The 115,498-nt window shown below is 46.0% G+C and overlaps 2 protein-coding genes across 5 annotated transcripts; both read left to right on the top strand.

Moving 5' to 3' along the window:
- The first annotated feature begins 66,953 nt into the window (after window positions 1-66,953).
- Window positions 66,954-101,045, top strand: LOC138374180 (carcinoembryonic antigen-related cell adhesion molecule 8-like). The gene is made up of 6 exons (XM_069456895.1): window positions 66,954-67,017; window positions 67,931-68,290; window positions 71,506-71,784; window positions 72,473-72,742; window positions 77,644-77,769; window positions 100,969-101,045. The coding sequence occupies exons 1-6, from the start codon at window positions 66,954-66,956 to the stop codon at window positions 101,043-101,045; spliced, it is 1,176 nt and encodes a 391-aa protein (XP_069312996.1).
- A 1,545-nt stretch (window positions 101,046-102,590) lies between these two features.
- LOC138374119 (carcinoembryonic antigen-related cell adhesion molecule 6-like) lies at window positions 102,591-113,489 on the top strand. 4 transcript variants are annotated; one of them, XM_069456784.1, is made up of 6 exons: window positions 102,591-102,654; window positions 103,629-103,988; window positions 107,291-107,569; window positions 108,242-108,500; window positions 112,727-112,738; window positions 113,414-113,489. In XM_069456784.1, the coding sequence occupies exons 1-6, from the start codon at window positions 102,591-102,593 to the stop codon at window positions 113,487-113,489; spliced, it is 1,050 nt and encodes a 349-aa protein (XP_069312885.1). The 4 variants fall into 4 exon arrangements, with proteins under 4 accessions (XP_069312885.1, XP_069312884.1, XP_069312883.1 ...); XM_069456783.1 differs by lacking the exon at window positions 112,727-112,738 and adding an exon at window positions 112,824-112,838; XM_069456782.1 differs by lacking the exon at window positions 112,727-112,738.
- The last annotated feature ends 2,009 nt before the right edge of the window (window positions 113,490-115,498 follow it).

A 115,498-nucleotide genomic window follows, 5' to 3' on the forward strand; every position in this document is an offset into this window, starting at 1 on the left:
GGAACAAATAAACTGAAGGGGGATAAAGTGCAGACTAGTGTGTCGTGTGCAGACTAGTGTGTCGTGTACAGACTGGTATGTCATGTGCAGACCAACGTGTTATGTGCAGAATAACGTGTCGTGTGAAAACTAGCATACAAAAAAGTCTAAAAGCCTAATCTTTACCCCAGGGCGGGGTCCTAGTTCCTGGAGAGGCCACTGCGTTGGTGCTCTGGAATTTGGACCCTGGCCCGGGGCTAGTTAATAAACTCCTTTGCCTTTTTGCAGCCTCAGTGACTCTGCCTCTCTGTTCCTGGGGCCGAGGGGAACCGGCTCTAACAGTAAATCAAGGCAGAAAGTTCTATAGCTTGAGAGCTCAGAGTACACCAAGGAAAAGTTGCATCTAAAGTGGCAGTTAAGTTTCCCCCTAAGTCAGAGGAAGGAAGCCAGAAGCTCATCTGGCAGGGGGGCAGTGGGGAAGTAGAAAAGGGCTGGGCAAACACTTTCTCTCCCAGTGGGCAGAGAAGCTGTGGGGTGCGCAGGGGTTTGTATCTTACCTTTTACTCTGACCACGGGGATAGCAGAGGCAAAGAGAGTGCCCGAAATCCAGGAAGAGCAGAGGACGTGGCCGCAGTGTCTCTTCCCGTGCCAGAGAGCGGCCTGAGGCTCGGCCATCCCGGTGTGTCCAAGTCCAGTCTGTTCGGAAGCCTGAGGAGCCCGTCAGACTGAAGCAGTTTTGGAGGGTCGCTGGGTAGGGAGGACGTCCGCCCAGGGAGGGGCAGCCAGTTCCGGAATGCAGGTGCGATCTTCCCATTTGAAGAAGAGGGCACCGGCTTCTCCAGTGCCCTTATTTTGTCACAGGGGACAGGGCCCTGGTGGAGCCCATTTTCTGGGACATTTTACTTTAGGGACCTAGAGTGGTAGTGGAGGCAGGGCTCAGTTCCAGTAGAAGGGTGTGGGGCTGTCATCTACTTGCCTGGGGCCTTTTCAGTGACTCTGCAAAAACTCCTTTACAGGGCAGCCAGGATTTGAAAAGTCTTTTTTCTGTTTGGGGGGACTGTTGTGAATCCCACTCTCTTTTTGCTTCGCCTCTCCCCATGTTGGTTGTTAAAGAGCTTGAAGGCCAGGTTTAGGAGAGCTTTTGTGGGGTTTGAGGGCCTTACTCTAATTTTTGGAGCTTGTGCCTGATGTCACACTGGGACTGGGAGGTAAGGACTGGGAGATAAAATGCATATTGAGGAGTGAAGTTCCCTCAGGAGTTGCTACTTGATAATTCAAGAATGGGCCTGTTTTAGGGATGGTGACTGTCCCCACTGGCTGGACAGGGGTACGACTATGCATTTTATTGCCATGTGTCTGGGCATTAGCCCAAACCGTCTCCTTCTCTTCAGGGGATAGAGTAGAGGAAAGAATAGTGTAGAGGTCGTGCCAGGACAGATCATAAGATTGTGTTAAATAAAAAGGACGTGTACCCAGGTGAGGCCGTCCATCCCAGCCCCGCGGACCTGGGCAAAATGAGAGTGAGTAGGAGGAGGACTGGGACCAGGGCAGGGAGCAGGTTGAGGGTCAGGCTAAGGGAGTTCTGGTTGGGGAGACATGTGTGGGGGAGGGCTGAGATGGCAAGAGTCAGGATCTGAGGCTTCAAGTGGGTCCACAGCAGAGGGGGAGCGGGAGGGGGAAGGCCTAGCCTGTAATAGGAACATTTGAGCCTGATTACAGTTTGTGCAGAGTGAGAGTAGATGATGAAAAAGGCTTGGACATAGGGAATCTTGGACCATTTGCCATTGCGGTGCCAAAAATTGTAGTGAGACCTAGTGTTTTGAGAAGAGTAGTAGACTGAGAGTGTCCCATGTTCCCGGAAAGAGTAGGGGTCGCACTAGGCCAATTCTACTCAATTGTAGGCATCCGCAGAATTAGGGAATGGCACGGGAGCCACAAGAGCGCGTGGGCGCCAGCAAGGAGTCAGAACCAGCGTCCCTGTGTCCAGCGAGGGCCCCAGGGGCCGAGAGTCCTCAGGCTCACCGGCAGGACTTTTGAGTCAAGACGAGAACGAGAGGGATCAGGGAAATGAGAACGCGCTTGTGAGCTCCTACTCACCAGGAACAGGATGTGTCCAGGATGTGGATGTCAAGGTCGGTGAAGGAAGAGCCGTGGGACTCTCGCAGAGGACGGTGTGAGAGATAGGAGGAACCCCAGGAGGAACCGCAGGGCGAGTTTGCGAGCTTTTACTCCCCAAGGACGAACTGTGAATTGTGAGGATCAGCGAAGGGAAGATCCGGTCCCAGTCTGGTGTCTGCCAGCTTGGTTCGCGAGGGTGCGGGGGTGGACGACTGCCTTACCTCGGCCGAGCTAGAATGCTCTGCCTACACTCCAGGGTCAGACACAGGTTAGAGACGGACCCCTGCGCGGCTCAGGAAGGATCCATGGAATTTATGGATGACCCGGGGACTCAGAGGAAGGCAGGATTCAGGACTGAGCTCAGGACCAGCTGCCGCCCCCTACTGCTTCCCTAGTTGCAAGCCCCGCCTGCTAGAGACCCCAAGGTCACGTCCACCCATTGTGCCCTGCTGGGTTTGGGCACCAAATATTAGGTCTGGAGCCAAAAGAGAAACACATGAAGGCTCATGTGTAGCAAAACGCTGTTTCTTGTGAGCATCTGGATGCAGATGGGTGGAGGCCAAAAGCGTCCATGAGAGAAAAGGGGAGAATCTTGTTTTCATACAGGGTTCCTCTGGGGGGAGTGAGTAAGTGGGCCAGAACAGCCCTTTGTAATTAAATCTTTTGCAAACAACCAACTCCTGAGACCCCTGCCCCAGTCACATCCATCCTTCAGCTCAGGGGTCGCTGGGGTCAGGAGAGCTAGGGAGGGAGGAACTTGGTCTCTATCAGGGAGGGAGGGGAAGGAATGCTGGCTGCAGCTGGCTGTTAGATTCACAAAGTCTGGGGACTCTCCAGGCTATTGTGTTACAAAGCTAAGTTTTGCATTCACCACATTCTGTCCTAAACATACTTTTTGGATTCCTACCTGGAACAAACCTAACATTCCCCATCCTCAGTTCTTAAGGAGACCATTTCTACCTGGTTCCCCGGTTAGATTCTTCCGATGAAAGTAGTTCAGGCCCCCCTGAAGGCACCCATGGTTTGTACCTATTCCCCCCTGTGCTTCCCCCAGGGAGGCCCAAGGATCTCAAACGCCCTCAAGACTCAACTCCAGAGTTTCACCCCCTGAAACCTCCCCATTCCCTAAACCCAGGCAGCCTGGGAGCCCTCAGCAGCCCAGACCGCACGGAGATCTCCTCCCCCATCCCAAGGTTCTCTTCACACTTAGACCCCTCCCCTCCTCAAGTACAGGCCAGAGAATCACCCCAACCTGAGCCGGAAATCCCCACAGAAACAGCCAGGAGACCATACTGCGGGTAAATAACACTTTATTTCCGTGTTGTCCTTGTCGGAGAGGCAGAGTGGGTGAGAAGAAGAAAGCACTCACGATGCACATTTCTGAGTCGTGGATGACACCACACATGCATTATCAGTTCAGCAAACAATACAACGTGTATTTGATCTCCCAAACTGGTTAAGGTTACTTATAGGATTTATAATTCGTCGTTCATCTACAATCTCTGTGGTTAATTTTTTAATTTCATTTGCATTCACATTTAATTGTTTCCTAGATTCCTTTTGGTCACGTTTTACATAGTATCATTTTCCAAATCATAGGTAATGCCGTTTTATCCAATTTACGATGAAGTGCAGACACGGCAATGGATTTATAAGCAATAATTAAACCACACTTACTTGTGGTGGGAGATGATGCATCTTCTTTTTGAAGAAATACATGATTTTCTTTCGGACACATTTAATATAAATCTGGTGATATAAAAATGAAGCTGTTTTCTTTAGTACAAGCATCAGCAACTCAGGGATTATAATCCTAGTCACCAAGTTTAAGATCATTTCATTTTCCATTGGCCATGTTATTGCTCCAGTGCACTGATCGGTTAGGAATTTTCTCATCTCAAGCACTTCGTCTAGTAAAATTTCAATAATCATTTTCATTATAAATGGAAAAAGTGAATACTTGAAAAACGATTTAAAAAAGTTAAAAGAATTTAAAAGAACTGAGAAATTGCATTGATAATTATATCGACGGCAAAAAAAAAAGAAAACTAGAACAAAAATAATTAACAACCACGACCAGAAAAGAAAGGAATGCCTAGTTTGTGTGCTCATGGTGCCCACCAACTAATGTTCTGACTTCACCAGGAAGAGCGGCGGCTTTGTAAGTTACTCAGCATTGACTCAATCCTATAAAAGCCTGCTGAAACTTTATTCATATAAAGATTAATAGGAGAAAGAATTAAAACTTGTAAATAAATGTCTTCAGAATGAACACTGAAAGATGCAGGGGAAGAGGTCCAACTTTTATTTTTTTTTTTTTTTTTTTTTTTTTTTTTTTTTTTTGTTGAGACAGAGTCTCACTTTGTTGCCCAGGCTAGAGTGAGTGCCGTGGCGTCAGCTTAGCTCACAGCAACCTCAAACTCCTGGGCTCAAGCGATCCTACTGCCTCAGCCTCCCGAGTAGCTGGGACTACAGGCATGCGCCACTATGCCCGGCTAATTTTTTCTATATAGATTTTTAGGTGTCCATATAATGTGTTTCTATTTTTAGTAGAGACGGGGTCTCGCTCAGGCTGGTCTCGAACTCCTGACCTTGAGCAATCCACCCGCCTCGGCCTCCCAGAGTGCTAGGATTACAGGCGTGAGCCACCGCGCCCGGCCTAGAGGTCCAACTTTTATATTAGAGTATGGACAGCTGTGTGGGAGGGGCACCCAAAAAAATGTGCCAGAAAAAGTGCAACTTTTTATGTATGTTTAGAATACGGACAGCTCTGTGGGAGGCACATCCAAAGAATGAAGTCATAAAAACTGCAGCTTTTGGGGTGTGTTTAGAATATGGACAGCTGTGTGGCAGGCACAGCCAAAGAAAGATGCCAGAAAAACTCTGCAACTTTTTGGGTACGTTTACAGTATGGGCAGCTGTGTGGCAGGCACACCTAAACAAAGGTGCCAGAAAAAGTCTGCAACATTTTGCTTATGTTTAGGATACGGACAGCTGTGTGGCAGGCACACCCAAAGAAAGATGCCAGGAAAACTCTGCAACTTCTTGTGTATGTTAAAATATGGACAGCTGTGTGGCTGGTAGACCCAAAGAGAGGTGCCAGAAAAACTCTGCAGTTTTTTGTGTATGTTTAGAATATGGACAGCTGTGTGGCAGGCACAGCCAAAGAAAGATGCCAGAAAAACTCTGCAACTTTTTGGGTATGTTTACAGTATGGGCAGCTGTGTGGCAGGCACAGCCAAAGAAAGATGCCAGAAAAACTCTGCAACTTTTTGGGTATGTTTACAGTATGGGCAGCTGTGTGGCAGGCACAGCCAAAGAAAGATGCCAGAAAAACTCTGCAACTTTTTGGGTACGTTTACAGTATGGGCAGCTGTGTGGCAGGCACACCTAAACAAAGGTGCCAGAAAAAGTCTGCAACATTTTGGTTATGTTTAGGATACGGACAGCTGTGTGACAGGCACACCCAAAGAAAGATGCCAGGAAAACTCTGCAACTTCTTGTGTATGTTAAAGTATGGACAGCTGTGTGACTGGTAGACCCAAAGAGAGGTGCCAGAAAAACTCTGCAGTTTTTTGTGTATGTTTAGAATATGGACAGCTGTGTGGCAGGCACACCCAAAGAAAGGTGCCAGAAAAAATCTTCAACTTTGTGGGTATGTTTAGAATACAGACAGCTGTGTGGTAGAAACACCCAAAGAAAGGTGCCAGGAGAACTCTGAACTTTTAGGGTATGTTTAGAGTATGGACAGCTGTGTGCCAGGCATACCAAAAGAAAGGTGCAGGCGAAACTGTCCAAATTTTATGTTTAGAGTATAGACAGTTGTGTAGAAATATGATTGGACAAAAAGGGTATGATCTAATTCTAACAGGCTGAGTCGCGGAACCAGTAAGGCTTTTATATTTAGATTCTGCTTGACCTCTGAGTGTGCCTTCTTCCCATCTGGGTGCCCGGCAAGGCTCTTTCTGGTATGCGGTTTTACAGTAAAACAAAGTAAAAGGAAAATAGTTCAGATAATTACTTTATGGCCATTTTACATAGATAACTTTGTTTCTGGCCAGCTTTCAGAAAGAAGGGGTCTGGCCTTTACGACCTGCCTTGGGTAAAGGGAGTCTGGTTGTTATGGCTAGCTTCAGGGAACAGTTGGAACAAGAGGCAGGCAGACAAGGCAAAGTTAGAAAATTTTTGCTTCTGAAGCCTTCACTTTAAGGTAGTTTTTTGAGTCCTATCAATCTAAGATCACCTGACTGTAGACTGAAAGGAAAAAACCTTCAGCGCCAACTGTTAGCACCTCAAACAATGACACAAAGTAGTAACATGCTTTTTGCATGAAGATCAAGATTAAGCTGTTTTAAAAACAATCTAAATAGTCTCAAAACAATTTTTTGGGGGGGTGTAAACTTGAGTACATGAAATATTTATGAAGAGTAAAACTGTTTTGAGATTCTCTTGGATTTTAACCATCATTCTCTTTTTATCTTAAAATAAATTACTACACAAAAATTAATAATTTCGAAATATTTTTCTAGGCCAAAACTTTGTTACAGCAACATAATTTACACATAACTAGCTAGCTTGTAAGGAGTGGGACAAAAATGGACAAGAGCAGGGGAAAACTAAAGCTTCCAATTTAAGTTCTTCTAAGTACAACTTTGAATCCCTAACAGTACTGTTAATATCAGATGATAGTGAGAAAGAAACACCTTTTGTGTACCTCTCTACAGACATTGAATCGGTGGAAGTAAACTATACCTGCAGTTAGGATTAAAGGACCAAAACCAAAATATTTTCATAAACGTCTGACCATAAGTTTGGGTGTTTTTTTTTTTTTTTTTTTTTTTTTTTTGCTCTACTTGGTGTTTGATTTATTCTAATTTGCTGACACTTAGGCACATTTGCATTTACACTTTAAAGTTAAACACAGAGGTTGAAGAACAGGAATTGATAGTAGGAAAATGTGTGCTCTCTTTGATTCTAACTGATGCTATTGGCTTCTGTGACTATGCTTGCTTTTAGTTGTTTAATAAATGTAGTTAATCAGAATGAAAAACAGAGATAAGAACAAAGGTAACTCCATGATAGGCTAGGCTTCCTGGATGTGAGAAGCCTAGTTCTGCTTCTGTATATATGGCTTGCTGGCTTGGTGCTTAGCGTAAGTGGAGCCATGGCAGGCTTCACTAAAGTAAAGGAAAACAAAGCCCCGGGGAGGTAACTGCAAGTTGCTTTCTGATAAAGGACTGGAGAATCCAGGTGCCCTCCAACCAACTAAGTAAATAAGAAGAGCAAGACATGATCAGCGCATGAATAGCTTGTGCAGGGCGTGTGTTCCCAGTATCGCTTGTAACCAAAAACTAAAAGGTATGCAACAACAGCTCCCCCTCCCCCATCGGAGACCCTCCTCTTCCCCTGGATGATGTTAACTACAACTGGCGCCAGTGCAAAAAGTCCGAAACTTAGAGTCAACAAACCTAAAGCCAACGCGATCAGCCACTTCTAAACAAAAGGAACAAATAAACTGAAGGGGGATAAAGTGCAGACTAGTGTGTCGTGTACAGACTGGTATGTCATGTGCAGACCAACGTGTTATGTGCAGAATAACGTGTCGTGTGAAAACTAGCATACAAAAAAGTCTAAAAGCCTAATCTTTACCCCAGGGCGGGGTCCTAGTTCCTGGAGAGGCCACTGCGTTGGTGCTCTGGAATTTGGACCCTGGCCCGGGGCTAGTTAATAAACTCCTTTGCCTTTTTGCAGCCTCAGTGACTCTGCCTCTCTGTTCCTGGGGCCGAGGGGAACCGGCTCTAACAGTAAATCAAGGCAGAAAGTTCTATAGCTTGAGAGCTCAGAGTACACCAAGGAAAAGTTGCATCTAAAGTGGCAGTTAAGTTTCCCCCTAAGTCAGAGGAAGGAAGCCAGAAGCTCATCTGGCAGGGGGGCAGTGGGGAAGTAGAAAAGGGCTGGGCAAACACTTTCTCTCCCAGTGGGCAGAGAAGCTGTGGGGTGCGCAGGGGTTTGTATCTTACCTTTTACTCTGACCACGGGGATAGCAGAGGCAAAGAGAGTGCCCGAAATCCAGGAAGAGCAGAGGACGTGGCCGCAGTGTCTCTTCCCGTGCCAGAGAGCGGCCTGAGGCTCGGCCATCCCGGTGTGTCCAAGTCCAGTCTGTTCGGAAGCCTGAGGAGCCCGTCAGACTGAAGCAGTTTTGGAGGGTCGCTGGGTAGGGAGGACGTCCGCCCAGGGAGGGGCAGCCAGTTCCGGAATGCAGGTGCGATCTTCCCATTTGAAGAAGAGGGCACCGGCTTCTCCAGTGCCCTTATTTTGTCACAGGGGACAGGGCCCTGGTGGAGCCCATTTTCTGGGACATTTTACTTTAGGGACCTAGAGTGGTAGTGGAGGCAGGGCTCAGTTCCAGTAGAAGGGTGTGGGGCTGTCATCTACTTGCCTGGGGCCTTTTCAGTGACTCTGCAAAAACTCCTTTACAGGGCAGCCAGGATTTGAAAAGTCTTTTTTCTGTTTGGGGGGACTGTTGTGAATCCCACTCTCTTTTTGCTTCGCCTCTCCCCATGTTGGTTGTTAAAGAGCTTGAAGGCCAGGTTTAGGAGAGCTTTTGTGGGGTTTGAGGGCCTTACTCTAATTTTTGGAGCTTGTGCCTGATGTCACACTGGGACTGGGAGGTAAGGACTGGGAGATAAAATGCATATTGAGGAGTGAAGTTCCCTCAGGAGTTGCTACTTGATAATTCAAGAATGGGCCTGTTTTAGGGATGGTGACTGTCCCCACTGGCTGGACAGGGGTACGACTATGCATTTTATTGCCATGTGTCTGGGCATTAGCCCAAACCGTCTCCTTCTCTTCAGGGGATAGAGTAGAGGAAAGAATAGTGTAGAGGTCGTGCCAGGACAGATCATAAGATTGTGTTAAATAAAAAGGACGTGTACCCAGGTGAGGCCGTCCATCCCAGCCCCGCGGACCTGGGCAAAATGAGAGTGAGTAGGAGGGGGACTGGGACCAGGGCAGGGAGCAGGTTGAGGGTCAGGCTAAGGGAGTTCTGGTTGGGGAGACATGTGTGGGGGAGGGCTGAGATGGCAAGAGTCAGGATCTGAGGCTTCAAGTGGGTCCACAGCAGAGGGGGAGCGGGAGGGGGAAGGCCTAGCCTGTAGTAGGAACATTTGAGCCTGATTACAGTTTGTGCAGAGTGAGAGTAGAGGATGAAAAAGGCTTGGACATAGGGAATCTTGGACCATTTGCCATTGCGGTGCCAAAAATTGTAGTGAGACCTAGTGTTTTGAGAGGAGTAGTAGACTGAGAGTGTCCCATGTTCCCGGAAAGAGTAGGGGTCGCACTAGGCCAATTCTACCCAATTGTAGGCATCCGCAGAATTAGGGAATGGCACGGGAGCCACAAGAGCGCGTGGGCGCCAGCAAGGAGTCAGAACCAGCGTCCCTGTGTCCAGCGAGGGCCCCAGGGGCCGAGAGTCCTCAGGCTCACCGGCAGGACTTTTGAGTCAAGACAAGAACGAGAGGGATCAGGGAAATGAGAACGCGCTTGTGAGCTCCTACTCACCAGGAACAGGATGTGTCCAGGATGTGGATGTCAAGGTCGGTGAAGGAAGAGCCGTGGGACTCTCGCAGAGGACGGTGTGAGAGATAGGAGGAACCCCAGGAGGAACGGCAGGGCGAGTTTGCGAGCTTTTACTCCCCAAGGACGAACTGTGAATTGTGAGGATCAGCGAAGGGAAGATCCGGTCCCGGTCTGGTGTCTGCCAGCTTGGTTCGCGAGGGTGCGGGTGGACGCCTGCCTTACCTCGGCGGAACTAGAATGCTCTGCTTACACTCCAGGGTCAGACACAGGTTAGAGACAGACCCCTGCGCGGCTCAGGAAGGATCCATGGAACTTACCAATGACCCAGGGACTCAGAGGAAGGCAGGATTCAGGACTGACCTCAGGACCAGCTGCCGCCCCCTACTGCTTCCCTAGTTGCAAGCCCCGCCTGCTAGAGACCCCGAGGTCACGTCCACCCATTGTGCCCTGCTGGGTTTGGGCACCAAATATTAGGTCTGGAGCCAAAAGAGAAACACATGAAGGCTCATGTGTAGCAAAACGCTGTTTCTTGTGAGCATCTGGATGCAGATGGGTGGAGGCCAAAAGCGTCCATGAGAGAAAAGGGGAGAATCTTGTTTTCATACAGGGTTCCTCTGGGGGGAGTGAGTAAGTGGGCCAGAACAGCCCTTTGTAATTAAATCTTTTGCAAACAACCAACTCCTGAGACCCCTGCCCCAGTCCCATCCATCCTTCAGCTCAGGGGTCGCTGGGGTCAGGGGAGCTAGGGAGGGATGAACTTGGTCTCTATCAGGGAGGGAGGGGAAGGAATGCTGGCTGCAGCTGGCTGTTAGATTCACAAAGTCTGGGGACTCTCCAGGCTATTGTGTTACAAAGCTAAGTTTTGCATTCACCACATTCTGTCCTAAACATACTTTTCGGATTCCTACCTGGAACAAACCTAACATTCCCCATCCTCAGTTCTTAAGGAGACCATTTCTACCTGGTTCCCCGGTTAGATTCTTCCGATGAAAGTAGTTCAGGCCCCCCTGAAGGCACCCATGGTCTGTACCTATTCCCCCCTGTGCTTCCCCCAGGGAGGCCCAAGGATCTCAAACGCCCTCAAGACTCAACTCCAGAATTTCACCCCCTGAAACCTCCCCATTCCCTAAACCCAGGCAGCCTGGGAGCCCTCAGCAGCCCAGACCGCACGGAGATCTCCTCCCCCATCCCAAGGTTCTCTTCACACTTAGACCCCTCCCCTCCTCAAGTACAGGCCAGAGAATCACCCCAACCTGAGCCGGAAATCCCCACAGAAACAGCCAGGAGACCATACTGCGGGTAAATAACACTTTATTTCCGTGTTGTCCTTGTCGGAGAGGCAGAGTGGGTGAGATGAAGAAAGCACTCACGATGCACATTTCTGAGTCGTGGATGACACCACACATGCATTATCAGTTCAGCAAACAATACAACGTGTATTTGATCTCCCAAACTGGTTAAGGTTACTTATAGGATTTATAATTCGTCGTTCATCTACAATCTCTGTGGTTAATTTTTTAATTTCATTTGCATTCACATTTAATTGTTTCCTAGATTCCTTTTGGTCACGTTTTACGTAGTATCATTTTCCAAATCATAGGTAATGCCGTTTTATCCAATTTACGATGAAGTGCAGACACGGCAATGGATTTATAAGCAATAATTAAACCACACTTACTGGTGGTGGGAGATGATGCATCTTCTTTTTGAAGAAATACATGATTTTCTTTCGGACACATTTAATATAAATCTGGTGATATAAAAATGAAGCTGTTTTCTTTAGTACAAGCATCAGCAACTCAGGGATTATAATCCTAGTCACCAAGTTTAAGATCATTTCATTTTCCATTGGCCATGTTATTGCTCCAGTGCACTGATCGGTTAGGAATTTTCTCATCTCAAGCACTTCGTCTAGTAAAATTTCAATAATCATTTTCATTATAAATGGAAAAAGTGAATACTTGAAAAACGATTTAAAAAAGTTAAAAGAATTTAAAAGAACTGAGAAATTGCATTGATAATTATATCGACGGCAAAAAAAAAAGAAAACTAGAACAAAAATAATTAACAACCACGACCAGAAAAGAAAGGAATGCCTAGTTTGTGTGCTCATGGTGCCCACCAACTAATGCTCTGACTTCACCAGGAAGAGCGGCGGCTTTGTAAGTTACTCAGCATTGACTCAATCCTATAAAAGCCTGCTGAAACTTTATTCATATAAAGATTAATAGGAGAAAGAATTAAAACTTGTAAATAAATGTCTTCAGAATGAACACCGAAAGATGCAGGGGAAGAGGTCCAACTTTTATATTAGAGTATGGGCAGCTGTGTGGGAGGGGCACCCAAAAAAATGTGCCAGAAAAAGTGCAACTTTTTATGTATGTTTAGAATACGGACAGCTCTGTGGGAGGCACATCCAAAGAAAGAAGTCATAAAAACTGCAACTTTTTGGGTGTGTTTAGAATATGGGCAGCTGTGTGGCAGGCACAGCCAAAGAAAGATGCCAGAAAAACTCTGCAACTTTTTGGGTACGTTTACAGTATGGGCAGCTGTGTGGCAGGCACACCTAAACAAAGGTGCCAGAAAAAGTCTGCAACATTTTGGTTATGTTTAGGATACGGACAGCTGTGTGGCAGGCACACCCAAAGAAAGATGCCAGGAAAACTCTGCAACTTCTTGTGTATGTTAAAATATGGACAGCTGTGTGGCTGGTAGACCCAAAGAGAGGTGCCAGAAAAACTCTGCAGTTTTTTGTGTATGTTTAGAATATGGACAGCTGTGTGGCAGGCACAGCCAAAGAAAGATGCCAGAAAAACTCTGCAACTTTTTGGGTATGTTTACAGTATGGGCAACTGTGTGGCAGGCACAGCCAAAGAAAGATGCCAGAAAAACTCTGCAACTTTTTGGGTATGTTTACAGTATGGGCAGCTGTGTGGCAGGCACAGCCAAAGAAAGATGCCAGAAAAACTCTGCAACTTTTTGGGTACGTTTACAGTATGGGCAGCTGTGTGGCAGGCACACCTAAACAAAGGTGCCAGAAAAAGTCTGCAACATTTTGGTTATGTTTAGGATACGGACAGCTGTGTGACAGGCACACCCAAAGAAAGATGCCAGGAAAACTCTGCAACTTCTTGTGTATGTTAAAGTATGGACAGCTGTGTGGCTGGTAGACCCAAAGAGAGGTGCCAGAAAAACTCTGCAGTTTTTTGTGTATGTTTAGAATATGGACAGCTGTGTGGCAGGCACACCCAAAGAAAGGTGCCAGAAAAAATCTTCAACTTTGTGGGTATGTTTAGAATACAGACAGCTGTGTGGTAGAAACACCCAAAGAAAGGTGCCAGGAGAACTCTGAACTTTTAGGGTATGTTTAGAGTATGGACAGCTGTGTGCCAGGCATACCAAAAGAAAGGTGCAGGCGAAACTGTCCAAATTTTATGTTTAGAGTATAGACAGTTGTGTAGAAATATGATTGGACAAAAAGGGTATGATCTAATTCTAACAGGCTGAGTCGCGGAACCAGTAAGGCTTTTATATTTAGATTCTGCTTGACCTCTGAGTGTGCCTTCTTCCCATCTGGGTGCCCGGCAAGGCTCTTTCTGGTATGCGGTTTTACAGTAAAACAAAGTAAAAGGAAAATAGTTCAGATAATTACTTTATGGCCATTTTACATAGATAACTTTGTTTCTGGCCAGCTTTCAGAAAGAAGGGGTCTGGCCTTTACGACCTGCCTTGGGTAAAGGGAGTCTGGTTGTTATGGCTAGCTTCAGGGAACAGTTGGAACAAGAGGCAGGCAGACAAGGCAAAGTTAGAAAATTTTTGCTTCTGAAGCCTTCACTTTAAGGTAGTTTTTTGAGTCCTATCAATCTAAGATCACCTGACTGTAGACTGAAAGGAAAAAACCTTCAGCGCCAACTGTTAGCACCTCAAACAATGACACAAAGTGGTAACATGCTTTTTGCATGAAGATCAACATTAAGCTGTTTTAAAAACAATCTAAATAGTCTCAAAACAAATTTTTGGGGGGGTGTAAACTTGAGTACATGAAATATTTATGAAGAGTAAAACTGTTTTGAGATTCTCTTGGATTTTAACCATCATTCTCTTTTTATCTTAAAATAAATTACTACACAAAAATTAATAATTTCGAAATATTTTTCTAGGCCAAAACTTTGTTACAGCAACATAATTTACACATAACTAGCTAGCTTGTAAGGAGTGGGACAAAAATGGACAAGAGCAGGGGAAAACTAAAGCTTCCAATTTAAGTTCTTCTAAGTACAACTTTGAATCCCTAACAGTACTGTTAATATCAGATGATAGTGAGAAAGAAACACCTTTTGTGTACCTCTCTACAGACATTGAATCGGTGGAAGTAAACTATACCTGCAGTTAGGATTAAAGGACCAAAACCAAAATATTTTCATAAACGTCTGACCATAAGTTTGGGTGGTTTTTTTTTTTTTTTTTTTTTGCTCTACTTGGTGTTTGATTTATTCTAATTTGCTGACACTTAGGCACATTTGCATTTTTACTTTAAAGTTAAACACAGAGGTTGAAGAACAGGAATTGATAGTAGGAAAATGTGTGCTCTCTTTGATTCTAACTGATGCTATTGGCTTCTGTGACTATGCTTGCTTTTAGTTGTTTAATAAATGTAGTTAATCAGAATGAAAAACAGAGATAAGAACAAAGGTAACTCCATGATAGGCTAGGCTTCCTGGATGTGAGAAGCCTAGTTCTGCTTCTGTATATATGGCTTGCTGGCTTGGTGCTTAGCGTAAGTGGAGCCATGGCAGGCTTCACTAAAGGAAAGGAAAACAAAGCCCCGGGGAGGTAACTGCAAGTTGCTTTCTGATAAAGGACTGGAGAATTCAGGTGCCCTCCAACCAACTAAGTAAATAAGAAGAGCAAGACATGATCAGCGCATGAATAGCTTGTGCAGGGCGTGTGTTCCCAGTATTGCTTGTAACCAAAAACTAAAAGGTATGCAACAACAGCTCCCCCTCCCGCGTCGGAGACCCTCCTCTTCCCCTGGATGATGTTAACTACAACTGGCGCCAGTGCAAAAAGTCCGAAACTTAGAGTCAACAAACCTAAAGCCAACACGATCAGCCACTTCTAAACAAAAGGAACAAATAAACTGAAGGGGGATAAAGTGCAGACTAGTGTGTCGTGTGCAGACTAGTGTGTCGTGTACAGACTGGTATGTCATGTGCAGACCAACGTGTTATGTGCAGAATAACGTGTCGTGTGAAAACTAGCATACAAAAAAGTCTAAAAGCCTAATCTTTACCCCAGGGCGGGGTCCTAGTTCCTGGAGAGGCCACTGCGTTGGTGCTCTGGAATTTGGACCCTGGCCCGGGGCTAGTTAATAAACTCCTTTGCCTTTTTGCAGCCTCAGTGACTCTGCCTCTCTGTTCCTGGGGCCGAGGGGAACCGGCTCTAACAGTAAATCAAGGCAGAAAGTTCTATAGCTTGAGAGCTCAGAGTACACCAAGGAAAAGTTGCATCTAAAGTGGCAGTTAAGTTTCCCCCTAAGTCAGAGGAAGGAAGCCAGAAGGTCATCTGGCAGGGGGGCAGTGGGGAAGTAGAAAAGGGCTGGGCAAACACTTTCTCTCCCAGCGGGCAGAGAAGCTGTGGGGTGCGCAGGGGTTTGTATCTTACTTTTTACTCTGACCACGGGGGTAGCAGAGGCAAAGAGAGTGCCCGAAATCCAGGAAGAGCAGAGGACGTGGCCGCAGTGTCTCTTCCCGTGCCAGAGAGCGGCCTGAGGCTCCGCCATCCCGGTGTGTCCAAGTCCAGTCTGTTCGGAAGCCTGAGGAGCCCGTCAGACTGAAGCAGTTTTGGAGGGTCGCTGGGTAGGGAGGACGTCCGCCCAGGGAGGGGCAGCCAGTTCTGGAATGCAGGTGCGATCTTCCCATTTGAAGAAGAGGGCACTGGCTTTTCCAGTGCCCTTATTTTGTCACAGGGGACAGGGCCCTGGTGGAGCCCATTTTCTGGGACATTTTACTTTAGGGACCTAGAGTGGTAGTGGAGGCAGGGCTCAGTTCCAGTAGAAGGGTGTGGGGCTGTCATCTACTTGCCTGGGGCCTTTTCAGTGACTCTGCAAAAACTCCTTTACAGGGCAGCCAGGATTTGAAAAGTCTTTTTTCTGTTTGGGGGACTGTTGTCAGTCCCACTCTCTTTTTCCTTCGCCTCTCCCCATGTTGGTTGTTAAAGAGCTTGAAGGCCAGGTTTAGGAGAGCTTTTGTGGGGTTTGAGGGCCTTACTCTAATTTTTGGAGCTTGTGCCTGATGTCACACTGGGACTGGGAGGTAAGGACTGGGAGATAAAATGCATATTGAGGAGTGAAGTTCCCTCAGGAGTTGCTACTTGATAATTCAAGAATGGGCCTGTTTTAGGGATGGTGACTGTCCCCACTGGCTGGACAGGGGTACGACTATGCATTTTATTGCCATGTGTCTGGGCATTAGCCCAAACCGTCTCCTTCTCTTCAGGGGATAGAGTAGAGGAAAGAATAGTGTAGAGGTCGTGCCAGGACAGATCATAAGATTGTGTTAAATAAAAAGGACGTGTACCCAGGTGAGGCCGTCCATCCCAGCCCCGCGGACCTGGGCAAAATGAGAGTGAGTAGGAGGGGGACTGGGACCAGGGCAGGGAGCAGGTTGAGGGTCAGGCTAAGGGAGTTCTGGTTGGGGAGACATGTGTGGGGGAGGGCTGAGATGGCAAGAGTCAGGATCTGAGGCTTCAAGTGGGTCCACAGCAGAGGGGGAGCGGGAGGGGGAAGGCCTAGCCTGTAATAGGAACATTTGAGCCTGATTACAGTTTGTGCAGAGTGAGAGTAGATGATGAAAAAGGCTTGGACATAGGGAATCTTGGACCATTTGCCATTGCGGTGCCAAAAATTGTAGTGAGACCTAGTGTTTTGAGAAGAGTAGTAGACTGAGAGTGTCCCATGTTCCCGGAAAGAGTAGGGGTCGCACTAGGCCAATTCTACTCAATTGTAGGCATCCGCAGAATTAGGGAATGGCACGGGAGCCACAAGAGCGCGTGGGCGCCAGCAAGGAGTCAGAACCAGCGTCCCTGTGTCCAGCGAGGGCCCCAGGGGCCGAGAGTCCTCAGGCTCACCGGCAGGACTTTTGAGTCAAGACGAGAACGAGAGGGATCAGGGAAATGAGAACGCGCTTGTGAGCTCCTACTCACCAGGAACAGGATGTGTCCAGGATGTGGATGTCAAGGTCGGTGAAGGAAGAGCCGTGGGACTCTCGCAGAGGACGGTGTGAGAGATAGGAGGAACCCCAGGAGGAACCGCAGGGCGAGTTTGCGAGCTTTTACTCCCCAAGGACGAACTGTGAATTGTGAGGATCAGCGAAGGGAAGATCCGGTCCCAGTCTGGTGTCTGCCAGCTTGGTTCGCGAGGGTGCGGGGGTGGACGACTGCCTTACCTCGGCCGAGCTAGAATGCTCTGCCTACACTCCAGGGTCAGACACAGGTTAGAGACGGACCCCTGCGCGGCTCAGGAAGGATCCATGGAATTTATGGATGACCCGGGGACTCAGAGGAAGGCAGGATTCAGGACTGAGCTCAGGACCAGCTGCCGCCCCCTACTGCTTCCCTAGTTGCAAGCCCCGCCTGCTAGAGACCCCAAGGTCACGTCCACCCATTGTGCCCTGCTGGGTTTGGGCACCAAATATTAGGTCTGGAGCCAAAAGAGAAACACATGAAGGCTCATGTGTAGCAAAACGCTGTTTCTTGTGAGCATCTGGATGCAGATGGGTGGAGGCCAAAAGCGTCCATGAGAGAAAAGGGGAGAATCTTGTTTTCATACAGGGTTCCTCTGGGGGGAGTGAGTAAGTGGGCCAGAACAGCCCTTTGTAATTAAATCTTTTGCAAACAACCAACTCCTGAGACCCCTGCCCCAGTCACATCCATCCTTCAGCTCAGGGGTCGCTGGGGTCAGGAGAGCTAGGGAGGGAGGAACTTGGTCTCTATCAGGGAGGGAGGGGGAAGGAATGCTGGCTGCAGCTGGCTGTTAGATTCACAAAGTCTGGGGACTCTCCAGGCTATTGTGTTACAAAGCTAAGTTTTGCATTCACCACATTCTGTCCTAAACATACTTTTTGGATTCCTACCTGGAACAAACCTAACATTCCCCATCCTCAGTTCTTAAGGAGACCATTTCTACCTGGTTCCCCGGTTAGATTCTTCCGATGAAAGTAGTTCAGGCCCCCCTGAAGGCACCCATGGTTTGTACCTATTCCCCCCTGTGCTTCCCCCAGGGAGGCCCAAGGATCTCAAACGCCCTCAAGACTCAACTCCAGAGTTTCACCCCCTGAAACCTCCCCATTCCCTAAACCCAGGCAGCCTGGGAGCCCTCAGCAGCCCAGACCGCACGGAGATCTCCTCCCCCATCCCAAGGTTCTCTTCACACTTAGACCCCTCCCCTCCTCAAGTACAGGCCAGAGAATCACCCCAACCTGAGCCGGAAATCCCCACAGAAACAGCCAGGAGACCATACTGCGGGTAAATAACACTTTATTTCCGTGTTGTCCTTGTCGGAGAGGCAGAGTGGGTGAGAAGAAGAAAGCACTCACGATGCACATTTCTGAGTCGTGGATGACACCACACATGCATTATCAGTTCAGCAAACAATACAACGTGTATTTGATCTCCCAAACTGGTTAAGGTTACTTATAGGATTTATAATTCGTCGTTCATCTACAATCTCTGTGGTTAATTTTTTAATTTCATTTGCATTCACATTTAATTGTTTCCTAGATTCCTTTTGGTCACGTTTTACGTAGTATCATTTTCCAAATCATAGGTAATGCCGTTTTATCCAATTTACGATGAAGTGCAGACACGGCAATGGATTTATAAGCAATAATTAAACCACACTTACTGGTGGTGGGAGATGATGCATCTTCTTTTTGAAGAAATACATGATTTTCTTTCGGACACATTTAATATAAATCTGGTGATATAAAAATGAAGCTGTTTTCTTTAGTACAAGCATCAGCAACTCAGGGATTATAATCCTAGTCACCAAGTTTAAGATCATTTCATTTTCCATTGGCCATGTTATTGCTCCAGTGCACTGATCGGTTAGGAATTTTCTCATCTCAAGCACTTCGTCTAGTAAAATTTCAATAATCATTTTCATTATAAATGGAAAAAGTGAATACTTGAAAAACGATTTAAAAAAGTTAAAAGAATTTAAAAGAACTGAGAAATTGCATTGATAATTATATCGACGGCAAAAAAAAAAGAAAACTAGAACAAAAATAATTAACAACCACGACCAGAAAAGAAAGGAATGCCTAGTTTGTGTGCTCATGGTGCCCACCAACTAATGTTCTGACTTCACCAGGAAGAGCGGCGGCTTTGTAAGTTACTCAGCATTGACTCAATCCTATAAAAGCCTGCTGAAACTTTATTCATATAAAGATTAATAGGAGAAAGAATTAAAACTTGTAAATAAATGTCTTCAGAATGAACACTGAAAGATGCAGGGGAAGAGGTCCAACTTTTATATTAGAGTATGGACAGCTGTGTGGGAGGGGCACCCAAAAAAATGTGCCAGAAAAAGTGCAACTTTTTATGGATGTTTAGAATACGGACAGCTCTGTGGGAGGCACATCCAAAGAAAGAAATCATAAAAACTGCAGCTTTTGGGGTGTGTTTAGAATATGGGCAGCTGTGTGGCAGGCACAGTCAAAGAAAGATGCCAGAAAAACTCTGCAACTTTTTGGGTACTTTACAGTATGGGCAGCTGTGTGGCAGGCACACCTAAACAAAGGTGCCAGAAAAAGTCTGCAACATTTTGGTTATGTTTAGGATACGGACAGCTGTGTGGCAGGCACACCCAAAGAAAGATGCCAGGAAAACTCTGCAACTTCTTGTGTATGTTAAAATATGGACAGCTGTGTGGCTGGTAGACCCAAAGAGAGGTGCCAGAAAAACTCTGCAGTTTTTTGTGTATGTTTAGAATATGGACAGCTGTGTGGCAGGCACAGCCAAAGAAAGATGCCAGAAAAACTCTGCAACTTTTTGGGTACGTTTACAGTATGGGCAGCTGTGTGGCAGGCACACCTAAACAAAGGTGCCAGAAAAAGTCTGCAACATTTTGGTTATGTTTAGGATACGGACAGCTGTGTGACAGGCACACCCAAAGAAAGATGCCAGGAAAACTCTGCAACTTCTTGTGTATGTTAAGGTATGGACAGCTTTGTGGCTGGTAGACCCAAAGAGAGGTGCCAGAAAAACTCTGCAGTTTTTTGTGTATGTTTAGAATATGGACAGCTGTGTGGCAGGCACACCCAAAGAAAGGTGCCAGAAAAAATCTTCAACTTTGTGGGTATGTTTAGAATACAGACAGCTGTGTGGTAGAAACACCCAAAGAAAGGTGCCAGGAGAACTCTGAACTTTTAGGGTATGTTTAGAGTATGGACAGCTGTGTGCCAGGCATACCGAAAGAAAGGTGCAGGCGAAACTGTCCAAATTTTATGTTTAGAGTATAGACAGGTGTGTAGAAATATGATTGGACAAAAAGGGTATGATCTAATTCTAACAGGCTGAGTCTCGGAACCAGTAAGGCTTTTATATTTAGATTCTGCTTGACCTCTTAGTGTGCCTTCTTCCCTTCTGGGTGCCCGGCAAGGCTCTTTCTGGTATGCGGTTTTACAGTAAAACAAAGTAAAAGGAAAATAGTTCAGATAGTTACTTTATGGCCATTTTACATAGATAACTTTAGATTTTCTGGCCAGCTTTCAGAAAGAAGGGGTTCTGGCCTTTACGACCTGCCTTGGGTAGAGGGAGTCTGGTTGTTATGGCTAGCTTCAGGGAAGAATTGGAACAAGAGGCAGGCAGACAAGGCAAAGTTAGAAAATTTTTGCTTCTGAAGCCTTCACTTTAAGGTAGTTTTATGAGTCCCATCAATATAAGATCACCTGACTGTAGACTGAAAGGAAAAAACCTTCAGCGCCAGTTGTTAGCACCTCAAACACTGACACAAAGTGGTAACATGCTTTTTGCATGAAGATCAAGATTAAGCTGTTTTAAAAACAATCTAAATAGTCTCAAAACAATTTTTTGGGGGGGTGTAAACTTGAGTACATGAAATATTTATGAAGAGTAAAACTGTTTTGAGATTCTCTTGGATTTTAACCATCATTCTCTTTTTATCTTAAAATAAATTACTACACAAAAATTAATAATTTCGAAATATTTTTCTAGGCCAAAACTTTGTTACAGCAACATAATTTACACATAACTAGCTAGCTTGTAAGGAGTGGGACAAAAATGGACAAGAGCAGGGGAAAACTAAAGCTTCCAATTTAAGTTCTTCTAAGTACAACTTTGAATCCCTAACAGTACTGTTAATATCAGATGATAGTGAGAAAGAAACACCTTTTGTGTACCTCTCTACAGACATTGAATCGGTGGAAGTAAACTATACCTGCAGTTAGGATTAAAGGACCAAAACCAAAATATTTTCATAAACGTCTGACCATAAGTTTGGGTGTTTTTTTTTTTTTTTTTTTTTTTTTTTTGCTCTACTTGGTGTTTGATTTATTCTAATTTGCTGACACTTAGGCACATTTGCATTTACACTTTAAAGTTAAACACAGAGGTTGAAGAACAGGAATTGATAGTAGGAAAATGTGTGCTCTCTTTGATTCTAACTGATGCTATTGGCTTCTGTGACTATGCTTGCTTTTAGTTGTTTAATAAATGTAGTTAATCAGAATGAAAAACAGAGATAAGAACAAAGGTAACTCCATGATAGGCTAGGCTTCCTGGATGTGAGAAGCCTAGTTCTGCTTCTGTATATATGGCTTGCTGGCTTGGTGCTTAGCGTAAGTGGAGCCATGGCAGGCTTCACTAAAGTAAAGGAAAACAAAGCCCCGGGGAGGTAACTGCAAGTTGCTTTCTGATAAAGGACTGGAGAATCCAGGTGCCCTCCAACCAACTAAGTAAATAAGAAGAGCAAGACATGATCAGCGCATGAATAGCTTGTGCAGGGCGTGTGTTCCCAGTATCGCTTGTAACCAAAAACTAAAAGGTATGCAACAACAGCTCCCCCTCCCCCATCGGAGACCCTCCTCTTCCCCTGGATGATGTTAACTACAACTGGCGCCAGTGCAAAAAGTCCGAAACTTAGAGTCAACAAACCTAAAGCCAACGCGATCAGCCACTTCTAAACAAAAGGAACAAATAAACTGAAGGGGGATAAAGTGCAGACTAGTGTGTCGTGTACAGACTGGTATGTCATGTGCAGACCAACGTGTTATGTGCAGAATAACGTGTCGTGTGAAAACTAGCATACAAAAAAGTCTAAAAGCCTAATCTTTACCCCAGGGCGGGGTCCTAGTTCCTGGAGAGGCCACTGCGTTGGTGCTCTGGAATTTGGACCCTGGCCCGGGGCTAGTTAATAAACTCCTTTGCCTTTTTGCAGCCTCAGTGACTCTGCCTCTCTGTTCCTGGGGCCGAGGGGAACCGGCTCTAACAGTAAATCAAGGCAGAAAGTTCTATAGCTTGAGAGCTCAGAGTACACCAAGGAAAAGTTGCATCTAAAGTGGCAGTTAAGTTTCCCCCTAAGTCAGAGGAAGGAAGCCAGAAGCTCATCTGGCAGGGGGGCAGTGGGGAAGTAGAAAAGGGCTGGGCAAACACTTTCTCTCCCAGTGGGCAGAGAAGCTGTGGGGTGCGCAGGGGTTTGTATCTTACCTTTTACTCTGACCACGGGGATAGCAGAGGCAAAGAGAGTGCCCGAAATCCAGGAAGAGCAGAGGACGTGGCCGCAGTGTCTCTTCCCGTGCCAGAGAGCGGCCTGAGGCTCGGTCATCCCGGTGTGTCCAAGTCCAGTCTGTTCGGAAGCCTGAGGAGCCCGTCAGACTGAAGCAGTTTTGGAGGGTCGCTGGGTAGGGAGGACGTCCGCCCAGGGAGGGGCAGCCAGTTCCGGAATGCAGGTGCGATCTTCCCATTTGAAGAAGAGGGCACCGGCTTCTCCAGTGCCCTTATTTTGTCACAGGGGACAGGGCCCTGGTGGAGCCCATTTTCTGGGACATTTTACTTTAGGGACCTAGAGTGGTAGTGGAGGCAGGGCTCAGTTCCAGTAGAAGGGTGTGGGGCTGTCATCTACTTGCCTGGGGCCTTTTCAGTGACTCTGCAAAAACTCCTTTACAGGGCAGCCAGGATTTGAAAAGTCTTTTTTCTGTTTGGGGGGACTGTTGTGAATCCCACTCTCTTTTTCCTTCGCCTCTCCCCATGTTGGTTGTTAAAGAGCTTGAAGGCCAGGTTTAGGAGAGCTTTTGTGGGGTTTGAGGGCCTTACTCTAATTTTTGGAGCTTGTGCCTGATGTCACACTGGGACTGGGAGGTAAGGACTGGGAGATAAAATGCATATTGAGGAGTGAAGTTCCCTCAGGAGTTGCTACTTGATAATTCAAGAATGGGCCTGTTTTAGGGATGGTGACTGTCCCCACTGGCTGGACAGGGGTACGACTATGCATTTTATTGCCATGTGTCTGGGCATTAGCCCAAACCGTCTCCTTCTCTTCAGGGGATAGAGTAGAGGAAAGAATAGTGTAGAGGTCGTGCCAGGACAGATCATAAGATTGTGTTAAATAAAAAGGACGTGTACCCAGGTGAGGCCGTCCATCCCAGCCCCGCGGACCTGGGCAAAATGAGAGTGAGTAGGAGGGGGACTGGGACCAGGGCAGGGAGCAGGTTGAGGGTCAGGCTAAGGGAGTTCTGGTTGGGGAGACATGTGTGGGGGAGGGCTGAGATGGCAAGAGTCAGGATCTGAGGCTTCAAGTGGGTCCACAGCAGAGGGGGAGCGGGAGGGGGAAGGCCTAGCCTGTAGTAGGAACATTTGAGCCTGATTACAGTTTGTGCAGAGTGAGAGTAGAGGATGAAAAAGGCTTGGACATAGGGAATCTTGGACCATTTGCCATTGCGGTGCCAAAAATTGTAGTGAGACCTAGTGTTTTGAGAGGAGTAGTAGACTGAGAGTGTCCCATGTTCCCGGAAAGAGTAGGGGTCGCACTAGGCCAATTCTACCCAATTGTAGGCATCCGCAGAATTAGGGAATGGCACGGGAGCCACAAGAGCGCGTGGGCGCCAGCAAGGAGTCAGAACCAGCGTCCCTGTGTCCAGCGAGGGCCCCAGGGGCCGAGAGTCCTCAGGCTCACCGGCAGGACTTTTGAGTCAAGACAAGAACGAGAGGGATCAGGGAAATGAGAACGCGCTTGTGAGCTCCTACTCACCAGGAACAGGATGTGTCCAGGATGTGGATGTCAAGGTCGGTGAAGGAAGAGCCGTGGGACTCTCGCAGAGGACGGTGTGAGAGATAGGAGGAACCCCAGGAGGAACGGCAGGGCGAGTTTGCGAGCTTTTACTCCCCAAGGACGAACTGTGAATTGTGAGGATCAGCGAAGGGAAGATCCGGTCCCGGTCTGGTGTCTGCCAGCTTGGTTCGCGAGGGTGCGGGTGGACGCCTGCCTTACCTCGGCGGAACTAGAATGCTCTGCCTACACTCCAGGGTCAGACACAGGTTAGAGACAGACCCCTGCGCGGCTCAGGAAGGATCCATGGAACTTACCAATGACCCAGGGACTCAGAGGAAGGCAGGATTCAGGACTGACCTCAGGACCAGCTGCCGCCCCCTACTGCTTCCCTAGTTGCAAGCCCCGCCTGCTAGAGACCCCGAGGTCACGTCCACCCATTGTGCCCTGCTGGGTTTGGGCACCAAATATTAGGTCTGGAGCCAAAAGAGAAACACATGAAGGCTCATGTGTAGCAAAACGCTGTTTCTTGTGAGCATCTGGATGCAGATGGGTGGAGGCCAAAAGCGTCCATGAGAGAAAAGGGGAGAATCTTGTTTTCATACAGGGTTCCTCTGGGGGGAGTGAGTAAGTGGGCCAGAACAGCCCTTTGTAATTAAATCTTTTGCAAACAACCAACTCCTGAGACCCCTGCCCCAGTCCCATCCATCCTTCAGCTCAGGGGTCGCTGGGGTCAGGGGAGCTAGGGAGGGATGAACTTGGTCTCTATCAGGGAGGGAGGGGAAGGAATGCTGGCTGCAGCTGGCTGTTAGATTCACAAAGTCTGGGGACTCTCCAGGCTATTGTGTTACAAAGCTAAGTTTTGCATTCACCACATTCTGTCCTAAACATACTTTTCGGATTCCTACCTGGAACAAACCTAACATTCCCCATCCTCAGTTCTTAAGGAGACCATTTCTACCTGGTTCCCCGGTTAGATTCTTCCGATGAAAGTAGTTCAGGCCCCCCTGAAGGCACCCATGGTCTGTACCTATTCCCCCCTGTGCTTCCCCCAGGGAGGCCCAAGGATCTCAAACGCCCTCAAGACTCAACTCCAGAATTTCACCCCCTGAAACCTCCCCATTCCCTAAACCCAGGCAGCCTGGGAGCCCTCAGCAGCCCAGACCGCACGGAGATCTCCTCCCCCATCCCAAGGTTCTCTTCACACTTAGACCCCTCCCCTCCTCAAGTACAGGCCAGAGAATCACCCCAACCTGAGCCGGAAATCCCCACAGAAACAGCCAGGAGACCATACTGCGGGTAAATAACACTTTATTTCCGTGTTGTCCTTGTCGGAGAGGCAGAGTGGGTGAGATGAAGAAAGCACTCACGATGCACATTTCTGAGTCGTGGATGACACCACACATGCATTATCAGTTCAGCAAACAATACAACGTGTATTTGATCTCCCAAACTGGTTAAGGTTACTTATAGGATTTATAATTCGTCGTTCATCTACAATCTCTGTGGTTAATTTTTTAATTTCATTTGCATTCACATTTAATTGTTTCCTAGATTCCTTTTGGTCACGTTTTACGTAGTATCATTTTCCAAATCATAGGTAATGCCGTTTTATCCAATTTACGATGAAGTGCAGACACGGCAATGGATTTATAAGCAATAATTAAACCACACTTACTGGTGGTGGGAGATGATGCATCTTCTTTTTGAAGAAATACATGATTTTCTTTCGGACACATTTAATATAAATCTGGTGATATAAAAATGAAGCTGTTTTCTTTAGTACAAGCATCAGCAACTCAGGGATTATAATCCTAGTCACCAAGTTTAAGATCATTTCATTTTCCATTGGCCATGTTATTGCTCCAGTGCACTGATCGGTTAGGAATTTTCTCATCTCAAGCACTTCGTCTAGTAAAATTTCAATAATCATTTTCATTATAAATGGAAAAAGTGAATACTTGAAAAACGATTTAAAAAAGTTAAAAGAATTTAAAAGAACTGAGAAATTGCATTGATAATTATATCGACGGCAAAAAAAAAAGAAAACTAGAACAAAAATAATTAACAACCACGACCAGAAAAGAAAGGAATGCCTAGTTTGTGTGCTCATGGTGCCCACCAACTAATGCTCTGACTTCACCAGGAAGAGCGGCGGCTTTGTAAGTTACTCAGCATTGACTCAATCCTATAAAAGCCTGCTGAAACTTTATTCATATAAAGATTAATAGGAGAAAGAATTAAAACTTGTAAATAAATGTCTTCAGAATGAACACCGAAAGATGCAGGGGAAGAGGTCCAACTTTTATATTAGAGTATGGGCAGCTGTGTGGGAGGGGCACCCAAAAAAATGTGCCAGAAAAAGTGCAACTTTTTATGTATGTTTAGAATACGGACAGCTCTGTGGGAGGCACATCCAAAGAAAGAAGTCATAAAAACTGCAACTTTTTGGGTGTGTTTAGAATATGGGCAGCTGTGTGGCAGGCACAGCCAAAGAAAGATGCCAGAAAAACTCTGCAACTTTTTGGGTACGTTTACAGTATGGGCAGCTGTGTGGCAGGCACACCTAAACAAAGGTGCCAGAAAAAGTCTGCAACATTTTGGTTATGTTTAGGATACGGACAGCTGTGTGGCAGGCACACCCAAAGAAAGATGCCAGGAAAACTCTGCAACTTCTTGTGTATGTTAAAATATGGACAGCTGTGTGGCTGGTAGACCCAAAGAGAGGTGCCAGAAAAACTCTGCAGTTTTTTGTGTATGTTTAGAATATGGACAGCTGTGTGGCAGGCACAGCCAAAGAAAGATGCCAGAAAAACTCTGCAACTTTTTGGGTATGTTTACAGTATGGGCAACTGTGTGGCAGGCACAGCCAAAGAAAGATGCCAGAAAAACTCTGCAACTTTTTGGGTATGTTTACAGTATGGGCAGCTGTGTGGCAGGCACAGCCAAAGAAAGATGCCAGAAAAACTCTGCAACTTTTTGGGTACGTTTACAGTATGGGCAGCTGTGTGGCAGGCACACCTAAACAAAGGTGCCAGAAAAAGTCTGCAACATTTTGGTTATGTTTAGGATACGGACAGCTGTGTGACAGGCACACCCAAAGAAAGATGCCAGGAAAACTCTGCAACTTCTTGTGTATGTTAAAGTATGGACAGCTGTGTGGCTGGTAGACCCAAAGAGAGGTGCCAGAAAAACTCTGCAGTTTTTTGTGTATGTTTAGAATATGGACAGCTGTGTGGCAGGCACACCCAAAGAAAGGTGCCAGAAAAAATCTTCAACTTTGTGGGTATGTTTAGAATACAGACAGCTGTGTGGTAGAAACACCCAAAGAAAGGTGCCAGGAGAACTCTGAACTTTTAGGGTATGTTTAGAGTATGGACAGCTGTGTGCCAGGCATACCAAAAGAAAGGTGCAGGCGAAACTGTCCAAATTTTATGTTTAGAGTATAGACAGTTGTGTAGAAATATGATTGGACAAAAAGGGTATGATCTAATTCTAACAGGCTGAGTCGCGGAACCAGTAAGGCTTTTATATTTAGATTCTGCTTGACCTCTGAGTGTGCCTTCTTCCCATCTGGGTGCCCGGCAAGGCTCTTTCTGGTATGCGGTTTTACAGTAAAACAAAGTAAAAGGAAAATAGTTCAGATAATTACTTTATGGCCATTTTACATAGATAACTTTGTTTCTGGCCAGCTTTCAGAAAGAAGGGGTCTGGCCTTTACGACCTGCCTTGGGTAAAGGGAGTCTGGTTGTTATGGCTAGCTTCAGGGAACAGTTGGAACAAGAGGCAGGCAGACAAGGCAAAGTTAGAAAATTTTTGCTTCTGAAGCCTTCACTTTAAGGTAGTTTTTTGAGTCCTATCAATCTAAGATCACCTGACTGTAGACTGAAAGGAAAAAACCTTCAGCGCCAACTGTTAGCACCTCAAACAATGACACAAAGTGGTAACATGCTTTTTGCATGAAGATCAACATTAAGCTGTTTTAAAAACAATCTAAATAGTCTCAAAACAAATTTTTGGGGGGGTGTAAACTTGAGTACATGAAATATTTATGAAGAGTAAAACTGTTTTGAGATTCTCTTGGATTTTAACCATCATTCTCTTTTTATCTTAAAATAAATTACTACACAAAAATTAATAATTTCGAAATATTTTTCTAGGCCAAAACTTTGTTACAGCAACATAATTTACACATAACTAGCTAGCTTGTAAGGAGTGGGACAAAAATGGACAAGAGCAGGGGAAAACTAAAGCTTCCAATTTAAGTTCTTCTAAGTACAACTTTGAATCCCTAACAGTACTGTTAATATCAGATGATAGTGAGAAAGAAACACCTTTTGTGTACCTCTCTACAGACATTGAATCGGTGGAAGTAAACTATACCTGCAGTTAGGATTAAAGGACCAAAACCAAAATATTTTCATAAACGTCTGACCATAAGTTTGGGTGGTTTTTTTTTTTTTTTTTTTTTGCTCTACTTGGTGTTTGATTTATTCTAATTTGCTGACACTTAGGCACATTTGCATTTTTACTTTAAAGTTAAACACAGAGGTTGAAGAACAGGAATTGATAGTAGGAAAATGTGTGCTCTCTTTGATTCTAACTGATGCTATTGGCTTCTGTGACTATGCTTGCTTTTAGTTGTTTAATAAATGTAGTTAATCAGAATGAAAAACAGAGATAAGAACAAAGGTAACTCCATGATAGGCTAGGCTTCCTGGATGTGAGAAGCCTAGTTCTGCTTCTGTATATATGGCTTGCTGGCTTGGTGCTTAGCGTAAGTGGAGCCATGGCAGGCTTCACTAAAGGAAAGGAAAACAAAGCCCCGGGGAGGTAACTGCAAGTTGCTTTCTGATAAAGGACTGGAGAATTCAGGTGCCCTCCAACCAACTAAGTAAATAAGAAGAGCAAGACATGATCAGCGCATGAATAGCTTGTGCAGGGCGTGTGTTCCCAGTATTGCTTGTAACCAAAAACTAAAAGGTATGCAACAACAGCTCCCCCTCCCGCGTCGGAGACCCTCCTCTTCCCCTGGATGATGTTAACTACAACTGGCGCCAGTGCAAAAAGTCCGAAACTTAGAGTCAACAAACCTAAAGCCAACACGATCAGCCACTTCTAAACAAAAGGAACAAATAAACTGAAGGGGGATAAAGTGCAGACTAGTGTGTCGTGTGCAGACTAGTGTGTCGTGTACAGACTGGTATGTCATGTGCAGACCAACGTGTTATGTGCAGAATAACGTGTCGTGTGAAAACTAGCATACAAAAAAGTCTAAAAGCCTAATCTTTACCCCAGGGCGGGGTCCTAGTTCCTGGAGAGGCCACTGCGTTGGTGCTCTGGAATTTGGACCCTGGCCCGGGGCTAGTTAATAAACTCCTTTGCCTTTTTGCAGCCTCAGTGACTCTGCCTCTCTGTTCCTGGGGCCGAGGGGAACCGGCTCTAACAGTAAATCAAGGCAGAAAGTTCTATAGCTTGAGAGCTCAGAGTACACCAAGGAAAAGTTGCATCTAAAGTGGCAGTTAAGTTTCCCCCTAAGTCAGAGGAAGGAAGCCAGAAGGTCATCTGGCAGGGGGGCAGTGGGGAAGTAGAAAAGGGCTGGGCAAACACTTTCTCTCCCAGCGGGCAGAGAAGCTGTGGGGTGCGCAGGGGTTTGTATCTTACTTTTTACTCTGACCACGGGGGTAGCAGAGGCAAAGAGAGTGCCCGAAATCCAGGAAGAGCAGAGGACGTGGCCGCAGTGTCTCTTCCCGTGCCAGAGAGCGGCCTGAGGCTCCGCCATCCCGGTGTGTCCAAGTCCAGTCTGTTCGGAAGCCTGAGGAGCCCGTCAGACTGAAGCAGTTTTGGAGGGTCGCTGGGTAGGGAGGACGTCCGCCCAGGGAGGGGCAGCCAGTTCTGGAATGCAGGTGCGATCTTCCCATTTGAAGAAGAGGGCACTGGCTTTTCCAGTGCCCTTATTTTGTCACAGGGGACAGGGCCCTGGTGGAGCCCATTTTCTGGGACATTTTACTTTAGGGACCTAGAGTGGTAGTGGAGGCAGGGCTCAGTTCCAGTAGAAGGGTGTGGGGCTGTCATCTACTTGCCTGGGGCCTTTTCAGTGACTCTGCAAAAACTCCTTTACAGGGCAGCCAGGATTTGAAAAGTCTTTTTTCTGTTTGGGGGACTGTTGTCAGTCCCACTCTCTTTTTCCTTCGCCTCTCCCCATGTTGGTTGTTAAAGAGCTTGAAGGCCAGGTTTAGGAGAGCTTTTGTGGGGTTTGAGGGCCTTACTCTAATTTTTGGAGCTTGTGCCTGATGTCACACTGGGACTGGGAGGTAAGGACTGGGAGATAAAATGCATATTGAGGAGTGAAGTTCCCTCAGGAGTTGCTACTTGATAATTCAAGAATGGGCCTGTTTTAGGGATGGTGACTGTCCCCACTGGCTGGACAGGGGTACGACTATGCATTTTATTGCCATGTGTCTGGGCATTAGCCCAAACCGTCTCCTTCTCTTCAGGGGATAGAGTAGAGGAAAGAATAGTGTAGAGGTCGTGCCAGGACAGATCATAAGATTGTGTTAAATAAAAAGGACGTGTACCCAGGTGAGGCCGTCCATCCCAGCCCCGCGGACCTGGGCAAAATGAGAGTGAGTAGGAGGGGGACTGGGACCAGGGCAGGGAGCAGGTTGAGGGTCAGGCTAAGGGAGTTCTGGTTGGGGAGACATGTGTGGGGGAGGGCTGAGATGGCAAGAGTCAGGATCTGAGGCTTCAAGTGGGTCCACAGCAGAGGGGGAGCGGGAGGGGGAAGGCCTAGCCTGTAGTAGGAACATTTGAGCCTGATTACAGTTTGTGCAGAGTGAGAGTAGAGGATGAAAAAGGCTTGGACATAGGGAATCTTGGACCATTTGCCATTGCGGTGCCAAAAATTGTAGTGAGACCTAGTGTTTTGAGAAGAGTAGTAGACTGAGAGTGTCCCATGTTCCCGGAAAGAGTAGGGGTCGCACTAGGCCAATTCTACTCAATTGTAGGCATCCGCAGAATTAGGGAATGGCACGGGAGCCACAAGAGCGCTTGGGCGCCAGCAAGGAGTCAGAACCAGCGTCCCTGTGTCCAGCGAGGGCCCCAGGGGCCGAGAGTCCTCAGGCTCACCGGCAGGACTTTTGAGTCAAGACGAGAACGAGAGGGATCAGGGAAATGAGAACGCGCTTGTGAGCTCCTACTCACCAGGAACAGGATGTGTCCAGGATGTGGATGTCAAGGTCGGTGAAGGAAGAGCCGTGGGACTCTCGCAGAGGACGGTGTGAGAGATAGGAGGAACCCCAGGGCGAGTTTGCGAGCTTTTACTCCCCAAGGACGAACTGTGAATTGTGAGGATCAGCGAAGGGAAGATCCGGTCCCAGTCTGGTGTCTGCCAGCTTGGTTCGCGAGGGTGCGGGTGGACGACTGCCTTACCTCGGCGGAACTAGAATGCTCTGCCTACACTCCAGGGTCAGACACAGGTTAGAGACAGACCCCTGCGCGGCTCAGGAAGGATCCATGGAACTTACCAATGACCCAGGGACTCAGAGGAAGGCAGGATTCAGGACTGACCTCAGGACCAGCTGCCGCCCCCTACTGCTTCCCTAGTTGCAAGCCCCGCCTGCTAGAGACCCCAAGGTCACGTCCACCCATTGTGCCCTCCTGGGTTTGGGCACCAAATATTAGGTCTGGAGCCAAAAGAGAAACACATGAAGGCTCATGTGTAGCAAAACGCTGTTTCTTGTGAGCATCTGGATGCAGATGGGTGGAGGCCAAAAGCGTCCATGAGAGAAAAGGGGAGAATCTTGTTTTCATACAGGGTTCCTCTGGGGGGAGTGAGTAAGTGGGCCAGAACAGCCCTTTGTAATTAAATCTTTTGCAAACAACCAACTCCTGAGACCCCTGCCCCAGTCACATCCATCCTTCAGCTCAGGGGTCGCTGGGGTCAGGGGAGCTAGGAAGGGATGAACTTGGTCTCTATCAGGGAGGGAGGGGGAAGGAATGCTGGCTGCAGCTGGCTGTTAGATTCACAAAGTCTGGGGACTCTCCAGGCTATTGTGTTACAAAGCTAAGTTTTGCATTCACCACATTCTGTCCTAAACATACTTTTCGGATTCCTACCTGGAACAAACCTAACATTCCCCATCCTCAGTTCTTAAGGAGACCATTTCTACCTGGTTCCCCGGTTAGATTCTTCCGATGAAAGTAGTTCAGGCCCCCCTGAAGGCACCCATGGTTTGTACCTATTCCCCCCTGTGCTTCCCCCAGGGAGGCCCAAGGATCTCAAACGCCCTCAAGACTCAACTCCAGAGTTTCACCCCCTGAAACCTCCCCATTCCCTAAACCCAGGCAGCCTGGGAGCCCTCAGCAGCCCAGACCGCACGGAGATCTCCTCCCCCATCCCAAGGTTCTCTTCACACTTAGACCCCTCCCCTCCTCAAGTACAGGCCAGAGAATCACCCCAACCTGAGCCGGAAATCCCCACAGAAACAGCCAGGAGACCACACTGCGGGTAAATAACACTTTATTTCCGTGTTGTCCTTGTCGGAGAGGCAGAGTGGGTGAGATGAAGAAAGCACTCACGATGCACATTTCTGAGTCGTGGATGACACCACACATGCATTATCAGTTCAGCAAACAATACAACGTGTATTTGATCTCCCAAACTGGTTAAGGTAACTTACAGGATTTATAATTCGTCGTTCATCTACAATCTCTGTGGTTAATTTTTTAATTTCATTTGCATTCACATTTAATTGTTTCCTAGATTCCTTTTGGTCACGTTTTACGTAGTATCATTTTCCAAATCATAGGTAATGCCGTTTTATCCAATTTACGATGAAGTGCAGACACGGCAATGGATTTATAAGCAATAATTAAACCACACTTACTGGTGGTGGGAGATGATGCATCTTCTTTTTGAAGAAATACATGATTTTCTTTCGGACACATTTAATATAAATCTGGTGATATAAAAATGAAGCTGTTTTCTTTAGTACAAGCATCAGCAACTCAGGGATTATAATCCTAGTCACCAAGTTTAAGATCATTTCATTTTCCATTGGCCATGTTATTGCTCCAGTGCACTGATCGGTTAGGAATTTTCTCATCTCAAGCACTTCGTCTAGTAAAATTTCAATAATCATTTTCATTATAAATGGAAAAAGTGAATACTTGAAAAACGATTTAAAAAAGTTAAAAGAATTTAAAAGAACTGAGAAATTGCATTGATAATTATATCGACGGCAAAAAAAAAAGAAAACTAGAACAAAAATAATTAACAACCACGACCAGAAAAGAAAGGAATGCCTAGTTTGTGTGCTCATGGTGCCCACCAACTAATGTTCTGACTTCACCAGGAAGAGCGGCGGCTTTGTAAGTTACTCAGCATTGACTCAATCCTATAAAAGCCTGCTGAAACTTTATTCATATAAAGATTAATAGGAGAAAGAATTAAAACTTGTAAATAAATGTCTTCAGAATGAACACTGAAAGATGCAGGGGAAGAGGTCCAACTTTTATATTAGAGTATGGACAGCTGTGTGGGAGGGGCACCCAAAAAAATGTGCCAGAAAAAGTGCAACTTTTTATGGATGTTTAGAATACGGACAGCTCTGTGGGAGGCACATCCAAAGAAAGAAATCATAAAAACTGCAGCTTTTGGGGTGTGTTTAGAATATGGGCAGCTGTGTGGCAGGCACAGTCAAAGAAAGATGCCAGAAAAACTCTGCAACTTTTTGGGTACTTTACAGTATGGGCAGCTGTGTGGCAGGCACACCTAAACAAAGGTGCCAGAAAAAGTCTGCAACATTTTGGTTATGTTTAGGATACGGACAGCTGTGTGGCAGGCACACCCAAAGAAAGATGCCAGGAAAACTCTGCAACTTCTTGTGTATGTTAAAATATGGACAGCTGTGTGGCTGGTAGACCCAAAGAGAGGTGCCAGAAAAACTCTGCAGTTTTTTGTGTATGTTTAGAATATGGACAGCTGTGTGGCAGGCACAGCCAAAGAAAGATGCCAGAAAAACTCTGCAACTTTTTGGGTACGTTTACAGTATGGGCAGCTGTGTGGCAGGCACACCTAAACAAAGGTGCCAGAAAAAGTCTGCAACATTTTGGTTATGTTTAGGATACGGACAGCTGTGTGACAGGCACACCCAAAGAAAGATGCCAGGAAAACTCTGCAACTTCTTGTGTATGTTAAGGTATGGACAGCTTTGTGGCTGGTAGACCCAAAGAGAGGTGCCAGAAAAACTCTGCAGTTTTTTGTGTATGTTTAGAATATGGACAGCTGTGTGGCAGGCACACCCAAAGAAAGGTGCCAGAAAAAATCTTCAACTTTGTGGGTATGTTTAGAATACAGACAGCTGTGTGGTAGAAACACCCAAAGAAAGGTGCCAGGAGAACTCTGAACTTTTAGGGTATGTTTAGAGTATGGACAGCTGTGTGCCAGGCATACCGAAAGAAAGGTGCAGGCGAAACTGTCCAAATTTTATGTTTAGAGTATAGACAGGTGTGTAGAAATATGATTGGACAAAAAGGGTATGATCTAATTCTAACAGGCTGAGTCTCGGAACCAGTAAGGCTTTTATATTTAGATTCTGCTTGACCTCTTAGTGTGCCTTCTTCCCTTCTGGGTGCCCGGCAAGGCTCTTTCTGGTATGCGGTTTTACAGTAAAACAAAGTAAAAGGAAAATAGTTCAGATAGTTACTTTATGGCCATTTTACATAGATAACTTTAGATTTTCTGGCCAGCTTTCAGAAAGAAGGGGTTCTGGCCTTTACGACCTGCCTTGGGTAGAGGGAGTCTGGTTGTTATGGCTAGCTTCAGGGAAGAATTGGAACAAGAGGCAGGCAGACAAGGCAAAGTTAGAAAATTTTTGCTTCTGAAGCCTTCACTTTAAGGTAGTTTTATGAGTCCCATCAATATAAGATCACCTGACTGTAGACTGAAAGGAAAAAACCTTCAGCGCCAGTTGTTAGCACCTCAAACACTGACACAAAGTGGTAACATGCTTTTTGCATGAAGATCAAGATTAAGCTGTTTTAAAAACAATCTAAATAGTCTCAAAACAATTTTTTGGGGGGGTGTAAACTTGAGTACATGAAATATTTATGAAGAGTAAAACTGTTTTGAGATTCTCTTGGATTTTAACCATCATTCTCTTTTTATCTTAAAATAAATTACTACACAAAAATTAATAATTTCGAAATATTTTTCTAGGCCAAAACTTTGTTACAGCAACATAATTTACACATAACTAGCTAGCTTGTAAGGAGTGGGACAAAAATGGACAAGAGCAGGGGAAAACTAAAGCTTCCAATTTAAGTTCTTCTAAGTACAACTTTGAATCCCTAACAGTACTGTTAATATCAGATGATAGTGAGAAAGAAACACCTTTTGTGTACCTCTCTACAGACATTGAATCGGTGGAAGTAAACTATACCTGCAGTTAGGATTAAAGGACCAAAACCAAAATATTTTCATAAACGTCTGACCATAAGTTTGGGTGTTTTTTTTTTTTTTTTTTTGCTCTACTTGGTGTTTGATTTATTCTAATTTGCTGACACTTAGGCACATTTGCATTTTTACTTTAAACACAGAGGTATTTTTTGTTGGTAACTCAGATTTAGTGATTATCATTAGACCAAATATTAAATTTACTTATCAAAAATCACACATTATTTTGTCTTTGGCTGAGTTTATATTTTCATAACTTTTATGTCAAATCTTGACACCTCAAGAACATGAAAATGTCCAGTAAAACCCAGGCAAAAGACATATGTATGCTGACAATTGAAAACATTTCTACATTGCTTTACTAAATTCACTTTTTTATTTTTTAGTACTAACCCAGCTTATTTACCAAAGATTACTAAATTCACATGGATCATTTGGGTTTGTTTAATTTATGAGTCCTCCCTTATTTCTAAGCCAGTCTGGAACCATGTGAGCACAAACATGTAATATGTGGACATACACAAAACATACCAAAATATATACGCTCTCTGACACACGCACACAAAGTTCTCATAGATTTCACCACAGAACTCTAGCAATGAGATGGTAACACAAACTCACCAGTCTGCAAAAGGCAGCTGGATCCAAATTTCTTCTGATGAAACTGGAACTTGTTCACACGGCAAACTTTAGTTGCCCTGAGAAGTAACCTAATGAGGCTTGTGCATCAAAGTCTTGGGTAAAGTAATTTCCGTGGCATTTTCAGTTTTTAAAAAAACCTCTTTACCCTTTTTTTTCCCTTCAGTTCAAAATGAGTCACTCATCATGGCCGTTAATACAATAGGAAGTGGTCCTGACCAATAAGTGCGTGACACACTGACAGGCGCCATTTTCTGTCTAAAGTCACCGCCCCCAAAGAGATCGGTGCCCATGTTGTCTAATGGCGCCAATGTCAGAGGTGGAGACAGGCAGTGGGACGCTCACATTGGGTTGGGGGAGCATAAGGAGGTCTGACTACGGGGACAAGACCTGACCACGATCAAGGACGCAGGACAAATGCCCAGGAAAAGGATGGTGTTTACTAAGTGTGGTGTTTATGAACACGGAACATTTTGAAGTTCCTCTAATTCCGTGCTGGGCTGAATGAGGGGCCCCCATGTAACTGGGAACTGTTGCCTGTGCCCTGGGAAAGTTACCTGCTATGGCAGAAGGGCTTCTGCAACTGGGAGAAAGTGAAATATCTTAATATTGGGAGATTCTGCTGGATTATCTGACTAGAGCCTAATGGGATCACACGTGTCTTTATAAGGGAGAGGCAGAGAGTGACTTGAGTCTAGAAGAGGAAGAAGGCGATGTGAGTCTGGGTCAGGGAGAAATGGCCATGTCAGGTGGGGGCTGTGAGGCAAAGATGGACTGTGGCCTCCAGAAGCGGGAAAAGGCAAAGGCTCCTCACCTCAGCAGCCCTAAGCGCCAGCCATGGCTTCTTTACATCTAAGGAAAACAGAAGGCGCCCTTAACAAGCCAGTGTTGGAGAGAGCTGCCCTCTAGTGGACAGAGAGATCCCAGCGGCTCTCGGCCCTGAAAGTGGCCTCACCAGGCACCTCACTGGGCACCTGCCCTGGCCTTGCCCTCAAAGCAGACATTTGGGCTCTCACCCCTTGGCTGTCTTTATTGTTTTCTCAAAGTCAGTGTGGGTCTTCTACAGAGGATCCACACACAGGTCACGGGGATGGAGAAGTAGAATCCCCCCTCTGAGTCGTCTTGCTTTTATGCCTACACGTGTTGAGTGTGGTCTGGATGCTTGGGAGACCTGTCTGGAGGTTTGGGGTGGAAAGCAGGAGTGGGCCGCGAGGTGGGCCCTGGAGGAATGGGCTCTGAGAAGGCCGACTTGGCGTGGGACAGTGTGAAGCTTGAGTAGAGATTTGGGGTGTTGGGTGTGATTTGGGGTTTTGAGGCTCTAGGGGGTCCAGTGAGGAGGGCTTTGGTTGGGGGAGCTCAGGATGGGCCTGTGGACTCCAAGTGGGGGGTCGGCCCACCTGGTAAGGGAAGAGCAACTAAGCTTTTGCAGTGAAGTAGAGGCTGACGTTCTTCCAACTTGGATAGACCTGACGATTGAGATGTGGACATGAGGGAAGGATAATTTTCTCGAAGTCACAGGTTAATGCCCTGACATAGGGGTTAGGAAGGGCCACCAGATGCACAGGCTGACTCTGTCATCAGCCAGAGCACACAGGCAAGGGGGAGAGCAGAATTCAGGGGAGTCTTGGAGGACAGAGAGCCAGGAGGGACTGGAGGATGACAGGGTACCATGGACGCAGACTTGAGGTGAGGGCATTTAGGGGTTCAAGCCAGGAAGGATGTTTGTGCATGAGGGAGTCAGACTGGAAAACGTTCTCGAACTGTGGCCTGGGAAATGTACTAAATTCTGGAGAATTTTAAGTCGGTTTTGTTTTGTTTTGTGTGGTTCTGGGTTTTAGTGTCCACGTTCCTGCTAGGTAGATAAGGAACTTGTTTTTACAGCACACCATATAAATAAGAGCAAGAACAAAGACCACATATGATCCTCTCAATAGATGTAGAAAAAGTTTTTGATGAAATTCACCACTTTTTTGATAAAAACTCTTAACAAAATAGACATGGATGGATCATACCTCAAAATTGTTAAAGCCATATATGATAAATCCACAGCCAATATCATACTGAATGGGGAAAAATGGAAAGCATTCCCGCTTAAAACTGGAACCAGACAAGGTTGCCTGGTATCTCCACTTGTATTCAACATAGTGCTGGAAGTCCTTGCCACAGCAATCAGACAAGAGTGGGGAATCCAGAGTATCCAAATAGGGGAAGAAGAGGTCAAACTCTCGCTCTTTGCTGAAAATATGATATTATATCTAGAAAACCCCAAGGATTCAACCAAAAGACTCCTGGAATTGATTAATGAATTCAGTAAAGTCTCAGAACACAAAATCAATGGTCACACATCAGTGGTGTTCCTATATGGTAATAACAGTCAAGCCGAAAATCAAATCAAAGATGCCACACTTTTCACAATAGCATGAAAGAAAACTAAGCCTTTAGAATTATATTTAGTTAAGCAGGTGAGAGACATATATTGGGAGAACTGAGAAATACTGAGAAAAGTAATTGCAGAAGATGTAAACAGATGGAAAACCCTACCATGCCCATGGATTGGCAGAATGAATATTGTTAAAATGTCCAAACTACCTAAAGTGATCTACAGATTCAATGCAATCCTTATGAAAATACTATCATCATTTTTCACATATCTAGAAAAAATATTTCTACTCTTCATGTGGAACAAGAGAAGACCCCGTGTAACCAACACAATCTTAAGCAAAAAGACCAAATTGGGAGGCATCATTCTACCAGACTTCAAACTATACTACAAGGCTATAGTAACCAAAACAGCATGGTACTGGCACAAGAATAGAGATATAGACCTTGGTAACAGGACTGAGAACCCAAATATAAAACCATCCTCATATTGTCATCTCATCTTTGATAAAGCAGACAAAAATAGACACTGGGGAAAAGAATCTCTGTTCTACAAATGGTGCTGGGAAAATTGGATAACCACATGCAGACGATTGAAACTGGATTCCCATCTCTCACCTCTCACAAAAATCAACACATGATGGATAATGGACTTAAACCTAAGACAGGAAACCTTAAGAATTCTAGAAGAAAATGTTGGGAAAACTGTTACAGACATTGGCTTAGGCAAAGAATTCATGAAAAAGACCCCCAAAGCAGTCACAGCAGCAACAAAAATAGATAAATGGGACTTGATCAAATTGAAAAGCTTTTGCACAACCAAGGCAACTATCATGAGAGCAAACAGACAACCTACAGAATGGAAGAAAATATCCACATGCTACACATGTAATAAAGAGCTGATAACTAGAATCTATATAGAACTTAAGAAAACTAACAAGAAAAAATCAAACAACCCCATTAAAAAGTGGGCAAAGGCTATGAAGAAAAACTTTGCAAAATAAGACAGAATAATGGCCAGCAAATATATAAAAGAAGTGCTCAACATCTGTAGTCATCAGAAAAATGTAAATCAAAACCACAATGAGATATCACCTAACTCCAGTGACAATGCCTTTTATCAAAAAGTCCCAAAACACCAAATGTTGGCATGGATGCAGAGAAATAGGAACATTCTTATACTGCTGGTGGGACTGCAAATTAGTACAACATCTGTGGAAAGTAATTTGGAGATATCTCAAAGAACTAAAAATAGAAATATCATTTGATCCAGCAATCTCACTACTAGGCATTTACCCAAAGGAAAAAAAGACATTTTACAATGAAGACATCTGCACTCAAATGTTTATGGGAGCACAATCCACAATTTCAGTGATGTGGAAACAACCCACGTGCCCATCAGTACAAGAGTGGATTAATAAAATGTGGTTTATGTATAAAACAAAACATGTAAAAAAACAAAACAATGGTAAACTAACACCTTTTATATTATCCTGGGTGGAGCTAGAGGCCATTCTTCGAAGTGAAGTATCACAAGAATGAAAAAACAAGCACCATGTGTACTCGCCATCAAATTGGTACTAACTGGGAAAAAGAAAATAGGTACTAACTGACCAACACTTAGGTGCTCACGGGGCAGTTATATTCATCTGGTGCTGGGCAGGTGGGACGGGAGTGAAGGCGATGGAAATTCATAACTAATGGATGTGGAATGCACTGTCTGGGGGATGGGCATGCTTGTAGCTCTGGCTTGGGTGATGCAAAGGCAATATATGTAACCAATATGTTTGTACCCCCATAATATTCTGATATTTAAAAAAGGAAAATTCATTAATTAATTGAAAAAATAAAAACCAGAAACAAACATAAAAAAAAAAAAAAAGAACGTAACATTTCCTGCAGTGTCATGGATGATAGCAGAATTCTTTGTGACACTAGTACTTGAATTTCGAATAATTGTAGAGGTTCCCCAGTGGACTGCGTGGGTGGCTCTTGGAAGCAGTATGAGGAAAAATCTCTTCAGCACAACATTGTGGTCCTCCGTCAGTATTAAAACCATCCCCATTCTTCATCCACAGCACCACTTCCACATCACCTAGTAGGTCTTGTTTATATGAGTCCCACTGAATTCTTCCCATCTTTGATATCATGTTTCCAAATCTATTTCATAAATTGTGAGCTCCTCGAGAAAGCATAAAGATTGGCTTTGCATCCTATTTCTTCATGATTCTCATGCAGCACTGATAGCATGGAGCCATGCTGTTTCTTGGAAAGGGTTGAGAGCTATTGCACATCGTTCCCTAAAGATGTGAATCCAACAGGCTGCTGCTGCCAAGAGAGCAACCATTTTTAAAAATTGTGATAAAATATACCTTACATAAAATTTAGCATTTTAGCCATTTTTGAGTGTTTAATTCAGGGTTGTTAATTACATTCACATCGTTATGCAGCAATCACCACTGTTTATGTCCAGAAGTGTTTTCATCTTGCAAAACTGAAACTCTGTACCCATTGAACAATAAATTTCCTTTCCCTCATTCTCCCAGCCCATGGAAATCACCATTCCACTTTCTGTCTTAAAGCATTTGACTACTCTAGGTACCACATGTAAGTGGAATCATACACTATTTGTCCTTTTGTGTCTGGCTTATTTCACTTAGCATCATGTCCTCAAGGTTTATGCATATTGTAGCACGTGTCATATTTCCTCACTTTCAGGCTAAATAATATCGCGTTGTATGTCTATATTGTATTTTAAGTATCCACTCATCTGTTGATAGACACCAGGGCTGCATCTACACCTTGACTATTGTGAGTAATGCTGCTGGGAACACTGGTGTACTCATATCTAAGTCCCTGCTTTCCATTCTTTTGTGTATATGCCCAGGAGGAGAATGAGCTGCTAAATCATACGGTAATTCTCTGTGTGATGTTTTCATGAGCTGCCACACTGCTTTTCACAGTGGCTGCACCATTTCATTCCTACCAGTAACGTATAAGCATCCAGTTTCTCTACATCCTCACCAGCACTTTTTATTTTCTGGTTAGTTTTTTAAATTATAGCCATACTAATGGGTGTGAAATGGTTATCTGTTCTAAAATACAGGGTGCTAATAGAAAATTTGAGGTATAGCAGGTCCAACAGATCAAGAGAGGATTGTTATTTAAAAGGTGATCCTTATCCAACTTCCTCACCATAGCCCACAAAGCCCTACCTTAGTGCCCCTCACAGTGTGGGTCTGGAATAAGATACGGAACTTCTGCCAGAAGGTCAGTCAACTCACTGCTTCCGTGGAGAGAGTCTTGCAATGGGAAAAAAGATGTCACCTGAAAAATTAGGGCACACAGTGACGTGGTTGATTTGCATTCTGGCCAACCTCCCCAGCTCTGTGCAGATCACCCTTTAGGTCGTACTGCCCTAAACAGTCTGGACCCTACCTGTGCTGTTTCTCTCATTCTACTCATCCCATCTGTTCTGGCCACAGTGGCTTCCTGACCATTCCTTCAACATCCCAGGGCCTTTGCACAGTTATTCCCATCCTGAAACAATCTTACTCTGGAGACCTACCTGACACTCTACCTCTCTGCTATAGTTTTCTGTGTCCAACAAAAGTCTGTGTGTTGCAAACTTAATTCCTTTGCCCTCATGAATGGATAAATGTCAGTTCTTCCCTCATTAATGGGTTATTAGATTTACAAGAGCTCTGCACTCATGAATGGAGCGGTGTCACCATCACAGGAATGGGTTCCTTACCCTGGAGTGGCTTTGTTACAAAGCCAGCTCTCTGTGTCATGTGCTGTGTTACGTTTTACCATGTTACCATGCAGCAAGGAGCTCCTTGGTAAATGCGATGTTCCTGGACTCCCCAGCTTCCAGAGTCTGTGAAAAACAAATTTCTTCTCTCTTAAATTGTCCAGTCTGTGATATTCCATTGTAGTAACAGAAAACAAACTAAGACACTCCCTTCTTCAGGTCTCTGCTTAAATATCACCTCATTATGGAGGATTTCGCTGACCATCTGACATAAATTAGAAGGGCCCCCTAGTCTACCCATTCTCTCTCTCCTTCACCTTGCTTTATTTTCCTGGGGAGGACATATCTCCTTCTGAAATATCGCTTGTTTATTCCATGAATGCCTCTCCCTCCTCACTAGAACATCAGCTCCATGAAGCCATTGACTGTTTCATTACCCTCTGGGTCCCTGCAAGCACTATAAGCCGACACATAGTGTGTGCTCAATATCTCATTGTTCAAATAAAGTGTTAACTCACTCATGGATTAATACACTAGGAATTGAGTAGAGCCAGGAGTCACTGTGTGTAAAATGGGGACAACTCCAGCCCTGTCAACCTGTAGGAATCACATATAGGAGCCCCTTTGCTGATACCTATTGCTATGTAACAGAACATTCCTAAGTTAGTGGCATAAACTATCCAGCACTGAATTGTGCTCACGGATGCTGTGGGCCAGGGACTAAGTCTGCGAGAGTGTAGGTGGCTTGTCTCTGCCAGATGATGTCTGAGGCCTAAGATGGAAAGATCCCAACGGCTCTAGGGGAGGAAAAACTCTACCTTCATCTTCTTAGGATCTTGGCAGGGCTGGAGACTAAAATGGACATGAGACAGATTAACAGAAGGAAAGCATACACATTTATTGAATACAAGTTTTGCGTGGCCTGGGAGCCCTTAGGAGGAAATGAAGACCCCACAGAAGCAGTTAGAGTCAATCACTTAAATACTGAGTTGGACAAAGAAGAGCCAGTTCTGGAATGTGAGAAGGCAAAGGACTTTGTGCTGGGTAGTGAATTAGGTAGAGAAGTGACCAGGGAGATACGGGTTAGTGGGATGAGGTTTGCTTGTGAGATTTCCCTTGGCTTCAATTTCCCATTCTTGATGAAGTGCAGAGTGAATTTCTTGCATGTGCTGTTTGTTTATGAGCTTTGAACACAAAAATGGCAATATCACAGAACAGCATATCTCCGGTGGCATAATCTTAACTCCTCCATCTGGAGCGGCTGGGGCTGGAATCGTCTGGAGGTATTGGCAAACACTAGTCTGTGTGTGGGCTGGGACGGCTCCAAGGCTGAGCTAGGAAGGTTGACTTGAGCAGCTACAGGTGCCTCCCAAGGTCAAGAGTGCAGAGTGCTTGTGGTCCTGAAGATGCCTTGAGTGCAGCCCAGTAAAACCCACTGTGGGTTTTATGTATAGTAGCCTTAGGGAACGAATTCAATTACTAATCACACCAGCAAAGCTTATATATTGATAACTGTGTCTTCATTAAGTCCTTAACTGTTTTTTCTTTCAAAGATTCTTTTTAAATCAAGCACAACAGTATTTTTGTTTTAAAACCACAGGGCCTGGGCAGTAGGCTTCTGATAAAATAAAAATAAAGGCTCGGAGGCCCAGTGAGAGTCCTACAGCATTCAAGATGCAGAAGGGGGAGCTCTGCTCTGCCCCAAGGGGAATTGTCTGTCCCGGATGCGGCCTCTCCGGAACTGTCAGTGCACCCCTCAGAGGAGCACACTCAAGGTCTGGGGCGTTAGTGGAATTTCAGCCTGTCCTTGGGGGAGGGTGTGGACCTGGTAAAGGCTGTGGGAGGTGACGCAGTGGCTTGTAAGGTAAGTGGGGGTATGTGGCCATCAAGAATGCAGAGGGAGGAACATGCAGGTGAGGAGAGGGGGCCCTAGATACTGACAGGACACGGAGTCCCCAGGGCAACATCCTGAGGTTTTGTTGCTAACGAAGATGGATTTGAAAGCAGCAGTTGCTCTGAAGCCTCGTCCTGCAATCTACTTGCTGTCAACCCTCCAAGGGGCCTTCTCCCCTCTCACACCCCAGCCGGGGATCACCTGGGCATGGAGGAGAGAACAGGGGTTCTGAGGCTTCAGATCCAGGCACCCTGCAAGTGAAAGAAGCAGCAGGACTCTTCCCCTGCCTCTGCCAAGAGGTTGTCTTGGTGTATCTCTCCATCAACGCAGTGGGGAGCTCTGCTTCTGTGCTGTGTCCTCCCCTCTTCTGCCACTTCCTGCCTGTGTCACCATAAGGCCCTAATGCAGCTCAGTGTCTGCAGAAGAGCCTCTAAAAGCCTCCGAGTCCCACAACCCGGAAGGGACTGTGGTTGTACTCACACCTGCTGCCCACTCCCCTCTTAGTGGTCACTGGGTTCTCTCTGTGTCTCCCCTTTGGGTTTCATCCCCACCACCCAACACTACTTCCCCCAAGCTCGCTTACCCACCTGTGTCCTCCAGGGGGCCAGGCTGCCCTGCTCCTGTTTGGGATGGCTTTCCTCCACCTCAAGTAAGGAAAGGTGTCTTCCAAACACCAAATGGCTGTTGCTTCCGGGTCCAGCTTCCCTTCTTGGACAGGAGGTTCAATAATCCCCCTGGGCTCTTCAGCCCAGAATTTTAGACTTTGACAACTCTCTCTCCCTTTGACACCCCTTGTGGGCTGCAGCCCCTCAGTGCCTGAGGCCCCCGTGGACACCTCTTCTATCCCATTGCCTGGGCTTTTTCCACCCTGAGACCTTACCCCTCCTCTGGCTTCTGGGCTCAGACCCTGAGCCCAAGAGGATATAGATGGAAGCCACTACAGAACCAGGCAACAGGGCTACAATGCCTTTTGTGATCATTCTGTTTATTTGCTCACACACCAGCCAGCCTTCTCAGGACGGCGGCCGCAATGGGCCAAACAGGAGGAAATCTAAGAGCGTAGGACACATTTTCCAGCCACTGGCTGATATTATGCCAGGAAAATCACCATCATCCACCAGCACACGGTCCTTTAACCACACTCGATCTCTTATGAGTCCTTAAAGCACAATCACATCTGTTGGTTTCTGAAACATCTTCTTTGGAAAAGTATATGGTATGCACGCGGTTTTTGCTTCCTGCTGATTCATGGAGCGCAGGTAGAATTTGTGGGGATATCGGGTATCGGTGAAGTCAAGGCTTCTGGTGCACCCATTACCTGAATAACATACATGGTAGCCATTAAGCGATTTCTGCTCTTTCACCCTTCCACACTCCCCACCCTTCCAAGTCTCCAGTGTCTCTCATTCCACACTCTAAGTCCATACCTAGACATTATCTAGCTCCCACTCATAAGAGAGAGAGAGAGAACGTGTGGTGTTGCTTTTCAGTTTCTGGGTTGTTTCACTTCTGACCGTGGACTCCAGATCCATCCATGTTGTTGGCAAAGACATGACGTCATTCTTTTCCTATGGCCAAAGAGTATTGCACAGGGCATATATGCCACCTTTTTTCCCCAGTCATCCACTGACGGACATTTAGGTTGATTCCATATCTTTGCTATTGTGAATAGTGCTGCAATAAACATACGGGTGTAGGTATCTTTCTGGCGTAATGATGTCTTTCCCTTTGGGTAGGTGCCCAGCAGTGGGCTTGCTGGATCAAACGGTAGTTCTCTTTCTGCTCTTTGAGAAATCTCCATAACGTTGTGTGCAGAGGTCGTACTGATTTACTTGCCACCAACAGCACGTAGGCATTCCTTTTTCTCCATATTCTCACCAACATCTGTGAATTTTTGTCCTTTTAGTAGTAGCCATTCTGACTGGTAGATCATTTCTGGTTGTGCTTCGAATCTGCATTTCTCTGAGGATTAGTGATGTTCAGCATTTTCTCATATGCTCGCCGGCCATTTGTAAGTCTTCTTTGGACAGATGTCTACTTGTGTCCTTTGCCGAGGTTTTAATGGGATTATTTGTGGTACTTCTGGTTAGATGTTTGACTTCCTCGCATATTCTGGATGCTACTCTCCCTTGCAATGCATAGGTTGTAGTACTTTCTTATATTCCACCAGTTGTCTGTCATTGTTTTGCTGTGCAGAAGATTTTGAGTTGACTTAGGCCCCTTGTGCCGAATTTTTTTTTCTTTTGTTGCCTGTCCTTTTGAGGTCTTAGTCATGAATTCTTTCCTGAGACGACTGTCCAGAGAAGATTTCCACAGGCATTGTTTGGGTGTAAAGTATAAAGTTTCAGGTCTCACATTTCCGTCTGTAATCACTCTTGAGTTGGTATCTTTTTTGTTTGTTTGTTTGTTTTTGTTTTGAGCCAAGTTCTCGCTCTGTCCCAGGCCCTAGAGTGCAGTGGCATCAACATTCCTCAAACTAACTCCTGGGCCCAAGGAATCCAAGCGCCTCAGCCTCCTGAGTAGCTGGCACTACAGGCACACACCACCACGGCTGGCTAAGTTTTCTATTTTTTGTAGAGATGAGGGTCTCGCTCTTGCGCGGGCTGCTCTCAAACTCCTGGACTCAAGCGATCCTCCCACCTCGGCCTCCCGAAGTGCTAGGATGACAGGCGTCAGCCACCACACCCGGCCTGATTCTTCACACGGTCACAGACAGGAGTCCAGTTTTATTCTTCTGCACGTGGAAATCCAATTTACCCAGCATCGTTTGCTGAGAAGGGTGACTTTGTGCCCAGAGTACATTCTCGCTGACTTTGTCCAAGATCAGTTGGCTGTAGATATGTGGCTTTCTTTCTGGGTTCTCTCTTCTGTTCCATTAATCTTTGTGTCTATTTCTTCCACCAGTATGATGATGTTGTCATCCTCATTATGGCCTCCTAGAATAGGCCTGTCATTTTTCAAAGATAGAAAAATCAGGTCACGGACGACTGACAACCCTCTCTTCAGGGACCAGAAAAGTATCTTCTTCAACAAAAGACATGTAAACATCTCCTTGAATGAAGAGTTCTGCCCATTTCCTGGACATGTCACGAATTCCTGTCCTAGATACACGCTTCCCATGTACAGGACACATGAAGCCACAGCATCCGTCATCAATTCCATGGCTGTCTCTCGTAGGACCGAAATCAAGGAGTCCTTGCACCACATGCTGAGTGTGCCTCCTAGCTGCAGTAGCCTGGGTGCTCCTCACACAGGAAGAGTCATCCTTTTATACAAGTTTCGGGAGTGTCATACGCTGAGCCCACCCACACTTGCTCAGGCTATCCGGAGCTCGGCCAATCAGCTTCTGCCAAGACATCAAGAGCTCAACCAATCAGCTTCTGCCAAGGCTTCAAGCCCCACCCAGTTTCAGCACTTCCCTCTGACTGAACGGGGACCGGACTGAAAGTCTGAAAACCTTCAGCATTTTGCCCTTGGAAGGCGGAAGCAGCTGGAGTTGCACTGATGAAGTTTACGCCCACATCGTTGAGGTTTTGAGGGCTTCGTTTTCCTCGCAACAAACAGGGAGCTACCTTGTTGTCGGACAAAAACAACAAAGTCCGGAATTCAGCTCAGCGTCTGAGAAACCACCAAAATAACAGTTACGTGGAAAAGCACTATGTAACATTTCTGTCTACTGTGTCGACTTGTTGCGTGTTTCTTGTTTGGGGCAGCGGGAAGGAGATACGGTCTTTTCACACACACACACACACACACACACACACACACACAGAGTCAGTCTGCCTCTCCTGAGACGAAAGCTCAGAACAAGGAAGCCGAGAGCATGTTAAACGGGTAACCTGCATGGGTGGTGTTTGAGACTACGTTTTCCTTGCCGCAAAGATCGAGATAGGATCTTTGGTTTTCTGCTTGTTTGTTTCAGAAAGACAAGAAGGAAGTGAAGGCAGCCGTGTTGCCCAAGACACATATGCTCTTGTTCTGCACCCGAGGAAGGAACTCAGCCTTGCCTAGGCTGAAAAGAACACGAAACTGATGAAGCCCTGACACGGTAGAAGCCGTGAAAGCCTTTCGACCTGCACTTCTCTGTCACCAGTTGCTTGTTTTGATCAGGGTGGTGAGGGCTGTTTTGACTGTGTGTTGAGCAGTGCCCGCTGGTTCCCGGTCTCACAACTTGCTGTATAATTAACTGACTGCATCATCTTCACTTCCACGTTCTTCTCCACTAACTCCAACGTTGAGACATAACTTCATTCCTCTACGAATTACAAACTGAAGAACCTCTACATCAACCTGTGATCTATATGCCCTTCAAAACATTTCTCCTTTTCGGGCCAAAGCAATGTACATGTTTCATACAGAAATTCATGCCTTTGGCTACAAGTGCTGCCTCCTGACAATAAATGAAACCAAACAATAATCCAAGTACCTCCAGACCACTTACTCAAGGCTTCTTGCGTTTCTGCTTTCCCTGGGCCACCGTCACTCCCACTGAATGATAATAAAGCTCTTGAAAATATTTTACACAGTTTAAATTTTCCACTAACATTGCAGAGCAAAGGACAGAGGCAGTGTGAGGTCCAGCAACTGTGTTTCAAAATGACTTCCCTGGAGTCCCATAGGTGCCCTCCAGGATGCACAGAGTCGCGAGCACCTTCTGCCGCTCTCGGTGCCAATGACAGTTTGGGACATTTGTTTTGCTTTTGTGATTGTTTCAGTTTCAATAGGGAGCCTGGCTCTGTCTTGTAATGCCCTTCCTTCCTGGTGCTCCGAAGTGCCAAGCCCTGGCTCCGCTGGGTGGGGCAGGGTGTCACAGGTCTCATAGCCACCAGGCACAGAAGTCACCAGGCAGCCCTCCATCGCGTCCACGCCTCACCCAGGAGCCCCTGATCTCACTGGAAAAGCTTCTTTCGGCAAAAGGACAAAAGGGGAAGTGGTTGTTAACCTTCAGTGTGAGAGACTGTTTTGAAGAAAACGGTTGAGGAAAGCGTTTTTCGGGTCTTTTCTTCTTTCTCGTAACACAGAGAGTTAGTGCAAAATACTTGGTCTCCTTGAGGCAAGGGGCAGAAAGTCTGTTTCGTGTGGCTAATTTGAAAGCCACTTCACCGTATTCAACACTCCACACCAAAAGCCTTGGCTCCAAGGGCCAAATCGCTACAGTGAAGGGAACCGTGAACACCAAGGACTCCTTCCACACACGGACATTGGAGAAGATGATCTCAGCCCCGGATGCCAGCCCACAGGTTCCCTCAAGAAATCACTCCCCAGAGGGCTTGCTCTCTGGCAGCTTCTGCTGGCTCTCTGACTCGGGGCTGTGTGGCACAGGCCAGTGTCCTTCCCACAGGAACCCAAGGCAGAGACTCAGGGTCTTTTTAGAGCCCTTCCCTGTGTTTCCCTCTCACTCCCTCACATGCCCAGTCAGTGTATTGGTGCTGAGGAGGCCACTGGTATTTCCTTTCCTTTTGTCATGTGGATGTGGCTATTTCTGGTTACTGTGAGAGTTGTCAATTTGGGCAGTCCTTGCCCAGATTGGGCCCCATCAGGATGACAATAGCAAGGCTCCCGGAGGGGACCCCGGGCTGGGAACTACTTCTCCAGGGCTCACCGGTCCCCCAGCTGAGGAAAGGGGTGGCGGGACTTGCCCACGTGGAATCCAGGAGAGGGGACGAGGCCCACGGGGAGAGCAGAATCCGGCCAGGGGGTCAGAGTGGGGAAAGCAAGATGAGGAGAAGGGAGGGAGTATAGATAGCGCAGAGGCAGATGGCGGCCGCACCAGGGGTGTGAGGCCATTTAAGAGGGGACCCGCAATTTGATCCCGGTGGTTTCTGAGCAGACGTGCTTCCAGGATACCAGCCTAGAAGAAGACTGGCCATGCAGGGTGAGGGCAAGGGTGAGGGACAGGGTGGAGACAGGGCTTTTGCAGAGTGAGTGCCAGGCTCTTCCAGTGACCAGCTCCGAACAGGGTGAGACGTGGGCAGCTGGACATTCATCTTGGCCTGTGCTTGGCAGTGGCAGGAGTGCCAGGCCAGGCTGCAGGCAGAGCCACATGAAAGGCAAGGAGCCAGTCAGAGAGATGTGGGCCCAGGGAGTGGCTGATTGGTTGTCTGTGGGCAGGAAGGAGAGGCGGGGACATGAGAAGGCCCGGTGTGGGAGGTGAGGAAGGAGTGCGGGGTGGATGTTTCAGAATCGAGCTCTGAGGTACCATGAAGAAGGGAGAGGGATGGGAGCCCGGGTCCTAGATAACTCGAGCAGGCTCCACGTGGCGAGTACCTCTGAGGGCACCAGAGCTTTCCACGCAGAGTTTTCCCGCTTCATACTTCAAAGGGCCATGATAGCATTATGATCCAGCAGCCCGTGAAGTCGTTATTTTTCCACGAAAGATTGGTTAGAAGTGAAACCAGCCAGTTTTCCAAAACTGTTCATTCCACCGCCATGGATCTCTTTGTCCCGCTGGAAAGCCTTTTCTCCATCGGAAGCACGTGGCACGCCGCTCCTGCTGCGGCCTGCCAAGGGGCTGAGAGTGTGCTGGAGACCACCTGGCAGGGGTCCCACCTGACCCAAAAGGCTTATTGGGACGGCTGCCCTGATATTTGGTTCCCACGTGACCCAGGTGCTGTTTTTGTCCCATCGGAGGCCGGTGTTTACCTGCTAGGAGTCGCTTGGTGAGGCTGTAGAACCACAGCTTTGGAGGCTGCAAGTCTCCAGATGAGGCTCCACAGGCCTGCAAGTCCCACACAGCAGGAGGGGACTGCGGTCCAACTGGCAACCTCTGCCCCCTCCCCTCGTGGTGGTCACTGGGTTCTCTCTGTGTCTCCCCTTTGGGTTTCAGCCCCACCACCCAACACTACTTCCCCCAAGCTCGCTTACCCACCTGTGTCCTCCAGGGGGCCAGGCTGCCCTGCTCCTGTTTGGGATGGCTTTCCTCCACCTCAAGTAAGGAAAGGTGTCTTCCAAACACCAAGGTCGGTGTTGCTTCCAGGTCCAGCTTCCCTTCCTGGATAGGAGGTTCCGTCATCCCCCTGGGCTCTTCAGCCCAGAATTTTAGCCTTTGACAGCCCTCTCTCCCATTGGGTCAACCCCTTGTGGACTGCAGCCCCTCAGCTCCTGAAACCCCTGTGGACACCTCTTCCATTCCATTGCCTGGGCTTTTTCCCCCCTGAGACATTCCCCTCCTCTGGGTCCCGGTCTCAGACCCTGAGCCCAAGAGGAGATAGACGGAAGCCACTACAGAACCAGGCAACAGGGCTACAATGCCTTTTGTGATCATTCTGTTTATTTGCTCACATACGAGGCAGCCTTCTTGGGACGGCAGCCGCAATGGGCCAAACAGGAGGAAATTTAAGAGCGTAGGACACATTTTCCAGCCACTGGCTGATATTATGCCAGGAAAATCACCATCATCCACCAGCACACGGTCCTTTAACCACACTCGATTTCTTATGAGTCCTTAAACCACAATCACATCTGTTGCTTTCTGAAACATCCTCTTTGGAAAAGTATACCGTAGGCGCGCAGGGTTTCCTTCCTGTTGATTTATCGAGTACAAGTTTAATTTGTCACATGGGTATATCGGGTATCGGTGAAGTCAAGGCTTTTGGTGGATCCATTACCTGAATAACATACGTTGTGGCCATTAAGTGATTTCTCCTCTTCAGCCTCCCACACTCCCCCACTTCCAAGTCTGCAATGTCTGTCATTCCACACTCTATGTCCGTACCTAGACATTATCTAGCTCCCACTCATAAGAGAGAGAGAGAACGTGTGGTGTTGCTTTTCAGTTTCTGGGTTGTTTCACTTCCGACCGTGGACTCCAGATCCATCCATGTTGCTGTGAATGACATGACGTCATTCTTTTCCTAAGGCCAAAGGGTATTGCACTGGGTATATATGCCACCTTTTTTTCCCCATCATCCACTGATGGACATTTAGGTTCAGTCTGCTCTCAGCCTTATTTTTGTAGACAGTCACACACAGGAGTCCAGTATTATTCTTTTGCACATGGAAATAGAATTTACCCAGCACCATGTTTTGAAAAGGTTGGCTTTTTGCCCAGTGTATGTTCTTATTGACTTTGTCCAAGATCAGCTGGCTGTAGATAGGTGGCTTTATTTCTGAGTTCTCTATTCTGTTCCATCAATCTTCACGTCTACTTTTCAACCAGTACAACGATGTTGTCAGCGTTACTGCCTTGTAGGACAGGCATGTCATTTTTCAAAGACAGATGGACCATCAGTTCACGTATTACTGGCAACCCTTTCTTCAGGGACCAGAGAAGTATCTTCTTCAACAAAAGAAATATAAACATCTCCTTGAATGAAGAGTTCTGCCCGTTTCCTGGACATGTCAGGAATTCCTGTCCTACATACATGCTTCCCATGTAGAGGACACATGAAGCCACAACATCCGTCATCAATTCTGTGGCTCTGTCTTTTACGACTGAAATCAAGGAATCCTTGCACAACATGCTGAGTGCCCCTCGTAGCTGCAGTGGCCTTGAGGAGTCCTCACACAGGAGAGTCATCCTTTTATTGAAGTTGCATTGGTGAAGTACACTCATCCCACCCTCACACCCCAGGCCAGCAGGAGCTAGGCCAATCAGCTTGTGTCTGAGTGGGAAGCCCCACCCAGTTTTAGTGCTCTCACTAAGCTCTGATCCAAGAGAACGTATGAAAACAATCACAATTTTGCCCTTATTAGGTGGAGGCTCATGGAATTGAGCCGTTGAAGTTTATACTCACATTGTTGGTGTTTTGAGCTCTCCGTTTTTCTCACAACAAAGAACGAGATATGTTGTTGTATGACAAAATGAACAAAGCCCAAGACTCAACCCAGCATCTGAGAAAATCATTAAAAAAAAAAAAAAGAAAGAAAGAACCGGCGGTACATGGACAACGTATGTAACCTGAAATTCTGTATCCCCCATAATAATAAGATGAAATTAAAAAAAAAAAAAAGAAAGAAAAGAAAAAACCCAGTAAACTTATTTAACTGATTAACTCATTTGGATCTCCGATGTTGACTTGTTGCAAGTTTCTTGCTTTGGGAAGCAAGAAGTCTATATGTTCTTTTTACAGATACAAAGAATAAAAAGTCAGTCTGCCTGTCCTGAGAACAAACTGCAAAACAAGGAAGCTGAGAGAAGGTTAAAATGGGTAACCAGCATTGTCGATGTTTGAGGACTTCGTTTTTCTTGCAATCAAGATCGAGATGTGTTTTGGTTTTCGTTTTACTTAGAAAGGCATCAAAGCTTAGAAGTCAGCAATGCCTCTGAGGAAGCGTTGAAGAAAATGGTAAAGCAGGCAGAAAAATATGATTTCATTAGTGAAATCTTTTCGATTTTCTGTATGGACTTGGTGCATGGTTTCTGTTTGGTGTAGCAAGAAGGAGATATGGTCTTTTTCTAGAGACAGAGAAAAAAATTCAGCCTGCCTCTCCTGAGACGAACTGAAAAACAAGGAAGCTGAGAGAAGTTTAAACCAATAAGTTGCACTGTTGATGTGTTGAGTACTCAATTTTTCTTACAGCAAAGATCGAGATACATTGGGATTTTCTTGTTGAGAAAAGCAACATAGCTGCAAAGTCAGTAATGCCCCTGAGGAAACCGTCCACAGAACAGTGAAGCAGAGAAATCCGATTTCACTAGTTGAATCTTTTAGATTTTGTGTGTTGACTGTTTTCGTGTTTCTCCTTCGGGGTACCAGGAAGGAGATATGGTCGTTTTACAGAGAGCACCAATAAAAGCCAGTCTGCCTCTTCTGAGACCAAGGCAAATTAAAAGGCTGAGAAAATGTTAAATGGGTAGCCTGCACTATTGATGTTTTGAGAACTCAGTTTTTGTGGCAGCGAGAATCGAGATATGTTGTGAATTCAGCCCTTTCACTGAGGAAACCATCCCAAACGTGGTAAAGCATAGGAAGTCAATTTAACTGGTTAAGTCCTTTAGGTCTCCTGTGTCGACTTGCTGTGTGTTTCTTGTTTAGGGCAGCAAGAAGCACCTATGATCTTTTCACAGACAGAAAGACAAAAAGTCATTCTGCCGCTCCTGAAATGAAACTTAAAAACAAGGGAGCCGAGAGAAGCTTAAACCAGCAGTACCTTGCATTGCTGATGTGTTGAATGCTTCATTTTTCTCACAGCAAAGATCGAGATATGTTGGGTTTCTCTTGTCGAGAAAAGCAGGAAATCTGGTAAGTCGGAAATGCCCCTTAGGAAACAGTCAAAAAAAGGATAAAGCAGAAGAACACAATTGAACTGTTTAAATCTTTTAGATTTCCTGTGTTGACTTGTTGCATGTTTCTTGTTTGGGCAGCAAGAAGGAGCTATGTTGCTTTCAGAGAGACAAAGAAGAAAAGTCGGTCTGCCTCTCCGAAGACCAACATAAAATGAAGAAGATGAGAGAATGTTAAACGGGCAACCTGCACGATTGATGTTTTGAGTACTGGGTTTTTTTTGCAGCAAAGCTCAAGATAGGTTGTTTTATTTTTCTTTTTGCAAAGTCAAGAAATCTGAGAAGTCTTCCCTGTCACTGAGGAAACCGTCAAGAAATCGGTAAAGCAGAAAAACACCATTTAATCGGTTAAATATTTTAGATCTACTTTATTCACTAGTTGCATGATTCTTGTTTGCAGCAGGAACAAGGGCATATGGTCTCACTGCAGAGACAAAGAAGAAAAGTCAGTCTTTCTCCCCTGAGAGGCACGTTAAACGAAGACGCTGAGAGAAGGTTAGTAGGTAACCTGCATTGTTGCTGTGTTGAGGACTTCATTTTTCTTGCAGCAAAGATCGAGATATGTTGTTGGTGTTGTCATTTTTTTTCAGTATTGAAAAGCAACAACTGAGAAGTCAGCAGTGCTTCTGAAGAAACCGTCAAAAAAAAAAAAAAAATGGGCCAGGCGCGGTGGCTCACGCCTGTAATCCTAGCACTCTGGGAGGCCGAGGTGGGCGGATCGTTTGAGCTCAGGAGTTCGAGACCAGCCTGAGCAAGAGCGAGACCCCACCTCTACTAAAAATAGAAAGAAATTATATGGACAGCTAAAAATATATATAGAAAAAATTAGCCGGGCATGGTGGCGCATGCCTGTAGTCCCAGCTACTCGGGAGGCTGAGACAGGAGGATCGCTTGAGCTCAGGAGTTTGAGGTTGCTGTGAGCTAGGCTGACGCCACGGCACTCACTCTAGCCTGGGCAACAGAGTGAGACTCTGTCTCAAAAAAAAAAAAAAAAAAAAAAAATGGTAAAGCAGAAAAACACATTTTAACTGGTTAAATCTTTTAGATTTCCTGTGTGTGTTGTGTGTTTCTTGTTTAGGACAGCAAGAAGGAGATATATTCTTTTTACAGAGACAAAGAAAAAAAGTCGGTGTGCTTCTGCTGAGTCCAACATAAAACGAAGAAGCTGAGAGAATGTTAAACGGGTAACCTGCACGGGTGAGGTTTTGAGACTAGGTTTTTCTTGTGGCAAAGATCGAGATATGATTCTTGTTCTTTTGCTTGTTTGTTTCTGAGAAGCAAGACGGAAGCAAAGTCGTCCGTGTTGCCCAAGAGACGCATGCTCTTGTTCTGCACCCGAGGAAGGAACTCAGCCTTGCCTAGGCTGAAAAGAACACGAAAATGATGAAGCCCTGACACGGTTTAAGCCATGAAAGCATTTTGACCTGCACTTCTCTGTCACCAGTTCCCTGTTTTGATCAGGGTGGTTAGGGCTGTTTTGACTGTGTGTTAAGCAGTGCCCGCTTAGAACTTGCTGTATAATTAACTGACTTCATCTCCTTCACTTACACGTTCTTCTCCACAAACTCTAACTCAAACTCAAACTCTAAAACAGGCCACAGCAGCTGCTGGGACCATCCCATACTCTCTCCCCTTAAAAAGAAGCTGTTCCTCCCAGTAAAGACCCACAGTGCGGCCAGAGCTATTCCCCTATTCTGAGGGGCCGTTTCACTGGGCTGCCAATTGGCCCCACCCAGGGAAGTCAAAATCTGTTATCAAAGCTCAGAGCTTGTCCACAAGGCCACATCAGAAGAATGAGGAGAAGGAAAGAGAAATTTGTTACTTTGCCAGAAAAGGAGGATAAATGGCAGATTATCATTTCGAAATCCAAATTCCTGTACACAAGCTCAAGTACAGAGGTTTTAGATGGAGGACCCTCAGTCTAGGCTAATGTCATTAATGATTCTAATCATTATATCTTTGCTGAAGTCAAAGGTGTGACCTCCGCCCACCTGGGCGGCCACGCAGACCTCCAGAGGCCAGGTGCTGGACCTGGGTTGGAGCCACAATTTGGCTAAGCTACCTCCTATAACACAGAGAACAAAAGAAATTCCCCTGCCCCTCCCAACCACCTGCAAGAGACAGAGATTGAAGGCCTCAGTTCCCAAAAAGACTAGGGGAAGTTTTAAAGAGACAGAAAACATCTTTTGCCATTTTTTTCCCCCCAGGCCATTCCCTCTGTTACAAAATCAAGGCCAGAGTATAGACTACTGTGGCCTGGGGGGCTGAGCTGGAGCGAAAATTGGGATAGGACCCAGGCCCAAGTACACAGCACCTCACCCTCGGACACCCAGGCTGGCTATGACTTTTTGTTCCAGGCAAACCCGGGTCCTTCCTTGACCAAGAATAGGAGGGAGGGGCTGCTCCCATCCTGGGCTGTTCCCGTCCTGGGGGCCACATACCTGTATGGAAGCAACAGGTTAATGTTTCAAGTTCAGCGAGCACAGGGTGGGTATGATTGGGACACTTTAAAACAAGGTTAGGACAAGGCTCAGAGGGATAGTGTGGCCCTTGTACAGACCAGAAGCTTCCTCTTCCTTCTGAGGACATTATATGTGGCTTTATTCTGTGTGCTCCAGATGGTCCTTCATCCTCACAGTTTCCCCTCCAGACTTTCATTACTGTCTAGGGCAAAGCTCAGGGTCTTCTGCCACACAGCGTCTAACCCACCCATTGATAAGTCTTCGTGGCTTATAAATGGGAGTCTCCACCAATCCACACAGGAGTCCTTTATCCCTAATATCACTGCAAATAATAGCAGATCCTATGCTTAATTACATAATTACATCCATAATTCTGTCACTAGTCTCAACAGAACCATATCAAGAGTATCAAAAGCTCTGGTAAGTTAATCTCTGGACCATAGGCATTGACCCCTGGGGTGGAGTCTGTTGGAGTTATTTCCCAACCTGTGTCCCACGAGCATTCACAAATTCCAGATTCTCACCTGGGACCTTCCCTCTCCATCTCTGCGGACTCTCCACCCCTTGCTTTTCTGATTTCTCTTGGCTGACTTTGGGTGCAGCCTGGAATGTGGGGAGAGGGTTCTCCTAGCCCAAGAATGTCCCATATATGCAAGGGGCTTTGTGGAGAAGGAAGGAAGAAGTGTCCTCAAGGTCAAGTTGTTGCTTTTTGTCATTGAAATGCATGAGTTCTTCATATATTCTATATATTAATCTCTTATCAGATATATATTTGCAAATGTTCTCCCCCATTCCAGTGGTTGCCTTTTCAGTCTCTTAATTGGTCGTTTCAAACCTAGAAGTTTTTTATTTCTGTTTTCATTTTTTTAAAATTTTTATTTAATTTCAAAATATTAAGGGGGTACAAATATTTTTGTTACATGAATACCTTATATGAGGCTTAAGTTGGGGCTTTTAGTGTGCCGTCACCAGAAAAGTATTCATTGTACCTGACAGGTAAGTTTTTACCCCTCCTCCCTCCCACCTTCCCTGCTTCTTGGATTCTAATGACCTTTACATCACTTTGTGCCATGAGTGCCCATCATTTAGCTTCCAATTATTAAAGAGTACACGTGGTGTTAGTTTCTCTGTTCCTAAGATACTTCACTTAGGATAATGGTATCCAGTTCCATTCAAGTTGTTGCAAAAGACATTATTTCATTCCTCTTTAGGGCTGAGTAGTACTCCATGCAGTGTATCTACCACCTTTTCTTTATCCACTCGTGAGTTGCTGGGCATTCAGGTTGATTTCATGTCTTTGCAATTGTAAATAGTGTGGCAATAAACATTCAGGTGCAGGTATATTTTTAATAAAATGACTACTTTTCCCATGGGTAAATCCAGTAGTGGGATTGCTGGATTGAGTAGTAGGTCTATATTTATTTCTTTAAGGAATCTCCACACTGTTTTCCCTAGAGGCTGCACTAACCTACCGCCCCACCAACAGTGTATAAGCATTTCTATCTCTCTGCATCTACACCAGCATCTATTGTTTTTTGACTTTTTAATGATAGCCATTCTGACAAGGGTAAGGTGTTATCTCATTGTAGTTTTAATATGCATTTCCCTGATGATTAGTGATTTTGAGCGTTTTGTCATATGTTTGTTGACCATTTGTCTATCTTCTTTTGAAAAACATCTGTTGATGTCTTTTGCCCACATTTTAATGGGGTTGTTTCTTTTTTCATGCTGATTTATTTGAGTTCTTTGTATATTCTGGATATTAGCCCTTTATCAGATGTGTAGATTGCAAATATTTCCTCCCATTCTGTAGGTTGTCTATTTACTCTCTAGATTATTTCCTTTGCTGTACAGAAGCTTTTTAATTTAATTAAATTAAATTTCTCTTGTTGCTGTATTTGCCTTTGGGGTCTTAGTCATAAACTCTTTGCCTAGGCCAATGTCTGGAAGAGTTTTCCCTATGTTTTCTTCTGGAGCTTTTATGGTTTCACACTGTATAATTAAGTCTTTTATCCACTTGAATTCATTTTGTATACAGTGAGAGATAAGCATCCTGTTTCATTCTTCTGCATGTGGCTATCCAGTTTTCCTAGCACCATTTATTGAACAGGGCTTCCTTTCCCCAGTGTATGTTGTTGTCTGCTTTGTCAGAGATCAGTTGGTTATAGGTAGATGATTTTATTACTGAGTTCTCTATTCTGTTCCTTGGTCTATGTTCCTACATTTATACCAGTACCATGCTGTTGTGGTGACTATAGCCTCGTAGTAAAATTTGAAGTCTGGTAATGTGATGCCTCATGAATTGTTCTTTTTGCTTAAGATTGCTTTGGCTCTTCAGGCTTTTTATGTTGTCCCAAATGAAGTGCAGAATTACTTTTTCCAGATCTGTGAAATATGATGTTGGTATTTTGATGGATATCACATTGAATCTGTAAATCACTCTGGGCACTATGGACAATTTTAACAATGTTGATTTTACCAGTTCATGAGCATGAGATGTTTTTTCATTTGTTTGTGTCATCTATGACTTTTTTCATCAGTGTTTTATAGTTCTTCTTGTAGAGATCTTTCACCTCCTTGGTTAAGTACATTCCTAGGTATTTTATTGTCTTTGCAGCTATTTGATCATGGTGAATTTTCTTTTTGATGTGCTGCTGAATTCAGTTTGCTAGTACTTTGTTGAGGATTTTTGCATCTATGTTCATAAGCGATATTGGTCTATAGTTTTCTTCTTTCATTGTGCCCTTTCCTGGCTTTGATATCAAGGTGATACTGGCTTCTAGAATGAGTTAAGGAGGATTTTCTCCTTCTTAATGCTGTAGAATGATTTCTGCAGTACGGGTATCTCTTGTTCTTTGTAGGTCCTGTAGAATTCTGCTGTGAATATGTCTGGTCAGGGGCTTCTTTTTTTGAAAGTTTTTTTTTATTCTTGCTTAAGTCTTGCTGCTTGTTATTGGTCTTTTCAGGTTTCTATTTCTTCCTGATTCAGGCTTGGTTTGTTTCCAGAAATCTATCCAATTTCCCTATGCTTTCGAGTTAGTGTGTGTAGAATGTTTGGTAGTATTCACAGGTGATGTTTTGTATTTCTCTGGTGTCAGCTGTAATTTCTTCTTTTTCATTTCTGATTGAGCTTACTTTAGTCCCTTCTCTTCTATTTCTGTTTAATCTAGCTAGTGGTCTACCAATTTTGTTTTTTCAAAGAACCATCTTTTTGTTTCCTTGATCCTTTGTATTGTTCCTCGCCCCCTGCCCCCCCTCCCCCGCTCCCCATTTCATATAGTTCTGCTCTGAGCTTTGTTATTTCTTTTCTTCTCTGGACTTTGGGTTTGGTTTGTTCTTCTTTTAATAGTTCCTTCAGATGATGACATTAGGTTGTTAAATTATAATCTTTTTGTCTTTTTTATGTGGGCATTTAAGGCTATGAATTTTCACCTTAGGACTGATTTTGCTGTATTCTATAGATTATGAAAGCTTGGGTCCCCTTTATCATTCAGGTCAAGCAATCTTTGGATTTGCATTTTAATGTCATCATTGACTCAAGGATCATTAAGCAGGAAGTTATTTAATTTCTATGATTCTGTGTAGAATTGACTGTTTCTCTTGGAATTGATTTCTAGTTTTATTCCACTGTGGTCTGAGGAGATACATGGTATGATTTCAAATTTTTAATTTTATGAGACTTATTTTGTTTCCTAAGATATGATCAATCTTGGAAAATGTCCCATGTGCTGATGAGAAGAATGCATATTCAGTAGTTTTTGGGTAGAATGTTCTGTAAAGGTCTGTTAGGTCCATTTGTTCTAGAGTCTCATTTAAGTCCAGTGTTTCTTTATTTACATTGTGTTTCAATGATCTATCCAGCTCTGTTAATGGGGTGTTGAAGTCCCTGGCAATTATGATGCTACTGTTTATTTGTTTGCTTAGTTCTAGTGGAATTTGCTTTATGAACCTGGGAGCTTCTGTGTTATATGCATATATATTAATATTTAGAATTTTTATGTCTTATTATTGAATTGCTCCCTTTACCATTACAAGATGACCATCTTGGTCTATTTTTAATGATTATTGATTTAAAATCTATTTTATCTGATCTGAGAATGGCTATACCTGCTCACTTTTGATTTCCATTTGCATGGAATATTGCTTTCCATCCCTCTACCTTGAGTTTGTGTGAGTCCTTCTGAGTTAGATGCATTTTTTGGAGACAGCATATGCTTGGGGTATGTTTGTTCATCCATTCAGCCAGTCTATGTCTTCTAAGTGGGGCATTCAGACAATTCACTTTGAGTGTTAGTATTGATATGTGGGACACTGTTCTGTTCATCATGTTGGATGATACCTTGTTGTTTGGTTTTCCCTCTAGTGCTGTTGTTTTATTAGAACTGTGAGATTCAAATTTATGCTGTTTTTACACTGGTAGATATCTACTATGCTCTTCTATGTAGAGTACAGTTTTCAGTATTTCCTGGGCAGGTCCAGTAGTGACAAATTCCCTTAGTGCTTGTTTGTCTGGAAAAGTCTTTATTTCTCCATCAGTTATGAAACTTAGTTTTGTGGGAAACAAAAATTTCATGGCTGGTAGTTTTCCTGTTTAGGAAGACTAAAAATAGGGCTCTAATTCCTTCTGGCTTGTATGTCTCTGCTAAGTAGTCTGCTATTATCCTGATGGGTTTTTCTTTGTATGTTAGTTGTTGCTTTCATCTTGCAGATGGTAGAATTTCTCCTTCATTTTGACTTTGACCAGCTTCATGCCTGTGTGTCTTAAAGATGTTCTATTTGCTATGAATCTTTTCCGTATTTGATGACCATCTTGTATCTGGATATCTGACTCTCTGGTCATACCAGGGCAGTTTTCCTCAATAATTCCCTTGAATAGATTTTCCATACTTTTCACTTTTTCTTCTCCCTCTGGGATACCCATAATTCATATATCGGCCTGCTTTGCTTTTTCCCATACTTCTCTGAATGATTATTCATTCTTCTTTAATCTTCCTTTTCTGCATCTTTGACTGACTGGGTTCATTGGAAAGCCTTGTCTTCAAGCCCTGAAATTATTTCTTCTGCTCAGTCAAGCCAGTTGTTGAGGTTTTCTGCTATATTTTGAAATTCTCTAAATGACTCTTTCATTTATTTAAGTTCTATTATATCTTTTCTAATGGTGCCTATCTCTTTAGCAAGTATTGTATTTCTTTATTCATGTCCTGAAACTTTTTTTTTGTTTCTTCGTGCTGGTGTTCAATTTTCTCTTCAATTCCATTCATTTTATTTGCCATCCATATTCTGAATTCCATCTCTGACACTTTGACCATTTTATGTAGGTTGGTGTCCATTGACATCCTTTGGGGGAGTCAAAACAGCTTCTTTTTTTCATGTTGCCAGAGTTCTTATTCGGTTCCTTCTCATCTGAAATAAATTCTTCCAGCTCAAGAGAGATAAGCATGTAGTGCACCTGTTCTCCCCTGCTGGGACTCTCCTATGTAGTGCAAAGAAGAAGAGGACACTGGATGGTGCACATGCGTCATACTCAAGCATTGACCTGGCCGAGGATGGGTGGATGTACTGTGAGTGTTTAACACTACTGCTCTCTTGTGTCTTCTGCCTCGCCATTCCCCTGTGGTTGTCATTGGTGGTCCCAACATTGCAGAGTGAGGGAATGCTCCACCTGGGTCTGTCAGCTATTGGGAATGTCAGCCCGAGCCAGCTTGAGAGCAGCCCCACTCAGATCCACGCACAGTGGCATTTGTCAGCCTACACCAGCTTGAGCACAGCCCTACCAACACCTCTGGGTGGCACTGATTTTCTGCCCACATTGGCTTAGGAGCTGCCCTGCTCAAATCCACAGGTGGCAGCATTTGTTGTCGATGTCGCTTGAGTGTAGTCCTGCTCGGGCCTTGCAGTAGTGGCAATTGACAGGCTCAACCAGCTTGAGGGCCAACCACTCGGATCTATAGATGGCAACATTTGTTGGCTGTGGGCCAGATTGAGCACAGCTCCACCTGTGCCTGCAGGGGTGATGACTGTCAGCCAGTCTAGGTTGAGAGATGCCCTGTTCAGATCCTCTGCCTACAGTGTTTGTGAGCAGGAAGCTGGCTTAGACTCAGCCCACCCACATTGACAGGCAGCAGTGATGGTCAGACTGCGCAGGTTCCCCACTTGCAGTGGGGGTATGTGGCACCTGCTCACGACACTCAGGACAGTGCCTGGCCTCCCTGGTCCCACTCAATACCACAGACTGGCAGGGGCAATGAGGAGGCAGCAGCAACGGTACTGACATCTGGGTAAAGGCAGCACTCTGGGTCTAGGGTTTTAAAATGGCATGTGCAGGCTGATCCTAGCCCACCATATTGGCCCCAAGCCTGAAAGATTTTTGTTTTGATATACTCCAATTTATTTACTTTTTCCTTTGTTGTCTGCACTTTTGGTGTCCTAACAAAGAAACCATTGCCAAATCCAATATCATGAAGTTTTGCCCTATGTTTCTCTAAGACTTTTTGAGTTTTAGGTCTGTGCTCCATTTTAAGTGCATTCTTGTGTCAGGTAAGGGTCCAATGTTGGTATTACGTGGAGAATATAAAATCCTCATACTCGACAGGTGGGAATATAAAATGGTGCAGCCACTTTGGGAAACACTTTGGCTGCTCTTCAAAAACTAAAGATAGATCATTGTATGAAACAGCATCGACTCCTGGGTACATACCCAAAGAACTGAAGACAGAGACTCAGATATGTGCATGGAATGTTCACTGTAGCAATTTTCCCAATAGGTAAAACGCGGAAACAACCCATGTGCCCAACAGCAGTGACGGATGAACACATCTGGTGCATTCATAAAACAGAATGTTAATCACACATAAAAGGGAATGAAGCTTTGATGCCTGCTACAATGTGGATGGACCTTGGAAGCAGTGTGCTAAGTGAAATAAGCCAGAAACAAAATGACATATGTTGTATGATTCTGCATATATGAAATATCAAGAATAGGTAACTTCATAGAGACAGAAAGTAGATTAGAGTTTATCAAAGTCTGGAGGCAGGGAGGAATGGGGGGGTCATTGTTTAATGGATACAGAGTTTCTGTTTGGGGTGATGAAAGTTTTCTGTAGGAAAATAGTGATGATAGTTGTTTAACTTTGTGACTATAGTTCATGCCACTTAATTACACACTGAAAAATGTTTAAGTTGCACATTTTTCATATATATCTTAAAACAATTTATAAAAGTCTTTGATAGAAAAATCACCCACCACGTAAAACACACTCACTCTGATCAGAGAGTCCTCAATATAATCATGTATGGACTACAGACCCCTCATGACCCTCTGTAAGAAAGACCCAAACATTTAGCAATATGAGGCTAACCAGTCAACTGCAGATGCACAAAGTAAATGTATTTGCAAAGAGATTGAGGGTTAAGCTGGACACAGACCACAGCACTCCGAGGACACACATGCTTCCAGTAGCTTCTGACTTTATCTGGCCCCACCCACTATTCAGGTCTTGTTGTGGGGTTCCAATAGGGGAGATAATGGGCCTGTTCCCTGGACAGTCTGTGTGAGGACACAGGGCCCTCCACTAGGGCTCCACACCCAGCTCTGACCATCTGGACATCGTGAGGAGGACTCTAGCATGGGCTCAGGGACAACACAAGAGAATCAGCTACTGAGAGGAACCCGGAGTTGGAAGAGCTGATCGATGAGCCAGAACTGGGTCCCTTCAGGTCGTGAGTCAAGCTGACCATGAAGCAGGACCTCTTGGGATCGGGGCACCCCCAAGACAAAGTTCCCTCCTGGGGTTTCCTCCCTGGTGACACATCAGGGTACCTCAAGATCAAGCTGTCCAGAGGGTGCAGCACCTTGGACAGCACCAATCTCAGTTCCACCCTTCCCTCCCCAGCAGGGATCCGGGCTCAGAACACATGGCGAGGCCAGTGAGGCCAGAGATTGAGGGGGCAGCGACCACAGGGGCAGCTGCCTGGAATAGGAGCGGGTCGGGACACTAACCTAGGCAGCAGCAGAGGCCCAGGGAGAAGGTGGTGCAGGAAGGAAAACCCAGGCTTGGGCAGGAGAGGAGAGGAGGACACAGGCTCTGTGGGGTGCAGGGCAGTGTGGGACTGTGAGTGTGACGCCATCTCAGCAGGTGAGGCCAAGTCCAGGTGAACAGGAGAGGAAGCAGCTCCACCTCCCTCGACCCAGGATATGAAGTGTGTGGTGCTGTGTCCCCAGAGTCTGGGTCCCCTGTTCTGGATCCTGGCAGTGAGAAGTGAAGTTGCCTTCTCCCCCCTTCCCACTCTGCTCCCTTGACATTGACCTTCCTCTCATGCCCCTTCCTCTTCCACTCCCTGACCTCTACCCAGTGCTCAGCCCCAGACATCGCTGTCCCTCCCTCCCCCACCCCGGGGACATGCACAGTGTAACCTACCGCAGACAAAAACGGACAGATTGGGACTCACAGAGCTGGAATTTGATGGAGGTTTGACAACACATAGCCAAGACCCCACAGGAAATGTCTGCCTGTGGATGCTGAACAAAACAAGCCCCCTGGCCCGGCGCCTCTGCCCTCTACAGTTTCCCCGCTGCCCACGAGGGGGCGGTAACGTCCCCCAGCTGGAGCCTCCCAGGAGACCGACCTCCCTCAGCGCCACTCTCAGCCCAGCAGGGACTGACCCTCAACGGCCGCACCTCAGTCCATGGTGCTCCTCACTCTCCACGCTCCTCACACCACTCTGTCACCTCTTCCGTCACCTGAAGGCCGCTCCCCCTGAAGACGGCTCCTGCCCTGCGCACCTGCGTCCTCCCCCAAAGGGCACTTTCCCTCATGACCTTCTCTCCAGCGTCACCACATATCTCTGCACCTGCTCACCAAATGCCGCCTGGCTGCGCCTGTCCTGGTCCCTGGGGAATCAGGGCCCAGCCCGGAGCTGACACGGAAGAGGGGCTCCTTGACGGTGAAAGCCAATGGACCAGACACACAGTGACCTGCCCCACAGTGCGTGAAGACAGGGCACAGGCACCATGCAGGGTGTGACCACCTGGCCCCTGCTCTCTGGCAGATGGGGGGCCTCGACCCCTCATGACTGGGGAGAGAGGACACAGCTCGATAGGTGGACAGGGGTGAGGGAGAAGCTCCTTCAGCTCCCAGGCTCAGCCCACACCCACCACCCCCTGAGTTGTGAGCAACTTGACCCCCCTCACACCCACGGGCTCTCTGGCCACTGCCTGTCCTTCCTCTGCACAGAGGGGCTCGACCAGGCCCTAAAACCCTTGAGGCGAGACCCCAGGTGAGTCATCAGTGAGAGGCTGAGCCCCTCCTGGCCACAGAGGCCATTAGGAGACAGCAGGAGTCTCTCCAGGTCTGAGCCCCTGCTCTGCCCCACCTGCCCCCTCCTGGGTCTCTGAGAGGTGCATCCTTTGGGGTCCCTGTGCAGCTGCCCACCCCCCTGCACCACCCATGGGAAGGCAGGTTCACCACAGGACAGTCAGCAGCACAAAAGACAGAGGCCACACAGGACGGTCAGGGACAACCTGGATGGGCCCTGAGTCACAAATCAGCTACCAGACCCCAGGGAGCCAGACAGTGCCTGAGACCTGTCCCTGGTGACCACAGGGCCCACAGCCCCCAACTGACCCACCAGCACAGGCCTCTCCTCAAAGGACAAATGAGAGCCTCACACTGCACACCTCCAGAAAGGACAGTTCCCTCTGGGACACCTGGGTCCTATAAGATGTGTCCAAGCTAGACCCAATGCGACAGGGAGGGTCCCTGTCACTAGTAATCACTCAGCTTGCCTGATGCACAACCTCTGTGTCTCTGTCTATGTCTGAGTCTGTTTTGGTTGTACCTGCGTGTGTGTGTGTGTGTGTGTGTGTGTGTGTGTAGGTTGGGGTGAGAGAATCCTTGCTGAAAAAGGCAAAGGCCTCAGGAGGTTTTGGAGGCCTGAAATGTGGACAGAGGGAAAGGGGAAGGAGGGACAAGGAGGTAGGACTGAGAGGGGAGGGGACAGGGAGGTGTCCTGGGCACAGACCCCGCCCCAGTCCCCTGACCCTTGGAAGTGCTCCTGCCCCAGGAGGAGGCTCAGCACAGAGGGAGGAAGGACAGCAGAGCTGACAGGTCAGATCAGTCGAGCTCAGGAGCGTTCCTGGAGTCCAAGCTCTTCTGCACAGAGGACAGAGCAGACAGCAGAGACCATGGAGCCCCCCTCAGTCCCTCCCCGCAGAGGGCGCATCCCCTGGCTGGGGCTCCTGCTCACAGGTGAGAGGGAGGATGCCCTGGGGATGGGTGGGAGGAGGGAGCACAGACACTGGTTGGGGTCTCCTGGGGAGGACGGGGCTCTGAGACAGACAGATCTTGTATTGGAGTCTGAAGAGGGGAGGGGACAACAAAGTGGGAGAGGAGGTCATAACAGGAAAGTCACATTGAACTGGAATTGGAAAGAGGCAGGACAGTCTCAATTGCTCTGTGTTCTCCAGGTTAATCATCAATAGTCACTACATCTTGAAAATGGTAATAACTATGTCAGGGTGACGCTTCAAGTAAACATAACCAGGGGCACTAAACGTGGCCCTTACCCACCAGTGTCAGATATTATCTTATGTGCATTGTGAAATAAACACCAGGACGTGGAGGGCCCTGGGAACGCTCATTCACTCACCCACAGGTGTCCGCAGCCTGTCCCAGGCTCTGGGGCACAACAAAAGTCAGACACGTCCCTGCCATCATGGAGCTCACGTCCCAGTGGGAGGAAGACAGACAAGCAGAGAGATCTCGAATGTGAGGCCAGCTGTGGACAAGAGCCACGGAGGGAACAGGCAGGGAAAGGTCAGGAAGGGAAGACCCAGGGTCCCTAGAGGAGGTGGCCAGGGAAGGTCCCTCCCAAGGATGGCCCTGAGTGTGAGCAGGGATCTGAGGGCAGTGGGGGGTGAGCCGTGCAGACACCTGGGAAGAGGATTCCCAGTAGGGACATGGTCAGTCCAGAGGTGCTGGAGTGATGGTGGTCACACTGCTGACCTTGACCCAGAGGACACACACACTCACACACACACACTCACACACTCACTCACACCCCAAGGCTGAGGGTGAAGAGACCTGCTCAGGACCCAGGGCCCATCTTTCCATCCCACTTCCAAGGTCCCAATATGGATTGATTCTCCGTCTTTCCTCCTAGTCTCACTTGTAACCTTCTGGAACCCACCCGCCACTGCCCAACTCACTGTGGAATCCGTGCCGCCCAGTGCTGTGGAGGGGAAGGATGTTCTTCTACTCGTCCACAATCTGCCACAGGATACTATAGGCTACAAGTGGTACAAAGGGGACCAGACGGACAGCAACCGTAGAATACTAACATATATCATAGACACTGGAACTATTTTCATGGGGCTTGAACACACTGATCGAGAGACAGTATACCCCAATGGATCCCTGCTGTTCCACAAAGTCACCCAGAAGGACACAGGATACTACACCCTGGACCTTATAAGGAAAAATCCTCTAAGTAAAGCAGTAACTGGACAGTTCCACGTGTACCGTGAGTGATCCCTCTGTGACCTTTGGGTGTTGGGGGGGTTAGTTCTACTTCACACATACGAGGTGGTCAGGTCTGGACAGTCCGTACCTCCCTCTTATGTCCCATGGTGGGGTTTGGGCTCTTAGTACAGGACACACAGTGTGGGACAAATGTCAGAAGATCACATGCTTTTCCTGCATCCAGACCCTTCAGAAATTCCCTGCGGAGGAAGAACCAGTGTCCCGGGTACCTCAGCAGGGAAAGATCAATCTCAGACCAGCCCCTGTGCCCTCCGCATGAACATGGCCCTTAGAAAAACCCTGTAGGATCCGGTCAGGACCTGGCCTGAGGAGCCTCCTGGGATTCTCACAGACAAGCTCAGGCAGAGGGCTCCTGAGTCCAGGTGACCCTGGGGAGCCCGTGGTCAAGGTCAGGTTTGGTCCGCTGAGCAGGGCTGACTGGAAGCCATGATCTCCCAGATGTCTGAGGACTGTGGTTCCAGGAGCTGGTGACCAGCGAGGGCCTGACCGCGCAGCCTCATCTGGACAATCACAATTCCCAGTAAGTCACCTGAGACTCAATGTGGATGGCACAGACAGACAGTTTCCTCCGGCCATCACCTCACTGCCCTGGGGGACTTAAGAGACTTCGGGGAAGTCACTGTCCCCATGGGGAGGAACAGAGGACAGAGGACGCTCCTGGAAGCTGCCTGTCCACCAGGGATCAGGCCGAGAGGTTCTCATGGATCCAACAACAATTGATGTTGTTTATTTAGGTAGCTCCTGTGTACGAAGCTTTAGGTCAGGTAATTGTGACTATTTTAAGGTTAATTCACAGATAAGATAAGCCAGAGACCATTTACTATGTATCCTATTTTATTGAGGGGAAACTGAGGCACAGGGCAATACAGTCACTGAATTAGGGTCGCACAAAACATGACTGAAGATCAGAGTCACAGGAGGCCTGTCTGCAGCCTCAGCCTCAACCTCCCCTCAACTCCAGGGACCTTATTAGGCATCGGAGGACCCCAACGCCAGTGGTGGGTTCAGCTGCATCTGCAGCGCAGAGGGGGAGATTCCAGTCTCGGGAGTGAGGAGCAAATGGAGAATTAGTCAGTTTCACTCTAGAACTAAATCACCTGCCTCAACAAACAGAGTCAGTGTCAGGAATGCCCCGGCCTCTCCCTCAGACACTTCCCGCACTGGACTCTAAACCAGGTGGTTCCTGGTGTGTCCATGTCACTCCCACGGAGGGTACAGGAAAGGACGTGGCTTTCTTTCTTCCCACTCACATGCTGCACCAGCACACCAGTGCGACGACATTCTCAGTTATCTGATGAAGGAGGGAATGAGTGAATGAATGATCCATAACCTCTTCAGAGACAGGATCCTGGATGCAGAATCCTAGGAAATTCTGACCACGCCTGTTCCCTGTCCCCTCAGGGTCTGAAACCTATGACCCATCCCTTTGACCCCTGTCCCTAAAGCCACCAGGAACCTCATCCCATGTGACTCTGGGGCTTCCCAGCTGTGGGTGGTTTCAGGGCTCCCGAATTCTAGTCCTGGGGTCTCTGAAGTCCCTGGAACCCCCCTGCTCACTGCCATGGCGTGTCTGCCTAGGGAGGACCGGTCTGCAACCCCCAAAGCCACAGGCTCATTTCACCGACTGACTCCTGACTCCAGCCTCGTCCTGGCGTGGGTCTCACATCCTCCATGATTCCTGGGACCTCCCAGGTGGAACTGGCCAGACCAGTGCTCTCTGAGGGGTGACAGCCTGCTCCACAAGCACCTAATTCCTCATCATGACACCGATATCAGAAGGTAGCGTCCCTCAGATGGTGAGACGCACGAGAGCCAGGGTGCCTCACATAGACTCTGCCCAGTTTGCAGAAATTTGATCAAAACCTAGTTGTGTTTCCAAAGCTCAACAGAAAGGAAGAAAGCGTTTCACATGCCTTGTCGGGCTCCTCCCCATTTTGCTTAACTCTCCACAGGAATCAGGGACTTGGAGCTCTTTCTAAATTGACTAACATCACATATCACTTCTCCTGCTTTAGTATCTATCTTTTCTTATTATTGAGTCACCTCAGACTTCCCTCTGACCAGCTCTGTCCTCCTAATGGCACTCACGAGTCTCTCTCAACCCAGGGAGTCACTGATTCCAACCCAACTGCAGCATCTTCCTGTGAGTGTAACGTGACCTGCTGGACTTCAGAGCTTGGTCCAAGACCTCATCGTGCTCTCTAGAGAAATATTCCTCCCAGCAATTGGTCTTAGATTCTGAGTATTAATAACACTTTTCAGACATGGAAGAAAGTTAACTTCTCCTATTCCTATCCCATCCGCCCAACACACGAGGTCCATGAGGCCAGATTCCAGCATGTTCGTGCTTCCCCCTTTGCACCAGGCAGGTCTGCATTTGCAAACGTCCCTGTGTATTTCTGGAATGATCCACACACAGTCCTTACCTGCCCTCTGCATGGGGAGAGGGGACATTAAGGACCAAGGGCAGGGAACATGGTTCTGCTCCAAACCCACCAGCTCCTACCTTTCCCCTCACTCTTTTCTAGATCATTCCTCGGATTCCGTTCTATGCTTTAGGAGTCACTGGCTCATGTCAGTCACCATCAAGCAACTGGGAAAAACTGCCCCAACCTGTGGCCCCACAGCTTGACTGCTGAGCTGATCTCCAGGCTGGCTCCTGCTCTCCCTGAGTTATTTGTGCTCAAACACGCAGTCCCAGGCCAGGCTGCCCAGTAGCCTCAGGGTCTAAGGACAATGGGAAGTCCCATCAGTACCCATCTCTGGGATATCTGAGGACAGCCTCAGGGAAACACACCTAGGGGGGCAGAGTAGGACTATGAAGCTAGGAGGGACCTAACGCCCGCACATTCCAGGTGGGGGCCACAGGGTCAGTCAGGCAGTCAGGGAAGGACCAGGAGAGGCACCAGGGTCGGGGTGCAGGGGCACTCTGGCTCCAGGTGCTGTGTCCGTCCACCACCCAATGCTACTGCTCAGCTGAGTAAGTCTGTGCATCTCCCATACTCAGAGCAGGTGGCCTCACGTTCTCTGAGCCCTCAGATCGTCATGCATCTGTCTTGTGACACACACTCCTGCCTTGGTCCTTTAATCACTCAGGTTGGCTGACAGGTGAGAGATGCCAACCCTGATTGAGGGATGCCTTTACAGGAATCAAAGGTACCACATAGGGCAAACTTATTTCTATTATCTGCACAGCGGAGTTACCCAAACCCTCCATCATAAGCAACAATTCCAGCCCCATGGAGGACAAGGACTCTGTAGCCTTAACCTGTGAACCAGAGCGTCTGAACACAACTTACCTGTGGTGGAAAAATGGTCAGAGACTCCAAGACAATGACAGGCTACTGATGTCCCTGAACAACAGGACCATTATTTTACTCAATATCACAAGGAATGACACAGGACCCTATCAGTGTGAAAACTGGAGCCCAGTGAGTGCCAGCCGCAGTGACCCGGTCACCCTGAATGTGCTCTGTGAGTATTTTCTGTTCCTCCACGGCCCAGGCTGCAGCCCAAATTCACACAGCCAGAGACCAGGCCATTCAGTCCCTCTCGGGTCCAAGTACACTAGGGCCTTGGACACTAACACTGGCCAAGACTTCCTGCCCCAGGCAAACACAGGCTGGCCCAGCCTTGAGCAAGAATAGAAGGGAAGGGCTGCTCCTGTCTTGAGATGCTCATGGTCAACAGCCTGTGATGGGAGAAACAGGTCAGTGTCTCAATGTCTCAGACACCAGTTATGGTTGGGAGTTTTTTTTTTTTTTTTTTTTTTTAAGAGACAGAGTCTCACTTTCTTGCCCAGGCTGAACTACACTGGTAGGATCATAGATCATTGTAACCTCAAACTCCTGGGCTCTAGCAATCCTGCTGTATCCTGAGCAGCTAGAACTACAGGTACTCACAACCAAGCCCAGTTAGTTTTCTTAATTTGTTGTAGAGACCGGTGTCACTATCTTGCCCAGACTGGTCTTGAACTCCTGGCCTCCCACCTTAGTCTCCAAAAGCACTGGGATTACAGGTGTGAGTTGCCACACCTGGCCAGGCTGTAACTTTTTAAACAAGATTGTGACAGAATTCAGAGGGACACAGTTGCTCTTCTACAGACCAAGAGCTTCCCCTTTCCTCTGATGACATCACATGTGGCTTTGTTCTCTTTGTCCAGATGGACCCGACGTCCCCACCATTTCCCCCCCAGACTCCTATTACCGTCTAGGTGCAAACCTCAACCTCTCCTGCCACTCGGCCTCTAACCCGCCTGCACAGTATTCGTGGCTTTTCAATGCGAGTCTCCAGCAATCCACACAAGAGCTCTTTATCCCCAACGTCACTGTGGATAATAGCGGATTCTATGCCTGTATCGCCTACAACTCTGCCACTGGCCGCAACAGGACCACAGTCAAGACTATCACCGTCAAGATTCTCCCAGTTTCTGGTAAGTGAATTCCTGGAGAAGTGGCATTCAGAGTTGGCATGGACTATGTCCGGTAGTCACACAGGGGCCATAAAGAAGTTTTCTTTCCCAGCCTGTGTCCTAGGCACAAACGTGTCCCAGGTTCCCCCCTGAGCCCTCCCACTCCATCTCTGCAGACTCTGTTCCCCTGGCTTTTCTGATTTCACACACTTGGCCTTGGGTTCAGCCTGGAGTATGGAGAGGGGGTTCCCTCAGCCCCAGAGAGCCTCGTCTAGTGGGAGGGGCTTCACAGAGGGGAGAGGAGGAAGAGTCCTCAAGATCAAGTGGCTTCTCTCTGTAACCAAGTCCCTTTCTGTCACAGTTTTCTTTTCTTTTACCTACCCCATGAGCTCCAAGGAACACAGGAGGTTTTAACATAGGCTCACTTTATTTTTGCCCAAATGAGAAGATGAAAGCCCTTGAAGAAGGCAAGAGCATCTTGGAGCTCTGCTCCCTGCTCGCCTGGTGACCTGCTGTGCTGTGACCTCATCTAGGGTAGACGGGTGTTTACAAAGAGAGTGAAGGTACCAGCCACTATATAGTATATATAGTGGTGAAATGTACATAACAAAATTTACCATTGTAACCATTTTAAGTGGAAAGTTCTGTGCTATTAAGTACATTTATAGTGTTGAGCAACTATCACCACTATCCATTTCCAGAACTTTTTCATCTTACCATATTAAACTCTGTGCTCACTAAAAATAATTCTCTACTCCTTGTCCCCAGAGTCCCTGGTCCACTATCCTATTAATACTTTCTTTCTATATGTAGTCAACTATTCCAAACACCTCATATAAATGGAATCATACATTTGTCCTTTTGAGTCAGTCTTATTTTGCTTAGCATAACGTCTTCAAGGTCCAACCCTGTTGTAGCGTGTATCAGAATGGTATTCCTTGTTTCGACTGCATAACATTCCATCGTATGGATGTACCTCATTTTGCCTATCCACTTATCTTTCGATGGACTTTTGAGTTGTTTGCACAATTTGTCTATTGTGAATAATGGTGCTGTGAGCACAGGTGTGCAAATATCTGTTTGAATTCTTACTTTTGATTCTTTTGAGTATTTGGTCAGAACTGAAATTGCTGGATCATATGGTAATTCTTTGTTGAATTTTTTGAGGAATTGCGATACCATTTTCCACAGGACCATTTTACATTCCCACCAGCAATGCATAAGAGTTCCAATTTTCCCACCTCCTAGAAAACACTTCTTTGAGTTTTCCTTTCTTATCAAAGCCATCCTAATGTATGTGAAGTCATATATCATTGTGGTTTTGATTTGCATCTCCTTAAGTATTAATGGTGTTGAGCATCTTTTCATGTTTTTATTGGCCATTTGTATGTCTTCCTTGAAGAAATGTCTATTTTACTCCTTTGCCCACTTTTAATTGGAGTTTTGTTGCTGTTGAGTTCTAATAGCTCTTTATATATTCTGGAAATTAATCTCTTATCAGATATATGATTTGCAAATATTTTTCCCATTTCATGGGTGGCCTATTCACTTTGTTGCTAGTGTCTTTTCACATACAAACATTTCTAGTCTTTATGAAGTCCAATTTATCTACTTTTCCTTTTGTTGCATATGCTTCTGGTGTCATAGCCAAGGAATCATTGCCAAATCCAATGTCATGAAGCTTTTACCTGATGTTTTCTTCTAAGAGTTGTATACTTTTACTTCTTACATTTAGGTCTTTGATCCTTCTTGAGTTTATTTTTGTATATGGTGTTAGGTAAAGATTCAACTCATTCTTTTGCGTGTATATTCAGTTTTCCCAAAATCATTTGTTGAAAAGACTACCCTTTCCCCATTGAATAGTCTTGGCACCCTTGTCAAAAATCATTTAGCCATATATACCAGCATCTATTTCTGGGCTTTCTATTCTTTTCCATTGGTTTCTATGTCTGTACCAAACTGTATTTATTTGGCTTTGTAGTAAATTTTTAAATCAGGGTGTGAATCCTCCAGCTATATTCTCCCATTTCAACATTGTTTTGACTATTTAGCATCCCTGAGATTCCATATGAATTTTAGCATACATTTTTCTATTTCTGCAACAATGTCCCTGGGATTCTGATAGGGATTGCATTGAATGTGTAGATCACTTTGGGTGGTATTGTCATGTGAATAAGTCTTCCAACCTATGAAAATAAAGTATCTTTCTGTCCATTTACATCTTCTTTAATTGTTTTTGGCAATGTTTCCTAGTTTTCAGGGTACAATTCCTTCACCTTCTTATTCCTAAGCACTTTATTCTTTTTACACTAATGTCAATTCAATTATTTTCTTAATTTCATTTCAGATTGCTTATTGTTAATATATAGAAATACAATTTCTTTTGGGATGTTGATTTTGTATCCTGCAACTTCACTGATTGCGTTTATTAGTTCTAACAGTTTTTGAAAAAATTGTTCAATTTTTCTACATATATGTTTCTGACATTTGCAAAGAGAGATAATTTTACTTCTTTCCAATTTGGATGTCCTTGTTTTTCCTTGACTAAGTCTCTGGCTAAGAACTCCAATACTATGTTGGATAGAAGAGGCAAAAGCAGGCATCCTTGTCTTGTTCCTAACTGTAAAGGAAAAGCCGTCAGTCTTTCACCATTGAGTATATCATGTTAGCTTTGGGCTTTGCATATGTTGCCTTTATTATGGTGAAGTAGTTTCCTTCTGTTTATATTTTGTGTGTTTTTACTAGGAAACAATGTTGAATTTTGTCAAATGCTCTCATTGATTTAATCTCCTTACTAGTTATCGGTCTATTCAGATATCTATTTCTTCATGATTCCATTGTGGTAGGGTTTGTGTTTCTAGGAATTTCTCCATTTCATGCAGTTATCCCATTTGATGGCAAAAATTATTTTTAGTACTCTAATAATCTTTATTATTTCTGTAGAATTTGTAGTAATGTCTCTGCTGTCATTTCTGAATTTTGTGATTTGAATCTTCTCTATTTTTTTCCTTAGTTAATCTTGATAAAGATTCAATCTTTTTTTAAGAACCAAGTTTTGATTTCATTGATTTTCTGTATTGTTTTTCTCTTCTTCACTCTAATTTTTATTATTTCCTTCATTTGCTATCTTTGAGTTTAGTTTACACTTTTTTGGCTGGGGGGTGGGGGGAGACAGAGTTTCACTCTGTTGCCCTGGGTAGAGTACAGTGGTATCATCGTAGCTCACTGCAAACTCAAAATCCTGGGCTCAAGTGATCCTCCTGCCTCAGCATCCCAAGTAGCTGGGACTACAGGCACAAGCCACAATGCTTTCCTAATTTTTCTATTTTTAGTAGAGATGCGGTCTCACTCTCATTCAGGCTGGTATCAAACTCCTAAGCAAAAACAATCTTCCCACCTCAGCCTCCCACAGTGCTAGGGTTACAGGTGTGAGCCACCACACTGCCTTGTTCTTATTCTGTCTCCTTACATTGTAAAGCTAGGCTGTTGATTCAAATCTTTCTTCTTTTTAATATGTTTACAGTTATAAATTTCTTGCACGAGATTATTAACTTCTCTGAGCCACAGATTCCTCAAACAAAAATTGCAACAAGGGTACCTACTTCGTAGTATTGTTTTAAAAGTTTGAATATTAATACTCAATTACATCTTATCAAAATGCCACATATAGACAAAATGTTCCCTAAAAGCTAGCTGCTATTATTACTTTTGTTACCATTAGCCTGAAGTCAGGTAGTGCTAGGGTCAAATCCCAGATCCACCTTTCACCAGCCATATGACTTTTGGAAAGTTTTTTCATCACTGTAAGCCTCTGTTTTTTTTTCATTTGTAAGATGGAAATAATGTATTTCTGACATAGTTATTGTACATTTCTAATGAGATACCCATAAAGTGTTTAGCACAGGGCCTAGCACATACTAAATACCCCACAACAGTAGCTAACATTAACATTAATTGCCAGCCTTGAGTTGACTGCCAAAGGCTAAGACCCAAGTGGTTACAACACAAATAAAGAAGAAACAGAAACAAAATATATTGCGTGTATGTGTGTGTGTCTGTGTGTGTGAATGGGGGGCATTACACAAGAAAACCCACTGGGACATGGTTACTGACCAAATATGGGAGGGGGGAAGAAAAGGAGCTAAGTGCAAAATCTCAAGCCTGGTACATTCATTTTCATCCACTGAGATACAGCCACAACAGGATTACACACGCAAGATAATTTATTGGGGAAAATGCCTGTGAGGGAGAGTGGGGCAGGGGTGGGAGGAGCCTGGGAGAGCCCTCAGACATTGCAGATCTGATGCCTGTGAGGGACAAAGAGAAGGGCGTTTCAGGCTACAGTGCAGCTCTAAGGGAGTTTCTGCAAGGCTGATGGGGAGTCCTCAAGCCAGTCACCCATCAGAGGAAACCAGAGCCTGGCAGAATTGGGCTTGCCTTCATACCCCTGCTGGGAGCCCCTGGAAAGCAAGGTCTCTGTGCAAAGGAGGTGGTGAACCCAGAATGCACTGGCCTGGGCCTTCTGTCAACTCAGTCCCTGCCACAGAGACCTGACAGGCTCATATTCATGGCTCTGGGACACTGAGAAAAAGATGCAACCACAAAGAGGTGGAAAGTTGTAATAACATACACAAATTGCAAGGAGTCTTTCTCACATTTCAAAGCCTTCAAAAATATCTGAGTGCAGAAAGCCGAGGACGGAATTGACCAAGGAATGAACACCAACCTAAAACATGGTGACAGGGGAATAGAAATTGCAAGGATAGAGTTGCCTAATCACCTCCCAGCACCCTTTCCACACACACAAAAGTATTCCTTGAAGGAACAAGTAGAGACTACTTCATGCTGACAGTCATTTTCCGGGGCGCCCCCAACTGTAAAACCATTCCACTTCATTCCTTCTCTTCTTTTCTGCCAAGCAGATGATTCAACACACGGAAATTCTCTGGGCCTCTCCGCTGGAGCCATTGCTGGCATTGTGATTGGAGTCCTGGCCGGGGTGGCTTTGATAGCAGCCCTGGTGTATCTTCTGTACTTCAGGAAGACTGGTGGGTATGATGGCCTTTCCTCTGTTTGGTTTCTGCCAGGCTAACTGCCATGTTCAGGAGAGGGAAAGAAGCTCTTCACCTGTCTCTGGGCCTGGAGCTCCTCCTCCTCCCCCTAAACTCCTGTTTCTCAGCACTAATTCCTGCAGGTCTCTTCTTCCCTCGTCTTCATGCTCCCTGCACCCCACTGTCTCCTGGACACGGCTATTTCCCAGGCCTTGCTCATTTCTTCCCCACATTCAGCACATCATCAGAACCTCTCAATCCTTTCGTAATATCTCCCACTTATGTCGTTCTCTCCATTTCCATAAACCTAGCTAACCCAGGCCCTCAACAGCTGCTCCCAGAACTGCATGACTTCCTGTCGGCAATCTCTCTGAACCCTCCTGCATACCACTGCCTCACTACCTTCCTGAGAGTAGTTCACCCTCCTACTCAAGCATCCCCAGTGGCCTACTCTGGCCTATTCGATACATTCAAATTTCTTCTCTTTACTAATCCTTCTGACTTCTTTACCACTACGCTCTAGTATAATCCCCCATCCTACTTAGATCTGTCTCCCTACACAGCCCTGCCCTTTCACCTCATACACACATAGAATTCTTAGTCTCCATGCTATGCCTAAAACCATTCCAAACAGGGTGATGTCCCCTCCACTATCTGCACTCTGGAGTTACCTACACTTCATCACAACCACGAATCTCTGACCTCGTGGAGAACAAAGACTGTAGCATAAACTGTGAACCTGGCACATAAACTGTGAACTCACTACCAGTGGTTGAGTGAGAATCTTTTGCTGATGATTAATTCATGTGTTTTTCATTTACAAACTTTATGTCCCTCAGGGAAAATAACACCTAAGGCTAAAGAGAATATCTGAGAAGCGCCTATTCATAATATTCAAATAATTATCATACAAAAATAGAAAAGGATAAATGCCACAAGAAGACAGAGAAATCTATTGGGAAACATGGCTACACATAAGAATCACTGGGAAACTTTTTAAAAGATCAACTATGCTCAGGCCCAACCCACAAATTCCAATTTAAGTGGTCTGCAGCGGGACCCAGGCATTGATAATTTTTAAACCTTCCCAGATGCTACTGACATGTAGCCAAGATGGAGACCTCACTATTATAGGTAGGACCTGGGCCTAAATCGGTGGTTCTTAGCCAGGGGTAAGCATCAGAATTACCTAGGGAACTTTTTCAATGTACAGGAGCCTATACTTTGATGGGCCTATTCATTAATGGGCTCCACCCTGAACTCAGTAATTCAATTAAGAAACAAGCTAAATTGAGAAACCACCTTATTTGATATGTCAAATTATATGGGAAGAATTGTCAAATAATATGTGATGGTAAACCTTCTCTAAGTTATTATATTTATGGCTATGTTATTGATATGAGGGTTTCAAAAATATATGAGATTCCCAGACATCTAATATGTTATCAGTCATAATGTCATATGCCACAGCATAATCAGATTTCCTTGTGGATTATGTCATTATCATAATGAACTTGCATCAGATTTTTAATCATAGACATTTTAAGTCTTTGTCATTCACAGATTGTTGCTTTGATGCTTTTCTAAAAGCATTTGTAATCAGCTACAGTCCAAAATTGCTGCTTCTTCAAGGAGATTTATGGAAAAGACTCTGACAAGTGTTCTTGAATACAAGTTTCTGATAACTTTATGATTATACCATTGGACTACCTAGGAATTTCCAAAACTTTAATGAAGAGACTGATAGCTTCCTGCAGCTGCTAACCAAGATCAAGCAGGGAAAACAATTAATTACATGGGACTAAATGAACTAATGAGCACAGTTTTTATGACTTTTTATCTGGAATTTTGCTTGTTCTTTAAATGTTTTGTTTTCCAGATTTAAGGAAACATTTTTCTTTTAAGCTATTTATACCTTACAGCTATTTGGTAAAGTACACTTTGGGAACAAATATAGAATCATTTACTTTTTCTCCCTACCTGGTCCCTCCCCAGAATTGGGAAACTATTTAGAAGTATTCATATTTGTATGGTAATAGAACTATTTGCATAAATTCAGTATGAATCTATTCTTCTTGTAACAGGATACATTTGAAAATATTGGTTAAGTTACCAAGGCTTTCACTGGGATGCCGTACTTGAGAATGTACCTAGAATGCACCCATAGGGACTGCACGCAAAGTCTGAAGTCTGCCTAGTTTGGCTTCCTAGTCTTGAGAGGTTTTTAAAAGTTTAATCTGAGATATCTTATCAAAAGTTCCAGCAAAATTAATTTAAAAAGAACGTAAGTGGTCAATTACTATTCTTGCTACACTTACATAAATAACCAGGCCAAGTTTGGTGAGACTAAACCTATTTTGCAAACAAATTAGTCTTACTCTGATTACCTCTGGTAGAAATAGGGATGACCATAGAGAGAAAAATTATGTTTCAAAAGAAAAATTACACTACACCTGTTATTCCATTGTAGCTCTGTTCATTGTTTTTGAGATTTTTTTTTTTTTTTTTTTTTTTTTTGAGACAGAGTGTCGCTTTGTTGCCCTGGCTAGAGTGAGTGCCGTGGCATCAACCTAGCTCACAGCAACCTCAAACTCCTGGGCTTAGCAATCCTACTGCCTCAGCCTCCCGAGTAAGCTGGGACTACAGGCATGTGCCACCATGCCCGGCTAATTTTTTCTATATATATTTTAGTTGGCCAGATAATTTCTTTCTATTTTTAGTAGAGACGGGGTCTTGCTCTTGCTCAGGCTGGTCTCGAACTCCTGACCTTGAGCGATCCACCTGCCTCGGCCTCCCAGAGTGCTAGGATTACAGGCGTGAGCCACCGCGCCCGGCCTGTTTTTGAGATTTTATTATCTACCTGTAGACTGGATCCTGAACTCTTCTAGTTCCTCCAATTCAATTTTCTCCCACGGAATCAGTAAGAACAAAAACTGTGTTCCTGAAGCCCTAGAAGTCAGAGCTGGACAGCTCAGTATAAATTTCCAGGCACAACTTTTGTGCCTGGTGTGTGGGCCACTCAGAAAGGTCACAGAATGTCCAATACCATAACTAGAGACACGCAAACTGCAAACCAGGACAAGAAGCCAATGACTTCACACTGTGGACACAAGACTCCCCGTGATAATGATACTCTTACCCCTCTTAATATTTCCCTGCTCATGCCCACCTATTTCATTAGGCAAGATAATGCTATAAGTATAATTTCATAAGCAGTAGCTTGTGCAGGTCACTTGGGAGAGTCTTGGATCTGTCACGTCATCATGTCAAACCCAAATCTTTACATGACCTAAGGGATCCTCTATTCCGCTTGGCAAGCAACGTTAGCAGCATCCCTAACACAACTGCTTATTCAAATTGAACTAGGGGTCTCTTTTGCAGTCAGACTTCTAGGCCTACTTGTTATCCCTGTTTTAACTTAACCCAGCCATGAGATGATACATAATAGAGCTGCTACCTGCTAGCGAAACGGAGAGGGGTCTGTGCATTTGCTGACACTTCTTGATGCACATCAGGTATTACAGAGACTCAACTGCAAAAATTAACAAACGTGCTACTTGGTTAAAATGGGTAGACTCCTTATCTGGACGGTTTTTTGATCTATGGTCTTTTAGTTGGTTTGGCTCACAGGGACCCTGCCTAAGGAGCATCCTCCAAACTCTTGGCGTCACCCTCCTGATGGTTGTAATAGTCTTCTCCCTGGTGTATTGTATTCACTAAACATTTTAAATGTTTGCATGCAGCCCAAACATCAAGTGGTCTCTCTTTGACTGGAACGACAGAAACCCAAAGAAATGTGCGACTGGGAGGACACCGTAACCATGAATGATGTCTTGCGACTGGAAGCCCAAAATGGGGATAACTGAGAGTAGCGCCACTGCCTTAAGTTTTGGTCACAATCTCTCCTAGGTGAGAGCCTACTGGCTCCACAACGGAGTCACTCATGCTAAATGCCATATACTCAAACTGAAACTTAAGGAAACAGAAAGAACCCAGAAAAAAGAAGAGCAGTTTTTCCTGAAAAGAGGAGATTCCAGTCTGAGTCAGCGTAATAGGGAAGTTCCCTTTGCTTTCACTCTTATGAATAAGTAACCTGAAGTACCTTGATTTTAACAATCAGTTTTCTATTGTTCTGTTTCCTCCTCAATTCATAAAACCTGCTGCTCTGCTATTGTGTTGCCCAGTGGGAGCTATGACTGTATCTTCTGGAATAGAAGCAGCCCCATTCATGAATCACAAATAAAAGCCAACCAGATCGATAACTAAATGTGTTGTAATTTTTTCTATAGACACATCTTCAAAGCCAGCCATGGCCAGAGGAGTCCTCACTCCACGTGATCCTGACCCTGGCTCTCCTGCCTCTTCTTCCACTTACCAGGACACTTATGATTACACGGGGCCACCCAGACAATCCCGAATCTTCTCCCCATCTCAGGATCATTAACTTCATCACACCTCTAAAATTTTTCCTTCTTTTTCTTTCTTTTTTTTTAATCAAATAAAGTAACATCAAAGGGGTCCAGGGACAGGGGAGTGGACATTTGTGGAGGCCATTATTCTGCCTAACACAGGTGCCTTTTATAAACTTCACCCACAACAAAAATTGGCTTTGCCTTCCTTCTGTATTTCTCACTTTCCTGTCTCAACCACAAGTAAGAGCACAAACTTCAAGGTGAAACACACAGCTGTGCCATGAACGGGCTGGATGACCCTGACCAGTCACTTCACCTCCCTCAGCCCCTTTTCTCATCTGCAGCACAAGGTGACGCTGACTGCATCAGGGCCTGCCCACGGAAGAGGAATTAACATGCGTGACCCATTGGACACAGGGCCTGGAAGCTGTGAGCCCTCGGGGACATTCCTCCTCGCCCATCTCTCCTCTGTCTTCCTTCTCCCCAGAGACTTACTCAGTCTAACCTGCCAGTTGGCAAAGAAGCCACCCTACCCATTCTCTCATGATTCTGCTAGAATGTTCTCGTGACACAGTCTGCTAGTGACTCAAGGCAGCCACTATGTTTATAAGGAGATGCCTGCTTAAAAAAGAAGTCCTTTTTATGTTCACATGAAATTTATACATGCATCCTCTCAACTTACACACACCAATCCCACTCCCACCCTGTTATTGTAGACAGGCGTTTCCTTCTCTTATCCTTCTTCAGTCTTTCTCTTTATACCTTGTAAATAAGGAGAGTACAGAGACAGAAATTATGTCCTGGGCCACAAGAGGAGATTCCTTAGCAAGATGAAAGCTTCCCTTGAACAAGATGAATGCTCTCCTTGGCCAAGATCAATGCTGTTTGCAAGGCATCCTGAATCCTGTTTCTAGGCTTGGCTTTCAGCAAAACCATTTGACTCAAGGACACATTCCTTGACCCCCCAGGAGACAATAACTGTGACAGAAGCCACACCCACTCAGGGTATTCCTGCTGTTGGGTAAAGGTATTTTCCAGAATGTTGTACATGAGCTCTTCCCTAATCCTCACACTCCTGGAAGTTAACCCTCCCCCTTAACCATTTTCATCTCCAGCCGGCCTGCCAGGGGCTGCAAAACACCCCCCACCCTAGATGACCAGGTGGCCCCTATTCCCATAACTACGAGAGCTCACACTGACTCAGCACTCACTGTGTGCCAGGCACGATCCTGTGGGCTTTACTTGTACTTACAATCCCCACCAAAAATCCTGTGAGCATAATCACCCCCGTTTTTGCAGATTAAAAAAACTGAGGCAGAGAAGTTAAGTAATGCACCTAATGTGGCCCAAGTCCATAATTTCACCTCATCCCCCACCCTATCTGGGCAGAGGATGTCCTCAGGTTTCTGAGGTCTCCTGAATGGCGTCCACCTTCCAGAATGATTTTTGCCCCCTCTACTTTCAGGATGTGACAAACAGCATTTTGTTTTCTGTCTCGCTGTTCACCTGTGCACCTGTTCCCTAACACCCCACTCACAACTGCACAGCCCTCCATAAAAGCTTGATGTTATGAAATTCAGTTTCTTTGGGGACAAAGCAGGGCCACACAAGCTCATAAAAAATGACTCTTACTGAATTGTGAACTATTTGCACAGCCATTCTCTGCCCATAAATGGGGTGCACCAGGGAAAGAATATATAATGAGAAGGAATCAGGGAAAGAATGTATAATGAGAAGGAATTATGAGAAGGGCAAGTCCCTGGAATGGCCACAAAGGGGAGAAGATTCTAAATCCAGGAATAGTCATAAAAGACACCCAGAGTTTGTGGCCTTGGAACAACTGCAGTCCCACCTGTCTCTTTCCATGCCTGCTGGCACCTGACTTCCTTCTCAGCCGCCTCTCCTGATCTTGCCTTCTCAGACCAACACTAGAGGCCTCGGAGCTGGGGCCAGACCAGAGCACCTAGTACTGAGCAGTGAGGGTGGAGGCGGCAGAAAAGGGAGATGAGTGTTCCACTCAGGGAGGACCTGACTCTCCTAGGTACACATCACCTGGGCAAGGAGCGGATCAGTGAAGGGTTATGCAGGACTCACAGCTTAGGGACTTGCACTAAGGAGTTGTACTTTCTTGATGCTGTCTGACAGTAAGCAAAGGGGTGAGTGTGGAAGCCAAGACATCTTTCTCCCATTTAGAAACCCACTGTCCCTCCCTTCGTCCTCTGTTGGGTTACCTTTCTCTGTTCACTGATTTACTCAGCTGTGTTCCAGGAAAAAAAAAATCAGTTGAATTCCTTGAAGGCCTAAACTTTCAGTCCAGTTCAAGAATCTCCATCATCTTAGTGATAACCAGGTGCAAATATTTTTAAAAGGCTCTGGAGGAAATTTCAGTAAAAGCCTTTGCACCACCCACAATATCTCTGTCAACCACTCAGTGGAAGAAACCTGGGGACCTTTATGTTTGCACGTCATCTAATACTCACAATGGCCTTTTTTGAAGTAAGTGTGACTATCCCTCTATTGCAAGATGTCAATCAACTTGTCCCTTGCCTCAGAACTGGTAAAAGATGGAACCAGGATTCAGACCCACATATTTCTGAATATAAAGCTCATGTTTCACTTCACACCATTGTATCCACCAGAATTCAAAGAAAGGAACCATTTCTGCTTCTAACAGAAAAAAACCACACAGGGCTTCAATGAAGAGACAGGATCTGAAATGGGCCTTAGGATGAAGAACAGTTCAGGAGTGGAAAGGCAAGGGTATTATTAAAAGAAGGAAAAGAATGAGAATAAGTTCAGACTTGAGAAAGTGAAATGTGGGTCAGGTCATTCTATGTAGATCAAGGGAGTAGATTGGGGCCCGTGCTATGGGGGCTTTGAGTGGCAGCCTAAGGAATTTGCACTTTATCCTGTAGATGATAGGAATCACTGGAAAGCTTTGAGGAGGTCAGACACATGACAGAAAAGCATTTTCAGGAAGATTACTCTCACAGTATTAGGCAAGAGAACCAAGGAACTGGTTCTCAACATTGGCAACTCACTAGAAACACCTGGAAGCTTGTTTTTCTTTTCTTTTTTTTTTTTAACTTTTCTTTTTGAAATAATTTCGGACTTTCAAAAGGGTTCCAAAAATAACGAGAGTCCTCATATACATTTTACGCAACTTCCCCAAGTATTCACATTGTAGATAACCACAGTACAGCCATCAAAATCAATAAATTATCGTGGGCATCGCACAACAAATTAATATGCAGAGCGTGTTCAAATTCCATCTATCTTCCCACTGATGTCCTTTTTCTGGACCAGGATCCAATCTAGGATGACACATTGCATTTAGTTGTTCTGTCTCCTTAGTCTCCTGTAATCCGGGACAGTTCTTCAGAATTTCTTTTGCCTTTATGATTTTATTTTATTATTATTATTTTTTTTGACACAGAGTCTCACTCTGTTGCCCGGGCTAGAGTGCCATGGCATCAACCTAGCTCACAGCAACCTCAAACTCCTGGGCTCAAGCAATCCTTCTGCCTCAGCCTCCCAAGTAGCTGGGACTACAGGCATGCGCCACCATGCCCGGCTAATTTTTTATATATATTTTTAGTTGTCCATATACTTTCTTTCTATTTTTTTAGTAGAGACGGGGGTCTTGCTCTTGCTCAGGCTGGTCTCGAACTCCTGACCTCAAGCGATTCACCCACCTCGGCCTCCCAGAGTGCTAGGATTACAGGCTGAGCCACCACACCCGGCCCTCCTTTGTGTTCATGTCCCTAACACTTTTGAAGCGTATTGGCCATTTTGTAGCATGACCTTCAGTCTGGGCTTATCTAATATTTCATCATAGTTAAACTCAGGTTGCACAGTTTGGGCAGGAACCGTAGAAGAGATGCTGTGCCTTCTTAGTCCATCATATTGGGAGGCCAGGATGTGGATACTGCTGATCACTAGTGATATTAACTTTGAGCACTAGGCTAAAGTCCCTCCAGTGTGAAATGTGAAATGACTGTTTCACTGGGAAGCATTCCCAAACTACCAATGCCTAGGCCACAGCATACACCAATCAAATCACACTGTCTTGCACTAAGGCACAGGCATTGGTAGGTTTTAAATGCCCTAATGGGCCAGGCACAGTGGCTCACATCTGTAGTCCCAGCAATTTGGGAGGCTGAGGCAGGAGGATCACTTGAGCCTAGAAGTTCAAGACTAGCCTGGGCAATAGTGAGACCCTGTCTCTACAAAAAATTTTAAAAACATAGCTGGGCATAGTGGCACATGCCTGTAGTCCCAGGTACTCCAGAGACTCAGGCAGGAGAACTGCTTCAGCCCAGGAGTTTGAGGTTGCTATGAACTAGGTTGATGCCACAGAATTGTAGCCTGGGCAACAAAACAAGACCATGTGTAAAAAAAAAGGTGTGTGTGTGTGTGTGTATGTGTGTATGTATATATATATGCCCTACAGATCATTCTAACCGACAATCAGGGTTGGAAATCAATAGCTCAGTGAAGATTAGAAATCCAGAAATCAGCTAGGAAGACATTCCTTGGGCCTCTCTTTTTAAAAGAACACCCAATTCCAGGCACAGATAAATATATCTGGACTTTAGTGTGGACTCCTGGCAGGGGAAAGGGAAGGCCAAAATCCCCTGATTGAGAAAGTGATGGGTGAGTAGACTGCTATCCAATAACAAAAGAAGGCAGGAGACTAAATGAATTCTCCAGCTCTCCTGGCCTATTTTCTCTCCACACATTAGAGAAACTTTTGCTGCAGGGAAAACACACACCATGTAATTTTACTATCATAAGCCACACATGAGTCCCAATTGCCCTGGCCTAGAGGGATGATGAACTATGTGATACAAGCACATGACCACACCTGGAAAGTTGCACAGTTCCAGGTACACTGAATGAACAATTCACAGCATCCAGGCCAGAGGTACGTGACCATCCCACCCCCCTTAAATAATCTTGTTCTCTGCATATGGTCTTTCGTCCTTAATCTCTTCAGAAGTAAGAGACAAAAGACCTTGGTGTAAATTTCCTGAAATAGGAAAGTGTACACATCTCCTGCTACCAGGCTGTTGAAGCAATAAGACGCTGTGCTCAGCTTCCTTAGAGTCATTATCCTGGGGTTTCCATAAAGCAATTTCATCAATCCCTCCCTACAGGGGCCATCTGATAATACGCAAAAGGAAACACCAATTTTACCAAAATGCAGAGGCAGGAAGGACCCTGACAACAGCAATCCCTAAGGTGCTCACAAGACCACCAGGGTCTGGACGGCTAGTGCAGGAGGAACTGTTGCTAGGCAACAGCTGAGAAAAAGAGAAGGTAGTTTCAACACTTAGGAAGCACTAACAGAAGAATTAACTCAATTACCCCTCAATTATCACACAGCCACTATCCTTCAAGCCACCCTATGGGGTCTCACTGAGAGGGCTGGCACATGACTAAATGCTAACACACGGGTGAGATGATTTATGGAAGGGTGGGATCAACTGGGTCCGGATTAGCTGGGAAAGTTTCCACGAAAGAGGCAGGATTCAGGTCAGGCCCTGATTGGTTAAGCCTCAGGAAAGCAGAGACAAGGAGAAATATGAGCCCAGGGAGCCAGATGTCAGCACCACCATAGATGATAGTTTTAAAGAGGCTCTCAGGAAGGAGAGTGGGTTTCCATGTTATTTTATTCACTCCTCCAAAACAACATAGTGTTATTTCAGAGGAGGAAGCTGATCCTCAGAAAGGTGAAGGAACCTGCCAAGGCTGGTGGTGGGTCTGGGATGAGAAACTGGGACAGTGTAGCCACAGAGCCCGTCCCAGCACCCCCACCCCAGAGAGAGAACTGAACGCAGCACATTTAGGGGACAGGAAGGAGCAAGGAGAGACAGCTGTGGCAGAAAGAGAGGATTAAAAATTAGGGAAGTTAGGTAAGCTTGCTAAAGGGGGCCATATGTTGTCGAGCCATGAATACTAGACAGCGACATTTGAACTTGATCTTGTGATTACAGAAGAGCCACTGAAGGTTTTGAGTAAGGGAGTAAAAAATGTGACACCTTGAGCAAGACCAGGGGGATGGTGAACACGGGATCCTGGGTTATTAAGCTAAAGAGATGTCACTCACAACAGCAAAGGAGGCCACATGATGCAGTGCAGCGAGAACTGGAAGAAGAGGTCATAGTTCTGGGTTTAAATGCAAACTAAGGTCATGGCTGTGTTAGGCAAGTTATTGCTCTCCCTGGGCTTCAGTCTCTCTTCAGCCACAAATCAGGAGCAGAAAGAATTAACCTAAATGACCCTAAAGTCTTGCAACTCAAAGTGTGGTCCCCAGCCAGCAGCAATGGCATGGTCCAAACACCCACCAGAAATGCGGAATCTCAGGCCCCACCAGAACAATCAGAATCTGTATTTAAGCAAAAGCTTTGGGTGATGCAAAGCACATTAGAGTTTGTGAAGCGCTTCGGTGAAGTGTCTTCCAGTTTTTTGTTTCACACTGAACTCAACTCTGTCACTTCACAGGAGAAAGAAAAATAAAAAAGTCTACCTATTCACCTCGTTTGTGCCTTTTCCTAACCCTAACAGACCCTCTCTGACTCGCCCACATCCAGGGAGAGCTCTAGCGAACATCAGTGTGGCTCTCCTGCCACCGTGTGGCCGTAGTCGGTAAATGCACGTAACTCTCGGACTCCAGTGAAGGAGCGGGAGGGGCTGGGGTGAAGTCCAAGTCACAGACTGGACAAGAGAATCACACCCGCCCACAACGACTGGAAGAAACTGTCAGAGGGAGGGAGCTCAGCCTGCACCATGCAGCGATGTCACATTTCAAAGGACGGTTTTTATAATACCTAATATGGGGTATCGGGGGAAACCTGGGTTCCAAGCCAAGCTCTGCCCTTGCAACCTTAGAAATCACTCTGACAGGTATTTTCAGACACCCAGCCCCCGCCTGAACTCTGCCAGTAAACTTGTAATTTTCTAAGGAAACTTACTCTCCTGCAACAATTCTTTTTCATCCTGAGCCAAAGTGTGTCCGATACATGCTCGTCAATCCTCGTCCTACTCTCTGTAGGCACCAAAATGAGTCTAATACCTTCTCCTACAACCGACCTTCAAATCTTGGTAAACAACCACATGCGCCGCCAGCCCCATCTTCCCTCAGCCGTCTCCCACGTGGCAGACTCTGAAGCCCCCACATGCTCAAGCCACTTTCCCATGGGCAAGTGAAGTGCAGCAACCACAGGGACACTCCCAACTGTAGGGGTGTCCCACCAGAGCAGCAGAGCCACGGGACCCCACCCCCCGTTTGGCACCACACCCCCTTCAGAAAGCCAAACCCCACACCAGCTGATCTGGGGACACTGACTTTTCCTGCTTGTGCTTCTGCTCAGCCATCCCACACCTGCACAGGTGTAGACTTTTTATTCAGTTTGATTTTTTAAGACACGTGTCTTGGAGCCTGCTATGCACTGTGTGCTGGAGAGACAGAGATGATCAGACCCGGTCCCTGCCCTCACAGAGCTCCAGGCCACAGAGGGACCCCCACCCACAGCCAGACCAGTTCCGCTCAGTGAGACACACCACGAGAGCCACAAACACAGGCTTCTTTCGCCCACCTCACCAATGCCCTGTGGGAAATCTTCCACTGGGTTTTCTGGGCTCAGTTTTCCTCATTTCAAGCTCACAGTGAAAACAAGAGAATGCAGATGTCCCCAGAAGTCCTTTGCACAGTCACAGTTGGACCAGGGGTTTCCTTCTGGCTAATCCAGGGTGTTCGGGGCTCCTGCTTCATTCTGAATGTTCTCTCTTCTGTCGGAGCTCACCACACCTGCAGGTGCAGCGGCCAGTAGCTGCACACGAACAGAAAATCTAGCAAGTCAGGAAACTTGTCTTACCCCCGTGGCTTCCAGGCTGGCTGACTGTACGATGTTAATTAATCCTATAACTTCCCTGCACTTTGACTGTCACTTCTGTAAAACACGGCAGGTGGATCAGGTCACCCAACGTCTGTGTGTACAGTGAGGGCTCCCCCGAGACAGCACCACCCCTCATCTCCTCAGTGTCCCCCATCGAGCAAATCCCAGGCACACGTCAGGTGCTGAAATGTTCACTGAATGTGTGTGTGAATAAACGACTATTACTTGAGCAACATGAGTCGTGGACTCAATCAACAAATATTTCCAAATGTCTACCACACTAGAGAACGGGGAAACCAAATACCCGAAGAGAATGGCCTTTTCTCCCTACCTTGCCCTCACCCCCGCCCCTTCGCACCTCAGAGGGATAAAGAGTGTTCTCGAGATGGGTCATAAGTTGTCAATACTAACAAGAGAAAAGTCCATTAGTCTCCAAGGTATTTTATATCAACGGACCTCAGGGACCCAAGCCCCCTCCTGTGACCCACAGGATGCCACCCCCACCCCAAGTCCATGGAGGAAAACCAGACGGAGTGAAGGGAGACAGGGCCTGGGAGAAGAGAGGGGTAAACAGACTGAGGGACCCAACAGGAGCGTTCTGGGTAAGATTTTCTTGCGGGTAATGGGGGGCACTTTCACACACTCTCTAACATATCAAGCCTAGTTAAGGGTCACAAAACTATCACTCAGTTCAACAAACATTTATAGAGTAACCCCCAAAGTGCTAGGCCCTACATAAGTTCAGGAAATACAAAAACAAACAATAAAACCTCTGCCCTCAAAGGCTTCCAGCCAATAACCTCCAGAGCGTCCTTGTGCTACGACATGCCCCTCTCTGCCCTCCGCCAACGCAGCCCTACCCCACCCGTGAGACCAGCTCAGGTTCCACCCAAGCCCGAGTCCCTCTTGGTCCCCAGGGAACTGCTGCCACTTCTGAAACTTGACTGCATTTGCACCTCTAGGCTTTATGAAGTGTATTCATCTCCCTGGCTGGGCTTGAGCCTCCTGAAGACAGAGACCATTTTTAGAATTTTCCAGAAAGAATCCACACCCGTGGTTTGTACCAAACCAAGCCCAGGCCAAGCCTGAGCCTTCAAGTCGAGGACAGTCTCCACTGCCCAGCACCGTGCCTGGCCCCCACAGGTGCTGTATAAACTCCGTGGTAGCAAAGCTACAATCAACTCTCCAACGTGCCAATGGGCTGGGATGATTTGAAAACTGAGAGACAAAGAATAATCAAACAAATCTCAAAAGGGGGTTCACTCATGCCTCGCCCCTTCTCCCCTCTTAGTGGAAACAAAGTCACCCCACCTGCTCTCACTCTGGCCTGGAGGCTTCCAGGGGGAGCTTCCTGTTAACCTTCCCTTCAGCCCCCACAAATATCACCCAGCATTCAAGCCCAGCCGCTCCTCTTTCTCTGAGCACATTTCCTATCGTCTCTGGAATGGACGGCAAGTTTTCCCATAACCCTTAACGTTTACTGTAAGTATTATTAACATTACCTTTCTTCTTTTGCCTGGGGCCTTTCCAAACAAGGTCTGGAGCCAGGAGCCCCAGCAGCTGGGCAGACACACTTTAGGGCTCCTTCCCTCCTGTGGCTCCTGTTTCTCAAACCCTCTTGGACCTGAAGCTCTGGGGGATCTTCCACAGCCCACTTCCCTCTCCTTTAGGCTGCAACAGCCAAGCCGCGGGCACCTCCCCGACAGATGGAGGAGGCCTGACTGGACCCACTGCTCCAGGGCCAGTGTCTTGGGCAAGGGGGAGCTGCCTCTTCTCCTGGATCCTGCTCTGCTGCCACCTCGCGTGCCTACAGAATTGGAGGGAACTGTGAACAGAGCGAGGACAGGGCAACTTCCCAGGCAACAACGCTATTGTGACCGATATTGTGCCAAGGATGGGAGTGGGAGGACAGAGGGGACACAGACCATGTCATTTTCTCTTTTTCCAGCACTTAACACCCACTTTCCTGACAGACATTCAGCTAGAGAGAATCACTGCAAGGTATAAGGAAATCCAAACGAGAAAAAAAGACTTGAGGAAGAAATAACGCACCGGGGTGGGGAGGCGGGCAGGAGTACAGGAGGGAACAAGCACTGTTGCCAAGTTATCAGTCTCCTTCTTATGTTCTTAAGAGTGCTGCGCTTTTGTTTGACCAGTTTTACCTCCCAGATTCCCATAACGCACATGGTCCGATCTGTTACCTAACAGCAAAGCCAGCGTCACCTCATCTGTTCTTGCCCTCTTGTGGGAACACTGGCCTGGGACTAACGTGCAGACCGACCGCCAGGCTGAGTAGCTGCCCTGAACCACCCAGAGAGATCAGGACCTTCTAACTGGGAATCTTCATCCACACTTGCACCCACTCAGCACAGCACTGACAGTCCCAATGAAAGTTCTAGTCTCTTCCCTCCTTCTGTTGCTGCCACTAATGCTGATGTTCAAGGACACTAGCAGCCCAAATCCAGGTAAATAAGATTAATTGTCTATGGAGGGAGAAAGGAGGAGAAAATGAGGCAAAATGGGACGCACCTGCATCACAATGTAGCTACAGGGATTTGGGATGAGTGAGCCTTTCTCAGTGCCATTTACCAAAAGGAGGAACCGTACTTGCACCCAAATGGTGGTGTGAGGGTTAAATGAGATATTGTGTGTAGAAGTGTCTGCATCTGTAGCTGCCAAAATATGTATATATAGGTAAATACTAGATCAACACAGCTTTGCTCCCTTGCCTTCTCCCCCAACCCCTTTGTGGAAAACAGATGTATTTCCCCAGGACCAAACTTGGTGGTGGTGGTGGTGGGAGGCTGTTGAAGGCAACTGTACATTCATAGAACACAAGGAAGTCCTTGCTGATGTTCTTTACAGTGCACTGGACATGCCACCAACACTGATTTTGTAACTTGAGACTTTGCTGAAGTTATTTATCAATTCCAAGAGTCTTTTGATGGAGTCTTTCGGATTTCCTAGATACAACATCATATCACCAGTGAACAGAGATAGTTTGATCTCCTCATTCCCAATTTGGCCACCATTTATTTCTTTCTCTTGCCTGATTGCTTCTGGCTAGGACATCCAGTACTATGCTGAATAGAAGTGGTGACACTGGGCATCCTGCTCTTGTTCCAGTTCCTATGGGGTATGTTTTCAACTTTTCCCCATTCAGTATGATGTTAGCTGTGGGTTCGTCAAAACGGGCTTTTATAATTTTGAGATATGTTCCCTCTATGTCTTGTTTGCTGGTTTTATCATGAAAGGGTGCTGAATTTCATCAAATGCTTTTCTTGCACCTATTGAGATAATCATACGGTCTTTGTTTTTGCTTCTGTTTATGTGGTGAATCACGTTTACTGACTGCGTATGTTGAACTGTCCTTGCAACCCTGGAATGAAACCCACTTGATGATGGTGAATTATCTTTTTGATGAGCTGCTGAATTCGGTTTGTTGAGGATTTGCTAGTACTTTGGTAACGGTTTTTGCGTCTATGTTCATAAGGGATATTGGTCCGTAGTTTTCTTCTTTCATTGTGTCCTTTCCTGGCTTTGATATCAAGGTGATACTGGCTTCTTAGAATGAGTTAGGGAGGATTTTCTCCTTCTTGATGCTATGCAGTGATTTCTGCAGTATAGGTACCAAGTCTTCTTTCTAGGTCTGATAGAATTCTGCTGTGAATATGTCTGATCGGAGGCTTCTTTTTTTGAAAGTTTTTTTTATTATTGCTTCAATCTCACTGCTTGTTATTGGTCTGTTTAGGGTTTCTATTTCTTCCTGATTCAGCCTTGGGAGTTGTGTGTTTCCAGGAATTTATGCATTTTCTCTAGCTTTTCTAGTTATTGCGTGTAGAGTTTTTTTGGTAGTATTCATGGGTGATATTTTGTATTTCTCTGGTGTCAGCTGCAATTTCTTCTTTTTTGTTGGTCCATAGATTATTATTGCTATATTAGAGACAGAAATGTTCTCAGGAGTTTTGCAGGGCTTTGCCCTGAAGGAATATGTGAACATGTAGTTCACATATCAAAAGCTGCCTCCACTGAGGAGGGCCTCTCAAAGGTCAGTGGCAGCTGCTTTCCAAGGTGATGCTGCAGTCTCAAACTAGTGGTTTTCACCTGCTTTGAAAGACAAAGCAGGTTTTCATGGAGCCATGGGATGAGAACTGATCAGAGTGCCCTCCAGAGAGACAGACACCTGTGGCTAAAAGCAATTAGCCCAAGAGACAGCTCTTGCTTGACTCCTGATTACCTGTCTCAAAACACAATAACTAGATAAAGAAATATGGAGCCACTATATCTCTGTTTAACTTTTCTGCTAAAGTGACAGCTTTATCTTAGAACTTAGAAGTTTGTCTTAGGAAGATTTTGTAATCGTTTCCTCACGTAGATAGAGTTAATTAAGGGATTCCCTAGAAGCCTTTTGGGAGACTTTGAAAGTAAAACTAACTACCTGTTCTTATGCAAATCTGATACCCCTGGCAACCCATCACTGTACCCATAAATACTGATGTGAAACTTCACTCGTGGCCTCACAATTTATGGGAATATTTTGGGGTCTCCCGAGCCCCCCCCTTTTTCATAAATCTATTGTTTATAAAACTGTACCTTTGTCTCTGTGTATTCCTTTATTTCTCCAGTCTATTATTTTCTATTTGTTTTTCTTTTTTTATTTTTATTTTTTTTATTTTTTATCCACCCCCCCCCCAATTTTCTATTTCTTATTACTTCCTTATCCTTTACAACAACCCCTGCCTGAGGGACCCGATTCTTTGCTGGGAGTGCAGCTAACACCCCGCACTTTTTCATTTCTGATTGAGTTTACTTTAGTCCTTTCTCTTCTAGTTCTGGTTACTCTAGCTAGTGGTATACTATTTTTTTTTTCTTTTTTTTCAAGAACACACCTTTTGTTTCTTTGATCCTTTGTATTGGTTTTGTTTGTTTGTTTGTTTGTTTGTTTCAACTTCATATACTACTGCTCTGAGCTTTGTTATTTCTTTTCTTCTGCTGGCTTTGGGTTTGGTTTGTTCTTCTTTTTCTAGTTTCTTGAGATGTGACCTTAGGTTGTTAATTTATAATCTTTTTGTCTTTTTTATGTAGGCATTTAAGGCTATGAATTTTCACCTTATGACTGATTTTACTGTATCGCATAGATTTTGTGGGGGTTTTGTTTGTATTTTTTTATTTTTTTGAGACTAAGTCTCACTCTGTTGCCTGGACTAGAATGCCATGGCACAAGCCTAGCTCTCAGCAACCTGAAACTCATGGGCCCAAGCATTCCTCCTGCCTCAGCCTCCTGAGTAGGTGGGACTACAGGTACTCACGACCATGCTCAGCTAATTTTTTGCCTCTACTTTTAGTTGCCTGGATAATTTTTTCTATTCTTAGTAGAGAAAGGGTCTTGCTCTTGCTTAGTCTGGTCTTGAACTCCTGACCTCAAGCGATCCTTCTGCCTTGGCCTCCCAGAGTGCTAGGATTACAGGCATGAACCACCATGGCCTGGTCTGTATCCCATAGATTTTGAAAGCTTGTGTCCCTTTGTCATTCAGGTCAAGCAATCTTTTGATTTCCATTTTAATTTCATCCTTGACCCAAGGATCATTCAGCAGCGAGTTGTTTACTTTCCTTGATTTTGTGTAGATTCGTTTCTCTTGGAATTGATTTCTAGTTTTATTCCACTATGGTCTCAGAAAGTACATGGTATGATTTCAATTTTTTTGAAATTGCTGAGGCTTGTTTGGTGTTCTCAGATACGCTCGATCTTGGTGAATGTCCCATGTGTTGATGAGAAGAATGTATATTCAGTATTTTTGTGGTAGAATATTCTGTAAGGGTCCGTTAGATACATTTGTTCTAGAGTCTCATTTAAGTCCAGTGTTTCTTTATGTATTTTCTCTTTTGATGATCTATCCAGCTCTGTCAGTGGGGTGCTGAAGTCCCTGGCAATTATGATGCTATTGTTTATATGTTTACTTAGTTGTAGTAGAATTTTCTTTATGAATCTGGGAGCCTCTGTGTTACATGCACATATATTTAGGATTATTATGCGTTATTGTTGAATTGCTCCCTTTCCCATTATAAAATGACCATCTTTGTCTTTTTTTTTACTCATTATTAATTTAAAGCCTATTTTATCTGATATGAGAATGGCTACACCTGTTTGCTTTTGGTTTTCATTTGCGTGGAATATTGTCTTCCATCCCTCCACCTTGAGTCTGCAAGTCCTTGTGAGTTAGATACATTTTTTGGAGACAGCATATGCTTCAGGTATTTTTTTTTAATCTGTTCAGCCAGTCTATTTCTTCAAAGTGGAGCATTAGGACCATTCACTTTCAGTGTTAGTATTGATATGTGGCACACTGTTCTGTTCATCATGTAGGATGATACCTTGTTGTTTTGATTTTCCTCTGGTGCTATTGTTTTCTTAAAATTATGAGATTCAATGTGTGCTGTTTTCACACTGGTAGGTATCTACTGTGTTCTTGCATGTAGAGTGCAGTTTTCAGTATTTCCTGGGCAGGTCCAATAGTGACAAATTCCCCTAGTGTTTGCTTGTCTGGATGAGTCTTTATTTCTCCATCAGTTATGAAACTTAGTTTTGTGGGAAACAAAAAATTCAAGGCTGGTAGTTTTCCTGTTTAGGAAGACTGAAAATAGGGCTCTAATTCCTTCTGGCTTGTACGTCTCTGCTGAGTGGTCTGCTATTATCCTGATGGGTTTTCCTTTGTATCTTAGTTGTTGCTTTCATCTTGCAGATGGTAGAATTTCTCCTTCATTTTGACTTTGACCAGGTTGATGCCTGTGTGTCTTAAAGATGTCCTATTTTCTATGAATTTTTTCCTTGTTTGATGACCATCTTGTATCTGATATCTGACTCTCTGGTCATGCCAGGGCAGTTTTCCTCAATAATTCCCTTGAATAGATTTTCCATACTTTTCACTTTTTCTTCTTCTCTCTCTGGGATACTCATATTTCATATATAGGCCTGCTTTGCCTTTTACCATACAACTCTGAGTGATTGTTCATTCTTCTCTAATCTTCCTTTTCTGCATCTTTGACTGACTGGGTTCATTGGAAAGCCTTGTCTTCAAGCCCTGAAATTATTTCTTCTGCTCAGTCTAGCCTGTTGTTGAGGTTTTCTGTTGCATTTTGAAATTCTCTAAATGACTCTTTCATTTTTTTAAGTTCTGTTATATCTTTTCTAATGGTGCCTACCTCTTTAGTAAGTATTGCATTTTTTTAATTCATGTCCTGAAACTTTTTTGTGTGTGTCTCTTCATGTTGGTTATCAATTTTCTATTCAATCCCATTCATTTTATTTGCCATCCATAATCTAAATTCCCTCTCTGACATTTTGATCATTTTCTGTAGGTTGGCATCCATTGTTTGAGACCTATGGACATCCTTTGGGGTTGTCAAAACAGCCTCTTTTTTTCATGTTGCCAGAGTTCTTATTCTGCTTGCTTCTCATCTGAAATCAGTTCTCTCAGTTCCAGACAGATAAGCATGTAGTGCACCTGATCTCCCCTGCTGGGACTCTGTGTACTGTGAGTATTTAACAATACTGCTCTCCTGTGTCTCCTGCCTCGCCATTCCATTGTGGTTGTCACTGGTGGTGCCCACATTGCAGAGTGAGTGAATGCCCCACCTAGTTCTGTCAGCTATTGGGAATGTCAGCCCAAGCTAGCTTGAGAGCAGCTCCACTCAATCCCCATTTGTCTGGCTACACCAGCTTGAGCACAGCCCTACCCACACCTGTGGGTGGCACTGATTTTCTGCCCACATTGGCTTAGGAGCTGCCCTGCTCAAATCCACGGGTGGCAGCATTTGTTGTCCCATGGGGCTTGAGTGTAGTCCTGCTCAGGCCCTCTAGTGGTGGCAATTGACAGCCTGATTGAGCTTGACACCCGTGCACTCAAATCCACAGATGGCAACATTTGTTGGCTGTGGGCCAGCTTGAGCACAGCTCCACCCGTCCATGCAGGGGTGATGATGTCAGCCACGCTGGCTTGACAGCTGCCCTGTTCAGATCCTCTGCCTACAGGGTTTGTAAGCAGGAAGCTGGCTTAGGCCCAGCCCACCCATGTCGACAGGCAGCACTGATTGTCAGACCACACAGGTCCCCCACTTGAGTGGCTGCATGCGGCACCTGCCCACGGGACTCAGGACAGTGCCTGGCCTCCCTGCTCCCACCCCATACCACAGAGTGGAAGGGGCGATGAGGAGGCAGCAGCAATGGAACTGACACCGGGGTAAAGGCACCACAATGGGTCTAGGGTTTAAAATGGCAACAGCCACAGCAACCAGCGTTTACAAGCCCCTGGGTCACTGCTGTGTCCTCTCTCCAGAGCAATGCCTCCGCAGTCTCCACATAGCTCCCTATGTCAGTCCTGTGGTCTTCTGCAGTGCTGGGTCCCTCCACAGGTTGGATAGCAATGACTGTGGGGGAGTGTGGAGCCCTGGGATTCCCTCCTCTGTGCTTTCCCCACGTGTGTGCTCGTCTTTCCTGTGTACCTCCAAAGCACAGCACAGGTCACCTGTCTTCCCCCTTCTTTATTTTGGGTGCCTACTGTCACCTCTCCTTTGATTCACAGTGCCATCTGGAGGTGGACACCATACTCACCACCTTCAAGCCTCTCCAGGGGAGTGGCATGCGCAGGCTGCTCCTAGTCCCCAATATTGACTCGAAGCCTGAAAGGTTTTTGTTTTGATGTGCTCCAATCTATCTACTTTTTCCTTTGTTGTCTGCACTTTTGGTGTCCTAACAAAGAAACCATTGCCAAATCCAATATCATGAAGTTTTGCTCTATGTTTCTCTAAGACTTTTTGAGTTTTAGGTCTGTGGTCCATTTTAAGTGCATTCTTGTGTGAGGTAAGGGTCCAAAGTTGGCATTACATGGAGAATATAAAATCCTCATACTCGACAGGTGGGAATATAAAATGGTGCAGCCACTTTGGGAAACACTTTGGCTGCTCTTCAAAAACTAAAGATAGATCATCATATGAAACAGCATCGACTCCTGGGTACATACCCAAAGAACTGAAGACAGAGACCCAGATATGTGCATGGAATGTTCCCTGTAGCAATTTTCCCAGTAGGTAAAATGTGGAAACAACCCATGTGCCCAACAGCAGGTGACGGATGAACACATGTGGTGCATGCATACAACAGAATGTTAACCACACATAAAAGGGAATGAAGCTCTGAGGCCTGCTACAACATGGATGGACCTTGGAAGCAGTGTGCTAAGTGAAATAAGCCAGAAACAAAATGATATATGTTGTATGATTCTGCATATATGAAATATCAAGAGTAGGTAACTTCCCAGAGACAGAAAGTAGATTAAAGTTTATCAAAGTCTGGAGTCAGGGAGGAATGGGGAGTCATTGTTTAATGGATACAGAGTTTCTGTTTGGGGTGATGAAAGTTTTCTGTAGGAAAATAGTGATGATGGTTGTTTAACTTTGTGACTATGGTTCATTCCACTTAGTTACACACTGAAAAATGTTTAAGTTGCACATTTTTCATATATATTTTTAAAAGTCCTTGATGGAAAAGTAACCCACCACATAAAACACACTCACTCTGATTAGAGAGTCCTCAATATAATCATGTATGGACTACAGACCCCTCATGACCCTCTGTAAGAAAGATCCAAACATTTAGCAACATGAGGCTGACCAGACAACTATAGATGCACAAAGTCAATGTATTTGCAAAGAGACTGAAGGTTAAGCTGGACACACAGACCACAACACTCCCAGGAGACGCAAGCTTCTGGTGGCTTCTGACTTTATCTGGTCCCGCCCACTATTCAGAACTTGTTGTGGGGTTCCGATAGGGGAGATAATGGGCCTGTTCCCTGGACAGTCTGTGTGAGGACACAGGGCCCTCCACTAGGGCTCCACACCCAGCTCTGACCATCTGGACATTGTGAGGAGGACTCTAGCATGGGCTCAGGGACAACACAAGAGAATCAACTACAGAGAGGAACCCAGAGCTGGAAGAGCTGGTCAATGAGCCAGAGCTGGGCTCCTGCAGGTCACCAGTCCAGGCCACCCTGAAGCAGGACCTCCTGCAATCCGACACCCCTGAGACACAGCTCCGTCCTTAGGCTTCCTTCCTGGTGACACATCAGGGTCGCTCAGATCAAGCTGTCCAGAGGGTGCAGCACCTTGGACAGCGCCAATGTCAGCTTCACCCTTCCCCCCTACCAGGGATCAGAACACATGGCAGAGGCCAGTGAGGCCAGAGATTGAGAGGGGACGGCGACCACAGGGGCAGCTGCCTGGAATGGGAGCGGGTCGGGACACCAACCTAGGCAGCAGCAGAGGCCCAGGGAGAAGGTGGTGCAGGAAGGAAAACCCAGGCTTGGGCAGGAGAGGAGAGGAGGACACAGGCTCTGTGGGGTGCAGCGCAGTGTGGGACAGTGTGTGACGCCATCTCAGCAGGTGAGGCCAAGTCCAGGTGAACAGGAGAGGAAGCAGCTCCACCTCCCCCGACCCAGGACATGAAGTGTGTGGTGCTGTGTCCCCAGAGTCTGGGTCCCCTGTTCTGGACCCTGGCAGTGAGAAGTGAAGTTGCCTTCTCCCCCCTTCCCAGTCTGCTCCCTTGACATTGACCTTCCTCTCATGCCCCTTCCTTTTCCACTCCCTAACCTCTACCCAGTGCTCAGAGCCAGACATCACTGTCCCCCCACCCCCACCCCGGGGACATGCACAGTGTAACCTACCGCAGACAAAAACGGACAGATTGGGACTCACAGAGCTGGAATTTGATGGAGCTTTGACAACACATAGCCAAGACCCCACGGGAAATGTCTACCTGTGGATGTTGAACAAAACACGCCCCCTGGCCTGGCGCCTCTGCCCTCCACACTTTCCCCGCTGCCCACCAGGGGGCAGCAACGTCCCCCAGCTGGAGCTTCCCGGGGCGCGGACCTCCTTCAGTGCCGACCTCAGCCAGGCAGTCTGACCCTCACCCCCAGTGCCTCAGATAACTGTGCTCCTCGCTCTCCACGCTCCCCACACCACTTTGTCACCTCCTCCGCCACCAGGCATCCGCCACCTGAAGGCCGCTCCCCCTGCAGGCGGCTCCTGCACTGCACACCTGCGTCCTCTCCAAAAGGGCACTTTCCCTCATGACCTTCTCTCCAGCGTCACCACCTATCTCTGCACCTGCTCACCAAATGCCGCCCGGCTGCGCCTGTCCTGGTCCCTGGGGAATCAGGGCCCAGCCCGGAGCTGACACGGAAGAGGGGCTCCTTGACGGTGGAAGCCAATGGACCAGACACACGGTGACCTGCCCCACGGTGTGCGAAGACAGGGCACAGGCTCCCTGCAGGGTGTGACCACCTGGCCCCTGCTCTCTGGCAGATGAGGGGCCTCGACCCCTCATGACTGGGGAGGGAGGACACAGCTCGACAGGTGGACAGGGATGAGGGAGGAGCCCCTTCAGCTCCCAGGCTCAGCCCACACCCACCGCCCCCTGAGTTGTGAGCAACTTGACCCCCCTCACACCCACGGGCTCTCTGGCCACTGCCTGTCCTTCCTCTGCACAGAGGGGCTCGACCAGGCTCTGAAACTCTCCAGGCCAGACCCCAGATGAGTCATCAGTGGGAGGCTGAGCCCCTCCTGGCCACAGAGGCCATTAGGAGACAGCAGGAGTCTCTCCAGGTCTGACCCCTGCTCTGCCCCACCTGCCCCCTCCTGGGTCTCTGAGAGTCGCATCCTTTGGGGTCCCTGTGCAGCTGCCCACCCCTCTGTACCACCCATGGGAAGGCGGGTTCACCACAGGACAGTCAGCAGCACAAAAGACAGAGGCCACACAGGACAGTCAGGGACAACCTGGATGGGCCCTGAGTCACAAATCAGCTACCAGACCCCAGGGAGCCAGACAGTGCCTGAGACCTGTCCCTGGTGACCACAGGGCCCACAGCCCCCCACTGACCCACCAGCACAGGCCTCTCCTCAGAGGACGAATGAGAGCCTCACACTGCACAGCTCCAGGAAGGACAGTTCCCCCTGGGACACCTGGGTCCTGTAAGATGAGTCCAATGAGAGAGGGAGGGTCCCTGTCACTAGTCATCACTCAACTGGCCCGATGCACAACCTCTGTGTCTGTGTGTATGTCTGAATCTGTTTTGGTTGCACTTGTGTGTGTGTCTGTCTCTGTGCGTGTCTGTGTGTGTGTGTGTGTGTGTGTGTGTAGGTTGGGGTGAGCAAATCCTTGCTGAAAAAGGCAAAGGCCTCAGGAGGTTTCTGAGGCCTGAAATGCAGACAGAGAGAAAGGGGAAGGAGGGACAAGGGAAGCAGGACTGAAAGGGGAGGGGTCAAGGAGGCTTCCTAGACACAGGCCCCGCCCCAGTCCCCTGACCCTGGAAAGTGCTCCTGCCCCAGGGGGAGGCTCAGCACAGAGGGAGGAAGGACAACAGAGCTGACAGGTCAGACCAGTCCTGCTCCAGAGCGTTCCTGGAGCCCAAGCTCTTCTGCACAGAGGACAGAGCAGGCAGCAGAGACCATGGAGCCCCCCTCAGAGCCTCCCCGCAGAGGGCGCGTCCCCTGGCAGGGGCTCCTGCTCACAGGTGAGAGGGAGGATGTCCTTGAAGTGGGTGGGAGGAGGGAGCACAGACACTGGCCTGGGTCTCCTGGGGAGGACGGGGCTCTGAGAGGGACAGAGGGCTTCTGTTGGAGCCTGAAGAGGGGAGGGGACAACAAAAGGGGAGAGGAGGTCACAACAGGAAAGCAGCATTGAACTGGATTTGGAAAGAAGCCAGACGGTCTCGATTGCTCTGTATTCTCCAGGCTAATCATCAGTGGTCACTACATTTTGAAAATGGTAATAACTATGTCAGGGTGACGCTTCAAGTAAACATAACCAGGGGCACTAAACGTGGCCCTTACCCACCAGTGTCAGATATTATCTTATGTGCATTGTGAAATAAACACCAGGACGTGGAGGGCCCTGGGAACGCTCATTCACTCACCCACAGGTGTCCGCAGCCTGTCCCAGGCTCTGGGGCACAACAAAGGTCAGACACGTCCCTGCCCTCACGGAGCTCATGTCCCAGTGGGAGGAAGACAGACAAGCAGAGACATCTCGAATGTGAGGCCAGCTGTGGACAAGAGCCACGGATGGAACAGGCAGAGAAAGGTCAGGAAGGGAAGACCCAGGGTCCCTAGAGGAGGTGGCCAGGGAAGGTCCCTCCCAAGGACGCCCCTGAGTGTGAGCAGGGATCTGAGGGCAGTGGAGGATGAGCCATGCAGACACCTGGGAAGAGGATTCCCAGCAGGGGCATGGTCAGTCCAGAGGCGCTGGAGTGATGGTGGTCACACTGCTGACCTTGGCCTAGAGGACACACTCACATCACAGACTCACCCACAGACACACAGTCCCCCACACACTCACACAGTCATACACTCACACACACACACACACACACACTCACACACATGCCCCAAGGCTAAGGGTGAAGAGACCTGCTCCGGACCCAGGGCCCATCTTTCCATCCCAATTCCAAGGTCCCAATATGGATTGATTCTCTCTCCTCCCTCCTAGTCTCACTTGTAACCTTCTGGAACCCGCCCGCCACTGCCCAACTCACTGTGGAATCCGTGCCGCCCAATGCTGTGGAGGGGAAGGACGTTCTTCTACTCGTCCACAGTCTGCCACAGGATGCTTTTGGCTACAACTGGTACAGAGGGGACAAGGTGGACAGCAGCTATCGAATTGTATCATATGTAACAGGCACTCACGTAAACACCACAGGGCCTGCATACAGTGGTCGAGAGACAATTTACCCCAATGGATCCCTGCTGTTCCAGAACGTCACCCTGAATGACACAGGACACTACACCCTACACCTCATAAAGGCAGATCTTCAGAATGAAGAAGTAACTGGACAGTTCCGCGTGTACCGTGAGTGATTCCCTGTGACCTCTGGGTGTTCAGCGGGTGGGGCGGGGGGAGGTTAGTTCTACTTCACACACGGACTTGTGAGGCCTGGACTGTGCCTGCCTCCCCCTCTGCATCATGTCCCATGTTGGGGTTTGGGCACTTAGTGCAGGACACACACAGGGGAGACAAACTTCAGAAGATCAGAATCCTTTCCTGCGTCCAGACCCTGCAGACAGTCCCTACAGAGGAAGGAGCAGTGTGACAGGTAACTCAGCAGGCATCAGTCTCAGTTCAGCCCCCGGGACCTCCCCATGGACATGACCCTCACAAAGACCCTGTAGGACTCAGTCAGGTCCCTATCCTCAACTCCAGGGGCCTTATTCGGCATCCGGGGACCCCAACATTAGTGGTGGGTTCAGCTGCATCTGCAGCTCAGAGGGGGAGATTCCGGTCTGGGGAGTGAGGAGCAAATGGAGAATTAGTCAGTTTTACTCTAGAACTAAATCACCTGCCTCAACAAGCTGAGTCAGTGTCAGGAATGCCCAGGCCTCCCCCTCAGCCCCTCCTCCTTCATTGGACTCTAAACCAGGTGCTTCCTGGTGTGTCCGTGTCACTGTCACGGAGGGTACAGGAGAGGATGCGGCTTTCTTTCTCCCTCCACACTGACATCTGAACCAGCACAGGGCCCAACTTGCGACTCAGGAGTTCTCTGATGAAGGAGGGAGGGAATGAATGAATGAATGATCCATAACCTCTTCAGAGACAGGATCCTGGATGCAGAATCCTAGGAAGTTCTGACCACGCCTGTTCCCTGTCCCCTCAGGGGCTGAGACCCAAGCTCCATCCTTCTGACCCCTGCCCCTAAAGCCACCAGGAACCTGTCTCATATGACTCTGGGGCTTCCCAGCTGTGGGTGGTTTCAGGGCTCCCTGGTCCTGGTCCTGGGGTCTCTGAAGTCCCTGGAACCCCCCTGCTCACTGCCATGGCACGTCTAGCTCTTTCTGCTCTTCTGTGTCCCTGATCTTCCTCCCCCTTCATTCCAGCTGGGACTGTGCCTGCCCTCACAGCTTCCTCCACCCTCCAGCTTTCCCCTGACACTCCCACTAAGAACCACTGCCTGTCCTGGTCCCTTTGTGCTAACACTGTGGCCAGGCTCACCTCATGTAAAGGAACAGAAGTTAGAGAAGCCACTCCTGCCAGGCTCCATTATGAGCCAATGTCCTCAGGTCACCAGGATAACGACCTTCCACTGTGTCCCCACCCAGGGCTCTTTCCTTCTCAGGCCAAAAAGTGGGAGAGGGCATGGCACAAAGATGGGTGACCCCTCCATCTACTCTCAACACTGCCTGACCAGGGGTCAGAGGAGAAGGACAGGTCTGCAGCCCCCAAAGCCACAGGCTCATTTCACCGACTGTCTCCTGACTCCAGCCTCGTCCTGGCATGGGGCTCACATCTTCCATGGTTCCTGGGACCTTCCAGGTGGAGCTGGCCAGACCAGTGTTCTCTGAGCGGTGACAGCCTGCTCCACAAGCACCTGTATGATTATGACACCGATATCAGAAGGCAGGATCCCTCAGATGGTGAGATGCACGAGCCAGGGCACCTCACGTAGACTCTGCCCAGTTTGCACAAATTTTATCAAACCCTAGTTGTGTTTCCAAAGCTCAACAGAAAGGAAGAAAGCATTTCACATGCCTTGTCGGGCTCCTCCTCATTTTGCATAACTTTCCACAGGAATCAGGGATGTGGAGCTCTTTCTAAATTTATTACCATCACACATATCATTTCTCCTAATTTGGTATCTTTCTCTTCTTATTACTGTTGAGACACCTCAGACTTCCCTCTGACCAGTTCTGTCCTCCTAACCGCACTCATGCGTCTCTCTCTACCCAGGGAGTCACCGAGTCCCTGCAGCATCTTCCTTTGAGCATAATGTGACCTGCTGGACTGCAGAGCTTGGTCCAAGACCTCATCGTGCTCTCTAGAGAAATATTCCTCCCAGCAATTGGTCTTAGATCCTGAGTATTAATAACACTTTTCAGACATGGAAGAAACTTAACTTCTCGTATTCCTATCCCATCTGCCCAACACACGAGGTCCATGAGGCCAGATTCCAGCACGTTCGTGCTCCCCGTATTTCACCAGTCAGCTCTGCATTTGCAAATGTCCATGTGTGTTTCTGAAATGACCCGCACACAGTCCTCACCTGCCCTCTGCATGGGGAGAAGGGACATTAAGGACCAAGGGCAGGGAACATGGCTCCGTTCCAAACCCACTGGCTCCTACTTGTCCCCTCACTCTTTTCTAGATCATTCCTTGGACTCCGTTCTACCTTTTAGGAGTCACTGGCTCATGTCAGTCACCATCAAGCAACTGGGAAAAACTGCCCCCACCTGTGGCCCCACAGCCTGACTGCTGAGCTGATCTCCAGGCTGGCTCCTGCTCTCCCTGCGTTATTTGTGCTCAAACACCCAGCCCCAGGCCAGGCTGCCCAGTAACCTCAGGGTCTAAGGACAATGGGAAGTCCCATCAGTACCCATCTCTGGGATATCTGAGGACAGACTCAGGGAAACACACCTAGGGGGGCAAAGTAGGACTATGAAGGTAGGAGGGACCTAACGCCCGCACATTCCAGGTGGGGGCCACAAGGCCAGTCAGGCAGTCAGGGAAGGACCAGGAGAGGCGCCAGGGTCGGGGTGCAGGGGCACTCTGGCTCCAGGTGCTGTGTCCATCCACCACCCAATGCTGCTGCTCAGTTGAGAAAGTCTGTGCATCTCCCACACACAGAGCAGATGGCCTCACGTTCTCTGAGCCCTCAGATCATTATGCATGTGTCTTGTGACACACACTCCTGCCTTGGTCTTTGTTTTTTTGTTTGTTTTTGTTTTTGTTTATTTGTCTTTTTGTTTGTTTTTGAGACAGAGTCTCACTCTGTTGCCCAGGCTAGAGTGCTGTGGCATCAGCCTAGCTCACAGCAACCTCAGACTCCTGGGTTCAAGCAATCCTCCTGCCTCAGCCTCCCGAGTAGCTGAGACTACAGGCATGCGCCACCATGCCGGCTAATTTTTTCTATATATTTTTTAGCTGTCCATATAATTTCTTTCTATTTTTAGTAGAGATAGGGTCTCGCTCTTGCTCAGGCTGGTCTCGAACTCCTGACCTCAAGCGATCCTCCTGCCTTGGCCTCCCAGAGTGCTAGGTGCCTTGGTCTTTTAATCACTCAGGTTGGCTGAGAGGTTAGAGATGCCAACTCTGATTGACGGATGACTTTAGAGGAATCAAAGGTACTGCAAAGGGCAACCTTCTCTCTGTTATCTGCACAGTGGAGTTACCCAAACCCTCCATCACAAGCAACAACTCCAGCCCCGTGGAGGACGAGGACTCCGTAGCACTAACATGTGAACCTGAAACTCAAAACACGACTTACCTGTGGTGGATAGATGGTCAGAGGCTCAAGGACAGTGATAGGCTGGTGATGTCAATGGACAACAGGACCATCATTTTACTCAGGATCACAAGGAATGACACAGGACCCTATCAGTGTGGAAACTGGAACCCAGTCAGTGGCAACCGCAGTGACCCACTCACTCTGAATGTGCTCTGTGAGTATTTTCTGTTCCTCCATGGCCCAGGCTGCAGCCCAAATTCACACAGCCAGAGACCAGACCACTCAGTCCCTCTTGTGTCCAAGTTCACAAACCCTCACCCATGAACACCCAGGCTGGTCATGGCTTCCTGCCCCAGGAAAACCCAGCCCAGCCCAGCCTTGAACAAGAATAGGAGGGAGGGGCTGCTCCTGTCTTGAGATGCTCATGGTCAACAACCTGTGATGAGACAAACAGGTCAGTGTTTCAATTTCTGAGACACAGGTTATGGTTGCGATTTTTTTTTTAAGCATGTTGACCAGGCTGAGAAACAGTGGTGGGATCACAGCTCACTGTCACCTCGAACTCCTGAGCTCAAGCAATCCTCCTGCCTCAGCCTCCTGAGTAGCTAAAGCTACAGGCATGCACCACCAAGCCCAGTTAGTTTTTTAAATTTTTTGTAGAGATGGGGTCTTGCTCTATTGCCCAGGCTGGGGTTAAACTACTGGCCTCCTACCATGGCCTCCAAAAGCACTGGGGTTACAGGTGTGAGCCGCCACACATGGCTGGGTTGTAACTTTTTAAACAAGATTGTGACAACATTCAAAGGGACACTGTGGCCCTTCTACAGACCAGGAGCTTCCTCTTTCCTCTGATGACATCACATGTGGCTTTGTTCTCTTTGTCCAGATGGACCCGACGTCCCCACCATTTCCCCCCCAGACTCCTCTTACTGTCAAGGTGAAAACCTCAACCTCTCCTGTAAGGCAGCCTCTAACCCACCTGCACAGTATTCCTGGTTTTTCAATGGGAGTCTCCAGGAACCCACACAAGAGCTCTTCATCCCCAACCTCACTGTGGATAACAGCGGATCCTATACCTGTTTCGCCTACAACTCTGCCACTGGCCGCAACAGGACCACAGTCAAGACTATCACAGTCTCCAGTAAGTGAATCTCTGAAAGATTGGCATTAAGTTTTGGCATGGACTGTGTCTAGTGTTCAGAGAAGAGCCATAAAGAAGTTTTCTTTCACAGCCTGAGTCCTGGGCACAAACGTGTCCCAGGTTCCCCCCTGAGCCCTCCCACTCCATCTCTGCAGACTGTCTGTTCCCCTGGCTTCTCTGATTTCACACACTTGACCTTGGGTTCAGCCTGGAGTATGGAGAGGGGGTTCCCTCAGCCCCAGAGAGCCCCATCTAGTGGGAGGGTCTTCACAGAGGGGAGAGGAGGAAGAGGCCTCAAGGTCAAGTGGCTTCTCTCTGTCACCAAGTCCCTTTCTGTCACAGTTTTCTTTTCTTTTACCTACCCCATGAGCTCCAAGGAACACAGAAGGTTTTAACATAGGCTCACTTTATTTTTGCCCAGATGAGAAGATGAAACCCCTTGGAGGAGGCATGAGCATCTTGGAGCTCTGCTCCCTGCTCGCCTGGTGACCGGCTGTGCTGTGACCTCATCTAGGGTAGACGGGTGTTTACAAAGAGAGTGAAGGTACCAGCCACTATATAGTATATATAGTGGTGAAATGTACATAACAAAATTTACCATTGTAACCATTTTAAGTGGAAAGTTCTGTGCTATTAAGTACATTTATAGTGTTGAGCAACTATCACCACTATCCATTTCCAGAACTTTTTCATCTTACCATATTAAACTCTGTGCTCACTAAAAATAATTCTCTATTCGTTGTCCCCAGAGTCCCTGGTTCACCATTCTATTAATATTTTCTTTCTATATGTAGTCAACTATTCCAAACACCTCATATAAATGGAATCATACATTTGTCCTTTTGAGTCAGTCTTATTTTGCTTAGCATAACGTCTTCAAGGTCCAACCCTGTTGTAGCGTGTATCAGAATGGTATTCCTTGTTTCGACTGCATAACATTCCATCGTATGGATGTACCTCATTTTGCCTATCCACTTATCTTTCGATGGACTTTTGAGTTGTTTGCACAATTTGTCTATTGTGAATAATAGTGCTGTGAGCACAGGTGTGCAAATATCTGTTTGAATTCTTACTTTTGATTCTTTTGAGTACTTGGCCAGAACTGGAATTGCTGGATCATATGGTAATTCTTTGTTGAATTTTTTGAGGAATTGCGATACCGTTTTCCATAGGACCATTTTACATTCCCACCAGCAATGCATAAGAGTTCCAATTTTCCCACCTCCTAGAAAACACTTCTTTGAGTTTTCCTTTTTTATCAAAGCCATCCTAATGTATGTGAAGTCATATATCATTGTGGTTTTGATTTACATCTCCCTAAGTATTAATGGTGTTGAGCATCTTTTCATGTTTTTATTGGCCATTTGTATGTCTTCCTTGAAGAAATGTCTATTTTACTCCTTTGCCCACTTTCAATTGGAGTTTTGTTGCTGTTGAGTTCTAATAGTTCTTTATATATTCTGGAAATTAATCTCTTATCAGATATATGATTTGCAAATATTTTTCCCATTCCATGGGTGGCCTATTTACTTTGTTGCTAGGGTCCTTTCACATGCAAACATTTCTTGTCTTTATGAAGTCCAATTTATCTACTTTTTCTTTTGTTACATATGCTTCTGGTGTCATAGCCAAGGAATCATTGCCAAATCCAATGTCATGAAGCTTTTACCTGATGTTTTCTTCTAAGAGTTGTACAGTTTTAGTTCTTACATTTAAGTCTTTGATCCCTCTTGAGTTTATTTTTGTATATGGTGTTAGGTAAAGATTCAACTCATTCTTTTGCGTGTATATTCAGTTTTCCCAAAATCATTTGTTGAAAAGACTACCCTTTCCCCATTGAATAGTCTTGGCACCCTTGTCAAAAATCATTTAGCCATATATACCAGCATTTATTTCCGGGCTTTCTATTCTTTTCCATTGGTTTCTATGTCTGTACCAAATTGTATTGATTTGGCTTTTAGTAAATTTTGAAATCAAGATGTGAATCCTCCAGCTATATTCTCCCTTTTCAAGATTGTTTTGACCACTAGAGTCCCTGAGATTCCATATGAATTTTAGTATACATTTTTCTATTTCTGCAACAATGTCCCTGGGATTCTGATAGGGATTGCATTGAATGTGTAGATCACTTTGGGTGGTATTGTCATCTGAATAACAAGTCTTCCAACCCATGAAAATAAAATATCTTTCTATCCATTTACATCTTCTTTAATTGCTTTTGGCAATGTTTTCTTGTTTTCAGGGTACAATTCTTATACCTTCTTATTCCTAAGTACTTTATTATTTTTTATACTAATGTGAATTGAATTATTTTCTTAATTTCATTTCAGATTGCTTATTGTTAATGTATAGAAATACAATTCATTTTTGGATGTTGATTTTGTATCCTGAAGCTTCATTGATTGCGTTAACAGTTTTTGAAAAAACTGTTAGGGTTTTCTACATATATGTTTCTGACATCTGCAAACAGAGATAATTTTACTTTTTCTTTCCAATTTGGATGTCCTTGTTTTTTCTTGCCTAATTCTCCGGCTAAGGATGCAATACCATGTTGAACAGAAGTGGCAAAAGCAGGCATCCTTGTCTTGTTCTTAATCGTAAAGGAAAAGCTGTCAGTCTTTCACCACTGAGTAGATGATGTTAGCTTTGGGCTTTTCATATGTTGCCCTTACCATGTTGAGGTAGTTTCCTTCTATTTATACTTAGTGTGTTTTTACTAGGAAAGAATGTTGAATTTTGTCAAATGATCTCATTGATTTAATCTCCTTACTAGTTATAGGTCTATTCAGATTTTCTATTTCTTCATGATTCCATCATGGTAGGGTTTGTGTTTCTAGGAATTTCTCCATTTCATCTAGTTATCCCATTTGATGGCAAAAATTATTTCTAGTACTCAAATAATCTTTATTATTTCTGTAGAATTCATAATAATGTCTCTTCTTTCATTTCTGATTTTTGGGATTTGAATCTTCTCTATTTTTTTTCCTTAGTCAATCTAGTTAAAGATTGTCAATCTTTTTTGAAGAACCAAGTTTTGGTTTTATTGATTTTCTGTATTGTTTTTCTCTTCTCCACTCTAATCTTTATTATTTCCTTCATCTGCTATCTTTGACTTTAGTTTGCACTTTTTTGCAGGGGATGGGGTGACATATTTTCATTCTCTCACGTGGGTAGAGTGCAGTGGTGTCAACGTACCTCACTGTAACCTCAAACTCCTGAGCTCAAGTGATCCTCCTGCCTCAGCCTCCCCAGTAGCTGGGACTAGAGGCACACGCCACAACAGCCCCCTAGTTTTTCTATTTTTAGTAGAGATGGGGTCTCACTCTCATTCAGGCTGGTATCCAACTCCTGAGCTCACGCAATCCTCCCACCTCAGCCTCCCACAGTGCTAGGATTACAAGTGTGAGCCACAGCACCCAGGCTGTTCCTATTCTATCTCCTTAAGTTGTAAAGCTAGGCTGTTGATTCGGATCTTTTCTCTTTTTTAATGTGCTTACGGTTATAAATTTCTTGCACAACATTCTTAACTTCTCTGAGCCTCAGATTCCTCAACCAAAAATTGCAACAAGAGTACTTGCTTCATACTTTCTTTTAAAGATTTAAATATTAATAGCCAATTAAGCCTTTAGGAAAATGCGACACACAATGGAAATGTTCTATAAATGTTAGCTGCTACTATTGCTGCCATTATCATTAGCCTTGAAGTCAGGTAGTCCTAGAGTCAAATCCCAGATCCACCTTTCAACAGCCATATGACTTTGGGTAAGTTCTCTCACCACTGTAAGCTGTTGGTTTTTTCATTTGTAAAGTGAAAATGATGTATCTCTGACAGAGTTATTATACAGATCAGATGAGATACTCATAAAGTGTTTAGCACAGGGCCTAGCACACAGTAAGCACCCCACAATAGTAGCTAACATTAGCATTAATTGTCAGCCTTGAGCTGACTGGTGAGGGCTAATCCACAAATGGTTGCAACAGAAATAAAGAAGAAACAGACAAAAAAGGTATTTTATACGTGAGTGTGTGTGTGTGTGTGTGTGTGTGTGAATGGGAGGTATTACACAAAAAACCCACTGGGACATGGTTACTGATTAAATATAGAGAAGGAAATAAAGGAGTTAAGTGTAAAGTATCAAGCCTAGTATATTTGTTTTCATCCACTGAGATAGAGACATACTGGGATTACACACACAGGATAATTTATTGGGGAAAATGCCTGTGAGGGAGAGTGGGGCAGGGGTGGGAGGAGCCTGGGAGAGCCCTCAGACCACATTGCAGATCTGATGCCTGTGAGGGACAAAGAGAAGGGCGTTTCAGGCTGCAGTGCAGCTCTAAGGGAGTTTCTGCAAGGCTGATGGGGAGTCCTCAAGCCAGTCACCCATCAGAGGAAACCAGAGCCTGGCAGAATTGGGCTTCCCTTCATACCCCTGCTGGGAGCCCCTGGAAAGCAAGGTCTCTGTGCAAAGGAGGTGGTGAACGTAGAACGCACTGCCCTGAGCCTTCTGTAAACTCAGTCCCTGCCACAGAGACCTGACAGGCTCATATTCATGGCTCTGGGACACTAAGAAAAAGATGCAACCACAAAGGCATGGAAAGTTCTAATAATATACAAAAATTGTATGAGCCTCACATTTCAAAGCCTTCAAAAATATCTGAGTGAAGAAAGCCCAGGATGGAATTGACCAAAGACTGATCACCAACCTAGAACATGGTAAGAGGAAAAACATTGCAAGGATAGAGTTGGCTAATCACCTCCCAGCAACCTTCCCACACACAAAAAATATGTACTCCTTGAAGGAACAAGTAGAGACTACTTCATGCTGACAGTCGTTTTCCGGGGCACCCCCACTGTAAAACAATTCCACCTTCATTCCTTCTCCTCTTTTCTTCCCATGCAGGTGGTTCATCACACAGAAATTCTCTGGGCCTCTCCGCTGGAGCCATTGTTGGCATTATGATTGGAGTCCTGGCTTGGGTGGCTTTGATTTAGCAGCCCTGGTGTATCTTCTGTACTTCAGGATGACTGGTGGGTATGATGGCCTTTCCTCTGTTTGGTTTCTGCCAGGCTAACTGCCATGTTCAGGAGAGGGAAAGAAGCTCTTCACCTGTCTCTGGGCCTGGAGCTCCTCCTCTCCCCCTAAACTCCTGTTTCTCAGCACTAATTCCTGCAGGTCTCTTCTTCCCTCGTCTTCATGCTCCCTGCACCCCACTGTCTCCTGGACACGGCTATTTCCCAGGCCTTGCTCATTTGTTCCCCACATTCAGCACATCATCAGAACCTCTCAATCCTTTCGTAACATCTCCCACTTATGTCGTTCTCTCCATTTCCATAAACCTAGCTAACCCAGGCCCTCAACAGCTGCTCGCAGCACTGCATGACTTCCCGTCTGCAATCTCTCTGAACCCTCCTGCATACCACTGCCTCACTATCTTCCTGAGAGTAGTTCACCCTCCAACTCAAGCATCCCTAGTGGCCTACTCTGGCCTATTCGATACATTCAGATTTCTTCTCTTTACTAATCCTTCTGACTTCTTTACCACTATGCCCTAGTATAATCCCCCATCCTACTTAGATCTGTCTCCCTACACAGCCCTGTCCTTTCACCCCATACACACATAGAATTCTTAGTCTCCATGCTATGCCTAAAACCATTCCAAACAGGTTGATGTCCCCTCCACTATCTGCACTCTAGAGTTACCCACACTTCATCACAACCACGAATCTCTGACCTCGTGGAGAACAAAGACTGTAGCATAAACTGTGAACCTGGCACTCAGGACACAACCTACCAGTGGTTCAGAATCTTTTGCTGATGACTAATTCATGTGTTTTTCATTTACAAACTTTATGTCCCTCAGGGAAAATAACACCTAAGGCCAAAGAGAATATCTGAGAATCTCCTATTCATAATATTCAAATAATTATCATACAAATATAGAAAAGGATAAATGCCACAAGAAGACAGAGAAATCTATTGGGAAACATGGCTACACATAAGAATCACTGGGAAACTTTTTAAAAGATCAACTATGCTCAGGCCCACCCCATAAATTCCAATTTAAGTGGTCTGCAGCGGGACCCAGGCATTGATAATTTTTAAACCTTCCCAGATGCTACTGACATGTAGCCAAGATGGAGACCCCAATATTATAGGTAGGACCTGGGCCTAAATCGGTGGTTCTTAGCCAGGGGTAAGCATCAGAATTACCTAGAGAACTTTTTCAATGTACAAGAGCCTATACTTTGATGGGCCTATTCGTTAATGGGCTCCAACCAGAACTCAGTAATTCAATTAAGAAACAAGCTAAATTGAGAAGCCACCTTATTTGATATGTCAAATTATATGGGAAGAATTGTCAAATAATATGTGATGGTAAACTTTCTCTAAGTTATTATATTTATGGCTATGTTATTGATATGAGGGTTCCAAAACTTATATGAGATTCCCAGATATCTAACATGTTATCAGTCATAATGTCATAAGCCACAGAAATAATCAGATTTCCTTGTGGATTGTGTCATTGTCATAATAGACTTGCATCAGATTTTTAATCATAGACATTTTAAGTCTTTGTCATTCACAGATTATTGTTTTGATGCTTTTCTAAAAGCATTTGCAATCAGCTACAGTCCAAAATTGCTTCTTCTTCAAGGAGATTTATGGAAAAGACTCTGACAAGTGTTCTTGAATACAGGTTTCTGATAACCTTACGATTATACCATTGGACTGCCTAGGAATTTCCAAAACTTTAATGAAGAGACTGATAGCTTCCTGAAGCTGCTAACCAAGATCAAGCAAGGAAAAAAAGTAATTACATGGGACTAAATGAACTAATGAGCATAGTTTTTATGATTTTTTTATTTGTAATTTTGCTCATTCTTTGAATGTTTTGTTTTCCAGATTTAAGGAAATCTCTTTTTCTTTTAAGCTATTTATACTTTATAGCTATTTGGTAAAGTACACTTTAGGAACAAATATAGAATCATTTACTTTTTCT

The sequence above is a fragment of the Eulemur rufifrons genome, chromosome 24, assembly GCF_041146395.1.
Source record: "Eulemur rufifrons isolate Redbay chromosome 24, OSU_ERuf_1, whole genome shotgun sequence".
Classification (NCBI taxonomy): Eukaryota; Metazoa; Chordata; class Mammalia; order Primates; family Lemuridae; genus Eulemur; species Eulemur rufifrons.

What these genes read in the sequence shown, in the direction of transcription:
- LOC138374180 (XM_069456895.1), top strand. Translation starts at nt 66,954, where the DNA reads ATGGAGCCCCCCTCAGTCCCTCCCCGCAGAGGGCGCATCCCCTGGCTG. An exon ending in TGGACAGTTCCACGTGTACC is followed by an intron (nt 68,291 to 71,505) that starts GTGAGTGATCCC and finishes TTATCTGCACAG; the next exon opens with CGGAGTTACCCAAACCCTCC. An exon ending in CAAGATTCTCCCAGTTTCTG is followed by an intron (nt 72,743 to 77,643) that starts GTAAGTGAATTC and finishes TCTGCCAAGCAG; the next exon opens with ATGATTCAACACACGGAAAT.
- LOC138374119 (XM_069456783.1), top strand. Translation starts at nt 102,591, where the DNA reads ATGGAGCCCCCCTCAGAGCCTCCCCGCAGAGGGCGCGTCCCCTGGCAG. An exon ending in GCAGGGGCTCCTGCTCACAG is followed by an intron (nt 102,655 to 103,628) that starts GTGAGAGGGAGG and finishes CCTCCCTCCTAG; the next exon opens with TCTCACTTGTAACCTTCTGG. An exon ending in ACTCACTCTGAATGTGCTCT is followed by an intron (nt 107,570 to 108,241) that starts GTGAGTATTTTC and finishes CTCTTTGTCCAG; the next exon opens with ATGGACCCGACGTCCCCACC.